Source organism: Tachysurus fulvidraco, chromosome 6, assembly GCF_022655615.1.
Source record: "Tachysurus fulvidraco isolate hzauxx_2018 chromosome 6, HZAU_PFXX_2.0, whole genome shotgun sequence".
Classification (NCBI taxonomy): domain Eukaryota; kingdom Metazoa; phylum Chordata; class Actinopteri; order Siluriformes; family Bagridae; genus Tachysurus; species Tachysurus fulvidraco.
Genome location: NC_062523.1, coordinates 15,750,809 through 15,872,704, shown reverse-complemented (window position 1 = coordinate 15,872,704; position 121,896 = coordinate 15,750,809). Strand labels below are relative to the sequence as shown.

At 38.0% G+C, this 121,896-nt stretch overlaps 4 protein-coding genes across 17 annotated transcripts in view; 2 read left to right on the top strand and 2 right to left on the bottom strand.

The window, feature by feature from the left end:
* Positions 1-4,717: 4,717 nt before the first annotated feature.
* galnt13 (UDP-N-acetyl-alpha-D-galactosamine:polypeptide N-acetylgalactosaminyltransferase 13) lies at positions 4,718-41,925 on the bottom strand. 2 transcript variants are annotated; one of them, XM_027164873.2, is made up of 14 exons: positions 41,595-41,925; positions 41,408-41,493; positions 37,296-37,551; positions 31,483-31,651; positions 29,796-29,962; positions 29,039-29,246; positions 26,105-26,275; positions 24,313-24,430; positions 23,827-24,007; positions 18,734-18,873; positions 14,579-14,677; positions 14,316-14,450; positions 14,075-14,104; positions 12,327-12,578 (listed from the first exon to the last, which is right to left on the bottom strand). In XM_027164873.2, exons 3-14 carry the CDS (start codon positions 37,435-37,437, stop codon positions 12,393-12,395), a joined length of 1,746 nt encoding a protein of 581 aa, XP_027020674.1. In that variant the 5' UTR covers positions 37,438-37,551; positions 41,408-41,493; positions 41,595-41,925; the 3' UTR covers positions 12,327-12,392. The 2 variants fall into 2 exon arrangements, with proteins under 2 accessions (XP_027020672.1, XP_027020674.1); XM_027164871.2 differs by lacking the exons at positions 12,327-12,578; positions 14,075-14,104 and adding an exon at positions 4,718-5,583.
* Positions 41,926-45,180: 3,255 nt separating this feature from the next.
* Positions 45,181-46,459, top strand: rprma (reprimo, TP53 dependent G2 arrest mediator candidate a). The gene has a single exon (XM_027164221.2). It carries the CDS (start codon positions 45,457-45,459, stop codon positions 45,781-45,783), a length of 327 nt encoding a protein of 108 aa, XP_027020022.1. The 5' UTR covers positions 45,181-45,456; the 3' UTR covers positions 45,784-46,459.
* Positions 46,460-72,762: 26,303 nt separating this feature from the next.
* On the top strand, positions 72,763-87,002 carry prpf40a (PRP40 pre-mRNA processing factor 40 homolog A). 6 transcript variants are annotated; one of them, XM_047814585.1, is made up of 27 exons: positions 72,763-73,153; positions 74,466-74,546; positions 74,657-74,800; positions 75,358-75,438; positions 75,968-75,995; positions 76,088-76,110; positions 76,206-76,244; positions 76,443-76,556; positions 76,659-76,779; positions 77,518-77,542; positions 77,635-77,850; positions 78,883-79,009; positions 79,963-80,027; positions 80,150-80,314; positions 81,576-81,684; positions 82,162-82,312; positions 82,980-83,113; positions 83,306-83,420; positions 83,896-83,987; positions 84,475-84,591; positions 84,785-84,922; positions 85,016-85,111; positions 85,275-85,361; positions 85,445-85,538; positions 85,656-85,717; positions 86,151-86,288; positions 86,407-87,002. In XM_047814585.1, exons 1-27 carry the CDS (start codon positions 73,151-73,153, stop codon positions 86,494-86,496), a joined length of 2,655 nt encoding a protein of 884 aa, XP_047670541.1. In that variant the 5' UTR covers positions 72,763-73,150; the 3' UTR covers positions 86,497-87,002. The 6 variants fall into 6 exon arrangements, with proteins under 6 accessions (XP_047670541.1, XP_047670543.1, XP_047670542.1 ...); XM_047814586.1 differs by having other exon boundaries at positions 72,765-73,153; positions 76,446-76,556; XM_027164192.2 differs by having other exon boundaries at positions 72,775-73,153; positions 78,904-79,009.
* A 2,447-nt stretch (positions 87,003-89,449) lies between these two features.
* The window catches only part of fmnl2a (formin-like 2a), a 46,116-nt gene continuing 13,669 nt past the window's right edge, over positions 89,450-121,896 (bottom strand). Inside the window, exons 2-28 of one of the 8 annotated variants that reach the window (XM_027164186.2) lie at positions 115,508-115,591; positions 113,607-113,687; positions 111,204-111,269; positions 110,614-110,690; positions 109,181-109,264; positions 108,526-108,678; positions 105,207-105,315; positions 104,942-105,018; positions 104,350-104,443; positions 103,571-103,645; positions 101,948-102,058; positions 101,639-101,788; positions 100,767-100,868; positions 100,293-100,620; positions 99,633-99,821; positions 97,012-97,136; positions 96,576-96,778; positions 96,078-96,312; positions 95,776-95,844; positions 95,606-95,686; positions 95,396-95,525; positions 95,104-95,267; positions 94,839-94,940; positions 94,634-94,729; positions 93,757-93,880; positions 92,984-93,083; positions 90,854-91,052 (exon numbers count right to left, since the gene is read on the bottom strand). In XM_027164186.2, coding sequence (XP_027019987.2) covers positions 93,007-93,083; positions 93,757-93,880; positions 94,634-94,729; positions 94,839-94,940; positions 95,104-95,267; positions 95,396-95,525; positions 95,606-95,686; positions 95,776-95,844; positions 96,078-96,312; positions 96,576-96,778; positions 97,012-97,136; positions 99,633-99,821; positions 100,293-100,620; positions 100,767-100,868; positions 101,639-101,788; positions 101,948-102,058; positions 103,571-103,645; positions 104,350-104,443; positions 104,942-105,018; positions 105,207-105,315; positions 108,526-108,678; positions 109,181-109,264; positions 110,614-110,690; positions 111,204-111,269; positions 113,607-113,687; positions 115,508-115,591 — 3,186 coding nt within the window. In that variant the 3' untranslated portion in view covers positions 90,854-91,052; positions 92,984-93,006. Of the gene's footprint in view, positions 91,053-91,491; positions 91,592-92,983; positions 93,084-93,756; positions 93,881-94,633; positions 94,730-94,838; positions 94,941-95,103; positions 95,268-95,395; positions 95,526-95,605; positions 95,687-95,775; positions 95,845-96,077; positions 96,313-96,575; positions 96,779-97,011; positions 97,137-99,632; positions 99,822-100,292; positions 100,621-100,766; positions 100,869-101,638; positions 101,789-101,947; positions 102,059-103,570; positions 103,646-104,349; positions 104,444-104,941; positions 105,019-105,206; positions 105,316-108,525; positions 108,679-109,180; positions 109,265-110,613; positions 110,691-111,203; positions 111,270-113,232; positions 113,256-113,606; positions 113,688-115,507; positions 115,592-121,896 lie in introns of those variants that run through there. The other 7 variants (XM_027164185.2, XM_027164187.2, XM_027164184.2 and 4 more) reach the window with 7 other exon arrangements.

The following is a 121,896-nucleotide window of genomic DNA, read 5'->3' as shown; positions in this document are numbered from 1 at the left end:
TATATTATCTTCAAGGCTACAGTACCTGGGATCTGTTCAAACAGAATTAATTGAGACAGGGAAAATCTGCAGTGAGACACTTGAAATCGGCTGTTAGAAACTGAAAATCTGCAGTAAGAAACTGAAAATCTACACCAGGTTACGTATGTATCCCAGTTCAATGAGAAGGAACGAAACACTGTATCAAGACTGATGATGTGGGAATGCTTCTTTGAGGAAGTTTTATGTACACAATGGCAATTTAATGGCTTAGAAAGGACATATGACGAAGGTAATATGCACCACATAAGGGCATCTATGTGACATTACTACAACTTCTATTAGTCTGAAGGATATGCGGGTGGATGAATGGGGTGTGGCAAGCGACGCAGCATCTCATTCCCTACTCAGGGAACTGGGTTACATACGTAACCTGGTGTAGATCTCTTGCTGCCAGATTGTTTGAAAGAGCTGTTAACGTCATACTGATCTCCCTGGCTCCCTTAAAGGGCAAACTGGCAGGTGCTGACCCAGGGTATAGAACTGTGCAAAAAAAAGGAGCGGGCACAGACCCCACTGACCGCCGAAATGCCAGAGGCGACAGCCCAAGAGTAGGGGAAGCTGCCCTGGGAAGGACGCTATTAGGAACCCTAGCCCTCAGGTGTCAGGATTACATTTTAGTTCACCTGGCGAGGATGACAGACATAAGGTCCTCTCTTGCCTGAAGGGTCTGGGCCTACAGTAGGCACACTGAGCAGCCTCCCTAGCCTTTGATGGGGGGCGCGAGCCGCAACACTCGCCCTTTTCTTCGATCTGAGTGAGCTAGGAGGGGCCCAGGTGCATCTGGAAGACTTTCTTAGGGCCTTTTCACACCTGGTCACTTCATGTGTTTTCTCTGATCAAAAAAACACCTGGTCTTTTTACCATCGGATAGCTATCGGATCACAGAAAACGCATGAAGTGACCAGGTGTAAAAACCCACTTAGTGTGCCTACTTACTGTGCTTACTGTAGCGACGGATAAATTTCCTGAACGCTGCCGACTGGTGCTTCACCTCCAGGTGCCTTTCAATGACAGCACTCACTGCATCTCAGAACACAGCCTTGGGTGAAATCGGGGTGTCCAGAAGAAAGGGCCTATTTTTGTCCTTGGTCCTGTGCTAGTAGCCATGGAGAGCCATAGTTTGCAGGTATGGCTGTGCTAGTAGCCATGGAGAGCCACCTTTTGGCTTAATTTAAAATTAATCCAAAGGTGGCTCTCCATGGCTACTAGCACAGCCACTGAATGGCCAATGGAATGATCCTTCTGCTTTGAGTCACAGAGCACAAGATCCATGGCTCGGTGGAGCTCAGATACTGCGTCAGGTTTCAATACCTCGCCACAGTCGAGTTCCTTTAACAGGTCAGCCCGGTAGGCCTGCAAAAGCACCATGGTGTACAGGGCTGCACTGGCTTGGCCTGCTGCTATGTATGCCTTACCCGCAAGGGCTGAGGTTTCTCTACATGGCTTAGAAGGAAGTGCAGACACCCTCCATGCGGGCAATGTAGGTGAGATATAGCTCATGAGAAACTCTTCAACCCTAGGCATGGCCACTTTCCCATGATTTTCGAGCCCTACAATGGGTAAAGAAAAATTAGACGTGGCTGGGGAAAAGAGACGAGATGAATAGGGATTCCCCCAGGACCTCGATACCTCAGCATTGAATTCTGGAAAAATGGCAGCTGCCTGCATGGAGATGGCATGCAGCCTGAAGTCAGAAAGCGTAAAGAAGCAAACCCCTCCTCACCTACATCAAGCTACTTATAGCCTGATGTGGAGAGCAACATACTCTCTTCCAGGTTGGGAGAAATCGCCATGCGAGCTCCCGATTCCGAAACAGAGAGATTGGATTTGGCTATAAAATACAGCCAAGCGGGATCGGAGCTTACGCAGAGGAAACCTCTCGCAATGCGCACAGCCATCTCCCTTCGAGAGCTAGAGTACTATAGCCATTATATGTACTTGCTGGCACGTATTCCCTTCACCATGTGTCCTTTCTAAACCATTAAATCCTCTTGTGTGACCACAGAACTTCAGACACATCTTCCTCAAAAAAGCATTCCCATGCCATCAGCCTTGCTCGAGTTCATCTGCAGTGAGACACTGAAAATCTGCAGCAAGACACACAATCTGCAGTGAGATACTGAATATTTGCAGTGAGACACTTAAAATCTACAGTGAGACACTTAACATCTGCTGTGAGAAACCGAACATCTGCTGTGAGAAACTGAACATCTGCAGTGAGAAACTTAAGTCTTCAGTGAGAAACTAAAAATCAGTGAGACACTGAAATCTGCAGTGAGATACTGAATATTTGCAGTAAGACACTTAAAATCTAGTGAGACAGAATCTACAGTGAGAAATTGGTATCTTCATTAAGAAATTAAAAACCTGCAGTAAGACACAAAAATCTGGTGAGAAAGGGAAAATCTGCAGTGAGACACTGACAATCTGCAGTGAGACAGAAACTCTGCAGTGAGACACTGACAATCTGCAGTGAGACAGAAACTCTGCAGTGAGACACTGACAATCTGCAGTGAGACAGAAACTCTGCAGTGAGACACTGACAATCTGCAGTGAGACAGAAAATCTGCAGTGAGACACTGACAATCTGCAGTGAGACAGAAACTCTGCAGTGAGACACTGACAATCTGCAGTGAGACAGAAACTCTGCAGTGAGACACTGACAATCTGCAGTGAGACAGAAACTCTGCAGTGAGACACTGACAATCTGCAGTGAGACAGAAACTCTGCAGTGAGACACTGACAATCTGCAGTGAGACAGAAACTCTGCAGTGAGACACTGACAATCTGCAGTGAGACAGAAAATCTGCAGTGAGACACTGACAATCTGCAGTGAGACACTCCCAATCTGCAGTGAGACACTGAATATTTGCAGAGATCGGGACATTCTGCAGTGTATACAGTATCTGGGTTTAGACTACATTCAAATATCTTTTATCATATTGACATGCTGAAAAAAGTTGCATTATACCTTAAGCAAACTTAGCAGATAAATTAAACACAAGTTTTTTTTTATTATGGTTCACAGTCTGATATTCATTTAATAAGCATGTAATGGTAAATCCATATAGTTTCAACATTTCTTACTTAAAAAATGAACAAACATTGAATATCACTCAAGACAAATTCAAAGGTACACAGTTGTTAAAGTTGAAAAACAATCTATGCTGTAATTATTTCATGCACTTATAATCTCATAAAAGCCCAATGGCATTTTTTTACGGAAACATCGCACACGTTGGGAGCAACATGACTTCCATTCCATTAGATTTATGTGCAAGAATAATCATCCAATGAAAAAAAGCCTGCACACAATTCATTACAAAATCTTAAATGGATGACACACACTGGATTTGAAATACTGGATTTTCAGAACAATTAGTGAAATTATACTGAATTACAGATTTAATGTAGTAAACTATTTGAAACGTTTTGTCAGCGATGGACAATATCACCTTTGAATGAAGTAGTAAAGAGCCTTGGACAGACAATGGCCAATAAACTTTGTTTTGAGTTTCCTCAAAAGAAGACTATACATCTACAAATGATGACACACATCAACACACGTGGAGGTAAACAGGGCTTTCAAATGTCATCTTAAAAAAATATTTGATTTTATATGTACAACAATGCTCAAAAATAGTGACTATTTACAACAGGACAGCTGCTCCATATCAGTAACATGGTGTTGATGGCAGGCAAGCGGAGACACTAATAGGACAACAAGGTTACAGAATTGAAGTAACATATGCTACATTAAGCAAGTTGCAGCATATACAGTACTGTATGTCATTTTAACCAAACCCAAATAATATTATTTCCATCAGTGTTGTATTTCTTCAAAAATTAAAACTGCATCTGGAGAATAAGAGGATCAGTGAGAGGATATATTTTCATTCAGGATAAATCAAGGTGAAGTTGTGCTTTTATGAAATATATCACTAATTATTCATTTTACAAATCAGTTAGCAGAATTTCACCACTTAAGATGCGTCATTTGAATGCTTCCTTAAGTGCTGAGATTTTTACAGTGAATTTTTCATTAGTCCTTCTATAGCACTATACAACTAGATAACCATTGAAGCTTGCTTCAAAGATACTTGGTCTTACTGATCCACTATCATTATTATTATTATTATTATTATTATTATTATGGTGAATCCTTAGGACAATGTTAAGAAGCTACCAATAATTGACAATCACTCTGCAATCATATATGGAAAACATGTCAGTGGAGTTAAAATAAAATTGTTTTGGTATTAAAGAACGCAGTGGACAGTAGGACATAACAGATTGTAGAGCTTCCATTCACTATCCTGAAGATCAGTCTCTGGAATAGTTCCAGATGGCCGGTGAAACAGATGCTACTGGATTATGGCTTTAACTCCCTCAAATTGTAGGTAAATCTAATGCCTTGTGGATAAAACTGTAAGGTTGGCCCATCGCTGGTGCTGAATTGTTCCCAAAGCAGGAGGTATAATTGCATTTCAGCTGAAAGTTGTTGGGTAACTGCATGGTGACAGGAATCCAGTGAAGAGCAGGGATAGAGACTGAGTTTGGAACATAATACATTGAATTCTGGGTGGTTCTGGGATATTTTTAGCAGCCAAGATCTCTTCAGTCTGGTGGAGATTTTACAATGCTCTTTTGAAACTACATGACTTTTTTTTGGATCTGCAACACCCCCCAACACTCAGTGTTCGACTGGGCAGAATGATCTGCTTGTCATAAGAGTGGTCCCACATATCCCAAGGGTTAAGAGTGAAAATTCAAGCAGAGTGAGAACATATAAAAAGCTGTAAAATCTGCAAACAGCAATACCCAATTAGAGCACCAGAGAAAACACTCAGCAGATGTTGCAGGAAAATCAAAAAAACACCATCATCTTATAATCCACTCTGGTTGAACCCAGAAGTTGCCATCTGTACTGTAGCTGTAATTGTACTGTAATATTATATTTCAGTGCCAGGAGACGAAGAGGACCCTAAAGGTTCAGACGATAAAGCTATGCATGATTACGAATGCGTATTTGATGTAAAGTGCGAAAAAACTTCCCCACAACCACTACAAGTTTCTAAAAAGTCTTCTTTCTTTTCTTCGTGTCAGTATTTTAATAACTAGAGCTTCAAATTGCTTCAGGTCCATTTTGAGAACACTTTGTCTGGCAGCCGTCCAGGTGAAATATCGTATACCGCGTGTGCACAGCTACGACGACAGGACAATACATGCGTGCTAAATGAGCCGAGATATGAACAGTTTAACACATCTGCAATGCTGAAAGTCTGAGAGCTTCAAACAGACATGTAAAGATCCAAAGTGCAGGTTAAAGGCCAGATCACACTTCAGTAATGACCGTGTGTGATCCTGTGACTTTAGCTTGGCTCTTTCATATCATCCACTTCACATACTTAAGGTCATGTTTCTGAGGAGCCACTGCTGCGAGCGGCTACCATTGCAGTCTCTCAATGTGGGAACCATTTTATCCTCCTCCGAAGGCATGTCCAAACACTGATTACTGTTCACATGTAGCAAGGTCAGGCGCTAGAGGAGGAGAAAAAACATAAAACGTTGAAACATCAGCCGCATTACAAATATTAATTGGTATATAACTCATGTTGTTGAATCAAACCCCAGCCATATTATATGTATATTAACTGGCAATAAATTACTGGAGTAATAACTGATTTTGCAGTAAACCTGTTTCAATGTGTATGATGTGGGCGATGGAATGAAATAAAATGACTGTTGCCATCATTTTTTGAGAAAAATGAAATATCTCTGCAACTATAATAAAAAAAAAATTCTAAAAAGAGAAGCACGGGTAGCTGGAAAGACTTTTTAAACATTTTTAAGGCTGACACTTGTGGTTTTGGTTCTGGTTTTCAATTTGCTATGCGGTTTTGGTTTATTTTACACTGCACATAAGGAAAAATAAAAAACATTAAGATTTGGGAATGAGGGAGATTTAGGGCTGAAAACACTTACATAAATACTTTTATTTCACTGGTTAGAAATATGCTACACAAATCATTTGTGTAGAATTCACAAAAATCACCCAAGCACAGACTTGGCTCTCTGGACACTTCAGATTAGATCATTTTAAGAATGATTCATTTAAAAATGCCTGTGTAATTGATCACATCCAGTATTTATTGCTCTTTTTGTCCACTCAACCAAGTATCCCAAACATAATGCATCACATCAGATCTGTTCTTTAGCTCATTTTGTAGCTCAGTGGTAGGTTTAGCTGCTCATACTGTATGTAAATGTTGTACACAACCGTGAATAAAAGGAAAGTGTGTTAAGGTTCATTTCCGGCTGAAGGGTCGATTCAGGGTCCAAACACTTCCCGACTGCAATCAAACTGCACCAGAGTTCACTTAGAATCCACCTTGCTCAAGAGATCTCAGACTGGTTGTTTTGGTCTGTGCTCTAGTGTGATTGCTGTGTTCTTTAAACACACTGAATACTGAACACACCCTGAGTTTACTAAGTGTTCGGAAGTACAGTAAGAAAGAAAATGTGCATCATACATCTACTTCAAATCATCTTAAAGCGCACCAAAAAAAAAAAAAAAAAAAAATCACCTGCAAAACAAGTGCAGCTTTTACTCATACTCAAATTGTATATGTTTGGGAAAATAAATCATACAGTATCGTCGTGAATGTCAGTTACAATCCACAATTATCAAAACTATTTTAAGAAGTTCTATTTAAACATTTCATTCACAGTATACCATTCACACCATTTATAACTCATGGCAGATTCACACCAAAGAAAAAACAAGCCGTGCTGTGAAAATGCATGTTTCCAAAAAAACCCATCACCTAGCCTGGCTTACCTTAGTGCCATTAATAATAGTCCTCGTATGGAGATGCGGACGTGTTGGACGTGTTTATAGACTCTATTTACACTGTTCAAGTAGTAGCACGAGAAACTAATGAGTGTGACTGGCCTCTGGTTTCAGGTTCAGCACTAATCAGCACTCTGGGCTTCATAATTAAACACTGCGCTATTGAACAGCTGCTAGCAGAGAGCTGAACAAAGCAGGTATGTGAAATGCACATTATGACAATACTGTTTAAATTGAGCTTGTTTACATTGCTGTAATGATAAGGTCCACGAAATGTACAGTCGAAGCCTCAAACAAATTGACGGATACAGAGAAAAATAGAATGGAAAATAACACGAGAGATGTTGCTTGTGGTGTTGCTTGTAGTGTCTAAATCTAAAATAAACACAACTGAACTTAGATGCACTTTGCAAAACAGCTAGAAATGATCTAACAATATTACACTGAATTCTGTGCAATTTCCTTTTGGGGTAAATGATATGTGAATGAGATGAGCTTAGGTGTCTCTTTAAACAGGACACATGGATGGATTTCAACATAAAAATAGGTCATGGAGAAATCTGTGCTCATTAAACAATGATATTACATGTAGTCAACTCTTCACCCTTGCAGAAAATGTGCAAAAGCAATGAGTCTATAAAACAAATAATGCATAAAAATGATGTTTTATGCTTCATTATGGGGACACCCTGTAGATTTATTTTAACACATGTTAACATGTTTCCTACAAAATCAGCATCCAGCAATGAATAAATATTTGTGGAAGCCTCCTATGGAGAAAACAGCAGCACTGAGCCTCCTCCTGTAAAGTCTAACAAGGATTTAGAAACGTAGAGGAAACATACCAATCCCCCTCTAAAATATTCTTTATATTTAGGTTTATTTATGCGTGATGAATAATAAAAGGATTCTACATTTATGTCATGTTTTTCAAAGACAACAATAAATGTTCTAGGAGTGTAGATAATATGTCAAATGTATTTTGCATGAATAAAATGTAAGTATTTTCTGCCAAGTATTTTAAGTGAAAGGTTTGAATGGTTCATTCTGACTGTTATTTTATACAATCGTCTGGGCCACTGGAGGGTGCCAATAATTCTGAGTTCGCTCTTTGTCAGATCTAATAAAATGCTCTATATGTTTCAGTAAAATCTTCTTTTCCCAGCGAGAGAAACAGAAGGACAATGCAGTGTAGTAAGTGAGTGAAAATGTATAACCACTCACAAGGCACAAATCAGGTAATTATATGTGAGTGGTGTGTAAGAATGTGCCCCTGCTGAGGAATACCCATCATGCACATGTCTCAGTGTGACAGCAGCAGCCGAGTACAGGGAGCACACTGATGTTCTGCTACTCTAATGACTGTTTTTGGTCACACAGCTCCTACACACATCACATAGAGACACACTTTCACACTTTCACACAGACACCTATAACACCTGAGAGAATTCTCAAGTTAAAGACAAAATTCAGTTTTGAATCTTCAGTTCTTTAGCATAAAAGAAAATTTGATAAGACTGTCTATGAAGCCCATTTCCATTAAATATTATAATTCTTTACATACTTCTTTATAGGTAAAGAATTTAAGTTGGCAATAAGTCCTTTTTTTTTTTTTTTTTTAATAAAATTGTATTCCATTGTGTAATTTAATAACAATAATGCCTCATAAAGCTTTAGTAAGTATGGAATAACACACTACATGCTGTACTGTTACAGGAATATACCTCACGGTGGCACAATGTAAAGTGAACACCAGACTAAAATTGTTATAAGGGTATGTTCTAAAATGACTTATTCTTCTAAAAGCACAGTGATTTGTCAAAGATTATAATTTGTCACCGAACAAGACAATGCACTTTTTAACTACTGCTTTTTTTTTAAAGCACATTCACAAGCTGGTTCCTCTTATCACTTACAGTATAGCATTGATAAACAGTCCTTCCTGGCCAGTCTTTATTAAGCTAAATACACATACTAAAAAAAAGGGAGAAAAAAAAAATACAGCTGTGTGTGTGTGTGGTGTGTGTGTTTGTGTGTGTGTGTGTGTGCGTGCATGTACGAAAACGCGGACTCAGGAGACAGGTGACTTTTTATGGAGCTTTTTGCTTTCTTTTATTTTTCTGGGCTGCCTCTTTCTCTTAATAAATAACTGTCAAAAAAATCAAACCCTATGCCGCTCACAGATTGTTACCTTCACGTACACCTTCTAAGTTCAAGTCTAAGGCAAGCATGTGGTGTGTTGTGTGAGCTTAGTCAGCTTTGTCTCTTCCTTCCCTCTCTCTCTCTCTCTCTCTCTCTCTCTCTCTCTCTCTCTCTCTCTCTCTGATTCACAGCTTTGCCGAAAGGGACTAGATAAATCTATAATCGCACACAGGTACTGTAGGAACTGTCACACACTGTCGGTTTAATGTGCCTCCTTTTGTCCACGCCCAGATTCCTCTGTACTAAAGACTTTGCTATGGTAGGAACCTTACTATTACATACAACTGACACTTCAGCTCCCCCCCCCATACAGTAAATGCTACATAAACATCATGGAAAGCATCACTGAAACAAAACAGAATCTTCACCACAACAACAATTATACATTTTTTTCTTTGTTAAACTCTTTGTTAATTATTAGCTTTTATGCTTTTATAAAATTATGTGAAGCATCCACAATACAAGTCCCTGTTGAAATACAAGAATGAGCTGTTACTATAGAAAATATATCATAACAAATTAGAGCTAGTGAATTAATGTAAACCTATCAGTTATGTTACAACTGGAACTAATATACAACTAATAAAGACCTCATCACTGTGTGCTGTGTCAATTTAATTAAATGTTCAATTATTCCTCATTATAGTTATAAGATCCTATTAACTGTATATTTGTAATGTAATGTTGAATTATACACAGACACACTACATTGCAAAAGCTGGGAAAGATAACAAATATATAACATATAAAAATATATAAAATGTTTATATAATTGTATCCAAGTATGTAACCTAGTGAGCCAGCATTAATGTATTCAATGTTAGAGATTTAAGCACTTATGTACGTCGCTCTGGATAAGGGCGTCTGCCTAATGCTGTAAATGTAAATGTATCAATAATACTTTTACTTTTAACTGCCATAAAATAACTTCTTAAATATTATTAGATGTTTATGAGGCATTATAAAAAAAGTCTATAAATATACTACATATAAATATCAATTAAAATGAGCATCAGTGTTGCTAAAACTTTATACTGGAACATATATTTATAATTGTGTATCCCTCAATCACGTTTTAGTCACAGCCATATATACAGTATTTTGCTCATATTTTTGTACAGATGTATTTTTTTATTTTGACGGATGAACAAGAATATGAGATCCAACTGTGAAAAAAACAAAGCAAAACACACAGACACAGAGACACACACACAACGATAACCCATAAAGATTAACGACCTGAAAAGCAACAGAGCACTTCCAGCATAATAAGCATCAGAGAGACCATTACAATTCAGGATTCTGATAATAAATATATATTTTTTAAAAAAACACCCTATTTGTGCTGAGCACAGCTGTGGCATGGCTGTGTGTGAGTGCTCTGATGTGGCCATGCTCTCTGAGAGGCCAGGGCCATGAAAGAGGCCTTTCACAATAAGCGATCACTTCAAAAGAACTCGCCAACAAAGACAAACCTATTTCAGAGCTCTGCGCATAGATAATCAGGTTGTATTATGGAATAATGTTGCCTCGTCTGCTCTCCCTAGGTGAGGGCTTGCATATGTAGCAGCCACTAGCAAATTTTCATCTAAATATTAAAGATTTATGTAAGGAACATAAATGCCAAATAAGATTTAATTTGATGCAGTGGTGCTGAAAAGGTCCTGGTGATGGTGGTTTGTGTATAGCAGTGCTTTTGGTGTCCGTTATTGCTTTGTGTGAGTTGCTGGCCTCTAATATACCACTAAAATGCTTGGCAGTAATAAATCCTAAACTCTCTGGAATCTGTCTTGAATACGAGCACTAAAGAGTCTTTATTCATATGGAACTGACAAGATGTGCCTTTGGTTCAAAACTTCACACACACACACACAAACAAATACTCAATAAAACTAGCAAACACATCCACATTTTAATCTACAAGAACAAAACCAACATCAAGCTAATCTATTTTAAAGCAACTAAGTGTGTAAACAGGCCCAGTCCTCAAATACAGCCCTACTTCAACATACATTATACATCAGATTGTAGAGTCGTAGGAAATATAATCAATAAGGCAGTGATTTCAACTAATGGAGCATGCAATTAACTACAGGCAAAACGTTACATGCTGATTTACTGTAATTTAACTTCAATTTGACTGAATATTGACTTTTTTTTATAATAGTTACCAATTATTCCCATTAAGATTCAACCCATTTTCTGAGGGAAGCAGAGCACCTAAACCTGCTAATCATAATATGGGTCAAGTTGTGGATACTGTAATAATATAAATGTACAGCAAATATGAATGAAAATGAATAATAAATTAATAACTATTTTCATTTATTTGATACCACAGAACTGCTGAGATCTCGATACTAGTGGATACTAGTCATTTTTCTGGTCATTTTAACAGCAGTTCTGACTGTGAGGTTTTAATCAGTGTGCTCTTATATGTACATTCTTATATGGTGTCACTTCTATAGTAACAAATGAAGTCAGAGGAAACTGTATGGTAGAAGATCCATATTAAAATGTGTGTTATCACTGGCAGATTTTCTGTGAGGAGACGTTTAGTGATGTTGGAGTCCAGAGCACCACGACTTTGTAAAAGTCAGAGGTAAAGTTGTTCTTTTAAAGTGTTCCTTCCAAGGAAAGTGATCAGTACAGACAGTTTTGAGGTTTCTTGGTTGCCTGTTTTTGTTACATGTCAAAGAGATGCTCTACAACATCATATGAAACTTGTGTAACCGATTGTTTTTAATAAATGATGTATTACTAAAGTTAGCATTGTGCTGTTCAGGGTAATAATAGGATCCATCCATTCAGAGAATATTTTCCTATACACGTCCTGCTGTGTATTATACCTCATTTAATATTTTTTATTTTTCTCTGGAGAGAATCTGTAATAGAGCATTGGATAGAAGCACATTTGCTAAGCTATAAGCTATGTCCAAGAAACACTCTTGTGTTATTATTAAGGTTGTTCATTTTATAGGTTTGCATTGGGAGGTGTTAACAGTTGCTCCTTAATACCCAGCAGTTCATAAGGTATACAAATTGCTGGTTATTAATACATAGCACGTACGAGTAGCTAGTTCATATTAACTAATATATTAATAAGCTGGTGAAAATAGTAGACAAATTGTAATATATGTAAATGTATATATAAGCTAGGATGAATCATGCTTGGGGTTAAGGTTAAACATAGCACTCACTGATGACTGCTTCCAATCCCTGACTAAAGGCTGAGTACAAAGGACTGGGCCACTAAACCTTCCAGCACTAACCTGCTGTGACCTGGGCTTGCCTTTTACAGAAAGTAATCAGTGGCACTGTAGTAGACCTTCCTAACCACCTCCAGTGTCGTGTAGTTCCTGAGGACCCAAGACTGAAGCGGACTACCGTCACAGTACTCCACCGTTGGGCCGTACTTCCCATCCTCCAGCCGACTGATGGTGAGGCATGACTGTGTGATAATGTGCAGGAACGTGCCCTTCTGATGGCCACCATTACACACCACAGAGAGCAGCAAGAATGAGCACGAATGGTATACAGTGCAACACGGACACACCAGGATCTAGTCTAGAACACAACACTGCTTTAACACTATTCCAGAACACAATGCAAGTACATGTGGCATGATTAAAAGAAGTCAGTTTTTTCCGCTCTGAAATGTCCTGAAAATATGATGCCATTGATGTTAATAGGTGACATCATATAGTGAGAGATGATAAGTGATGTGAAGGATGTATAGATATGCTCTAAGAGAACACACTGCAGGTCTTGCACTGTAACAAATTCTCTACTGTTTTCTCCAAATTAAAAGCAATATTGGCAGAATTGGCGAGATTAAAAATTAATATTATACATGAATAACTAAACAGCCATTTTTAAGCTTGCAATCTACTCCCTCTATAATCAACTGGTGTATGTGAAAACCTGGATTACTGACAGTGAAATGTTAATCAAAAAAAACTATTAAACTTTCATGGTCTAGAATTTTGGTGTCAGCAACAGCTTTTAAAAATAGTTTAAAGATGGGCTGCATTGACAGACTGTGACATTTCTCAAAACCAAACCAGTGAATATTTAATGCCGCATAAATTACTCATCAAAATGATATTTCAGCAGTCTAGGCCAATATATAAATAAACTGGTCTACAGGGGCTTTCAGTAAACTTGGTGAGAAGGACTAAATAATGGCCAACGCCGTAGCCCAGTTCTCTAAAGACAATGCTGTCTGTGGCTAAAATAAGGCTCTAATGGTGATGTCCTGTTTCATATACTGTACCATGCCTAAACACTTCTACAAGTAGATCATTCAATCAGTATGATTTTACTCAGATGTTGTCAGTACAGATACCATCACAACCATCACAATATATTTTCATACCCTTGGTGTTTCTATTTAAAATAGAGTCATTTACTGTTAATTAATTAGAGGACAACCAGGACGTCAAGCATTGGCCAAGAAATTTACAAAAAGAATAGTTGCTGAAGAATTGCTGTACTGATCAACAGGTCATTCAATAATTAAAGCACAGGGACAAATGTACTGTCAGTGCTAAAATTGTGTCTCTTACAATAAGTTTCATAGACTGCATAAAAAAATACATTATGTACTTTGATATTATGTTTAACATCTTTAATAAACCTGAGAGGAAATTGTGTCACCACTGTATAAGGTAAGCTTACACAAACAGGTAATGCCTTAGAACTCCAAACATATCTCCAGAATTCAGTTCAATTCTGTTAGCATGGAGATATCCTGTGAGATCTATACACATATTTTCTTAAAGTTATGATTTCTGATTTTATCATTGTTGCTAGCCATCAATTATTGCTTTATCTGTATTAAGAATTACAATCCGAATCACAAAAGACTTCTTAAACGCATGCCACATTCTAATGTGCTCAATACTAATAATTCACCCTGGAATTACGATACAATATTGAAACTGACACAACATCCAGCAAAACAGCTTATCTTACCTGAAAATCATATTCCCACTTGCCAACATACTAAGCAATAAGAATAAGGATGCTTTGAGTAACTTGTAGTTCCTGGTAGGTAGTCAAAGGGCTTGAGATACAGAGTAAAATGGAAGGATTGTAGCACCATCTGGTGGTAAAAACTATCCTTAAATGCAATTGTTTGAAATCAAAGTCTACATGGTATATCACTGAGAAAGTGCATATATAAATGTTGGAAATCAAACTCTTTAACACATACCTCAGCATCATACTCAAACATCTGGTTGCCTTTCATGTGGTGGCACTTCAGCATGATGACTGGGCCATTCAGACGAGATACATCGAGACACAGGTCATCAGTCCGGATTTCTTTATCTGCTGTGTAGGAAAACACCTACACACATGCACACACACACACACACACAAGTATGTTATTACACTTAACACATTCTCTGGTGTAGAATGAAGCAGGCTGTGGAAAATAGTTCTGAGTGTATGTCTATTGGGATAGTGTGTCCTCACCTGGTTGCCACCCATGCCATGACAGTTAAAAAAACCAACTTTCTCATTCTCTTTCCTTCCCATGTTGTCCACACACTGGTTGGTCTCCACGTTTCTAATCTGTGGATGAAGCAAGGCCAAGAGTATTATAGATAAAAGACAATATAGTACTCCAGTTACAAATATTAAAAAGCTGTACATATTTCTGCTTTCAAAATCAACTTAATAACTTGTAATTATAACGTTACCTCTGACAACTTAGTTGAAAACAGAGTTTAATCTGTGATGTTTTACGCTATATTCTTTTGTAAGCGGTGTTAAACTCATCACATGTACACTATATGGCCAAATGTTTGTGTCTTCCCCAAACTGTTGCCACAAAGTTAATAGAATATAGTTGTATACAATGTCTTTGTCTTTGCTGTGATTTTAAGATTTTCATTAACTGAAACTAAAGTCCTCAAAGACAATGCATATATTTATAAAGCAAGCTCCATAAAGATGTGGTTTGCCAGTGTACTGCACATATCCCTGACCTTAACCCCACTGAATTGCACCAGGCAATATTCAATATCCTAAACTCACAAATGACTGGAAAGGCTTTACAAAAGTCTCAAGTGTTTTGGAAACAGCATAAAGGGGAAAAAATCTTGTTTGGGATGTGCAAAATCTGGTTGGGCTGGTCAGGTGCTCACAAACTTTTGGCCACATAGTGTACATTACGAACAAACACATTGAGAACAAATTTAGCATATTAGCTAATATTTGAAGGAAAAAAGGTCAGATAGTTCCAGATCATGGAATTATAAGCTATCTTAGATGCAACATTTAGCAGAACATAAAGGATATCATTGGATAGGAAATACTACAAATCAAAAATAAAAAACTCATTTAAAATAAGCAATTTTCTGAAATCGAAAGACAAACCAATCTGAGGGAACAAGACAGTACATTTTACAAATTAATTTGGAGACAAGTGAATGATGGTGAATTCCATACATGGTCTTCTGTGTATGCTGTATATGTGTGTGTGCAGAATACCAGCAAATGCAATGTAAACAATGTTCAAACTGAAGCATGTGAGAACTGACAGGTACCTAATAGTAACCCTTATATTATTAAAAACTGAGGTCTCATTTCTGAGGGCTGAAATTGTTCCTGATGCTGCTTTCGGTTCTGTCGAGGAGCTCATAAAGAATGATCTGAAAAGGAATAAATCATTCTATGTCGTGCTGTCACTCCGTCTCCAACAAGCCTGCAGAAATCATTTCCTGCTCTTCTAATTAATAACACATGGCCTTGATTTGCCCATTTGCCTGGCAACATAATTAAACAACACTGAAACAAGTTATTATAGCTCATTCATAATATACACTTTATCTGAGGCGCTATGAGGCTGGCTGGCTAAGTCACACAAATCACTGCTGATCTTGGATTGTGGATTGTTTAAAACTTTTATGTTTCTGATAAACAAGTCTGAAACCTATTTAGATATATGCTATCATTTTTAAGCATAAAGGCCACCTTAACACATTAAGTAGTCAGGAGTGTCATTTACAATTAAGTAACATAAAATCAATGTGTCTGCATGTAAAGTGGAATAAAGCTTGTAGAACTGAAGAGCTGTCAGGAAGCTGTCAGCAGCAGAGGTGTAAAGGGCAAGCTTTACTGCAGAGCTGTAAATGATCAAGCCTCAGCATTACATCTATATCAAACAAGTACACACAAACAATGTCTCCAAACAGCATCTCACGCTGGCTCAGAAGCCCATTATAAATCATCAGCTAAAGCTGGCAGCCGTCCCTAACTCTCCGGAGACTATTAGCTTAATAGAGCTGAACCTGAGCTTAAAACTAACACGTGTGCTCTTTAATAGCTTTACTCTGAGATGAGGTATACTAAAATATGTCAAATACGTCTCCCTAGCCAAAGGCATTACACGTTAATGCCAAGATAAATACTCATAACTCATTTTGTGTGAGATGCTGACTGGTGCAAGTTCTGCTGTGTTCGTGGCTGTATGTAACTGGGGATTTTAATCAGGTTTCTTTCTCCACTATAGCTCTTGGGTCAAGTTAAACTATTCCCAATTTTGTTGCTTCGCTAGACACGCCTTCATTTATTCGCTCATGTCTCCAGTAGTCGCCAGCTCTCCGGTTGCTTTGTCATTGCCAGTCACCTTCGTGAAATCATGAAATCGTGACGTGACATACGGCTACGTACGGAGACCCATACTCAGAATTTGTTCTCTGCATTTAACCCATCCAAAGTGCACACACACACCGTGAACACACACCCGGAGCAGTGGGCAGCCATTTATGCTGCGGCCCCCGGGGAGCAGTTGGGGGGGTTCGGTGCCTTGCTCAAGGGCACCTCAGTCGTGGCCGACCCGAGACTCGAACCCACAAACTTTGGGTTACGAGTCAGACTATCTAAACATTAGGCCACGACTGCCCCCTTATGCGTGATTGTACTGTAGCATTAGCCAGAGATGGTCTGAGTAGAGAATATATCATTGCTATATATGTTAGCTAAATATCACGTCCCAGCACAATGCAACTTGTCAATCATTTCTTTCTCGATTTCAAGTAGATAGCAGTCTGCTCTTCTAGAACTAACAAAGAAAGTCACTGAGTGGACAGACTTTACAAGAAGGATCGTTTAAATAATCTAAAATTCCCTGATGGTGTCCTTAAGCTCAGAGTTGGCATTTTCAGCCCAGTGGTGTGGTGCTCTGTGCTCTTCGGTCCACTGGGTAGTGAGAATCAAATGGCAAATACTGATCCGTGTTATGTTGCTTCCAAGAGACTGGAATTTAGAAATTCTCCTTCAGCTTTCTGCATACTAAGCGGGGTGAGACTGGGTTTCTTTTGTCTCGAATGTCTTCTAATGCAAGTCTGATGTAGTAGTTCATTAAGTTGATATGTTCAACTTTCTGAAAGCTTAGACCCAGAGCCATTAGCCTCTCATCACTCCATGGCCCATCAGCTGGCATTCACACACCCCTCTCAGACACTCAGTGCCCCATCAGTGGCATCTGTCACTCTGCACCCTCTCCCTGGTTCATACAGTCTTGTACAATGTTACTCTTGTCCATTTATCATCAGTGTCAACTTGTCAACAGTACAATAAACGGCACCATAATCACACAAGGGCAGATGAATAGAATACAAGTGCTGTCGAATGCTCAAATCAAAGCATGTTGATTACATTTCTGAAGCAGCACCACTGTTCAATCCAAATGATTTCTAGATTTTCTAGATTCTAGTTTATGTTAATTTGAACAATCTAATACATTATCATTTCTATAGTAAGTCCACTCCCAGGGATTGCTGCATAAACTATAACCAACAATAAGCAGAACAATAACATTTAACAAAGAAAAATGATAGAATATATTTAACAAAGAAAAGGTTGCTGATATTATTAAGCTTTCTGCAAGATGTTTAGAGAGTCTTCATACTTTTTATTACAAGCAACATGACTGACATGACAAATAGAGACGTCTCACTGTCCCGAATGACGAAATTTGGAGCTCTAAATCAATTTATTTCCACCATTTACAGAGTACATCGGTGCATTGTCGAGCAGAACTTTCACTGATGACTACAAGAATTTGAGAAGAACTTTACCAAAAATTACAAAAAAGTGTTCTGGCTTATAAAACAATGCACTGTAAATAATAATAAAAAAAACATTACTTCACTCACTGCAGTTTGCACCATGTCGATGCAATCATTTACATAGCAACATGGTGGAGATGATTCTTTTCAGCACTGTTTGGCATGAAACCAGGTGACATGCAGTTTTGCACCCCTGTAATCTGGACGATGAAAAACCACCTGCCTTACAGACCACAATTTGTGTGACAGATGACATTTCTATCAGTCTACGGTAGTGAGGTGCCATTTTCTACACTGCATTTCTGGGGTGATGCAATAAAAAGGAGACAAATGATCAGTTGAGCTGTCTGGCAGCTGAAAGCATTGGCATTCACAATATGTGCCTTGCCTTTGCAAACAATGGGGTGAGGTTAGTGTACGTCTACAGATGAAAGTCAGTCTTCATAATATTAAATACAAATAAAATAAAAAATACTGATAAATAATAAAAATTAATAAAAAGCCTTATTATGGAATAATGGAATGAAGAAACAAGGAACAGAAAGCAGTATACCTCTCCAAGAGAGTAGTATCTGCGGGGTATCTGTGAGTCAGGGTAGATGTTCTCCAGATACCAGGAGAAAGGTTTACACTGCAGAGCTTCTCTCAGAGCCTTCCGAGCAGATACGTCTCCATAATCCACTCGGACCACACCTGTACGTACACAAAAAAACATTAAATACAAGATAGACATGTTTGTGTGATAGTGTGTGTGTGTGTGTGTGTGTGTGTGTGTGTGTGTGTGTGTGTGTGTGTGTGTGTGTGTGTGTGTGTGTGTGTGTGTGTGTGTGCACGCATGTGTGTGTTTCTTTGACTGTAAAGAAACAGCAATGATATTCTCGTTCTCAATTGCATGCATCAGATTTTAGATCTGGAAACATTTTAATCAGCAAATCAATCGCTAACAATTAGGACATTTTTGGTAATCAATATTATATAATGTTCCCTCACATTTTACACAATAAATGTTATGATATTAGTATTAAAATGAGTGTATTAATCTAAACCTGTGATATGAATTACAGTACAAACAAATGTCTGAGCTACTGTTATATAAAACTTATCAACATTTTCTGATGTGGTATCAATATTATTGAGTGCCATCTGGCCAATTAGATTGAGAATTCAACAGCACTATGGTGAAATAGAAGCTAATACTGTGTGGATACCTTGAGAGCTTTTCTCTCAGTACATACTGTATCTTTAGACAATAAGACTGATAACCAACAATTAGAATAAAATGCACTAGTTTCCCTTAACCACTAGGGGGCGATTCTGTACCACATTTCTTGTAAGGTTTGACACAAACCTCTCTTGTTGCTTTCAAGCCCACATTTAGGTCTTTGCACACTACCCTTCCAAATAAATTATTTGCACATGCATACGTCTATATTCTAAATATTTCAGTGACATGCTAGCCTTGTTATGACCTGGAGTACTGTCTACACCTGCTTACACATGACTGAAAACCATGAAATCAAAGCACAAGCATTGCTACTAAGCAACAAGTTATTCAACCAGACACAAATAATGGCATTTGCACCCACAGCACTATTTTATCATTGGAACACTGTGACCTTACTTTAACTGGCACATAAGCTGCACCTAGCACCTAAGAGCACAATATTACTAACCTTACGAACTGAAGAATTTAGAAGGCACTGTAATAATACTGCCCTAATTGAGCAATGAGTGACCATGCTGTAAGTTAATAAGGTCAATAGGATATATCATTCCGCTATTATTAGCTAAATTCATCATCATTAGGCGCATTCAAATATCAGCAGCGGTTACAAAACCATTAGCCTTTGCTAACCTAGTTCTAATAGATCACCAGGGATCAGATGTAAAAATGCATATAACTGTGCTTGTTTCTCGTCCTGTCCAATTCCTCCTCTTTCCGCGCATTTGGATTCCACTTTTAGGCTTAAAATCGAAAGCCATTCCGATTTTTGTATTGATTTCTGCTAGCTGGGCTGGTAGGCTGATGAAATTAAACATATCATGTTGGATATATTTCGCATTTTCCTGACCTCGCTACACAGCTGGGGAAACCATGGGCTACCTTTCAAATTCCACAAGAGAAGCAAAAATGCAATATTTTGTTGCAGAAAAAGTCTCACTTTAAAAGTAAAGATTTAATGCAGTAAAGAAACTGTAACCATGTATTAGATGTATTTATAGTTCATTTTATACTTCTAAAAGGTGCAAAGTACAAGCTAGAGTATGATAAATGGATAAAAGTGCATCTACAGTTCACAGGAAGCAATTAGTAACACTGATGCAGCAGCTGCTCAGAGCCACCTGGATCGCAAGCCCTGTGTAAATTGCATGAGCTGCAGCATGGTAGATCTGACCTAGCTGATGAATATCAAAATAATATCAAAATAAGCTATCATTTTGATAGTTTAAGGCACAGTGATTCTACTGAATCATGTTAGTTGTTTACTTTTTCCTTCATGAGTTTCAGACTCATCCTCTGGTTGGATTCTACAGGATTTCCTGGAGACAAAGGTTTGCCTTGGAACCAAGCCATTGTGATACTCTACTTCAATCATGGATGAAGGAAGCTGCCGTGTTAACAACTGTAACTGTGCTTATGAGGATTAGTTAAACAATGGTTTTTCCAAATTACGTTAAGTATTTTAAGTTCACAGGATACACTCATTAACTGTCTTAAATTAATTCTCCATGGTTGCATGCTGGCCTGTTTTTGTACTTTGTAGGGACATCGACTTTATCTTTTCACTCCCCTAAATGTGAAACTGAACAAAACAAGCTGTAACTGGTTGCTTTACATGTCAGTCAGATGCTCTCTTGGTCAGTTTTTTTGCCATTAAAATGCCATGGAGTTCAGAGCTTCTGCGGTTAGTCTGAACGTCTGGCTAGGCAAGACTAATTTTTCCTAGACAAGAAAATCTCTGCCTGAAGTTTGATATCATGTAAATACACTCCACTCCTTTCAGCCTTGCTTTGCTTCTTACAGTAACACAAGTATGGAGCTTGCTTCATATGCTGCATATTGTCTAAGTCTTTTCCATTTCTGAAACCTGAGATTTTGTCTGGCCACTTCACATAGATTTTTTAAGATGACAACCTGCCAACATCTCACTAATTCTTTTCTGTTCTTTGCAACAGCTGAAACTCAACACTGGCTTTGTCACAAAGGACTTTCCTGCTGCCCTCAACCTAGAAGCTCATTTATCATATCTGCACGGAGGACTCCTCCGATGGGATACATTTACAGTAATCCCTCCTCCTCTCACTAGCCCACACTCCTTCTCCCCTCTCCATCCTTTCTTAGACCACCAACGATATCACAGTTCCCTCCCAGCATACCCTAAACACCTCCTCGATCTGACTGCAGTAGTGACAGGAGACGTTGCAATCATGAACAAATCACATTACTTAGTCTACAAAACAATGCAGCATGAGCTGATTATTGGACAACTGCGTTTCCCGCATGTCCCGTGGGAACTGGAAGTGCACTGCTCATGAATATGAAAGCAGCAGAGCGATTTTTTGAATGTTGAGTGACACTTTGTTCAAAAGCGGAAATAAATAAAAGATGGCAGATACAACATCTGGGTGACATCCTGCAGTGTCCCTGAAAGGCCCATGTCAGCAGATCTTTCTGTGATTGATGGGTGCGATATTTAAGTGAAAATATTTGGGCTACTGAAACATGCTGAGTAACAAAAAAAGGCTTAGCTGATAAAGTGCTTCAATTTATCAAGGCCAACACAAAGATGTGCTACATCAGCTCACGCAGCCACAGAGCCACAGAGTCACACTAACTGCACTAGATTATAACAGAATGCTGTGTGGGGCAGGGGAATTTCAATAAGATTTATAAATGTCCAACAACATAAATGTCTTAGTTACAAAGAGCCATCAACTCACAGGTTTACTGAATGGTAAAACATTTGAATGCTTCTGCATTAGTGATTATTTGATGTCTATAAATAAGACTTGAATGAGTCATGTTTTTTAGATGAAGATGTCCAGCAGCATCATTAGCTTAGTCCTGGCAGAAACCAGTGTGACTGATACACCCAACTACAGTACAGAGAAGTTTGATTATACAGTAAGTGAAACTCATAGGAAGACTTGCAGCCAAAAAGCACAACTACGCAGCAAAGCAGAAAAACTGGGGTGGTGAACAATGGCAGTAGGTGGTCTGGATTAATAAGACAACATTTATATTGAAAAGGCTGTACTTTAAATATCTTCTATGTTCTAGTACCCAAGTGGTCCCTTAGATGTCCAGTTGAGTCACTGACAACATCTAAGACCTACCACATACTGAAGCACTTACACCAGCACTTACTGTACATTTATATACAAAAGTCAGTGTGCTTAACTTGCTGTATTACCTTCCACCAGACATTTTAAACAGATAGTATCTGTAGTCTGTGACCTTGTGAACTGGTATTGATGTATTCCTTGATGAGACTTCTATAAGCACTTCTATAAGTCGCTCTGGATAAGAGACTCGGCCAAATACCGGAAGATAAATGTAAAAGTTGGGAATTTGGTGAGCATTAATAATTAATGGTATTCCCAATGCAGATAAGTATAAATAGATACACGCGACTTTCAAAGCTGGGATTTGAAAAGAACTGAAATTCACTGTGGGTAATGTGTGGCAAAAATAAAGGCTTCATTTTCTTCTTCCTTTTGTCCCTCGTGCTATACCATCAGGAAGGTGTCAAACCTGATCGTGATTCTGCAACATGACAACCCTAAAAATTACAACCAAAGGCATAAAAACTATTTGCAAAAGATAAAAGAACAAGGAGTCCTAGAACAGACTAGAGCCCTAATCTCAACATCATCAAGTTGGTGTAGGATTACCTGAAGTGACAGAAGCAAATCATACAGTTTACATGTTCAGGAAACTGGTAGTCAGTTCTCCAACATATTGGAACAACATACCTGCAGAGTTCCTTAAAAACTGACCTGTATTTCAAGTTTTTGTTCTGTTCAAACAGCTTGTAATAATACAAACAATTCAAAATCATTCTTACTTTTGAAAGCATCATCACTTTACTGCAATTGTTCCTAAAACGTCTGCACGGTATTATACATAATGTAGTTCTCTGTCCACTCATCTGTAAACATTTAAACCTTCTGTTACTATTGTCAATATTTCTGTACAAGCGTCACCTCAGGAATCAGTGTAGAGAGAGAAATAAAATGAAAATCCAATTAAATAAAAACAATTCTATAAACTCTTTCCTTTTTACATAATGTCTCTAATCCTGTAGCTAGTCTCATGTCCAATAAGACACATTCAGGAAAATAATATATTTAAATGTATATGATAAAATATACAAAAACAAAGAATCTATAGCACTGTTTAATGATTTAAAAACTAAAGGAACTAAAATAAACCCATTTTCTCCAAGCAATTTAAATATAGCCACTTCCTCCAGAGCGCAGCAACAGAGGCAAATTATTCCACCATGTTCTTAGATGACACAAAGCAGTGCCCTAATACATTTAAGCGAAAGGCAAAAGACAGGAAATTTCTCAGGGTCAGCTATAATGAGGAAATGCTAAACAATAGCGAAATATATAACCCAACAAAAAGCAATAGGTTACCTGGTGATATGATGTAAAAAAAGTCTTTGAATTCATCCATCCAGACTTCAGCCAGTCGTCTGTTGTTCTTGTTGATAACTTGGCCGGTACCGCCAGGGAAACTGTAAGGAGTTGCCTTCCGAAAAACGTGGCCTACGTGGGAACATGTGACGATCTCCAGAGAGCCGCCGCACTGCCAGATCTACACAGCATAGTCGCTAATGATTAGTGATTACCAGTACTACAAAACAATAATTAGCGCTGCTATCCTGACTAAATCATACTTCATTAGAAGTGACAAGCTCATAGCTTTATCAGTGCTATAGCAGTGTAATAGAATTTGGTTCACAGAGTCAATTTCATAGTCATGAGCTGTCACTCATGGTGACTATTTACAGTGACAATATACCATCATACATGTAATGGCGGATATACCCTGAAAGGATATACCCTGTCATGACTATTTACAGTGACAATATACCATCATACATGTAATGGCGGATATACCCTGAAAGATATTTCTAAGTTCTCTCCTCCCCATATGTCCATCCCGGGATCATAGGTGCCAATATCATCAAAATAGGTTCGGTCAATGGAAAACAAACCGCCAGCCATGGTGGGAGTTCTAAGACACAAACAGACACAATGAAATCGTTAATCTCTAAACAGACTCAATCAATTTAATATAAACACACAATACTTATGCTAAAAAAGCAGCCTTTTGTAATGGCAGTCTTGTATCCCAAAATATTTGGATAGGAATCTAGCTACTGCATGTCTGATTGATAAATAAACGCTAATTGCAGGCAGATATTCCAGGTTTCCCATTTAAAAACATTTAATAGGGTCTGACTAATTTCTCAGAGGAAAGCCAATGGCTCAGTGCCATGTTTCCATCCACTTCAAGCATGGGAGCACTTTGTCTTGAAATGGAGAAGATTTGCAGTGATTACAGATGGTGGAGAAGTGAAAGCGACTCCCCAAGGTGCCACATGAAATATGAGCTAAAAGCCAAAGCACTGAAAAGCTAATCATAGTGTGCTATTCATATCACTTTTTCCCACCGCTTACTAATGAAAATGTGTCTATTCTCTTTCAGGGTTTTAAATGCTGTTACAATAGTAACATTATTACAGCTCTAACGAGTTATTGCACTAGCTGAGGCAAATTGTTTTTTGTTTGTTAACATGATTCCTTAATTGTTGGAAGTGTCTCAGTGCTTCAGGCTGACATGGACCAAAATATGAGCATTTAAAAAGACCTGTCTCCAGAAAGACAGGTAGGAAAAGAACACACATTTCCTGAGAAGTAAGAGTTTGAAAGGGCGAACTGTCTGTCAGAAAAAAGGTCAAAAATGAATAGCTACATGAGAAAGGCTGGACTCGCCATTAGTGAAAACACTCAACCTTCCTGAAGACTGTGACTCACTGTTCCTTCCAGCCATCCTCCACCCTCAAATCAGGTCAAATCACACAAATGAGTAAATTACCTGAAAGCTAAGAGCACGGGAAGGATGAGAAGTGTTTAAATGCTTTGAAGTATATGGATATTAAAATAAAACTTCCCTTTTGTAGCTATACTTTACTGTTAACTGGCTGAACTATTAAAAATCTAAATCACTTTGTCAGTTAAAGTAATCAAGCTTGAACCAGCTCGAATGTTTTGAGAAACATAATGTCAGATCACTATAACAATGTCAGATCATCATAACAATCTCAGATCACCATAACAATCACCATCAAAATCTTACTGTCAGGGGAATATATGTTTGCAAATCTGGCACATTCGACTCTGAAGGCAAACAGAATTTATTTGTACTTATATGGGTTGTTTTTTTTTTTTTTTTTGTGATGTCTGGGCTAACAGTGAAAATTCTCCAGCCAGCTTCTTCTACTCCTCTTGGCTGAAGAAAATAATGTGGTAAATATCTTGGTAAAGATAATCATGATCCCATTGCTTTGTACAATACGAAGAAATCTATTTTTGGATTGGACATCAGCTCTACCTCGTTCTGTAGAGAAGTCAAAACAGCACTTCATGAGTCATTGTTCTACAACTTCAAATAAAGTAATTTTAGGAGCTACTGCAGCAGCTGCTTTGTATTGAGATTAGCTGATGATCAACATGACATACTGCTGTCAAAGTGATGTCAGCTCTCTGTGTTCTCATGAGTTTGACACGGCTGAACCAAAGATACCACCAGAAACTTTCTACTGAGTAAAGTATATTGCCTACATTAGTGATTCGAGTATTAAGAGAATTTGGAGTGGGCAAAGCTCACGAGTTCGTTACTACTCACCTGACGGGTAAAGTGCGATCTCCTTTGCGTCGGTCCATCTCTCTCTGAGGAACAGGGTACCACCTGAAGTTCAGCTTCCAGTTAAAGCCACCGTATGTCATGTCCGAGCCTGCCATGTATTCAAAGGTCTCATCGCTGATGACATCAATGATGGGGCAGACCACAGCTTTCCTACAATGACATCAACACATTTTACTAAGAGGTCCTGAGTTACTAGACAGGCAGTTACATTTTCATTTCTTGCTTTTTTTTACACGGTTCAGAAAATCAACACAATACTCCATCCACTACTGTCTGCAAGCCCTATACAACACCATGCCCAGAAAATGCCAGCTTCTGTGAAATATACCACAAAAGAACAGATTACCATAACTTCAAATCCTGCATCTCACCTGACATTTTATTCAAAGCAACTTACAATTTCAGAGTAGAACATTCAGACTAATAACCTTCCCATCAGTAGTCCAGAGCCATAAACACTGAGCCTCCTCTTTGCCAACTAACAGACTTATATTTGTGATTAACAAAGTGAAATGTCAAACTGTTTTATTTACCAATTGTTCTTTTACACAAAGAAAATGTAGCCTCTAGAATATTATGTCAGAAATTATACTACCTGAGTTCAGAGTAAAGTGCATCAGCACTAGTCAGGTATATAATGAGGTATTCACACTTAATGTAATTCTAATGCTGTGTGCTCGGCATTAAAGTCTTTCCTTGGTGTGTAAAAATGCAATAAAAGAGGGAGTTGAGGCAGCTGTAGAGCACTTAAAGACACCGAATCACACTTTATAATGGAGAAATGGATTAGACTGGAGAAAATTACATGTCTGATACAGTTAAAAGGTAAAAGCCACAGAGATGAAACTCCCTCCAATACTAAAGTACTGTTTGGAATTGAAAATTGCTATCAAGGCTTGAAATAAAATATAAACGTTCCTGTAATGTACTGATCTAAACTAGAGAGTCATTATCTTCTACTATGAGGATGAGGGATTAGGATGAAAAATTAGGATGAGCACAACCTGATGTCTTTGCTTGTTTAAATCTCTATTAATAATGTGTTTAAGTTAAGTTAATTAGAGAATAAACACAAAAGCACTTAACTTTACGGCTTCTCCATTTACAGTTAATTACATTCAGTTTACAGCACTTAAACATTGTCGAGCTATTTGGGATTTCTAAAAGAATCACCCATGTGAATCAAAACATGAATCAATCTTTATCCGAGTCATAATAACAGAGAAACACATCTTTAAAAAAAATCATACTGTTCAGGATTTCACAGTCCAGCTTAGAGAAACCATGTGAACCTTCATACTCAGTTTAAGTACATAAAAACATTTATATTTCCAGCATGTGGCAGACACCAAAGACAGAGCAGCTTACATTATATTCATTTGTATATAACTGAGCAGTTGAGGTTTGAGGGCATTGGGATTTAACCTCACAACCTTCCCATGTCCAATGCCTTAACCACTGAGAAAGTCACAGGCTTCTGCAGGTCATATCACAGCATTTTTATTGGGCTAACTTCTGAATGGCCAATGCAAAACACACATATTCATTGTTTTAAATTATTCTAATATAATTTAATCCATAGTCCAATTTCGAATGGTAGACGATGGATCGATACCCTGTTTTAAATCCGTTGATTCCTTAGTTGATCACAAGGTGTCCAAGCCCTGAAACAGCAAACCAGCTTTATGCCATAATGCCACCACATTCATGCGTCACAGCTCAGAGGAGGTTTCGCTGTTGCTGTACAGTGACTTTTCTCCTCAATATACAGCTTTGTACATTTCTCACAGAAGTTGCATTTCCTTCCTACCCAACGTAAAAGCACTGAAAATGTAAGACATGGTACAGTCCTCCATCTGTAGTGTGCAACATTCTTGATTATGGCTTTTTCTTATAATGAACACATGAACAGAGATTTTAACAAGTTCTAGAGATTTCTGCAGATCTTTTGCTGTTACGCTTTTCCACCTCCTTCAGCACTGCACATTGTGCTCTTCCGTGTGCGATCTTTACAGGACACCCACTTACAGAGTGCAGCAACAGTACTGAACTTCCTCTATTCCTTCAAGCTTCTCTACAATCCCTTTTCTCATGTCCTTGAAAATGTGTTTTGCTGAAAGCATCTTACACATGAAGAGATTTCCCTGACTTTTTATAGTAAAGTGACATCTCTAACCCACACCTATTCTCTAGGATCATTAATTATGACATCAATTCATTTGGAGATGATTCAAGAGGATGAAAACTTTTTATTTTAATAATATTCACACTTTTGCTGCTAAATTTATTAGATGATAATTGTTTTGTGTAGCACTCACTAGCACTAGCATATAGCTATAGATTATCTTTTAATCTAAGCATACTAATTTGCAGTCAGAACCACGCACACTGTAAAAGGGTTGGCGATATTTTATGTATCTGTCTTGTAGGGTACTGTATTGTCTGTCTGTACTGTCTCTTTTCTTTTCTGTCTGTAATGTCTCTTTTCTTTTCTGGATCTGTTTGCCCAAGGTAGCACACATACACTTTATTAAATAAGTTAATTTTTAAGTTTTATTTATAGCCCTTAATTCTGTGCTTTATATAGTTATATTATGTTATGTAGCTCTGTGTTTATGTATCACCAGGGTTCTGGAGGGCCATTGTTTTATTTCACCATGTACTGCATCAACAATATATGCTTGAAATGCCAATAAAATCTTCTTGGAACTTCTTAGAATCTAAGGAGAGATGAGAACTAAAGTGGATGGTACAATTTATTAGATGTAATTTATTACAAACTTACATTAAAACAAAACTTCCTATTGTAAGACGTTAATTGATGAGATGACTAAATTGTCTAAAATGAGCTGTAAGAAAGCTCCTAAAAATTCAACTTGATTTATGTGCAGCTTAGTTTTTAGATACACTCACCTGTCTTCTTTAATGCGGGCGAGCAGTGGTTCCAACCAGCCAATAGTGCATTCACAGTGAGCATCCAGGAAGGTGATAACCTGACCTCTGGTAGCAGCCGCTCCTCTCAGCCTCGCCCTGATCAGCCCTGAACGTTGCTCCATCCTCAAGATCCGCACCGGTACCTCCAGTGTCTTCACATAGTCCTCGAGCGTCTTCTTCAGGAAATCTTTCAATTCAATCAACAAAGTGACAAAATGAACTTTTATGTTATATCACTTTTACTGTGTTGGATTGCTTGTTTATTCTGAAGCTTCAAGTTGGCATGGAAATATACCATATCATAAAGTATGTCCATCATCAGGAGTGTGACTATAGCTATGTCCCAAATGGTGTACTATACACTGTGCGCGATGTAATCTACTGTCTAGATGATGAGATGATGCAACCCTTTTAAAATGTATGTAACATTTTAAAAGGGTTGCATCATCTCACATGGACGTGTTGTTGACATTTTTTTCCTCATCCTGGTAGCCCAACACCTCTTCCACTATGTAAGCTGTGATCATTGAGTGCATAAAGTGTCCAACATTCTACACCACATTTTTTTGTACGGATGGATCCAGATACTTGAAGTGCACTTAATATTTTAATATGTGCGAACAAACAACTCACACTACTGATACTACATAATGTGTAGAATAGTGCAGAAGTATGCGTTTTTGGATGCAATTTATAATTTGCACACACATATTAAGTTGCTCAGCATTCAGATTACCTCTTTCACTGGCATCATCCACCAGTAGGATCTCCACCAGCAGGTGCTTCGGCGAGCGGTTAATGACGCTATGTACGGTACGCAAGAGAGTGCTCCAGGCCTCGTTGTGGAAAACGATCACAATGCTGGTGTTGGGCAGGTCGTCTGGGTGCACCTTTGTTTTACACCTTAATGAGAGAAGAAAAGTGAATGTGTTGTTTCCTTTAAGCGATGACATGCTATTGGCTGAATTCTTCACCATTATTTAATCTCTACAACTTATTATTATTTGTCTTCTTTCCAGCTAGATGAGCAAATCCAGATGAGTCATACAGAGACCCTTAACTGCATGACAATTCTGCAGGTAAAATTTGTTCCAGATCATTTATAATAGCCTAACCTCAGCTGACACATTCATGTTATATTAATAAGTCAAGGAGCAAAAGTCAGCACAATGTGTATAGAATAGAACAGCTTATTCGAAATCACAGTGTGCATTAATTTGTGGTACAAAATGCATAAATTCAAACTTTCACCCAATAAAAACTTTGTTTAAAGTGCTTATGGCAAGGACAGAGTCTCCTTAGCCCAACAAGACTCCTAATTCTCTAGCAGATACAGAGACTAGTGAGAGTTTTTCACTCTAAGACCTTTAAAAAATCATGAGGCTATATACAGTAAGACCTGGAGATGGCTCGATCATGGAGAGAAAAACAGACTGAAGATGACTGAGCTCAGATGAAGAGAGGGGGATGTGAGGAATAATGTCAGCAGGGTTCCTCCTCTCTCTCTGTAATGTCAAAGGCATGACACAGTAAGACGGTACAAGTGTTATACGGATGCACAGTTTGTATCCGCAGGCACCCAGATGAACCTCTGTATTGTGTACAAGCTGTACAATTCCTTGTTCCTTATCATCACCCCTAAAGACATAATTCTAGACCTCTTTGTTTTTCAGCGAGGTCTGGCAGATGCTTTAAATAAGAAAAATGTGATGAAATGTTGACCATATTTTTGGAAAGCTGAGATAAGAGTGTCTAGAGAGAAACAGGATGTTAACAAATGGATGTAACAAAGATCATCAATGAAGCTCGCCTCTTAGTGTGACAAAAACAGCAACCCGAGATGAATGCAGACATGTTTCACTCTAACAGCTCTGTGGGAATTTATATGCCACAAATGGGATTTGGGTTTCAACAAACAAAGGCCTCTCCCATCTATTTGTAGCTGGCAGGAAAAAAGAAAAATATCACAGTTTGCTAGTAACTACACTCTTTCTGCACAAACTATCCTTCATGTTCCTCATATTTTGTCTTTATTTTACCCTGTACAGCCTCTTACATTACTGTACAGCAGATTGCAATTTATTTCCTGATTCAAAATCGTTTTAAATACTTTTTTGACTCTAGGTTTTATCTTGATTTCTTTTATACATAAACAGTTGTAAAAGCATTTCAATGCATGGTGTTGTCTTTAGATGTAAAGGGGAGCTATATTTGAAACATGTAATAACAAGAGTGCAAAATATTTCTTTCCTTATATTATTCCATCCTAATACACATGTAGCTAGTAAACAGCAGTGGGTTAATGAGAAAAGCATTTACTCTGTGGTTGCTATCGGTATGATTAAAAGTGGTTCAGGCAACATGTACATGCACACAAAGATTTACACTCAAACACCATTAACCCAATTATCCCAAATGCTCACCCATCCAATCGAACATCGGGCAGGCTTCTGTTGAGTGCTATCATGTCACTGGCCATCAGGTTGAACTGGTTGATTTTAAATAGTTCCTTCATCTTCTCCTGGTCCTCTTTCGGGACGATCACAGCCTTCCCCATCTCTCCTGGACCCTCACGAGTTCGTGACATCACGGCTGCACAACAACAAAGGTAAAGGTTACACTAAGCACTCGGTTCAATGCACTTAGTGGAATGGAAGCTACATTAGGCCGTGTGCACTGTGATTACCGCTGAACTTTTAGTAATGGAGTGTAGGCACAAAGCTGAGTTCGAAATGTCTCTGCAGAAGAGTGTTGCAGTGAGCAGCTTTCCTGACTCACTGATCCATGTTATAGAATTTGTCAGCTACGTTTGCAAGGCCGTCCTTGGACTGTGACTTGCCACTTTACTACACAGCAAATCTTTTGAGCAGCACTGCACTATAATAATCACAAATATATCAGTGTACAGAGTTAGAGTGTGTGCACTGGCAGCAGTATGTATAATATTAGTTTAGAAAGGGCAATGACATTATTCACTGAGCCATGCTCATTACTGTATCACAATACATAGCATGGGGCATAATCAAAGAGCAAATTCATATTCTTTGCTTACAAATGTTTTCAATTTCCTATCTGCTTGCTGGATGTTGCTGGATGTCAATAGCTAAACGATATCTAATTTGTCGTTTGTTAGTTACATCATGATCAGCATTATGTTCCCACAATAGACCACAGTGTGTTGAATTCTGTCATTTGATTGGTCAGTACCGACCTGTAGAATTTGTAAATCACAGGTCTATTTTGTTTCACTAGTACTCATTCACATCTATAACAATCTAATTCATATGAATATTCACACCTAATAAATACATGTTAGAATATTAAAAAGGAAAGTCTTCAGAACATGAAAACAGAAGACTTAAAAAATAATAGATCTCAGTAACGAACATTATATGAAACAATAAAATGATAACTATAAAATTTGCCATGCTTTTTTTTTTAAATTAATTCTTGCTCAGGTGTAAGTGCAATAAAATGCTGTTACTGGAAGAAAAAAAAGCAACTTCAGTAAAGGGTTTTTTTTTCCTAAGTCTATGAATGGCTTTTTGCTAGAGGCTTATCATACCATCTTGTAAATAACTGGAAGCCCATCTGCACCAGGGCAGTTAAGAAGATTCCACTACGTTGCATCGATGAGACCTCAAATGCTTCCCTGGCTTTCAATGTTAAATGTCTGGGATTAACCTGAGTGACTGTAGGTCAGATTACTCTAAAAATTGCACAGCAAACCCAGGCTAGGTTCGCCTAGTATATTATCTAATCTTTACTACACCTAACATAGAGGAGTTTTGTTTTTTCTTTTATGAGGAAACAATAAAAAGTAAATACATTAAAAAACATCTTTAGGTTGTACTTCACTGCTGGGGGTCTTTATTATTCATTTCAGGATAACAGTGTGTTAGAGCATTACACTGAATTACACTGATGCATTTGCAGACATGACTATATGAATCCTAATAGAAGTGGGCTGAAAGATTTGTCAGGACGTATGGATACGCATGCCAGATTCAAACTGATTAAAAAGCAGCACTGCAAGTAGGACAGAAAAAAGTTCCCACAGTTTTCCTCATATTTGGACAAGTAATGCATTCAAACTGAACAGTTCATTACTTTTTAGCCTTTAAGAGAGAATTTATTTTGTAGTGAGCTATCTGTCTAATCCTTGTTAACAGACATTAACTTGAAGCATCATTTGCATCACCTTCAGTATTTTATTGTTCAGAACAAGCAAGCTAGCGAGAGAACACACTTATAACCTCCTGTCATCTGTCTCTTAATATATTTAATAGAACACCAATCCCTGTCACATGACACATTTTATAATCTATTGATCTTATCTAATGTTCCTATTACAATAACTAAACTAAATTACACCTCAACAATATGACCTGTATTTAAGATAATGTATGTGATCATGTATACCAAAAGTCTAAAAAAATCTAAACAGTAGTAAAGCAGTAGTAAATTTAGAGCTAAAGTCAAGTGTCATATCAAATGGGTCTATTGTCAGTCCTTTATATAGCTTCTATACATTGGGACAAAATGCCGTTTCCATAGTTTCCAAGGACCATTGTGCATTTACATAAGCAAAATGCTTCCACATGATTGAATAAAGTGGCATAACGCAAGAGCTCACACCCGTGCTGAGAATCAAACCCACAACTTTGGTGTTTAGCAACAAACATGTTAGCCGCTGCACTATTCTCCATTTTCACCTATTTCACGAGCCTAATTCATCAGTGCCAACATCTGTGTGAGTGTGTGTACAAACTTAACGTTCCTCATTTAACTTTGCATTGTTTTTTATGTCTGTTAAAAAACCTAACACGTCAACTATAAAAATACAATTATGTTGAGTAATCATTGTAGCTTTGTTATTCCTGCTTCTCTGGCTATGTGTTTAGCTAGTAAATCTTAGTCATATGTCATCAGCGAACTAGACATTGCATCCATTACAGAGGAAACTACAGTAACCAAATTTGTCTAAATATAGGGCTGTCTGATAATATGCAGCTTAGCTATCTAATCATATAACCAAGCAAAATTCACTCACAAAGCTTAAACAAAGAGGGAAACTTGTGACTTAATCACATCACTAAATCATCCATATAATCTTGTAGTGCACAAATACAGCTAGCTAGCAGATACAAATACAGCTAGCTAGCAGATACAAATACAGCTAGCTAGCAGATACAAATACAGCTAGCTAGCAGATACAAATACAGCTAGCTAGCAGATACAAATACAGCTAGCTAACAGATACAAATACAGCTAGCTAACAGATACAAATACAGCTAGCTAACAGATACAAATACAGCTAGCAGACCCATAGCATTTTAGGCATGCACTGACATGTATTATACAATTGTTCCATGTGACTCGTTGCACATGTCTGCTTTACCTATGGCAAGTCAGCCAGTAATTCAGAAACTCTAGTACACAGGGTTCAAAGCTGTCTGGGGTTCAAAGCTGTCTGCAAGAAAGGCTGCATTGCTGCATTTATTTAAAAAAAAAATGCAATTAAGAAATGTATTGTTAAAATAGCCTGCTAATGATTAGCCTCCATCCTGCAGGGCATCATTCAGGCACCTTGCTTCATTAATTCTTTCCCATTAAAAACGGATCATTTCCTCTGCCTTAAAAATGTTTGCTGTGTTTATGTCATCACACATATTTCCATGTCATTTTATTCTGATCACATTAAAGACTTCTTATTCTTTAAATCAGTTAACACATTGGATATAAAATACAAAAAATTGAAACAAAAATTCCACAACTCAATTTAAAACCTCACATTAGGAGGTCTCATAAGTCTCCTGTTTCTAAATGACCTAAATAGCACAAAACCTTCCACCTGGCACAATTCAGTAACAAACCTGTATGGCTAACAGACTGGCGCTGCTCTAAGCCCTGCTCTTCTTAGCACAAGGCTGCTTAGTCCTCATTTGCCTATTTAACTCCCAAAATGCTTTCTGATAATGCTGTCATACATAAACATCCTTTTCTTTTGTTCATCTGACGAGCTTTCAGTGCTATCCCAAAAACAGTCAAGTTCTAAGCACAAAGAAACATGTTTCTGTACCTAGTCAAGCAAAAAAAATGCTCTTTTCCTCGACAGCTGCGCTACTCCCTCATTTTAACCAGAAAAGCTGCTTATCTCACAGTCGTAAACCTATTTATTAGGGACAGAATCCAAGTAAAGACAAGGAAGCAATGATGTTGGGAATTATACAGTGAGGAACTGGCAGTGGGGAGGCTCATTCATCACAGCGAAATCCATTAGCAAAGCTATCAAGTCACATTCCCAGAGAACTGTTTGGAGATGTTTTACAGCCAGGAGTGGATGAAAACTTGTTTAAAACTTGAACAAAGGCAGACCTCACAATCTGTAAATGTCTTTTGGACACTGACTAAGCACACACTGTCTCGCAGCTTACTGTGTAGGCTCCAAGCAAACTGTCGAACAAGCCTAACCCATTACATGACTGAACAGTATGTGGATAAAATAAGACCATGTAGTGACCTCACTAGAGAAATAACAGACGCTGGATGTGTTCTAGACAAGCTTGTTCAGTCTGGAGGTGGGACACTGTGTTTAATGTCATCTTCCCCTCACCTCGGGTTGATGATAGGTTTTGCGGGTCTTCAGACATCGCGGCTGGTTGTTTTCTAACCTGAATAGTCAATGAGCATTTTTACTCTCACAGGGCTGTTCAGTCTAGGGCTGGTGTAGGTGTGTGTTTTCATTCCAATCAAGCAGGAGCTACAACTGTTTCTACCTGTTTCATCAGTTGAGCTTGACTTTCAGTAAAACCAGGTTTCGGCTTGCTTGGAATAAAATCGTCTCTTTAAGACAATACTTTTTTTTAAATGTTTTCACTTTTTTTGCTGTCATTGGAAGAAACATATAGCAGACGATTACGGAGCTTGTGCAGTTTTCCTTTCTGCTAAATTGGGTGGTTAAAATCGGATGCCATGTGTCTCACTGCCTGGAAAGGTTTTCACATGGTGAAATCTTGACATTTTCTACTATATATAGAGTTCTGCAAAACAGACATTTTTCTGAACTGAAACATATTTTACATTTCCCCCATCGCCAGCTATAGCAGTGTAATGTCTGCTTACCCTGAAATGTAAAAGGAGACAAAACTGCATTTATAAAGAATTCAGTCTGAAGGAGCTTCATTGACATTTTGACAGATGGACTAAAGATTTAGAATTATTTAGTCTTCTATATATATATAAAAAAAACAATTTAATCAGTCTGACATCCACGTGTGAGGAAATCAAGCTTAGCTAGCAAACGTTAGCTTTTAAACTGGCTCCTTATTCAACATGAGCTTTGCAGAAAGACTCAGCAGGATTAAAAGCAAATATAAACACTGATACATCACACGGTGAAACAAATTTTTGGGTTCTTAAGTTGTGGTGTCAGAGTATGTTGAAAAAACTGCATAGTATTGTTGCCAAAGCCTTTTTTATTGTATTTCTTTTTTCTTTTTTTTGTCTGTTTTTGCTAAAGTGACGTTGGATGTGTTTTCCAAAGCCAACACACAGGTATATCAAATTCATGAACAGGTTTCAGCCTACACCTAGAAATAATATGTATTTGTTTCCATAATGTTCCAGTATTGAAAAATGATTAGCTGGATCCTATTCACTCTTGATATTTGGATTGTTATTTTGAACCTTTGGCTTTTTCACAGAACTACTAATATTAAAAAAAGAACTACTAACACTGCTACCTCAAAAAATACAAAACAAAAAACTTACAACAGTGGAGTTACAGATGTATATAAAGAAAACCTTCCACTTTATAGGTATTGCTACAACCTGATATTAATAGCAATAAAAATAAAGAGCAATTTGGCCTGTTTCTATTTACACAATGTATATGCTAGTGTATAGATGGCCCAGAAATGCTTGAAGTGTAAATAAAAGAAAAGAAAAAGTATAAGCTATTTTCAGCACTAATGTTTGTTTAGGCTGAGTCACGTCACAGGGTTAATCACCTGTCAGTGTCATATTTGATAAATCCATTTCAAAGCAGAGATTTACAAGCTCTATATATTTCCATGCATACATGCAAAACAAAAATTCTGCCATTAAACTTGGGTAAATTTGGGTTGTTGGGCTAGATCACCATTTTCATGCTGCTTTTCATGCTGTTCCATTCAGTGAGTTCATCTTTTCGTGAAACAAGTTCATAACACATGAGCCATAATGTTGGACTCACCTCTGAGAGCAGGCAGGAGAGAGCGTTCCTTCCTGTTGTCACATTTGTTACACTCGCTGAAGTACAGCAGCAGGAAGACATCTACCAGCACCCAGACCAGCGAGGTGGTAAGCACCACCTTACAGTAAACAAAGCGCCGCATGAGCCTTACAGATGTCAGGAGGCCAGTATGAGTTCAGATGCTGAGAGAGATGAGAGGCCAGGTCGTACAAGCACAGCGGCGATGCAGCAGAACACAAAGGACGCCGTCATCCCACTAGGAGGAAAAAAGCACTTACACAGCAATTACAGACATACTGGAGGCAGAGAAGCACACACATTTAAGCAAGTTCATGTATTTAAATGCATTAGACAATCTGGCTCAGAGACACAGCATAAAAAAAGACCAGCAATAAGTGGTTTAACAAGATTTTGATGGTCATAGCAATGTTGGTTAGTAGCAATTTCAGTCTTATTAAGGAATATTAGGCGTTGAATGATTTTATATGATTATCTAGTATAATGACCATTGACCGTTAATTAACCTCTTAAAAACACACAAGCCAAAAAAACCCTAAAAAGATCAAATCCTGTATTTGTCTATCATCATAAGATGTTTTTGATATTTTTTTTGGACTTCTCCATAAAATGTTTCTCTACATTGTCAGCACTAATTGCATTATAAGCTGAAATAGAGTAGACTTGTGGAAAGGTGACATGCTAAACAAAGAAAAAAAATCCCTTTAACTAGACCAGTGTGGGAGTGAACAGTGCTGCTTAGCCGACATAGATAATCATTCTCTTGCTGAATTTCTGCAGAAATGCAGACATGTAATGTTTTTCTTGTAATGTGTTTTTTTTAAAGCTGTCGTGTGAGAAACATCCATAAACATAAGAGAATTGGCAGGCGAGGAAGCAATGTAACATGTTTACACCTGCACTGGATGAGACAGCCAGTGCCTAAAGGGAGAAACAGAGGTATGATTTGGGATAAATCTGGAAGCTCTGGATAAGAGTGTCTGCCAAATGCTTTAAATGATATAGTGGTCCAGAAAAACTGGGATGGAGCTGCAACGTTCTGGTTAATTGCATCTAAAAAGAGAAGAAATGATAATCAGTTTAAATAAATAAATGGGGAGATGGTGGCTTGGTGGTCAGCATGTTTGCCTCACATCTTTTTGGGTTCGATTTCTGCCTCCACCATGTGTGTGTGTAGTCTGCATCTTCTCGCCATGCCTTGTGGGTTTCTTCTGGGTACTCTGGTTTCCTCCCCAGTCCAAAGACATGCATTATATGCTGAGTAGCATGTCTAAATTGTCTGTGAATGGGTATATGAGTGTGTGCAGAATCGTGTGCATGATTGAACTGGCATCCTGTCCAGGGTGTACCCTGGCTTAGATAGACTCCAGATTCTTTGCAACCCAGTAGGATAAGAGGTGTAGAGAATACATGGATGGATGGCTGGATTGGTCAATAAATAGACAGTAAAGCATTTAAAAGTTTCCTGCAACCTTTCAAAAACATGCTCATAAGAAAAGTGCCTTGTAATGGACTGGTGTCCAATCCACAGTGTATCTAGACTTAACATCTGGTATTCCCATAGTAGACTCTGGATCTAGGTTTTGGTGACCAGCATAACATGCCCACTGAAGACATTACATTTCCAGCATTTGGCAGACGCCCTTATCCGCGACTTATATTATCTCTTTTTATATACAACTGAGCAAGTGAGGGTTAAGGGCCTTTCACAGTCGCCCAACAGAGGCAGTTTGGTGGACCTGTGATCAAAATCACAACCTTCCGATTGGTAGCCCAACACCTTAACCACTAGGCTACCACATGCCCAAAAGATTCAACAACATACAAATAAGCTGCCCTACTTTATAAGCAGTGGTAATATTCTTATCTGCCTGGACAAGTGGAAGCATCTTGAAAAAAGTGCTAAATTAATAAAAAGAGAAAAAAATTCAGAAATATGTGCATGATTGAGCCTGTTAGAATGGACACTTTTTCCACACGCCTCCCAGACACCCCTGGAGGGAATTCAAATAATCTCATTTCCATCCATCCACCAGTTCTCATGTGTTACCTCACTATTCTCTCTCTCTCTCTCTCTAAAGAAATGAGATAGTTTGATTCAAGCATTGAATGCTAATTGCAACAGACTCTCTTTCCTAAACATGCACAACACTGAACGTATCAGCTCAGCTCAAGCTGATTCTCTTGTTCTCTCACACTCAAGAATAAGACCTCAAATTGGACCATGACTGTTTTTCTGGCCATCTGCTTGGTTGACTCTGTGTTATGGGTACATTTCCACCAGTCATGCCACAGGCCAGGGCTGAACTCCTGAGTCTCTGCTGGAAAGGCACAGTTATTAGAGCAGCCATCTGCATGGATGGGCCTTCACTGTCCACTGAGCAAAGCATACAAGCAAAACAAGTCTGACCTGCATTACAATTACAGATCACTCTAAATATCAAGGCTTTCAGGGTGTTAATAAACGGCTCAAACACATTCAGCTTTATTATGTAATGAAATATGTCAAGGATTGTGAATGTCTGCTCACAGATACATAGAGATGAGAAATTTGACTTAAAATTAAAAAATAGAAAAAGCTTTGTCAGAATAAAGATTAAAGTCAGTCTGTTTTTATGAGTCTCAGTAAGAGTATCCCTAAGAACATATAGTACTGTAGGTATGAAAATTCAGCCTTGGGCTTGATAGTTTTTGCTACTTAGACAATTATTTCAGAGTACTCTGTTCAGTAAAGCTTAAGGGGCTTTGTCCTTGATCTTCTCTTCACTCAACACAAGATTTGAAGAACGTGCAGCAAATGCCAATCGTAAAAGCATTAACAGCACCTACTGTATGATCTGCAGCATCTTCCTGACAATTGAACAGAAAAGCTTGTACATATCTAAGTACAAACCAAACAAACCATAATCATGAATATGTTATATATCAATATAAAAAATAATGTATATAAAATAATCACACCGCTTGTTCTTCATACAAAAAAGACCTTGACACAAAGACCTTAAAACCTTAATAGGAAGTAATAAAAACGACACTCTAATCTGTTGGGTTTTTTTTCTAGTCAGGTGATAATGCCTCTTAGTCTTGGCTTTATGTATTAACTCAATTCTTTACTCACAGAAATGTTGATGCACACAGCACAGAGGGCTTATCCTCATGATCTTCAATGCCAATCATTTACTGAACTGCTGGTGTATTGTTACCTTGTTTTTGAGACCCTGTAGGCATCATCAGTAGTTTCCTGTAACCCAAAGCCTAAAAACACCACTGAGTGCATCTTAATTAAACACTCTGCTGAACAGAGATGCTTAGCATTATTTACTGCTATACGGTCAACAAGACCTTTTTTAATTTACAAGCAATGCAATGTCACAATGAACTGAACTGTAAGTAATATACTCCAACACAACCGTAATTAGAGTTCCTATACCAGGAATATCGCAGCCTACAGGTATACGCAAACATTGCTTTTATATGTTTGAACTTTCATTACTAAAAAGCCAGAGTTTAATTATTACCTGCTGCATAACAACTTGTCCTGTTAATGAAAAGCATAATAATTAGCTGACGAGTTGAAAAGGACATGTTGAAAGCATAGACTGTTGTGGATTTCCAGGACAAGCATCTGACAACTCACACCATGCACTATGGACATTTTTATAGCATTTTTAGCCAGTTAAATGAATTATAAATACATTGTACTTTGACCTCCAGCCCCTCTGAGAATACCTTGTCATATCATGATCAGTTAAATCATTTGATCAAATTTATCAGGTCCAGGTATACTTGTAACAACAAACATAGTCGAAAAGCCGTGGCATTGTATCTTTAATATATATATATAATTACAATAATTTGTTTTATATGCATACTTGTACTGCTATGTCTTATCTGTAGTGTTTACGTTAATGTATGTATTCTTCCATTAACATAAACAATTTAGGCTATCTTCTAGATTGTTTAAATACTTAAAAAAATATTGTACTATTAGTTGCTGTTGTTGTTGTTGTTTTTTATACACATGAGGTTAAATACCGGGATAAACAGATTTCTAGAAACAAACACATTGCTCAGGTTAGATGACAGACACTTACTGAATAGGTTCAGTCTTTATGAATGACAGTCAGCCAGCAACGTGTTGCATTTGCCCTCTGTTTACGACTGGATAGCTGGAGATCTCCTGAAAATCCCAACAGAAACATTGTCAGGTTCAGAGATACACCGTGATATAACACTGACATGGTTATACACAGAACAAATAACATCAGGTCTAGTATATACCTCTGGATATGATACAGCTTGCTAATGCAGTGCTAGCTTGATCATCCCTCGACCTGGATGCTTGGTGCTAGCTGCCTTCATGCCCTGTGCACTGCTCTCCTCCCTCTGACGCTTCAGCTGTATCATTCCTTACATTTCCATCATGATGACAACACGTGTAACAGCCGCAGAGACACCGTCGCCCACAGACTCTGTATGTGCGGCTGAATCGTGATATATATATCCATGCACTGGATTTGTGAGTTAGAAAACAGGTTTCTAACCCAATAGGTCTGGTTTGAGTGAAACGCTTACAAACTGGCACAGTTTCTCTCATTGGAGAAAAGGCGTGCCCGTCATGAGGCTAACGCGCATGCGCAACAGCGATGGGCACTATTTATAATCTGCTCTATTCAGCACGTGTAGAGATAGTGCATATTGAGGGTGTACAAACTTTGTCGCTGTAAGACAAATAAGAATAGGCAAATAAGCTGGATGCCTGAGCTACATGTAGCCTAACAGCCACATTACCTCATATGATCATTGTTAAGAAACCCAGAGGTTGTTAGTGAATTTGTGCCACGTTGATTGTCATTATTATTATTATTATTAGTAGTAGTAGTAGTAGTAGTAGTAGTAGTAGTAGTATTGTTATTATTGTTATTGTTATTATTGTTGTTGTTGTTGTTGTTGTTGTTGTTATCATCATTAATATTGTTGTTTTTGTTATTATTGTTGTAGGTTTGGGTTCTGTGAGTGAAATAATGGAATAAAAAATTAAAACGGCTTTAATAAATACATATGATTTAAACAGTGATGTCCGTCGTTTGTTTTGTTTTTTATTTTTTTATTTTGCCCCATATCTATTTTAAATCAGCCTTATAATATTAAATAAAGCTTCTAAAAAGTAGCGAGAAAATATTGTGATGTGAGTCGTTTAAGATTTTAGGTCATAGTGACATCCAGTGGCCATGCAGAGGTGTGTTTCTAAATTTCGAAAATGTGAAAAAGACATCTCTAGTGTCAATTTATTTCAGTCGGTCAACAGACCTTACAGTTATGTAGTGACACGTGACTGTTCCGTTCAGCACGAACCGCTGTTGCAGCACAGAGCACGAGCCTCACGTGTGATGACAGATGAAGTCTCAGATAAATAACTTAATTTCTAAATGAGTGTGATCTGGCTCTCTGATTTGAATGTAAACAAAAACCTACCTGGTGTCTTACAATATGCATTGGTGTTGTTTTGCAGTCTCAGAATACAACATGAACATGTCTGAATGTAGAAAAAGCTACTTGGTTGTCTTGTGGTGCAAAAATACAACATTTGGGCCCCTATATTGTTGTTTTGTCATCACTCATATTGCAAGCCATATCTCATCGGCCACTCATTTGGGATGATTTTCATGAACTGGCCCCAAAACAAACTGAATAGCTCTGCTGTAGTCTATGGTATGAAAAACATCTCATTATAAGTGAAGGCTAAACAGTTTTTAAGCTGTATTTCTAGTTCTTTTGATTGCCAATAATTGTTCCTGAAGACCACTGAATATGTATTTATCTGTGATAAAAATGACAAAATCAAGGTTCTAAAAACACTATTGTAAATTGGCTTGAAATAACAATAAGGCTGTCATTTAAGAACTGTGAAATTTTCTGGGGGAAAAGGCTTACAGTAGAATAACGTTACTTTAAAGCAAGAAATATTTATGGGGAAAATTAATCAGAAAGGAGTAAGTAAGTAAAGTAAATAAGTAAATAAAGTAAGTGAGTAAATTTTTTAAAAATACTGTAGAGTTAATGTTCCACATAGTAATGACATGAAATTTTTGTAGTGTTGGACAAAATAGTAACCATGATATCCTGTCACTTTACAGCTATGGCAGCTAGCAGGTCTGCAGGCTATCTCTACAATAGCTTCTATCGTCTTTGTGTCCAGGACCCTGGAGTCATGAAGCAGCGACACGACCTGCTTTTCTGCCACATCACCCTGTACTTATTCATTTTAGAGCAATTAACATTTATGATTCACCTTTCTGCTTCAGTGAATAATTTCACTTGGATGCCCCAGAGACTCGCACTTCCCAAGAACTGCTGTTGTGATTCTAAGATGTTTCACTACTTTTAGCAAAACTCTTATACGTGTTCATGTGTTAATGTCTGTAGCTTGTATGTTTCATTAAGTATCAAGTTGTTTTCTTTCTCTGTAGGACTAACGGGTGTAAAACAGAAGATATATTCCTTTAGAAGTGTTGCTATTTATACTGTTTGTTGGCATTTTTCCTTGCCATTATCCCTGAAACTTGATTTATCCATCTGTCTCTCCATCCATCCACACAACATTTTACAAAAGAAATGTCAGATATAAGATATCAATATATTTGATATTGTCATTTGAACTGCAGTATATTTTTCAGCTTATATAACTTCAAGTAACATTTTCAGGATTTTGACAGTATTTTTGGATCATTATCCTGTTGGGAGATGGACATCCTCCTTATTCTTAAATCTCTTGAAAGTTTGATCAGGGATTTTTTTCTAGGATTGTCCCATATTTGATTCCAACAACTTTTACCCCAACCCTAACCAATTTAACAGCCCCTACTGATAAGAAGTATCACTTCATCATGGTGCTCCCATCACTATGCTTCACTGTGGTGAAGGTTTTCTCAGGGTGATGAGCCATGTTGGGTTTCAACATGCCAAAATGTCTGACTTTAGTTTTATCAGACCAATGTACATTTTCTTTCCAGGGTCTTATGCTTCACTCCAAATGGAATTTCATATGGATTTTTTTTTAAAACATTGGCTTTCTGTCCAAATTTTTGCATTTTTTGAATTATCGTTGTCCTTCTGAGCTCTAGGATAAATTTAGGCTATATAGCTTTTGGCTTTTTGTTTGCTTCTTTTTCTAACTCCTTCCTTGTTTAACCCTTAGTATTTAGTGGACAGCTTATCCGGTCATAATTTGTGCATTTTAATCTGTAAATAATGTTGCTAACCATATTGACATTTCATTTTATTTCATTTTATAGCTTATTTTGTGCAGATTCATGGCATGTAACCCTAATTAATTTCATTTTATTTCCAGGTTGCAAATGTGGAACTTAAATTGACTTAGCAGGTCACTATGCATTTTTATTTCAGTAGAAAATTACTAAAGTTTTATTGCAGCGTCCTGTCAAACACTGACATTTAAAAAAACATGTTGTTGGGTCCACTTAGGTTTCCGGAAGCATGCTTTTTAACATTGCAATTTTACAGTAATGTCGTTTTGCTTTGATTAGTTATTGGATTCAACTTTATGTGGCCCTGTCGAGTGTGATGAGATGGAAAACTGGGAACCACTTGCAAGTTGCCTGTCGTGATTTCGCTCTAGGTGGCGCCATTTGGCACGAGTCCCAGCTTTGACAGGTTCGTGTGTGTGTGTGTGTGTGTGTGTGTGTGTGTGTGTGTGTGTGTGTGTGTGTGTGTGTGTGTGACTGTGTGAGTGTGTGTGTGTGTGTGTGTGTGTGTGTGTGTGTGTGAGTGACTGTGTGTGTGTGTGTGTGTGTGTGTGTGTGTGTGTGTGTGTGTGTGTGTGTGTGTGTGTGTGTGTGTGTGTAAGTGAGTGTGTGTGTGCGCGCCTCTCATCTCCACCATAAATGGTTTTCCCCAGCAGGTACAATATCCCATTGCCTGTGTGCACCGGGCGCGCGCTGCCTCATTACTTCCGTCTTTGACACGCTATCACGAGATGCTGCGTGCAAAGTGGCAACGTCTATGGAGCTCCTCACGCAGTTCACTTCTTACGACTTCTGATCCGGTTTCACACTTAAAGACTTTAAGTAAGACTCTTTAAACCTACTTTTTTTAGTGTGTACCTTTGTGCCGAGGAACAGAAATGAAAATGAACAGCACAACGTTTAACCAAACGGACGGTGGGATTTTTTCCAACCGGACAGAGGAGATTTTGTCGTGTTGTAACTTCTCGTCTGTGGTGACGGACGACAGCTTCGTGGCAGCGGCGGCACCCGACGATGAGCGCAGCCTCTTCATCATGAGAGCCGTGCAGATCGCCGTGATGTGCGTGTTGTCTCTCACCGTGGTGTTCGGCATCTTTTTTCTCGGCTGCAACCTTCTCATCAAGTCCGAGGGGATGATTAACTTTTTGGTGACGGATCGGCGACCGAGCAAAGAAGTGGAAGCGGTTATAGTGAGCGTTTATTAGCGCTCTCTATGGTTACACAAGTGAAAACTTCAGATATGGACACATCTAATTCTTTTTCCAGTACACGCACGTGAAATTGTGTCCAAAACGCATTTATCGTGTTAACTGGTACTGCAGTATAACACAGTTTATTATGCGCTTTCACATGCGTTCGTTTCTTGTGATGGCGGAGAAAAAAATAAAAAAAACAGGGTTTCCAAGTTCCTTCTCAGCCAAAGTCTATGTCACCTGAACATACGACATGTTCTATGTGCACACAAGAAGGACAGACTTACGAACTATACCAGCTGAACCATCATATTTATGTTTGTCACATTTATTTACCAAAAGTGTTTTTACGCACGAATCTGTGTTACTGTAGGAAGCATGTCGTCTGCAGCTATCCGTGCGCAATTCTCACTTTATTTTGTATGAACAAAATGATCTATATTACATTTTTGTAAAAATGCACCGATGTGCGTTTGTTTAAATTGCTAGACTACAGAAAATGTATCTCGTTTAATGGAATAAAAATGAAATCATGTACAGAAAAAGTTTCCACTTGATTTGTGCTATACGTACAGATGCGTCACAGAGTTTATCTGTAGTAATGACCTGGGTTACAAGCTATAGCTTCTAAAACATACAATATAATGCATTCCTCGCTCATTAATTCATTCTAAATGCAGATAGAACCTAATAATACTATTTTTCTCTGTTTGTGTGTGTGTGTGTGTGTGTGTGTGTGTGTGTGTGTGTGTGTGTGTGTGTGTGTGTGTGTGTGTGTGTGTGTGTGTGTGTGTGTGTGTGTGTGTGTGTGTGTGTGTGTGTGTGTTGTGTGTGTTAGAAAATACATTGGAACATTATAGCATTATATACATACATACATACATACATACATACATACATACATACATACATACATACATGTGTATGTATATAACACATACCTACGGGGACAGTTAGTGTTTAAATGGGATATCAGTGGGGAATAGTCTATCTCCATCATTAGAGCACCTGTGTGGTTTTATCATTCGTTACTGTTGCCTCACAGGATTTTCTGCCATTTAATTGAGTTTGTCTTAAGCTTTTGCTTTTGACATTGTATCTGATAAATTACATGCATGCAGTTGTAACTGTGAATAATTTTTCAACAAGTGAATCATCGGCTCTGCTTGTCTGTATTATTCTCTCTTTAAATAACCTAATTCACATTTTTAAATGAAGGTGAAAAACATTGTTCGTTTATACTATGTCACAACAAGCATATATCATTACACTGGATTAAATAATTAATGGAACATTCTTGAGGTGATCATTTGACTGATGGCTCGTGTAGCTTACAAGGGCAAGTTACTGATGAAACTAAGCAGCTTGAACAGTTCCCTTGCATAAGTAAATCTTTTGTTTTTTAGATTTGCCTGATTAAATTACTATGAATAAGTCATCAGTTTGAGTTCAGGAGTAAACTAACTCCAATTCAGTTCAATTTGTCAGAGGTTTATCAAGTGCTCACTTCCTGTGGCCTAATAGCAGTGTTTTTTTTTCCTTTGTGGTGGTAATGATAATATATTACAGCTTCTAAAAAACAAGCGAATGCTTGTAAATCTTTTCTTAATGTGTTTACCACATAGACAGAATGTCAGTGATTAAGTGCATGTGCCAGCACCAAGCTAGGCCTATTTATAAGCATGTGAGAGAGCTGTGAGCTTGCTAACTTCACAGTGAATAATAATGGAAAAAGGCACACTTATATAGATCTAACCAGATCACAACTACGTAATGTTATATAAAGTAAAAGGAGCTAGTTATGTAGATGTTTTTTACCCTATTTCCAGGTATTACAAAAGCAGATTCTCCCTATTATATGATTTGGACCTGTGTGTAAATGAGCTTAATGGAGAACATCAATAAATGTGTTTTATAATGAAGAAAAACTGATCAGTGCCAACAGAAATTTGTTTGTGTTTATTATATGCTTCAGACTCTAAAAACTCATTATTGTGTGGCATTTTATTATATATTAGCATTTTAAGTTCCGCAGAGATTATTTAGTTTGTTGTTGTTGTATAGCCTTTTGTTAATTTCCAGTACAACCATATGTTGAATATCAGGCTCAGTAATGTTTTTAATAGAGATTAAATTGAGATTGTGGACACACCACATTAGGGAGGTCTAGAGGGTTATTGGCAATCCATTGACAATGGACAGAAACAGCCCATACAGCTCTAAATGAGTTTCTAGACACATCAACACTAAAATGTCCTTAAAAAATACCCTGCTAACAGGCTGTTCATTCCCATTATTAATGCATTACCTTTTTTTTTTTTAGTTCTAATGCATTTACTGAAGGGTCATTTTCTGACCTTTACCTCTGAAAGAAAAAGAGTCTGAGTGAGAACACTGTCAGTTGCTATCAGAATCTCCTGAGTTGTAAATGCACATGTACTCTACAGTTACTAAATGCATTTTCATACAGATTTGTTTACAAGGACCAATATAGCAGATTGAGTTTATGTCAGTTGCAAGGAGAAAATGCAATGCCTGGCTTTTCCAAGAACTGTCCAGTCATGTAATTACATACCTTTCCTTTTCACTGTTGTTCTTGAATAATTCATAATAGTTACTGAATAATATGTTTAAATTTTAGACCTTAGAAATAAGCCAAGGCTTCAAACAGTACATGTAGAAAGAAGACTCGACGGATTATGAAAAACATAAAACATTCCTGAACAGAAATTGACATCTTATGCTTTTAAGACCTTTATGAATAAGAAATGGAGATGCATTAAAGTTCTGAATTGCATAAAAGAAAGCAATATCAGTTTAAACACTTCTTCACTACTTTTGTGTATAAAAGAATATCAATCAACGTTCTTTTCATCACATGAAACAAGTGTTTGGCACACCCCAATATTAGTGTATGATACAGGGCTGTTGCTGTACAGTATGTGACTTGTTTATTCAGGACATCAGCAGCAGCTCCTCCCATGGGTGTTGATTAGAGCTGAAAAGCTCTTTGGGCTCATGCCCATCTCACACCCGATTGGTTGAACACATTTGCTGGTCAATAAGTGCAATTTTGAATGACAGCCCCAGACTGTATCATGTTACAGTCGATCATTGGCATAGGTCTCACTTTTGTGTGAAAAACAGGAGATTTGCCAGAAATACTAACTAATTTTCCTTAAATGTAAACATACATGTAGTAACCAGCATCAGTCATCAAGCAAACTGTCTAAATGTTGAAAATGTGCAGTATTTTCCTGCTTTCTGTAACTTTATTGGGGTAATATTTCAGTCTAGATAGCTTCTTCACCATACTGTCGATAAGGTTTTGGGAGCTGAAACAAGATTTCATAAAATGAAAAACAATAAATACACATTAGGTGTGCCCTGATATCATCATAGAAACCTAAGAGGGAGTAAAATAAATACAATTATGAGAGTTGATGAATGGGAGCCACGCTTTGCAAGTTTCTTTCAACTGAACAAAAAAAAAGTAGAGTGGTTCCCTAATTGCATTAATTCATTGTCCGTAACTGCTTATCTAATTTGGAGCTATAACAGTGCTGGGCACAAGGCAGGATTACAGCCTGGACATAAGTAATTACCAGATTTAATCTTGTAAAGTCCATCTTTTCTTGTTCTTTGCTGCCAATAGATCAGTTAAAATGTATTAACCTTAGAGAGCTGTGTCAGAGCTACAGCCTGCTGACACTCTTCTGATTAATTGTGCAAAAAATGCCAGACGCTGCAATATCGATCATGAAATTAATTGCAGTCTGGCTGTGAGAACATGAAGAGTTCCACATAGAGCATAGTTACACGGCACATAGTTACTCCCATGTCTATTATTTAAGATATATTACGTGACATTCCGGCTTCCTAATAAGTGGTGATTAAAAACATTTAATAGCTTCTGGCACTAATGCAGTCCTCTCAGTGTGATGAATCTGATTTTCTCTGCTTGAGAAGATACAGGATTACAGCTGAGCAAACACCATGAAGAGTCCTGGCATCTTGGAGGTAATGATATCTGAAGTCACTGTGCAATATTAAGCACTATATAATTATAACCCTGTTATTCTCTGATTGCAATTAATCTAATTAATGTTTTCTATTACAAATGTGGAAAATGTTTTTTTAAAAATTAAAAACAACAACACATTATACATTCTATTATTCAATATATTTGATTATAATAATGACAATATGTTATCTAATATCAGCTCAATTATGGAAGACATGTTTATGGAAGAGTGTGCATCAGACGCAGCAGTGTTTAATATAAACATGAATTATTTAGACACTGCTTTATTTAGACATGGGTGTGCATACCATTTTTCTTTATCCTGTTTATGCTTTAGCTCATTTATATTTCAGTGGGTCTGTGTAGTGCAGCACCTCTGTGCTATGGCCCAGATCAGATATAATAGTCCGGCTGAATGTGGCACATGTGGGACTTTGGGAACAGACACCGCTGATGGCTCTGGAGATTAAAGGTATTCCTGTGGGAAACTATTCTGTGAAACACACAGAAAAAGTGTGTGTTCTTTGTAAGTGACCTGTCATATTGTCATGGCAACGCGACAGATATGATCCTGGTAAAAATGAGCCTGGCCAATAAGTGTGTCTGAGAAATGTGCAGCACCAGTCTACATGAGGTGACCGATGAGAAAAGCAGACACAAATAGTCTAAATATCAAAATATCTTTAGGATCACATTCTAAAAATACTAAATATATTTCATCAAAACACTTCTGGGCACAAAAGAGTTTACAAAGCTGATAAGACTTCATTTAATCTGTATCCTGGGATCTGATTAACACATTTCAAGTTGAGAGGCAGAAAAAAAAACATCTCTAGGCTACTATAGTGTGCGCATCTGAGGTTAACAAGGTTCAACCTGCTAGCTATTAACACTTTTTCACCTCATGGCATTTATAGGCCAGTACATCGTGGGGTTTCGGGTGGAAACATAAAGCAACAGATTGCTCTCGTTTTGTTATCTCTTGCTTCAGGAAAAGCTAAAACTTGGCTACTCTGTGCAAGAGCATCAGCCATGCATTTTTATTTATTTATTTATTTTCCCAAAACAACAGTTTGAACAGTCTGTTTGCCTGAGGCAGTTTCTTTGCCCTCCATACACACAAACACTCTCTCTCTCTCTCTCTCTCTCTCTCTCTCTCTCTCTCTCTCTCTCTCTCTCTCTCTCTCTCCTTCTCTCTCTCTAGCTCTCTCTCTCTATTTGATAGGGTGATACAGGTTCTATAACATTGCTTTGTCCGTCTATAAGATATATGGACTCATTTAGTCGTAATGGCTTTAGATGGCTGTGTTTGTATTTATTCGAAGCATTCGAAAAGACTTTCCGAACTTCTGACTGTTGTGCAGCAGCTCATGTGTTATGAAACACATTTGTCAGTGGTAGATTGACAGTGATGACAGGGTGGACAGGGTCTCTCCTCATATTGAAAGGCATCATGCCTCTGCATTCAGATAATGATTCAGACCTGCTTCCTATTGCCTGCTGAATCACTCCCAGATCAACTCATAAAACCTGTTATTACTTTCTCATCTGACATGATGATGACATATCAAGCAAAACCTTCAAACTGTCATCAGTGGCATGACAATAATTACTCCAGAACTTAAAAATACAGAAACACTGTAAGAGGATCCATACTGAAACTCTCATGATAGCATGCATTGAGAAATCCTTATCATTTAGCCGCATAATATTTTGCCATTTCTAACTACTATAAATGGGGTAATGCAAGCCTTTCTAAATTTATAGATTTCACAGGATAAATGATTAAGCCTGACTGCATTGGCTTCATCTAGCACTCTGCATGCTTCTTTGTTTTGTCCAAATAAACATATGTTACTAAAATCCCTACTGTTTCTAAGTTCTTTCGCATTGTGATTAAAACAGTAAACAAGTTTTCCTGCTCTACACAACCGAAAACATTATTTTAATCATTCTTTATTCTCATTGGAAAGACCTCTCAAACATTGTACAACATAAGTCCAGAATAAAGCTTCTGTTTCTAAATGAGACGTATTAATTATGACCAACACTCAGAAGCTCTAATATGATTCGCTGTGCTGATTGCAGAGTCTCTGAGATGCTTCTTGCTGCACCTTTGGGAATCTTTGTTTAATGGTGCACTGCTTTTCTTTGTCACAGCACACTAAGCTTTCTCTGAGAGCCTTCTGTGGGTCATGACTTATTGAGTCACCCTGAAATGTGTGTTTAGAGAGACTGACAGAGACAAAGAGAAATGTGATTAATAAACAAATCGCATTGTCGCATTGTAATTCAAAAGGAAAATATTTAACTACAACCCTCACTGTACACCTTATTAAAAACACATGCAACCAAGAAAATTCATTCTAATTTACAATGGGAACAGTTCACCAAAACAGGAGAGTTGTCTGGTTTTGTTCTATTATCCAGCTGTCCTTTTCATTTATCTGTTGTTTATTACTGCCGCAGATTCCTATTCTCAGTAGTGGAACCTGATCCACATCAAGGTTTGATGTGTTATATGTGTTATCTTTTATATTCACCATGGTTGGAAAGAGTGCTTATTTGAGTTATCATTGCCTTCCTATAAGCTTAGTAAAGTCTGCATATTGATCTCTGACCTCATCCATCAGTGTTTCACACACAGAACTGCTGTTCACTGGATAGACTTTGTCTTATGAAACTCCCACACAAAGTTGTTTTTCCCCATTCTGCTGTATGATGTGAGCATTATCTAAAGTTCTACAGGTTTTTGTGCATTGTTCTGCTACCAGATGATTGTAAAGTAATATACATAAGCCAATAAATGTGACTGTAAAAGTCTTAAGTTTAGTTTTGTAGCTCTGAGCATATCAGCAGACTAACAAGGCTCTACTGTATGTACTGTACAAGGCCCATAACCATCAATTGCTCAGTTGTATAAATGAGAAAAATGTAAGTTACTCTGGATGACAGTGTCTATTTTAACTCCACAGGAGTTTGAAAAGAGTTAAAAAATTTATTTAACTTTTTTGCTAGAGTATATTCCATGGTCATGCATGTACACTCAAAAGGCCAGAATATGCTGTGTAAATAAATAATTATCACATATATAAGATCTACATGGATCACACATAGCAAAAAAAAAAAAAACTGTATATGCAGAACTGTCAATCATTGCAAAAGCAATTAAAAAATACAACACTGTCTGCAGGAACCTTCATCATAAAGTTTTTGTTTGTTTGTTTTTTTGCTTTTGGGGACAACTGACATCTTATCGGCTGCTCATAAAAACAAGAGTGTAAAAAAGGCCAGATGTAGAGATTTTGCTGTTTTTGTAACTATTACTGGACCTGTGATGTAGGAGTGGTGCCAACATTAACATGTGCTTACACAGTAAAGTGGGATGAAAAATACTTTTCTAAAAAAAACATGACAATCAGCTGGTAAATTTTGTGTCGATTCTGGAACCACAAATCTAAATGATTGCATTCACACAGCACTGAACAAATCAGATGCAGCACATTTAGGAAAAAAATATATTGAGGATATGTTGATCCTTCGTATTGTCTCATTCACATAGATATTCATTTCTTTTCAAGAGAAAATGGTGGATATCATTTCATCATGCTAGAAAATAACTTGACGAAGAGCGGCCAAGAGTACAAGTGCTCTTACAAGTATTTAGAAACTATTGTAGATTAAGTACAATTTCAATGTTATCAAAATCAGTTTTCTGAAAGTAAACATGAAACCAAAAATCTACTTCTGTTATGAAGACATAAAATATCTATGTCCCCCAGTCAACTACTGAAGACTAAGGGTAAATATTTTATCTGTTCAAAAAATTTGCAATTTATACATTTAACATTTGCAATTACACCTCCATCCATCCATCCATCCATCCATCTATCCATCCACCCTTCCATCCATCCATCCACCCTTCCATACATCCATACATCCTTCTATCCATTTATCCATTCATCCACACTGATGGTTTTATTGGCTTATTTGAACTGAAATGTAAATGATATGCTAATAAAATGGTAATCATATGTACATGGGAACCATTCAACATTTGTAACAAGTACTATGAGGTTCTAAATAAAAATTCATACATCCATTTTCTGTACCTCTGATCCTATGCAGGACCGCGCGGAACCTGATGTCCATCCCAGGGGATTCAGGGCATAAGTCTGGTGACAGGCTGGACAGGGTGGCAACCAATCACAGGACACGATCACACATTCACACACCCATTCACACAATACAGACAATATAGAGATGCCAGTCAGGCTATAATATATCTTTGGACTGAGGGAGGAAACTGGAATACCCTGGTTAAACAGGTGAAGCACAGAGAGAACAATCAGACTCCACACACAGCAGAGACACAAATCAAAACTCAAGACAAATAATTCAAAGAGAAACACAACGCAACAACACGTTTTTTTTTTTTTTTGTATTTTGAAGATCAAAATTAATATGTAGGGTATGAAATGTTCTTTCTCTTGTTTCATTTACTTGATTAAGAGAAATAGTTAACTTGAGTAGAGTAGAAATCCTAAGTAGAGTAGTGAAGTGTCATTTAAAATGTTTTCCACCACCAGTAAGCAGTCTGCCAAAATCGTGCCTTACTTTCAATTTGCAACTGCCACACTTTCCATGTGTGGTTTAAAAACATTCTGAACATCTCTAAATTTGGGTCAATTACCATGAGCTCCAGATTTGATTTAGGGACAGACAGAATGTCATGGTGTTTATGCACTGTGGTTGAGGTTACCTGATCTAGTTTAAGCACATTCATTATCAGTAATAAGTGTTCACATGTCAGACACATTGAATTTTTTTATTAGCTGTCATCAAACATTGTGCTTAGAACTGTGGAACCTGTCTTGGATGATTAAGCGAATAATATATACAGTACATATAACAGATTTTCACTTTTTTCTTTTTTAATGAAACAATAAGCAGGGAATGTATATCCACTCATCCATTTTATTCCATTTTATTCAGCTCCATGAATATGCTTATGACTATGTATGTGTGTGTGTGTGTGTGTGTGAGTGTGTGTGTGTGTGTGTGTGTGTGTGTGTGTGTGTGTGTGTGTGTGTGTGTGTGTGTGTGTGTGTGTGTGTGTGTGTGTGTGTGTGTGTGTGTGTGTGTGTGTGTGTGTGTGTGTGTGTGTGTGCTGCACCTGGCAGAAGGCTGAAGGCTTTGATCTTTATCTTCTCATTTGGACCTTTGTAATGGTTGCTATGTCTCTCTCTCTCTCTTCTCTCATCTTTCTTTTTCTTTCTCCAGTGAAAGAGCACTGGGATTTTGATGATGAGAATTTTCGAAGCTAAGGCAAATATCTGACATAGAGTAAAAAGGAAGCTGAAGTGAGAGAGGCTGAGGAATTGTTTGTGTGACAGAGCAGAGTTGGTTAAAGCTGTTGTCAGATGAGATAGCACAGCAACACAGAGGAGACTGTCAGTCATAGGGAGAGCTACAGTGATTTATCATTGTCATCTCTTTGTTTCTCTCTCTCTCTCTCTCTCTCTCTCTCTCTCTCTCTCTCTCTCTCTCTCTCTCTCTCTCTCTCTCTCACACACACTCCACTCATTGAGACCCACTGAATCTGCCCCTCTGACTCTAGAAGAACAAAACCTTTTTGTTTAGTTTGGTTGTATACTGACAAGCAGGCAGTTGGCAGCAGAATGAAACTCAAAGCTCACAATAGAAATGAGAGATAACAAAACACTAATATCCAGCCCACTGAACTAAATGAAGTAATGTCAGTAAATCATCAGTGTAAGAAGAATTTGACTTTCATCTAAGCTGGCTTGGGATGATGCCTGTAAGCTGTCCTGCCTGTCACAGGCTGGGCAGCAGAGCCCTTCCTGCAGCATCTGTTCATAGCCATCATCCAGCCTGCATCTGCACAGGGGTCGTTCTGCACACCTCATTTTAATAGCTCAAGATCTGTTGCAGGAAATAAAGGTGCATCGTACCTACTTCTAATTGCACCCCAGAGAAGACTGGTATATTAAGAACTGTGCTATTGACAGTGTGAAAAAAATTGTCTGTTTTGTGCTGTTTAATTGGCTGTTCAGTAAATGGCTTTCTTGTATCAACAAACAGAACCCAGAGGTCATGCCATTTACCTATAGTTAGCCTATTCAATCTATCTGTCATTTTCATAAACCTCTGAATTCTGCTTGCTGGCGGTCTAAAACCAATAACTTTCCTTATTAAATTTCTTCTCAATAACCATAAGCAGGGAGTTTGAATGTCAGTATTATTTCCTCCAGACTGCTCACTGTCAGCTGGACAGCATGAGATAAACATTTCAACTGACTCTTTCCCTGATCGTAATGGTTATTTTTATATAAAAGAAAAGAGCAACGTAATAGATTGCTGCAGGAATGAATCCCAAAATATCGAAATTATTTAGCAGTTTTGCTCTTCCGGTTCCATCGTCCTGAACTCAATGGGTGTTTGGATAAATGCCTGGCATAAGGACCGTGCTTTAAACAATTTTAAGATATTTCCTGCTTTATTCTGTGGCATAAAATACACCAGTAATACCCCACTTGTGATTTTTAAGCTTTTACATGTATTGAAAAAGATAATTGCTAACAAGTAGCCAATTGGGACTACAAAGGTTGCCGGGGACATTAAACATGATCAAAACTCGTCTACTACAGTCTTGTTGCGTTATAAACTCAAAGTTTTCCATTAAGATTCATCCACTAAAAGAGCAGAGTGGATCCTTATCAGGAATAATTTTTTTAAATGAAGATTAAAATAGTTGTCAAAAGCTTTTGCTGATGTTGAAGGCATGGGACCTGTGGTGTAGTTTGTTTTCTAAAAATTTTTTTAATTCATAAGTTTGTATTGTGTAACTTGGCTTCAATATTCATAAACATTGTGTAGTTTCCAGTCATCTGTGGAATAATCTTGAAAAATCATGCAAGAATCATAAACATTTGTAGGTCACAGTGCATATTATCTACAATAATATAAAAATGAATGATGATCACTTCTAGGTAACATTAAAGTTTACTGAAATTGATCACAGCATTTAATATTATCAATATATGAATATAAACTTACACTAGCATAGTTTTGACACAAATGTACATCATAGCATTTTTAACAGATTTGTTTTTGCTAATAGTGAACAAAATAAGTGAAATGCACTTGCGCTAGTCAATAATGATCTTACTCATCAGCAAAACAAAGCCTATAATGACTAATAAAATAATGCCTTTATTTATGTGTTTTTGGTGGTTCATTAGCAATTACTATATAATGTGAGGCTAAAAGTTTGTGCTCACCCCTGCAGAAATTAAACATGCTGTAAATGAATGCAGGCAAATTTAAGTTTTTTTGTGACAGACAAAAGAACTATTGGTTAATGCAAAGGCTAAAAAACTAAAACAGTAAATAATGTTAGTCAAGAAACTTCAATATGTTACAACATTATAAATCCGAATCTGTTAATAACTTGCATATGAACAAATCGTCCCTGCAGTGCCATAATTACATTTTCTACCAAGACAAGCATCCTTATTGGGTTATGTAATTACAAGCAGCTGATGTATGAATGTTATGAGACATTAATACATCCATATACAAGATGAGGCGTGGTCATACTGGGGTGATATTAATCTAATAAACCATCATGCTTTCATATCCCTGTTTCCTACACACAAGCATCCGCAGAACTCAGACTCTCTCTCTTTCTCTCTCTATCTATCTATCTCTCTGAGGGAATAGTGGTTTTAGGACTGGAGGAGAAGTCCGCCTCACATCTTCTGATTGCATGACTTTAATGAGCACAGTGTGAAGAGCAGGTCTTTGTGTGCTGATGATCTCATAGATCAACTCAGCTTCCAGGGAAAATAATTATGTCTGACATTTAGGGACATGCTCAGAGGGTCTAAAGTTGCAGAAATAGCAAATGATGTTCGCTTTTTGGTCTTGAAAGCATTTTTGCTGTTACAGTTCTCACTTTAGTTCGAGAGGGAAATTAAGCAGAAGCACACTGCAGATAGTCCGTAGGCCAGTGTTTCAGAGCCGGTAATGGTCAACGGGATATTAAAGAGCTTAGACAATGTTGTATTTATGTTCGCTTTGAGAAGCTCTGAAGCACTTCAGTTTTTATTTCGGTTTAATAAACAAATCAAATAAATGTTCATAGTGCCATGACCTCCAGTTTTCCAGTAGATATCATCTTTCTGGTGATGCAACTGAACCTATTTTGAGAGCGTGCACATTTGCAGTTGTCTTCCTGTTAAATGGCTGCTCTTAGTGCCAAACTAGCAGGTTGTTGATAACAGGAAGCTATTTGAACATGTGATGGTCTGTGTGTATACCCTATGACTACCAAGGTCAATGTGAGATTGTCCTTGACCAAGTCTAGACACCCACAGCAGGCTCCAAACCACAGCCAGGATCCCTCTCAGGCTCACTCTCTAGGCCATGCTCATACACCACACCCCAGATTACACAGATCATACATACTTTTTTATTGATGTGTTGCACATAGTTATTCCTTGAAAAACACTGTGTAAAACTCAGTGTATCCTGTTGCTGAAGTACTCTGTGCTAATGTGTGCCTACAAACTGCAACATGACATTATTTTCCTCCCTAAAGCCATACTGTGCAGCACAATTATCCACTAACTGAAGTTGTTTTGCCCCACACGGGATTGTTAATGAGACAAAGAGTTCCACAGGCCTGAACAGGGCTTATTCCTTTTTCTCACTTGTGTAAACCCTAAAGCTTTCCTGAATTACTCCTCAGCAGGGTTCCAAACAAACCACTGACTCAGAATCTGAGCTAGGGGAACAGGGCAGGGACGATGGAGCGAATAGACATGATTGCCTCCACCAGAAACTACCTTTAACAGCATGTATTGAGAAGAAAGTCAATAAAGAGAAAGTAGAGAGGAGAAAACAAAGTGACTGTGGTAGAAAAAAACACAAATAGAAGTTAGGAAGAGGAGAATCAGTGGAGTAGATGGTCCAGCACTTGTAAAAGATGTGGCTTAGTTACACACCGTTATACAACAGCAACAAACAAACAAGAGCATCAAAGTTCAGACCACTGTATCAGATGCATCTGTGCTTGTCAGAAAATGTGTAAAAGGTTATTGTTTGAATTTTTATATGAACATATGTGAATGAATGTATTTACGATGTTATAATTACCTGAAGCTACAATATGGCTTATCTCAAGGGTTATTTTATTGTACAATTCTAGCCCTATTTAACATACATTATAGTATTTACACTATGAACACATCAACTAATAATTTTTGTAATCTGCAAATATTTACATTATTTAGCATTTACTGGCAATTATTAGTAACTATGGTGAAAATAATGGATTAGCCACAAAGTTTATTCCACCTAAACATCTTTTTTCGAACAAAACACTAATTAGTACTACTGCCGTGTTTACATTAAGACACTATATGATACTGTATGTATTGTGATAGTAAATATTTTCCTTAGTTTGTTTTGCAAACAACTGCACACCATAAGCCAGGAATATTTAATTAGTCTGTTTTGGGGCCAGTTCATAAAAATCATCCCAAATGAGTGGCCGATGAGATATGGCTTGCAATATGAGTGATGGCAAAACAACAATATAGGGGCCCAAATGTTGTATTTTTGCACCACAAGACAACCAAGTAGCTTTTTCTACATTCAGACATGTTCATGTTGTATTCTGAGACTGCAAAACAACACCAATGCATATTGTAAGACACCAGGTAGGTTTTTGTTTACATTCAAATCAGAGAGCCAGATCACACTCATTTAGAAATTAAGTTATTTATCTGAGACTTAAGTGCACATAACAAAAAAAGTTTGCAATATGGAAAATAACATTGTATTTTTTGTGAAAATAAATAATTTCAGTATTTAAACTAAGACCAGCCATCTCAATAAATGGCAATTTATTCCTTCTAATTAGAGGAATGACATTTTTAGATTTGTGAAATCGGGTGTATGTGTTGTCAGCGCAATACCAGTGGTGCAGGTGCTGGGCTGTGAGGGATGTGTGATTACTCATTTTAATGCCATTCATGTATGAGAATGACGAACAAATGTCCTCATCCGTCATCATCCTGTCAGTCATTGCGTCTCACACGTGAGACTACTCGCGCCATAACTGTAGAGTCTGTTGACCGACTGAAATAAATTTACACTAGAGATGTCTTTTTACATTAGGCTACTTATACTGTAGGGCTAGAACAAATAACCTTGGGTAACTGAATAGCCTGGCAATAAGCCATACTTCACATTAAAGAAGATAACGGTACTAGAAACAAAAACAAATATTTTGAAACCGAAAGTAATAAACTGGACATAATGTCCATCACTTCTGTGTGGTTAAATAGTGTAAAATCCTGTAACTGGAAAAAAACAACGTAGCATAGGAATATGCTTCTGCCTATGTTTCTGTTGTTTAAGGTTTTAAATCATGTTATATATTTAGATAAATAAATGAGCATTTAAACATCCCTTGATGATATTGATGAATTACTTGTCACATTTTCAGACCTCAGATCTACTTAGTAGTATTATAAAAATAGTAGCTGTTAATAAACTTTTTTACAGGGCTTTTTTGTGATGGAATGGGCTAAAGTGGAGTTGTGCAGTTTTGCACTGTTTTATGATGGATGTGTGTGGCATGCAGGACACAGCAGGGCTGCTGAAGCTGTCACCTTCTGTTACAGTGACTGTTCCTCCACCAAAATGTGACAGCTGCTTCTAAAAAGACAGAGATACAGCAGGAGGGCATGGACTCTCCTCTCATCCGTGCACAGCCCGACATGAGACCGACACTGGACTGAAATCAGGAGGCTGGATATTAAATATTCATTTGAACTCTGGCTCATCCCTGGCACAAACCACTCAGAGAAAGCAGCTGTCACCAAAACACTGAAGAAAGAGACAAGAGAGAAGAGAGAAAGAAATGAATGAATATCAAATCAAATACCAATGAAGCCCATACGTCAAACAGACGTTTTCAAAGCTGTTGATATCACTTGCAGTGCAATCTGATGATTATCACAATTCCAAATCAATTTGCAACTATAGTCTGATATCATCTGTAGTGTTCGACAATTTGGATGTTTGACAGAACAAATGAGATGTAGGATAAATGTGGATCTTATAAGTGTGTGATATAGTGAGTGCCAATGAGTGATGTTGCCAGCCTGTCTGTATGGAAATCAGTGTGTTAGATGGCGCAGCAGATGCTGTGGCATAGTGAGCAGCGAGTTCAATAAGTTGTTATAATAAGAAGCAGCTGCTGCTCAAGCTACAAGAAAAAAGGTAAATGTGACCAAATTTAATGAAATTATGGCATATATTACTCTAGGGTATGGTGATTCCATGTATTCCAAGATATTTTTTAGCTTTATTTGAACAGGAAAAGCATCCTGGATGAGCATTCTGGCTAAGATAGGCAGCAGCACAGTTTGTGTGAGTTTAACAGCCATACAATTAAATGCAATTAAATTGTATTTGTAAAGCTCTTTTAACAATGGACATTGTCTCAAAGCAGCTTTACAAACACTTTTGTACATATAGTACAAAAATATAAAAATTATACTGAGATTAATATTATACAAAAGTTCAAAATTAAAATTAGACATATTTATTTGTAACATATTTGTGTTTAGTTGACAAACCTGAGGTGAGTGTGGCAAGGAAAAACTCCTTTAAGTGGAAAAGTAAGAAACCTCGAGAGGAACCAGACTCAAAAGGGAACCAACCTTACATGAATGACAGTAGAGGGTGTGATTATAAATTGTTATAAACATACATACATACATACATACATACATACATACATACATACATACATACATATATACATACACAGAAACATCATATCAGTACATTAAATTTTAAATATATATAAAATATATAAATGTAACAAAACATCTAATACTATACACACCCAGAACTGGCGATCTATTAGAAAACAACAACAAAAACAGGGTTATTAATGGCTTAAATCATAATTCAAAGAGTTTTTGGCTTTCCAAACCCTTTCTAATCAAACATGTTTTACACTTATAAACCCATAGAGGAGACAACCTGCAACTAGAATTTATTTCCTGTAACTATTTTTATGCTTTTTCACCTGAGAGTCTAAGTTCTAGTCACAGGAAAGCATTGTTTTCCACTGAGAAATCTTCCAAATAGCAGCCGAAACAAATCAGAGATAACAGAGCACTCCACTAGAAAGGCTGACCAAATATAAACATTTAGAGTAAGAGAGTTTATCTTTAGCTCTCTCAGTATAAAGTGAATATAACTGTTTGGTGACATTTGCATATTGTGTCGAAGGAATTACAATAACACACATTATTATAATTATCACGTTTTATGCACAAATATCCTCAGAATCTGCACTTTTCCCTGATCTCCAACTGTCTATACTAAGTGTCTTCAAAGAAAGAGACAAAACATCCAGATGCTCCTTAAGTGTACATGGCATGATATTTCCCTTGAGAGACTTTGAGATGATTAGTTATTATGAGGATCAACAAGACAACCCCCTCTCAAGAAGCCACTCATTATATTGCCTTCCAAATATTGCCACCCTACAGTTTGCTCCGAATGCTATTATGCCGTGATCACGTTTCATTATTTATTACTGTTTCTCACTGTGTAAAAAAACTCACGCAGAAAGCATGACATAATTGAATAACTAGTTATACACCAATAATGATGAATTGAATTGTTTTAAAATTTATAAAAGCTTCCAAATATGTAAGAACAAAGAAGCACAGAGGTGTGTTAAATTTGTAGGACTGCGAATTGCAATTGTGATAAAGTATGAGTTCTGACATGTTCTAGTCTTTTTTAATCTCCAAGATTCATGAGACACTAACTAAAGTAACACTACACAATACATATTTTCAGTTTTCTCCAGTTAAACATTTGTTGTTATAGCATATCTGGACCTAAATTCATTCTGACAGACTGTCAGCACCAATTAGAACACGTGCTATATGAAAAAGCAAGTACAGACATGGTCGCTGAGACAGAGGGAGACTTTCTGGCTTATTCTTTCTCACAAAAACTGAAGGGGGAAAAAAAATCTGTTCCCAAATAATTCACACAATCTTCTCTCAATTTCTGTACCTTCCTTCTCTTATTTCCAGTCTTCACCCGTAATCTATCACCTGTGAAGTGTATTCTTGAAATCTTAAAGGACCTGTACTTTTTATTTCTCAGGTTAGAAACTATGGATAACAAAAGCAGCCTGGATAAATTGTCTCTTTTGTTTTTCATGAAATGACAAGTGCAGTTATTTCAACGTTGGAGGGTTTGTTTGTGTTTGGAAATATGAAATGAAATATGCATTCATATCTCACTGTGGATTTTATGGATTTTTTACCTTTCATTCAAATGACATTGATCTAAATCCCGGTGTCTCCGTGCTCACTGTGCATGAAAAGGGTGGTTGAAGTGGAAAAGAAATAGTTATAACGAGTGAATATTACCATCTCAGAATTCAAATAGTCACAAGCAAAATTGCTTCATTAAATTACTACATCCATATATAAAAAATAGTATGCACTGAACCTGAAAAGCCTTGGATTTTGCAGTATTAGTATTGTACAGATGACTAGAAAGGATGTGCATTATTTCATTTAAATATTTTTTTACTTTGATCTTGAGATAGCAAAGGTTCTCTTGCATAATGCATTTCAGGATATGGGAAAAAGGTGTGAGCCTTCCATTATCACAAATTCATGAGAAAATACTTCTTAGTATTACTTCTGTATTATTATGGGGTTTTCACCCTTTTCTTAAGTGTGGAGTTGGGACTTATTACATGTAACCACTAGTTTCTCAATCCTGACTGAAAGTTTACCCTTTTTAATGTTTTTTTTATTATACAACATTTATTTCCCATTCAATAATGTGATATGTTCGTGGACATCTGACCATCGCACTCATGTGTGATTCTTTCCCAAACTTTTGCTACTAAGTTAGAAGCATACAATTGCACAATATGTTTTAAACTGTTGCATTATAATTTTCCCGTAATTGGAAGTAAGGAGCCAAAACCTGAAGCATGACAAAGCGAGCTCCATGAAGACAAAGTTTGCCAAGGCTGAAGAAGAAGAACTTGAGTGGCCCAAGAATTGAACCTCTGGGATGAACTGGATGCTGATTTTAGTGCCTTATCTGATTAATGCTCTTGTGGCTAACTGGAAAAAATCCCCAAGGCCACACGTTGAAACCTAGTGGTAAGCCTTGCCAAAATAGTGGAGGAAATTATAACAGCAAAGGGGGAATAAATCTGAACTGAGTTGAACTGAGTAAACCATAAACATTTGGCCATGTAGTTTGTATTTTCCAGTATTCCTTGTTTTCAATTGAATAGATTGAAATTCTGGCTCTATTCTAGCAAATATAGTTGGCAGAGCAGGCCTTAAACTAATAAAATAAATACTTTTTAAAACACTTTTTACTTTATTAAATGACACATATACTGTACACAGCTGTTACATTATACAAATCTGAAGTGAAAGCAGAGTGAAATTGTAATACAGAATTATTACCAACATTATAGCGTGCTATGACTTACATTTCCTTTTTTAAATCATTTACAGACCTTAGTTTCACTTCACATTTCTTTGAATTTCGTTACCCTATTGTATAAAATAAAGGATGCTAGCTCTACCCTCTTACACTAACAAGTTTTACCACAATAGAAAAGGTGTGCAGAAGGACACATTGGGAAGAAAAGGCACTCAGTCTATTGTAGGTAGATTTTGATGCCTAATAAAATGTCACAAAACTGAATAACATAGAGAATATTAATGTATTTTGTTACAACAAAAAATGTTACATCTTTAAAACAGGAAAATGTGTTTATACATTTACAAATGTCCTTGTGCAATACTACATTACACAGAAGCTCAAAAGCCTAATTACAGGATTTCATATTTTTTCAATTATTTGTTTCATCAGTATTATAGCTGCTCCACTTTTCCATCGAACTGGCCTTGGTGCTGTGGCAGAGAACGTGGAAAAACAGCACCATGGGGGCTAAGTGTTAATGAACGTCAGGTCTGCCATGGTGCTGAATAGACACCTGATATCTGTTAAGCTATAGTGAAACCTCCAACTGCACATGTGACGTGGGAGAGTAGTGTATTGAACCACACACACACACACACACACACACACACACACACACACACACACACACACACACACACAAGAGCACAGGGATCAGATCCAGTCTTAATTGACAACCAGGCCAGCTCTGCCAGAGGTAATCTGTTTCAGGGAGATATCTGTGAGGAAGGAGCATGTGTAGGAAGCTTCTGCATGCTATCAAATTAATAATCTTGGATCTGAAGTCACAATACTTGCCAAAAAAGTTTTCTAAGGTATAGAAATAACAAGCTAGTGGAAAACTGTCTTGCAGCATTTTTTAAGGATAAAGCAGAGAACTTTATCTCACATTCTCACACTGTTTTCTTAAGCTGTTAGAGTCATTTGACTTTTAGTTTGTGTGTAAGGATTTAAACTGTACTTAAACTACATTTATACAAAACAATGTGTCAGTCATGTTGCAAATAGAGAAAACTAAAAACTAATGGTGTGACAGGTTTGAAATCTTTATTCATTCATTCTTCTTCCATAACTGCTTTATCCTGGTCAGGCTTGCAGTAGAGCCAGACCGTCTGCTTGGTGTTAGGCACACACACACACGCACACACACACACACACACACACACACACACACACACACACACACACACACACACACACACACACACACACACACACACACACACACACACACACACACACACATACACGCACACACACACACATACACACACACTCACTCCTAGATGTAATTTATTAGAGTCGATCCACCCATTGACATGTTAAACACCCATTTAATTGCACTTCCAACTAAAGTGGTGTTGCATTATTGTTTTATTTATTAACTATATTTTTCTGTTCTATTGCTTATAAAGATCAAGAGAATAGTGAATTACAGTGAAGTGAACATTGAGATATAAAGCTAGATGTAATCTACTAAGCTTTTTGCACTCATTGTTAAGTGTAATTCTATATATTATATATTGTATACAAACCTAAATGAGTCATTGAAGCAACACACTTCTCTTCATCATACATATACAATCATTTGATGCAGGATTGTGCAAAAACAAGGGGGAGAATAGAAAGTGTGTCTAAATAGGCTACATATCTTGTTCAATGTTATATTTTTTAATCCATTCAGATTGTAAGAGTGTCTATAGGTTTGTGTGTATTGTGTATTTGTCCATTAGAGTTAATGGCTCTGATGACTAAGTGAATGGTTTTATGGTTCCTCAGTACATCTTCACATGCGGAGACAGAAAGCATTTAAAGCCTGCTGCTGTTCTGATGGATTTTCCAACCTCACAAGTGGAATGTTCTCTGTTTTCAGTTAATATATTATATCAACATAGTAATTCCAAACATGTTAATGTTAATGATAACTGAAGTCAATACAATACAGTTAAATTGCACAGTGTTCTAGGAAGTATCTACCTCATTCTGTACACTGCTCTCCATTTATTAAATCCAAGTAGTAATAAAACAGAGCACTAGTCATATTAATGCCATCTATACCGTCTACTTGCTCTGGTGCAAGAGTCTTTATTTAATACAAACATCATATAACTGATTTATTTCATAGGCAAGTCCCAGGTGCATTTTAGATAAAGAGCTAAATGTCTAAACATTAATTCAGACACACATTGGGAAGATTGAGTTGTACAGATAGAGTGTGAAAGAGGAAAAATTGTGGAAGCTAAAATTAGGTTAAGTTAGGTTAAAGAGTCCATAAAGCTGAGTGTCATACAGATCAGAGGTGAGATGAATTATGAAAGGGAAGTAGGTACATAATTGTGGGGGTGTGTGTTTGTGTGTGTGTATGTGTGTGTGTGTGTGTGTGTGTGTGTGTGTGTGTGTGTGTGTGTGTGTGTGTGTGTGTGTGTGTGTGTGTGTGTGTGTGTGTGTGTGTGTGTGTGTGTGATTATTACTCACTCTCCCATTAGGGGTTTTAGCATACGCTTTGCTCTATGCTGGAGGTGTGTGCTAGGGAGCAGGTGTGAATATTCCAGTGCAGCATCAGTCCCATAACACCCTGCAGGCTGGAGGTGTGGGAGTGTTACAGCCCCATGCCATCATGCCTCTATCCCCTGAGTCCAACTACCAAAAGTCATCCATCTTCTCCATGACTACAGTGCAGAAATCTCAGGAGAACCCTGCACAGACAGATTCTATTACATTTTTAATCCTCAAATCTTTTCTTACAGCTTGAAACGTAGACAGTAAAGTTAATTGAGAGTGAGCTCCATGTAATACAAATATTCATGAAAAGTGCTTTGAAATAATTCATGAGGACAGGCTCTTCATATTACAGATACTTGAGGCTGACAAGCATATAGTCTGGATATCGACAGTCAAGCTCTCTCTCTCTCTCTCTCTCTCTCTCTCTCTCTCTCTCTCTCTCTCTCTCTCTCTCTCTCTCTCTCTCTCTCTGTCCTTCTCCCATATACAGTATCTCTCACGAGCAGAAGAGTTATGGTAATAAATAATTAGATGACGTTCAACTTAAAGCAGAATACATTGATCTCATTGCATCATTAGGGGTTGTAGAGAGTGTCTATAGGTTTGTGTGTATTGTGTATTTGTCCATTAGTGTTAATGGCTCTGATGACTAAGTGAATGGCTTTATGGTTCCTCAGTACATCTTCCCATGGGGAGACAGGAAGCATTTAAAGTCTGCTGCTGCTCTGATGGATTTTCCAACCTCACATGGAATGTTCTCTGCTTTCAGCACATTTCATAATATTAACATTACTAATTATAACTGATAACTGAAAGTGTGATTCTAATATTAGTTTCAGACATGTCGAATCGTGACTAATTACAGCGCTCTGTTGTTAGTCTATTCAGTTTTCACTAAAAGTGTCAGGGCAGCAGCAAATGTCAATTTGTCTAGAAGGATATTGATTGTGGTTCTATAAAAGCAACATCAGGGTTCGGTGCAAAGCATACACCGTGGTTAAATTTGAGTATACTGTATAGCGTGGTAAAGCAGGATAAATACATTCATATTTCTGTTTAATGTTCTGTAGAAGTACAGTATTATATCCTATAATGTGGAAAACAATATCAGCTTTAATAAGCCTTCTCATAAAATGACTATGATATCTGTTTAATAAATTAACAGTTACAGGTTTCACACTGTACCAGCCAACATCACAAATTCAATTATGGCTCAGTGAAAGTAGATTTTATCTTTCACCTTCATCTATGAGTACGGCAGAAAATCACAATTGCAAGCCATTTAACTGCCTCATTGAAGTTACAATTGATCTAGAATCTAACTCATTTCCTTTCCTTCATACAAAGTAATTTAGAAAATAGCATCCTACATGTCACATTGGCATAGAGAGACCATTTATTCTTATGTCCATCCCACAGTCATGTGTCCCAGTTACAGAAAAAGTCAGATCAGAAAGCATGTACATAAGAGGAGGACACAGAGTGAAATGCCCAGAGCACAGGAGTGCATGACTGAGTATACACATTTTCACTTTTAGTAGTAAAAGCATTGAAATGATTGAACATTTAACACATTTTTTATCTGATTTAAATTTATCTTAAAATAAAATCAATACCCACAGCAGAAGATTTCAGGAACAGCATCTGGATATAAACATATGAAGCTGGCACCAGACTGCGATCCCATTAGAGAGAGAGAGAGAGAGAGAGAGAGAGAGAGAGAGAGAGAGAGAGAGAGAGAGAGAGAGAGAGAGAGAGAGCGAGCTTGACTGTGTTCCCTGATTGATATTCATATAATCAGGTGCCTTGAGGAAGTGAGACCCAGGGAGGCTATCACTCCTCTCTCTCCAGCAATCAGGAGCTTTGTGGCAAAAATCAAAGCCCACTGAAAGACATATTTAGACACATTCAACTACCTTTGCACGATTGTGATAGAGGGAATATACTGTAGGAACATGCTGTCTTTGATGTCTGAAAGTAATTTCGTTATGATAATACAGTATGTTTGCTCATAGCTGCATTGTATACAGATATTTAACACAGCAGTTATAGAATAAATAGAATGAATCTACAGTCATAGTGCTAATAGTTTACTGTATATACACCAGTAGGATAAATATGAAATGTATTGAGTGCTTTAAAGTAAAAAATTTCCTTATTATTTATTGTTAGTAATAGTGATCACAAAACAGCCTATCAATATTCTATAATACATATAATACATTATTATATGCTGAGAGTATGAGACAGAGACAGGGTTGAATCAGTAGCAATAGGAACACAGTAAGGATCAATGAGCTGTGTTTGGATCTGGTCAATATTGTGCCACAGGACCAATACCCATTTAGAGTAACACACCCATTATAGAGCTACATCATTCACAGTGCCTGGGAATAGTTTTTTTTCTCTCTTTTCTCACTCCACACTATCATATGCATATGCACTTTGAAATCAACTAGAGTATAATTGTAAAAAAAATTTAAGAGACTATATTTCCTCACTTTTTTGTAACAATGAAGCACTATGGAGTGGAAAATGATACCTGAATGCACCCATTATTCGGCTCATTTACCTGCTTTTGTATGTCTGAGTAAAATGCTCAACAGATAATCCACTTCACTGGTTTTCTCTCTCAGACACTATCAGTGACAAATGCTGCTGTTTACAAGAAAGGATGAAAAAAGGAGAGTGTGTGAGAAGAAGAAGAAGAAGAGCACCCTTAGAGTGCTATTTATAAGGTAGCTCACAAGTTTTCAATGTGAAAAAGAGCGAGGGAGAGAAAGAGAGAGAGGGAAAGAATGGGGGAACAGGACTCATTCTGCATTTACAATCATGTGTAGTAGACACACTCTCCAAAAAGCTAAATACCTTAATGGTTTGTTCTAGATAATCTCTTCATAACAGGAAATCTAATGTAGGTCTTTAAATGACAATATTATGAGCTATGAATCTTCTAAATAGTTCATCAAACAAAAACACAAGCTCTAAAAATGTTATTTACTTTTATTCCCGGTATTACAATTAGCCTAATTTAGAGAGATGTTTGATTTATACAGCAGTGTTTCATGTAGAAAATTAGTCCATGTAAACTTGAAGTCCTTCACAATATATGTTATGTTACACTCTCAGAAAAAAGGACCAAACTTTACATTTCCTTGTCACGGGGATGACTGGGATTGTCCGTACCTTTATTATGCACCTTTTACCTTTATATAATGTATATACTGTACCTTTAAATGCTTTATTCTGAAAGCTATTTACAGTCAATTTATGCATTTTTAATTGTTTTTAAATGTACATTATATCAACATTTCCAGGTAAAAAATAGACATTCTAGGAACAATAGATAATGAGTAAAAACCCCAGCAACAAGGCAAGGTACAGACTAGTGCTTTCTTTTTTCTGTTTATACAGAGTTGACAGTTGTTTCCTGTAGTCATATGGTTAGCACAGGCTGTACAACAAGATTTCTTTTTTTTTTTGGTGTGTGATTTTTTTTACATTAACACTTCCTGCAATCTGTTTTTATGCAGCTGGAAATGTCAGTTTTATAGTTGATTTTATAGTTTGTTGATTTTATAGTTTAGATTCTGGTCATGCTTAGGGTTACAGTTCATCTAGAGCTTGTCCTGGGACCACTGGAAATAAAAGGAACTGGAACTGCCAATAAGAAAAGGATACAGAAGTTACATAACACACTTAATGCCATGGCACTGAGAATTATTACTTCAAAGCTCATTGGTTATGAATAACCAAATATGTGGCTTTTGTTCATAGTTTTATTACACTGGCATACAGGTAAGATCAATATAAATGTTTTTAAACATTATGTGTCAGTGATTATTATTTATTCTTCATTATTCTTTCCTATTTCTTGAAGAACTTGGTCTGAAATTTAAATTAAATAAATGTGGATCCCATGTGGATTAAACGCAACATTTCAACATTACTCCATCTGTAGCTGTAGTTAGTATATTTATCTTGACCTGATGTGTGAATATGGATAATGTCATATACTGTACTGCTAACTATACCTGAAAATGAGAAATGAGTATCCTAATAGCACTTCTACTTTCGAGTGCGCTGTGTTCTTTTCTGCTTGGTAATTTTGTGCCCATGTTTATGTGCCCATGTACCAGTGTCTCATATTATCCTTTGTTGAAAATGTTCAAAGCAGCTGGCAAAGCAATAGACCTCATAAGACCACAGTGTGCCTGTAAGTCTCAGGCCATTTTTGAAAGGCTTTGAAGCTAACACTGGGCCTAGCATAAAAACTCAGGGATGGCAGGCAATTACATGAAAATTGTCTCTTCTTCAGATGATTCTTTTGTCATATCATTCTCCTTCGTCTCCTTACCAAATGTGAAAGAGCACCTTATTTTCTACAGTACCATCACACCTTGTAATGGCTTGTAATTTAAAACTGAGAAAGTTAGAATAATAATCTGTAGTTGTTCAAGAGAACAAAAGAGAGTATAAAACAATATAATGTTAAAGATTATAATGGTTTATGTATTTTTTCTTTCAGTTCTCAACTTTTCCAGCACCTACGACATCAGTCATGAGCTCAAAGCCTCAGAGGCTTGCTGTGAAACAGAAATGGGTGGTTCAGTCAGGGTGTAATGATTTAACAACAAAAATACATGTCACTTCTCGTGCAGCAAAAGAAGTGCATTTTAGAGGTAAACAGGAACATGTGGCCAATTAAAAGAGCATGACGGATGGCAGTGGCAACATGGCGACTGACAGCTTTTCTTGGCTACCTGTGGACAATTTATAAATAGATCCCTTGTCAAAACACTGTTTTCACCATCTAACTGTCAGGTGTGTGCTGCTTCATGGATGGCTGTTCTGTTTGATTTTGTTCTGCATATTGCAACAATAATACTGGAATGTTTAATCATTTTATTGTCAGTTATTATTATGGCTGAATTATTAGGGTTTTATATTTATAGAATTTATGAATCTGTCCGTAGTTGCTGTAGCAGAAGCCAGATATACTCTCATATTATATATATCATTTGTTGAGATCTAAAAATCCAATAAGATTCTGTAATTTACATTTTACATGTACAAATACAGTTTTTACTAGTAAAAATATAATTACAACTAATGAAATCTAAATTACAGATCCTACAATTCCAATTCTAAACAGTCTGCCTTATATTATCAATAATCAGATAATAACATTATATTGATAGTCAAAAAGAAAAAAGCCTTGTCATTTTAAACGGATTTAGGCTAAACATGCCTGTCATACACTGCATAGATGATCACACCTACTGTGAAATATAGTAGATCTTAGTAGATAGTAGATCTTTGTAGTTTCTTCACGATCATCCCAAAAACAGTTATAAATATAAAACCCACTGATCTCAGGTCAGTTGAAAGCTTGTTGCCTAAGATGGAGTAAGGAATGTCTACAAGCACATGGATAACAATAAACCACCAAGAAATAAATTACAGTGGAAATTACAGGAATAATCCAGTCTAAGAAAAAATAGTGCAACAAAGTCTGACAAAAACTTTTATATGACAAGGTGTGAAGGTTGATACTAATTGCAGAACTAACTTACATTTTCCTAACTTTATTTGAATGAAATAACACCTAATATGTTCGAACTGAAACAGATTTATTTGTACATTACATTAAGTTCTAAAAACTATTACATCATTATATATATGTAATACTTTTTAGAACTTAATGTATATATAGAATAGGAAGAATAAGAATAAGAAGAACACTAACGATAACAATAGGTGTCTACGCCCCTTCGGGGCTTGAACCCTAATAATAATATAATACAAAAAGCTTCTGCGCATGCGCAATACTCTAACACCCCAATGAATTTACGCGTCTTTAATGGTGAAGCATTTTAGATCATATAGAGGAAAAATCTAAATATTCTACTATAAGACAAATTTACTTTATCACAATAATATGGTTATATGTTGATCATTTTAATTTTTCGAAAAGCTCAAAATAATAAAATAAACAAAAGAGTTCACTATCGAGACCAACGTGTCATTTTCAACACTGCAGAAAGAAACTATACAGTGTGCCGTGTACGTTTTTTGCCTTCACTTCGTTAGTATTATGATCGGTTTTCTTGTCTGGTTCATTTTCCCTCTCTTCTGTTGTCACTGCTCGAGCGACGCCGTTTCCTTCCCGAACTTTGAACCTTAACATATTATCCAATCAGATTGCAGCTTGTTGGGTCGTGCAGGAGAAGTTCGGCTGCTAAATGCTAAGTCAACATGGTGAGTTATATGTTACCGACCTTTCAAAAGAACGCAGAATCATTGTAGCTTTTATCCAAAAAACGGTATAGGAATATATTTTAGCAGCCGATTTAATACCCCAGTGGTTAAAATAATGGATATATATATTGATTAGCGTGCGCGTGCTTGTTTAGAAGAGTTAGCACGGTTGCTAAGAGCCGCGGCGTGTCGAATGAATGAGTGCTGAAGGCGCGCTTACTTTTGTCACCCCGAGCGAGTGTTTCTGAACATAAACAGCTTGTTAACAAGTTCAAATATCTGCGTTTTATATCTCGTGTATTTTCATAACACAAGCACACCGCAATTGTTTAGTTTTATAGGCACCAGTTAGCGCACAGTATTAGCAACACGACCCGGACTGTTACAGTACTGTTAGTAACACACCGTGTGAGAGAGAGAATGCAGTAAAAACTTCGATATAAAAAAACTCTAAACCAAATGTGGATATCTGAGTTAAATATAACTGACCTTTTCGATCGTTTTACTAATGTAAATATAGAGCTAATAGCCCTATTTAGCTGAGTAATGAGCTCCCACTGCTAACGACAGCTAGCTAGTTAGCTAGCTAGTTAGCTAACTTAGCTAACTTGGGGGAAGTTTAGCTTTTTATTAGAAAAGAAATGATCCACTTCTCTTCGAACAAACTCGTTCAGAAAGGTTATAGCACTAAAAAGGTTATGACCGTGTAAATTATCGTCTTTGATAAGCCAAGTTATTCCAGGTGAATATTGTAAGAAAAACATATCGGTTGATTGCTTATGTTATCAGAGTTTATTGTGTATTGGAGCCAAGAGCATTAGTTTAATTAAATATACACACATTGGCTTACTTAAAAACTTTGTGTTTGCTAATATTTATTTCAATTTGAAGGTTCTCTAATGAAAAACTCTTACAAAACATTGTTGGAAAAATCTTTACTTTTAGTTTATAAAATACTATGCATTGGTGCAAAGTGATATTTTATGCCATATTTACCACAAATTTAATATGTTGCCATAGTGATAGAAATGTGAATATGGGGGATCATGACTGCAGATTAGCTCAAAACAGCTCAGGTTTAACATGATACCTTCTTCAGCATATACATATAACATAACGTGGTTGTAAATAGTGGGAACTAAATTCTGTTATCAGTTTCAGATGATGTGCTGAGTGTGAGACAAACGCCTTTGACTTTGTCCTTTCTGCCTTTTGTCTTGCCTTAAACAAGAATAGCACATTTGCCACTGTAGAGCACCTTTTGCACAGGTGAACTGTAGTAATTAATAGTTTGAACTTTTGTTCATGACAGTCCTCTACTGATGGGAATAATGCTCCAAGCCAAGCGCCACCTTTTCCTGGAGTCCCTCCATCAGCAATACCCCCTCCTTTTGTAAGCTGGCATTGATTTTAGCTGCTATTGCCTATTGTCTGTCTGTCTGTGTGTGTGGTGTGTTTTTTTTTTTTGATACATCATGTTTGTGTGCATTTGTCTTTTTGAAGATGGGGCCACCTGGAATACCACCTCACTTCCCACCTATGGGAATGCCACCAATGGGTCAGAGGCCCCCAAACATGGCTCCCATGCCTGGAGGCATAATTCCACCACCCATGATGCCTCCGTTGGGTGCTCCTCCAATGGGACAGGTGAAGACAATAGTTTAGTAATAACATTTGTCATTACTAATTCATTAAAAAAAAAGTCTGCCAATACAGTTCTAAACCTCATTCTCCTATATTACTACTATTTCCATTTTCATTTGTTTCTACTCTGTTACATCAGTGTACTTTTAGTGCTTTTAATGATTCATCTAATCTAATAATGGTTGTTATTTTATATTAGTGTATATGAGTAACACTGCATTATTAGTACATTTACATCACTTACAGGTGGAGACATACAGTAAGCTTCATCCAAGCTTATGTCTCCACCTGCATGTGATGTTTCAACTAGGAAATGTTGCATGTTTGTTTGGTTGTAAGTGTTCTTACCTCTGGCATCTCCTGTGCTTTGTATCAAATGCTCATTTCCTTCTTCACAAGGTCCAAGCGGTAGCTTCACTTTAAAAAAAATGTTTAAAAAAAAAACACACACTTATGTGTGCTCCCTTGCGTCTCGCACTGTGTATTAATATCACACCAGCTTGAGCCACACTAGAGAGAAATTAGCAGCTTAGATGAATTTTTCATGAATCTTTTATTAGATGCCAGGCATGATGCCACCGATGATGCCGCCAATGATGCCACCACGCATGCCTGCAGCGACGTTGCAGCCGACAGGACCGGTAAAGTAGCCCCATAGTGCTTTCCCCACCCGTTTCTCAGGTTAAATATAGATCCTCACAACCATCAGTGGTGTTGAGATTAGCAAAATGAACATAGGGTGTGAAAGGAAAATGTACTCATTAAGATTTGCTAGTCTTTTTTTAAACATAGCTGTGCTTTATGTGACCTGAGGTGTGATATCTTTCACTTTTCCCAGTGTCAGACCTGTACTCTCCATGGGCAGCTGGCATTTACTGCAACAACATCAATATGTTAAACCAATAATATTTGCAATTGAAGACATAATAGCTCATAATTTTTGAGGATGGTTTACATATTTATAACTACGTACATTGCTGTGATATTTGTCACATATTACTAAGTTGTACAGCATTAAAATCAGTCATCCAATTTCAGAGACTAAAAACGTCTTATAATTCATAGTAAGACAAATGTGCAATATGTACAGTGCATATTTGTACTCTAAAATACCTTATAAAATACATCAGTGCTCAAAATACAAAAAATGTAATCTTTTATTTCTTACAGCCTGGTGTTAGTCCTGTGGATACAGCTGGTAAGTCTGCTTGGAAAAATAAAAGCTGAATATTTTCTCATTATAATTGCCGGATTCATTATAATTATTCTTTTTCCCTTTTGCCCTTTCAGCTACTGCTGCACCTGGAACTACTGTAAGGAAAAAAAAATCAGTAGTGCAGAATTATCTTGTGGTTGGCAGATAAACATTTTTTCCTTTACATTTCTCTTTGGTTTTCTGTTTTTACAGACCACAAACGACTCCCCCCAAGATGACCAGTCTAAAAAGGTCCGTACACAGAGTATTTGTGTATTTGAGTAATACACTCTCTCTAGTATCCTAGATAAAAACTCACTCTTCTTCAATTCTTAAAAAATAAAATAGAATCTAAAAGTTAATTAAGCAAAAATATTTCTGAAACCCTTGAATTTCAAGCTGACAGCTGTTATAGTCACTAGTGACCCTTGTATTGTGTATGGACTCCAGCAGAAATCAGTGTGGACAGAGCATAAGTCTGTTGATGGTAAAACCTATTACTACAACACAGAGACCAAGCAGTCAACCTGGGAGAAACCGGATGATCTTAAGTCACCTGCAGAGGTAAAGACAGTTTTTTACTCATTTTTTTCTGTTCATCTATTGAGAGAAAATCTTGTGATCTTGCCGTTAGACATGGTATGTATTGTTGGTATTATGTTGCAGCAAATGCTCTCTAAGTGCCCATGGAAAGAGTACAAGTCTGACACTGGGAAGCCTTATTACTACAACTCTCAGACTAAAGAGTCACGCTGGACAAAGCCTAAAGAACTCGAAGACCTTGAAGGTATGTGTTTCACATCCATTGTTTGTGTTTGTACACAGTAAAGTTAGTAAAGGAGAGTCCATGCAGACTCCTCACTGCTTTGTTCTTGCACTAAATCAAAATTTGCCATTCAAATATGATGCCCAAAATTATACATAATGATTAAATTATAAATAAGGATTTATTTTTAAGAAATGGTGGATTATGACCTTGCAGCGCATGGATGAACTGTTAATGTCTTTTTTGTTATCAAATGAATTTTACATTGCACTCAACAACTAATTGTGGTTTTAAAATTTTGCACAGTAACAGTTATGTTTTGGTTGGGAATTGACTGAAATGATAAGCAGAAACTGGAGCCACCGGGACTAAGCCAAGCTTCAAATCGTTCAGCAGCAGAAGCACCAAACTGAGCAAAAATACAAAATAGCTATCTATGGAAAAGTGTAAAGCTGCCATTAAACTAGATAACACTAGGTATCTGACCATATAAAACAATACAGACTAGTTCAGTACAGATTTGTTTAAAAGAAGGATCAAACATCACTTATTTTCATAAGTGTTCTTGGATTTATCAAATATCAGTGCGCTGATGATTTAATATGAAAGTGAATAAAGCTAAATTAAATCTGATTCTGATACTGAAATGGCCTAAAGTAAGGATTCTCTGAACTTGTGTGTTAGTAGCAGAGCATAATGCCTCTGTGTGTGTATAGAGTGTACAGTCTGTAAAGTGTCTCTGTCTGTCTCATCTTTCAGCAATGATAAAGGCTGAGGAGAATGGGTAAGACTTACTATGATTTGAATTCACACTTAAAACCATGTTTAAAATATCCTTCAAGGTAAAGATTAATTTTGTGTGTGTATATGTGTTAGGACGGTGGATGTGGTAGCTCCTGGCACTACTCCCACTCTCACAGCTCACACAGATGCAGTGCTCACTGTGCCTGCTGTTCCAGAGGCTGTCTCTACCATAGCAACAAGCGTTGCTGAAGAACAGCCATCTCAAATGCCTGTGCAAGGGGGTGAGGGAGGCAGTGAAGTAACTGTGACATCACCCAAGGACACCCCCACGACCGAGACACAGGCCAGGTATATATACACACTCATAAGTAGGCAGTACATTGTGCACCCAGAGAATGGAGGGGCAGGTGTGGGGAAGTTATAAAAAGACACATTGGGCCAATTAACCACATGAAACTTTGAATAGGACCCAGCTGTAATCCACAATTTGGCTAATAGCTTACGGCTGGACAGCTTTTACACTGTGGTACTGTAAACTGATAGCAATCTTTCCAGTGTGGCCCTGGCATGAACTATCACTCTACTCCTATGACATGCAAATAAAATTCAAACCCTGCCATGTGTGAAAAGTTTCTCAGCCTTCATTGTGGCTGAGTAGCTGATACCGATTGGGTCCCCAGACGGTGTGGGAAGGTGTTTTAAGTGTTAAATGTGGAGTTTCACTTAGGTTTGATATCACTGATGGCTTATGGCCCTTAGTTGCTTAGTGTTTTTGTCCTATTGAATAAAACAGTGGAGATGATACTGTTAAATTGTTAAACATTGCCATATATTTGGAAAATATGACTGATGGATCAAAATAATTCTTATTTAATGATAGTTGTTTTACTTCTTTTCAAAACAGTGATAACTGAAATCACCTAAACTACCATGATCGAAAGTTTACTTGAATGTGTGGCCAGACAATTTGCATTCTATTGCACAAAAGGCTGCGCATTGGCCTCTCTTAGATGTTCCAACATGACAATGATCCAAAGCACAAGGCAAGGTTGACACTCCAATAGCTACAGCAGAAAAAGGTGAAGGTTCTGGAGCTCATCACAGTCTCTTGACCTCAATGTCATTGAGACAATTTGGGGAGATCACAAACGTGCAACCAAAACATTCACAGGAACTGGAGGAATTTTGCCAAGAAAAATGGGCGGCTATACCACCTGAGAGAATTGAGGACCTCAAGCACAATTATTACTAAATAATAATTAGGGGGCATAATAAGGGCCTTTTTAGCCTTTTCATTCTGTCCTCACATCATGCAAATACTCCCAATGTTTTCTTGTCCAAAATTTTGAGCACAACTGTATATAACAATAATCATTATAGTCTTAAATATCTTCCCTACAGTAATGACACATCTAAAGAAGAAAGACCAGAGCTTGTGAAGAAGGTGTACAAGTGGAACACCAAAGAGGAAGCGAAGCAGGCTTTCAAAGAACTGCTCAAGGAGAAGGTAGAGCTCGTGCTGTTTGTGTTAGAGACACACACACACACACCACCCCGATTTTCATTGATGCAGTAAGATGCAACACTATTATATTCCTGAAATGCCTGTTGCTCCACTCTGAGACACACACAAACTCATATTCGCATCATTCGTCCTTGCACTGCTAAAGATATTGCACTCATTTGAGTGATGGGCACTTGGATGTGTTTCTATATTTAGTGTTTTAATTTGATGCGCAAAGCTGTGTTCATAGGCCCCTGTCTGTTTTTCCTAAGGGCTCACTAATTACTCTGACTGTATGATTAGGGGCTTGAGACTCGGGGGCGACCACACAATGGGACGCTCCAGTGAGCAGCACTTATAATAGAGGTATATAAATGGAGGACCGAATTTGTCTAGCTTCGTCTTTGAACTTGTCACTTCCTCCTCGCCATTCTCTTTGTCTCTGTCCCCAGTGCTCTGTCTCTGTCCTGTCTCATCTCATGAGGCATGGGGAGGGAATCGAAAAGGTGACTTATTTAAGGCGCTGGCATTTCTAGAAAATTATGTTAGTGTCATAGAAGTCTGTTGCACATTTTAAGAGAGCACATCACATGACCTCCTTATAGCCACAGAGGAGCTTCTGACATTTCCATTATTACACACCCACACACTCATGTGTGATTTAGAAGTGAATATTTTTATAATTTTACACCTAAATCTCACCTAAACTCTACATACCACATCTGTAGGATTAGAAAACGGAATATTACTTTAACTGTTTGTTTGGTTTTCTTCTATACATCTAATGTTCAAACTGTCAAAAGAATTTTTTCCAAACCTATAGTAACTAAAGTATGATAGATTGGATTTGGCAGATCAGATATGAGCTCAGTGGCACTGATGAGGATGCTGATACTGTCCAGAGTACTGTGTAGCTCTGTTGTATTTATTATGAGCTTCTGTGTGTTTGTGTCCAGGGTGTTGCATCTAATGCGTCCTGGGAGCAAGCCATGAAGATGATCATTAATGACCCTCGTTACAGGTACCGCTACTGCAGACCATGCATTTAATAACAGAATTTAACCCAAAAACAGATATTTCTTGCCTTGATGATAACTGCCTTTATTGAATTTTACATTAAGTGCTGTTTGTGTGTGTGGGCAGTGCCCTGCCTAAGCTGAGTGAGAAGAAGCAGGCCTTTAATGCCTACAAGGTTCAGACGGAGAAGGAGGAGAAAGAGGAGGCCAGGATCAAATACAAAGAATCCAAAGAGACATTCCAGCGCTTCCTGGAGAACCACGATAAAATGACCTCCACCACCAGATACAAGTAAGGATTGTGGATTCAGGGACACTCTGGTCTTTATGATCTGAAATGTTATAAAAAGGAGATGTGTAGAATTCAGACAGCCAGAAGCCCATTTCATGTAGAACGTTATTACTGATTACAAAGAAACACTTGCAGTCCCTCATGCCAAGCTGTTCAAACTGATGACTAGATTTTATGTAATTATGAAATTTTGTTGTCCGATGTTACACGCTAGTAAGTATATTATTAGTTTAGGCCATCCTTAGAAATATTTTAGTTTGCAGTAACAGTATAAAAAAAAAAAAGGGTCAGTAGGTACATCTATATATATATATATATATATATATATATATATATATATATATATATATATATATATATATATATATATATATATATATATATATTCATTCAAGTTTCAATGTAAAAAAAAAAATAAAGTACAATTTTGGCATACACGGGTATGACTTTAAACAAATTAGCATATCGTGACAACACTGACTGGGTCTTCAACCCGTGCCTTCGGGCGCATCATCGCAAACCTTATTTTGATGCTGGACACAGATTTTCCAGAACTTCGTGCCAAGTTAAAGTGGTGTCGAGCTGTTTTAATGCATTTTTTAGATATATTATGGTGCCTGAACCTGTTAATATTATTTTATTGCTTTTGTATTAGTTGTTTGAAGAATAATAATAAAAAAGGTCGGTCTTAATGCAAATTTACAACCGACAAGTCGGTCAGACTTAAAGGGTTTGAATAAAATTGAGTCGGTCCTAAATTGACAGTCAGTCGGGTTACGGCAAACAAGAATATTTTTAAGTATGGCCTTACTTTAGGATTTTTTTTAATCAAAATGTACATCTACAGTGGTATTTATCTGATAGAATGGATGACTCCATTTTTTGCATGACAACTTGTTGAGAACAGCATTTGTGTTTACGGGGCGATTAACTAAGCAGGCCTACATCTATCACACACATGAGGAAATCCTGTTTTGCTACCCACTAAGTTCATTTAAAGATGGGATGCTGTGCATCTGACAAACCTTTTTTTTAATCCTGCGATATATAACTTGCTTTGGAAGTGTTGTCATTATATTCATAAGCTTCCCTGTGAAAATATTGAGCGGAAATCAGAATCTGAGAGAGACTTGATTGGGACTATAAGTATGTTAACCAATTAATGAGTTCAGTTTATGGTACACTGCTTCCTCCTTTTGGCAAAGAAAAGCAGTGCAGCAATGTTGCTCTGGTTATAAGTGTGTGTGTGTGTGTGTGCCAGGAAAGCAGAGCAGATGTTTGGTGAACAGGAAGTGTGGAGCTGTGTTCCAGAGAGAGACAGGCTGGAGATTTATGATGATGTTCTCTTCTACTTGGCCAAGAAAGAGAAGGTGTGCTATTAATACTTGATTTCTTGATTGTTCCTGGGTGATTACAGGGGCAGTTATTTCATTTTAACTTCTGCTTGATTTTGTTAGTATCTAATCCAGTAAAAAAGACATTTAAAATCAGACTTATAAAATAAAAAGATCTGATTATAACGTCATGCCATTTCACATCATGCCTTATGCTGACACTTTTAGTTGGGATTGTCTTTTTATCTGAGCTGGGAAATTTGAACCGGTTCCAAAGGACTGAATTAACATAAGTCTCATTTTCCTAAGCTCTTGTGTACAATCCTTTAACCGTTTATGCTTAGCTAATATTTTATAAAACATGATTTAGACTTGTTGTGCATGGCAGTAATTAAACAACAATGAAGGAAAGCCTTGTCCTAAATTCTGATCATTGAGAGAGAGGCACTTAGTACCAAAGCCTGAAAGCGTGTGTGTAGCTAGCTGGACAATTACATGCTCTCTGTGCTGCAGGAACAAGCCAAGCAACTGAGGAAGAGGAACTGGGAGGCACTGAAAAATATCTTGGATAACATGGCTAATGTCACATACCGCACCACCTGGTCAGAGGCTCAGCAGTACCTGCTAGATAACCCCACGTTTGCTGAGGACGAAGAGCTGCAGAGTATGAACACACACACACACACTCTCTCTCTCACACACTGGAGTAGAAAGCGTTTAGTTTAAGGGGCCCTTCAATCCACTTGTGGATATTCAGTATATTCAAGCTGGCATTATATTGAGTGGAACAGGAGTGCTTATGTAGAAATGTAGGTCAAGTTCGAATGGACTATGAAGCATTATATTTAACCATATTAAAACGGAGCTAAATATAAATAACACTGCTGAATTTAGTACTGTGACAAATGAGCTCTTCGATGTAGATATCAGGTTTTATTGTTTCAGCGAGCAGCAGCTTGTATAAATTGAAATATCGGCACAATGTGTTTTCTGCACTTAGGCCATTGTATTAAATTGTTACTTGTTACACACTTGCATTCAATTTATGTCAAATTTAAAAAGTGGTTTCTGCACGGTCATTATGTTCGACCGACAGCTTCAGGCGTGTCTGCATTGTGATGAGTGGAGCCTTTGGAGAGATTAATGCATAGTGATGGTTACTTCAGAATGAACGGCAGCTCTAATGTTATTGCACCACATGAATTTTCGGGTTCACGTCTGGTATAAAAATGAAGGCTGAAGACTCACTGTCTGTCTCCAAACTGAGCTAATGAACTATAAACCCTCCTGGGAAGTGTGCAGTGGTGTAAAGCTGTTTGTGTCTGTGGCAGACATGGATAAGGAGGATGCTCTGATCTGCTTCGAGGAACACATTCGTGCTCTGGAGAAGGAAGAAGAGGAGGAGAAACAGAAATCTCTGCTGAGAGAGAGACGCAGACAGCGCAAAAACAGGGAGTCTTTCCAGGTGACTGACCCACACCTTACACTGGTCTCAAACAGTCATTTCTCCACTAACCTTAAAGATAATGCATGTTTTCTTACAAAGGAATGTATCATGTTACAAAGAATACAAATCACCTAACAAATTCCCTTTTCTCACTTAAAGCAGTATGACTGTCCTTACTATCTTGTATACTGTTCTATGTATGTGGTGTAGAAATTTCTGGATGAGTTACATGACCACGGCCAGCTGCACTCCATGTCGGCATGGATGGAGATGTATCCAACCATCAGTTCAGACATCCGCTTCACTAGCATGTTAGGACAACCGGGTGAGTCATGGACACACATGCAGGATGCACACACGATCATGCCCTGCTTCACTCTGACACACACCAGTTTAGAAAACACATCCACACACACTTGAGGTATCAGGAATGGTTTCTGGTGAATCCTTAATAATTTACATTTACCTGAAAAACAAGATGCCCTTTTTCCTTCTTTTTGATTTCCAATAAATATACAAACAGAAGTGTGTGTAAGAGAAGAAATCCTTTAGTGAGAAATCAAATGATTCATAAACCACAAAATGAATTGGATCCTTGCTCTTTTTTTTCCTTGTCTCTCACTGTGGTGTCTAAACCTCAGGGTTAATCTGGTTTATTACATGTATTTTAACCAGATAATCGAAGTTTTTACTACCATCAGGACTTTATCAAAGCACACTGAGCATTCATGCTGTTGTAAAAATGTCTCCTGATCTTCTGACTATGGTTGATTGAAGATGTCCTCATGTCCATTTCTCAGGCTCTACACCTCTGGACTTGTTCAAGTTCTACGTGGAGGATCTCAAGGCTCGTTATCACGATGAGAAGAGAATCATAAAAGACATCTTAAAGGTGGGGCTTTATTAGAACTGTATTTATAGCACTTTTTCCCCACAGTTTAAAGGACTGTATATTATAGTGTGTATGTTGATGGCAAAAACAAGCTACAGTAATTTACGACTTGGTGTGACTTTTCTGATTGTCTAGTTTTAAAAGGTCAGTGGGTGAAATTAGAGCTCTTGTAGTTACAAGGTGAAGTACAACATGACTCCTTGGAAATACTTCACATCCATATATAGTTACTAAGCTTGACATATCAGGGCCGCATATCTTTTATTTTAAAGCACTCATTTATCTGTCAAGTGAAGTGTTCTAGTTGTGTGAACAAACCACATCTCCCCTTCATTTGTACTTCTATTATTTCTTCTTTTTTTTTCCCCCAAGTGTGAACTTATGGGGGGTTTTTCCTCAGAAGAGGTAGAACTTTGGTCCGTGACAGATAGCTTGGTTATAATGAGATGACTCATACCTGGATTATGTATAAACATTGTGTCTGCAGGATAAGGGTTTCCTGGTGGAGATCAGCACCAGCTTTGAAGACTTTGGTTCAGTTATCAGCTCTGACAAGAGGGCCACCACTCTGGATGCAGGCAACATCAAACTAGCCTTCAACAGTGTAAGCAAGCCTTTTGTCTTGCACACAGATTATACAGGTTATGTTAAAGCAGCAGCACAACTTTCAGCTTAAAAATGTACGTCGGTGTGTGGAATATAACCACCGATAATTGGCACAAAATGAGCAATTCTGACGTCACCTGGAGTACGCAGGCCAAATTGAGGTTAATGTGTCATCCGTTTTCTGTGTGAAGCTTCTGGAGAAGGCAGAGGCACGAGAGCGAGAGAGAGAAAAGGAAGAGGCCAGAAAGATGAAGAGGAAAGAGGCAGCCTTCAAGAGCATGCTGAAGCAGGCCACACCCTCATTGGAGCCTGATGCTACATGGGAAGGGGTATGAGCTGGAAAACATTGCAGAGACTTCACTACTCTTTAGATCTTTTGTATTTTACTTTGCTGCTTATATAATAAGCTTTGCCCTGTTTAGGTTAGAGAGAGGTTCCTAAAGGAGCCTGCGTTCGAGGACGTCACTCTGGAGTCAGAAAGAAAGAGGATATTCAAAGATTTTATGCATGTACTAGAGGTAATTAATGTTTTTTTTTTTTAGCTTCTCCTGCAAGTAATCAAAATGACTTTGGTTATCAATTCATCAGGGTTTAGAGAATGCAAATGAATCCATGTTGATTAGCTCCAGAACTACTGCTGTTTTCTGTATTAAATATTTGAGAGTTGTCTCTATTTTGCAGCACGAGTGTCAGCACCATCACTCCAAAACCAAGAAACACTCGAAGAAATCCAAAAAGCATCACAGGAAACGATCTCGTTCTCGCTCAGTAAGCACACGACTAACTTTTCACTTCGAAGCAGAAAACAGACACAAATTCAACACGCATCAACCCACCTGTATTTTTTGCAGGGTTCTGAATCTGAGGACGATGAGTATCACTCAAAAAAGAAGAAACGCTCCACATCGAAATCTCCCTCAGAGCACTCTTCCTCAGGGGAATCCGGTCAGTGTCCCCCTTAATAAACTACTGCTTAGTATTAATCAATAACAACACTGCAACTCTGTAGTGACAGGACACTTGTATCAACTCGTGTATTGATTTGTTTTTGTTTTTAAACAGAGAGAAGCTATAAAAAATCCAAGAAACACAAGAAGAAGGGAAAGAAGAGAAGACACAAGTCTGTAAGTTCTGCAGAGACTAGTGCTGTAAAATCTGTACATCTGTTTCTCTCAGATTCTCCTCCTTATTACCGTCTCCTTATTTCTTATTACTTCACAATATTAAGTTCTTGTTTCTTTCTTTTTATTTAATAAGTATTAATAGTATGTCATATTCAAATAGAAGTTGGTTATTGTGTCATTTCAGGATGTCTGTTCTACGGGTTACATTACACCTGAAAATAGTTACAAGAATCTGCGTCTATGTCTGTCTGTCTGTCTATCTATCTTTCTATCTAATATACATACATACATACATACATACATACATACATACATACATACATACATAAAGATACACTGTCATTTCTTTGAGTTATCTTTTTGTGTCAAGTTAGTTACTCATAAGTTCTGCGTTTTTGATCAGTTTGTACGGACCAACCTGTTCTGCTTTCAGGCTTCCCCAGAGTCTGATGGAGAAAAGGACAGAAAGGGACGCGATAAAGACAAGGATAAAGAGAACGATAAGTCTAGAGGGAAGAATCGTAGTGAATCCAAACAGAAATCTCCCAAGAGGAAAGCGCCTAAAGAAGAGGTGAGGCTTCATTTCAGCAACTTTCACAGGCTCTCAGTTGAATAGGTTTCCACAGTTTGGGCTTCCACAATTCTCAGTCTCAATAGTCTAGTGTAGCTGACCGATTGTTCTCTTTTAGGGAGGATGGGACACGTCAGGCAGTGAACTGAGTGAAGGAGAGCTGGAGAAGAGGAGACGAACTCTTTTGGAGCAGTTAGATGCACCTTAGGCGCCCCGTGTCTGTCTGTCTGTCTGTCCACTTCACACAGTAAAAGCTGCATTCCTCATAATGTTTATATGATAACACACAGTACAGTGATGCTGTGCATGGGTAACACTTCACTCACTTTCGAGGACGTGCTCACCGATGACCGGAAATCATCTTCATCTTTTTTCTGTAGTTTCTCAGGAGAACGCTGTCAGGGTGCAAACCTGAGTCAGTGTAAAAAAATGGTCATTTCTGGTGACTGCAGATCATATGTTCCAATTTTCCTTATGCTGTTCTGTTCGCTTTATCCCCGATGTCACAATTGTTTTAGGTAGTTGTACATTTATTTTGTAATTGCTAATAGTTTGTCTTAAAATTATTGTTTACAGGTGAAATAAAAAACTTGGGACTTTTCAAAAAATCGATCAAAATGAACATGTTTTACCAGACAGTTGTGATTGTGAAAAGAACTATTTTCAAAGGTATTTTAAACATGCAATACTCACACAATAAACTGTATTATATCACTGTGGTGTTCTCAAAACTGCTAGCTCAGAAGGAGTTGATTAATCTTCTATAAGAGCAGCTCTTTTCAAATCAACGGTTGATATTAATGCACTCCCTCTAATGTCATTTCTAAAGTTTCCATGTAATAGAGAATTCAATGGATTCAAATTCTTACAAAAATACATAGTGCAAAAATTTTATTTTAAAATTTAAATTTTAATCCAACTTCCGCGAATTTCCTCACAGGAATGTGCCTGTATTCACTCCCAACATCTGGGCATGCTCCTGATGAGCTGTTAGAGGGTGTTTTGGAGGATCTCCTCCCAGAACTAGATCAGGGCATCAGTGAACACCAGGACAGTGGACTGTGGGGCTACGTGGCTGCTTCAGATGCTCCGATACATAGCATCTCTGTGGTTCCCAAATAGATTCAGGTCTGGGAAATGTAATGGCCATTTAATTAGTGCCTTCATCATCTAGAAATGTTCTTCATGAAGGCCAGGCACCATGGGGAACCCAGGGCCCACTGCACTAGCAAAAGGTCTAAGGATTTCATCCTGGTATGTAACAGCAGTAAGGCTACCATTGGCTAGCACATGGGGATCTGTGACACTCCTAGGATATTGCAGTACCTCACAGCATCTCCAAACTCTTTCATGTCTGTCTTGTGCTCATTGTGAACCTCCTATCTAAAGAAAATGGAGCATCAATGTCTGATCTGGCTATTGAGCTGCACAGTGCTGGGCTGCACAGTGCAAACTCTCACTAGAGTATGTCAGAACCTCATGCCACCCTCATGGGGTCTGTTTCTAACAATTTGTTCTGCTAGAGGGGTCATTTTGTAGGGCTCTGGCAGTGCTCCTCCTCACACAAAGGAGCAGATACCGGTCCTGCTGCTAGGTTGTTGCCCTCCTTCTGATCTGTCCAGCTCTCCTTGTGTAACTCGTCTCACGGTATGTCCTCCATAGTGAAACACCAAATCTCTTTGTGAAAGGAGGAGAATCTCTTTGGATGAACAAAACTAGAGACAACACAGTTAAGGATAAGGAGAGACCATTTGCACTAAAGCAGGTAAAACTGATTGAAAATCAATTATGCTTTCTAACTGGACAGATTGAGATTCCTGAGGTTCAATTGACTTGATGTTATACTGTGATTATTCTGTGTACTTTTTTGTAAAACATGCTAGATTTAGTTTTTCTACATCTGAAAAATGTAAACAAAATAGTAGGTCAGGGTTTAGAGTATCCTATTTTCATATATGTATCTATTTAGAATGCATAATGTGTCTAGTCCAAATGCTATATTCATATTCATTTTGAACATTAGTCTGCTTTTGATAGAACTTGTTTGATAGACCTTATTGTCTGTAAAATTGGTCAATCTACACATTGCATGGAATCCTTGAAGAGACCTTAAAATCAGCCACCAGCACAGTAGCTACAAACTGCTGAAGTTCTGCTGCATGTGTTTCGGGAAGCGATTATTTCAGTAAGTGAATCAGTTTGGTCCCTGATCCTCCAGTATAAGCACTGTCTGCATTTCTGTGACCCTCATTGTGGTCCCATCTTGCAGTCCTGGATAAAGGATCGTCGTCGTTGATCAGCTCAATAATCTCATCCTCTCGTTCTAATCACAGTCAACCCCCGTAATGATATTAACACAACCAGTAATGTTTCCTGTGAACGCTCAGAATCACAAACAGCTGCAGCAGTCCACAGAGGAACCTCAGAACCCTCTCATTGCTCTAAAATCACAGTACTTTAAAGGACGTGTCATTTTAGTACCGGATGTAGATAAGCAGTGTTTATTTTCAATATGATGGGAGAGTAGTGGTTCTAGAGTTCAGATAATACACTGTCCTGCTGCACTTGACCATGCGATGTAGAAATCATGCTCTCTCTGACAGAAAGAGAAAACAGACTCCACTCAGAAGCCAGAGACTTCCTATCCTGTCAGCTCTCATTATACAGTAGAATGTTCAGGAAGTGAGGCTGCTGGCTGGACTGTTTCACTCATTCAGCGTATTATCTGTAGCTACTGAAGAATACATATAGACTGATTTTGTAGCTTCTGATTGAGTGCTAGCATGAGCAGTGTATCTCTCCTGTTAGCAGTTTCCATCAGATACATGCCACTGTTATACTGCATGTTTTATATAGCTGTTTAGTGCCAGTCACAACAGTAAAGCCACTTTTATCCCTTTAATATCTTTTTGACAATGTACACACTATCGTTGTAATTCCACCCATCTGGCAAAAAGTCTTTTTGCATTAAACAAGCACATTCAGTAGAAGACAGAACCCTGGCTCTTTCTGACACACTCTCCATCATTTGTTTCAAATCAGTGAGCTGTAACGCAGTAAAGTTATAGTAATGTAAATATTTTATTCGATCATCGGCGCTGAAAAACTGCGGCTCTAACACAACGTGTTATTAAAAACAAATTCAGCTATTACAACACAGCAAAAGATACATTTTTTATTAGAGGACAAGAAGTCATGCCAGTTTGATCCAGGTTTATAGAAGGAACAGAACGCGTTAAGGACGAAGGCTGGCAGTGTACAGAGAGACATGTCAGTATTACTTAGTGATGGGTTACATGGCGTCAGATTGTGCCAGTTATTCATTCTATTGCCTTAATACTGCCAGGCAAGCGTAAAATCTGAGATGTCTGTAATATACTTAAAGATACATCAAATTCATGTTTCTGTAATTAAATATACAAAATAAAAAACAAACCTATAAGTTAAAGTAAAATTCAAATGGAGTAAGAGGATGAAGAAATCAATATGTACAATATTAACCTTATGATAATGAAGGTTATGTAAAGTTTTTTTTTTAAAATGCAACCATTTTTGTTGCAAAATATCTGTACAATTAAAAGCATTTCTCGTTTGTTTTTTTTTTGTTGGTTTTTTTTTCTTATTGGACCTGGAAAATGGTAGTGGTCTGAAAAATGGTAGTGGTCTGCATAAGCCACATGGAACAGACTGGCTTCAGTGGTTGAATAATCTACTGTGTAATGTGTTACTGAAGACACAGCATACTTTGTAAAGAATGTTCATAAAAGGTGAATCGGGTATCTGAGGCGGTGCTCTTTTGTATTTCTTTGGCTTGTACTGTATTTGTACTAAAACAGTCCTGATTATTGGATCCAGTCAGTCTGCTACAGAGTTTGAATCTTCCCACTGAAGGTCAGTCACTCAGTCAGTAAAAGCTGGGGGTCACCTGGGCACAACATTATCTGTCACTTCACTATGATACGGTTTGAAGACGGACCATTTCATGGCATGACGCTAAAATAGTTGACTGATTTCATGTAATAGTAAGCTGAGTGAATTTTGGTCTGCTAACACTGCTAAGTGACGATGTTTACGTTATATACATTTCACATTAACTCGGAACCATCTACATTACACAACCTTTCACCTTTCTGTTAACACTTCTCTCTAATCCCTCTATCAGTTTTTGACGAATCCTGCCATGTTGTCATTCACAATGCTACATAGCCTTTCCAATCTTTTTGAGTTACACTAAGCTCAACATGCCTGGAATCTTTAAGAACACACCTAGCCCTTGTACACATTTAGTGATTTTGAACAACATTGTGCAGTAAAAGCAACATGGTATTTCCCACTGGAATGTACGAGTTCACTACGGATTTCCATCTGAGTGAACTTCCATCTCGATCAATATGATGTTCAGATCCACTTTTGTTAAATGAGCAAAAATTCCTATTGCTTGAAATAAAACAATATATAATAAAAAAAAGTATAAAGACAATATCACACAAATGTAAAATTCAGGCACTTGGTCGAAAGAAGCTTGAGCTTTTGGCCCTTGAGATGAATGTCCTCTCTTTCAATCCTTCATCATTCCTTTCCACACACAGAGAGGCTGACAACCTCTCCTTCAGTCCCATCTTAATCTCAACCAATCACATCCACTCTGCCTTCGTTACATCACCAGCTCTGCATTGTTGATTGGCCGTAAGCTCTGATCATCAAAACGTCTCCGCACACTCCTCCTCACTGCGTCAGCGCGCCTGTAAGGCTGGTTTCTTAGATCTGATGGAGGAAAAGTCTTGTCAGTCATCATGGGAGAACATTTTTAAAGAGGCTGGGTGTGCTGGAAATCAGACAATGCAGCTTGAGCTAAACAGAATATTACTCCAGATAAATTTGGAACTGGATGTCTGTCTTCTCACTAAAATAACTTTCTCATTAATAGAACAAAATGCTTAGCACACACTTAGACGTTTATTCCATTCGAGATAGAGACTCTATTCATTTATAACTTTATAGAACAAACGGAAAGGCTAGCAGGGCTGTTTACTGGAGCAACTATCTGCAGACTTTGCCAGTCCCGACAATTAATCTTGATTAGCCCTGACATGTTTTCATAATGATGTAGAAGGAGAGATAAGAGAGAAAGATAAACATTATAATTAGAACAGAGAGGGTGAGGTTAGGTAAAATAAAGGGATAAATAGAAAGGGATGCTTGCCAGGTTTGAGTACCATCCATCACCACTGGGGTGCTACTGGACGAGTTCCTTACCCTCGAGTGCACATTTGGAAATTTAGTTATATTATTCTTCTTTAAGGCTAAGAGGAGAGGAGACAAAAACTGAGGTTAAAATAAAGTAGAGGCGACCGGACAGAGAGGTCTCCAAGCACATCAAGCCAAGCTGCCCAGGGGTAAGAGATCAGAGGGTAAAGCTGCAAGACAGGCTTTAGCTGTGTGAAGAAGCACTCTATGGCTATATGATGAGCACAAGCTGTCATGGAGCATGAATTAGAATTACTTTCGTTGTCAACACTCAAGCTGCTTTGCATGTTGACCTCCAGCATCCCACCATTAAGCAAATACCAAAATATGCACGAAAAAACCCTCTGATAAAGAAAAAGAAACAGTAATGCATAGTAGGATTATTTAAGGTGCATATCTGCATTTAAAATAAATAAAATGACCATGCAAGCGACCAAATAGACATTCAAATAAAAGCAAATTGTCAAGCAGTTTAAAAATCTGAGTGAGAAAAAGAAAAACAAAAAAAAGCCAACATTCAAAAAGTATGTGCATGATTCATGCAACAGTTGATTAATATGACACTAAAGTAGCTAGCTGGAACAGGGAATTACACGAGCACTTCCCGTTAATCCAAGCTCAGATAGATCGTGCAGTACCATGGGAAGGGAACAGAAAAGCCACATGCAATGAGATGGAGCGAGTCGATATCATGCAAGCCACACAAAAACAACAACATCATACACACATCACGATGGACTGATGAAACACTCAAGCAAGTCAGACGGCCACGAAACGAGCCAAAATACCTGGAGATGCACATAAAACGTTTCTCTCTCTTTTTTTAAGAGAATATTTAAATAAATAAATACTATTTAATTATTCGCCCATAATGCCTTGATTTTATTTCCGTTTTAAACAGCACAGTGAATGAGATGTGTAATAACCGCCAGCAGAGGGCGCTCTAAGCACAGCGCTTGAACACACCCATACTACAACTAACCTTATTTTCGGAATGTAATCAGTGTAGATTATTTCCTGAAAATGAGCTTTCAATCAGCTAAACCATAAAAACAATGTTTACTTCTCAGGTATTGTTGACTCATCATGGCATTTGCCTTGCTCTGATTGGTGATGATGGTTATGCTACACTTATAAATATGGATTTGTGGTGATACACTCCATGCAGCGGAAGTTGTGATGAGATCACTCTCGCCCCCAAACCACCCGCCTTCATGCAGGGTTTTGGAATGAAGGAAAATGGTAGACATGGTGATTATGGACACACCCAGAAGATGGAACACACACATATGTTTGGAGCACATCCAAAGGAGTGAGTGAGTGAGCGAACCAAAATGGAGGACAAACAACCTGTGCTCCCACCAGAGTGTAAAACATGAGGAGTGAGGTGAGAAAGGGACACACAGAGGATTAAAATGAGAAAGAGAAAGCATGCTATTTCTAGCAACCTTTAAGAGAGACAATGTAAACTTTAACAATGGAGTTCCTCATTGAAGAAGCGCGAGCCCCGTTTGGCCGTGCGCGCCGTAAAGGGGACAGTCTTCAGCACTGCGTTCAGACAAAACAGCCACACACACACACACACGCACACACACACACACACACAACATGAACAGTTAACCAGCCAGCAGAGCAGCTAGAATGTTAGCACAGCTACTGCATCTTCAGCAGCACAGCACAATCAATACAGTCTAATGGGTTAATAACATGTTCTACTGTTAGCTGATCCTTAAATAAAGTAAGATGTAAGAGATGTATTAGAGCAGCATGAGAGCAGCCAACATTCCACATCTATTCATCAACACACTCAAGCTTGTCAGCTCAAGTCCTACTTTGCTATTGAGGAATGTTTCTCAGTGAAAGAGATCAATGAGGGGCCACGTAAAGTGACCTAACGGCAGATCAGACTATTTACACGGATCACACATTTTACTTCTCCTGTATTGGATTAGTTATCAAGATTATCAAGGTGGATAAGCTAAGAGCTTTAGCTAGGTTATTGACTGTTAGTGCTTTAAGGTTGCCATGGCTGTTCGGACACTGTTATAAAGCAATGCTTCATGCACACTGATCTACAGCACTGCAGCCAATCCCAGCTCAGGCCAGAAGATAAGGATTTTGTGTGTGTGTGTGTGTGTGTGTGTGTGTGTGCGCGCAAATGTGTGAGGAGCACTGATGTACATCCTGTGAATGTGTGTGTAAAGAAAGCTGTGTGTGTTACCAGTGATAATGTCCTCAATGGTTCCATCTTTTCCCTCGTAAACATGACGACTGTCCTTCACTTGCTTCTTCCTCAACTCAGCTATCAGCTCCTGCTGCTGTCGTTTATTCTTATGAGAGGGAGACTGAACAAACACGCACACAAAAAACTGTTTCAAATACTTGGGTAGAACTCTCTCTCTCTCTCTCTCTCTCTCTCTCTCTCTCGCACACACACACATTCCTCTCTCTCTCACACACACACTTTCTCTCACTTGCTCTCTCTATTGTCCAATTCTATAAATAAATGTATTTTATTGTTCCTTAATAATAAAAGTTGAATACAATTTAACAGAGAAAATGTTTTCATACATTATAAATATTCACTGATGGTTTGGCACAAATATACCCATCCATTCTTGTTAACTTTGCCTGCTCTAAACACAACATTTCACAATACATATTTTACATTTATTATTATTATTTTTTATATATTTTCCATTGACAGTGGCTTCATACATGTTTATTTTAGCAGTAGCTTGCTGTTTCCTGGCACAGAATAATGTTTTGCTTTTGATATATAACTGCCCAGTGACTTTACAGAGTCAGTCTCTGTTTCCACTTGTCCCCATTTCTAAACATGATCTATATGAGTGTTCAAATGTTTCACTGATTTATCTGCAGAACTGCACTTCCAGTTTTGGACTATATAAAAATGGAAACACACACACACACACACACACACGCACGCACACACACACACACACACACACACACACACACACACACACACACACACACACACACACACACACACACACACACACACACACACACACACACACACACACACACACACACACACACACACACACACACACACACACAGCACGTTTTACCTTTTGATCTTCCTGCTCCATGGCCTCCTGCTCGAGCAGCTTTTCCATCAACATCTGCTCCTGTCTCTTCCTCTGCTCATTTTCCTCCTCTGCTTGCTGAGATAAAGAAAACAGCATGCAGTAAATCATGTGCATGACTTCTGTGTTACATACTGTGTTAGACTGCAGTTGTGTCATTTCGAAGGTGTCTGACTGGCAGGTTTACCCTGTATGCCTTCACAAAGCGCACAAACACCGGGAAGAACACTGATGGAGGCAGGGTTTTGGAGCTCTCCCCAAAAAACTTTACCGCCTCATCAAAAGCGTCCTGAAAGGAAACAACAGTGTCAAAGCCCCGAATACACAACACGACATATGACACAATACATACCTACTCTGGCTGAGGCTGACTGGCTATAATTACATAACAAAACAACAACAACAACAACTTCAAACCCTGTGATTGAAGGCATGAATGCTACAGTAAGTACCTGTGCAATCTTAGCATCATCCTGTAACTTCTTGAGCTTGCTCTCATTTAGATGTATAAAGTCTTTGAGCAGCGTGTTGTGGCCATGCATGCTATACTCTCTCCTAGTTAGATCCATTCCTCTCTGGAGTTCCTTCACATCCAGTAGCACATTCTCTAAAGAAACTACACAGAGAAAAAAGCCAAACTCAGCCAAAAATGCAGAACTTTCACTGTATGCTCTCACAAATAAGAACGACGCAATATTAGACGTGTGGCATTACATCGGTTTACTTTTTTCCTATAAACTGTACCTGCTGCTGCCTTTTCCACATAATGGAGCTCGTTATAGAACAGCGCCACCTGCTGGTACTTCTCCTTCACTACATTTGCAATGTAGTGCAATAGTGTTGTCTTCCTGTCTGTCGATTTGGTGTCTATTAACTAAAAACCCAAAAGCAGGTTAGTTTAATACTGAGAAAGAAAGGACTTCAGCAGCTTAACAGAAAGTAAGTGAGTCGTACCAAGTCTAAACTTTGGAGTTTGAAGCCATACACGGCCCCTCTTTTACTGCTGTTCATGTAGTTCCCAAGAGCCAATATAATCTGAAGCGAAGAAGAATGAGAGGGTTTCAGTAAGCGTGTACAAAGAGAAAGGAAAAGATAACACACTATATAAAAAAAAACACACTAACCTCCAGGATTTTCTTCAGTTTCTGTGAGGACTTGATGGACACAGATGCTGCAATAATGGCATGCAGTTGCTGTTGAGTCAGAAAAAAAAAGGTTTTATAAGCGTGCACAACCAAAAGACACAGACAAAATAAAAAGGCATGGGAAACCCTCACTTACAGAATTATAGATTATTAGGAAATAAGCTGTAAACTATAAATTACAATAAAAAAAAGATGGAAGATACTGAGTGAGTAAAAAATACAGTAAATACAGACATAAGATATAACAGCAGGGATTTATATAAAGGTAACATGTAACTTACTGGAGTGAGCATTTGCACGCTCTCGTTAAAGTTCCCCACAAATGCCATGATAGTCATCTTCTGCATGAGGCGCTCGATCTTGCTGAACTGCATCATGAAGCGGTCCTCATCCGTGATGTTTTCCAGTGGCTTTCTCTCTTTCTCGTACTGCCGTAACATTTTCACCTCGGACTCTGTGGGGATAAAACGCAGCAGACACTCCACAAAGTCCACCGGTAACATCCGCAGGTCAAACCTGAGAGAGGCGAGGAGAAAAAGATGAAACACTTTACATGCTTTACCAGGTGCCTGCTTCAAATCAAAATGTGGCTGCAGCTAAATGACCTTCACATTGTTTTCGGCAGAAGAAAGAGAGGACTATGGGGATTCTTGTTACACAGAAGACAGCAGTATGAGCATGCAAGATCTACAGTACATCTGAACTGTGTAGTGAGAGGTAAAGTAAACAAAATTGAAAACAAATGACTGATTTGGACGATGAAAGGTAATATAACGTACATCTGAATTGCTTTGCAGATTTCCTCCGGAGTCTTGCCCACTTTTCGGAGTGTGATGGCCAGGTTTTTAGCCCTGTTAGAGTCCAGTAGTGAGATTTTATTAGGGACCTTCTGGATGGTCTTCTGCTTGGTAGATGTGACATCAATTGCAGGGCCCTGTGCTCTTGTCTTAAATATCTCCTCAAACTCATCTACATTCAGATCCTAAAGGAAATAACAGAAACAGGACATTACAGTTGCTTTAGATTTTCATCCTGTCAGTGTGCACAGTTTGGTGTAAATCTGTTCTAAATACAGTAAATACTAAAAATCAGGTACAACGTATAAACAGAATATAATATACTTGCATATAAATCCTACAGGTTATCACTTGGGTGAGCAAAAGCATACTGTATTCAGTGCTGTGGCATAATTTAGGGTAGTGTGAGAGTTTTTACCTCCAGTATCTTCTCATCATCAATCTCATTGAAGACTGTGCCATTGATTTGGTTGGGCTTCAGTGCCACCCAGTTAAACACTGGCATTCGGAATTTCGTTTTGATCGGCTTCTTAATCTTCACAGCTGCAAAGCATCACAAAAAGCATACGTGTTTTATACGCTGTATGTTCACCAGTTAAAGTTCAGACAATGTCGTTAGAGTGAGTGATATAGAAGTGGTGACAAACACAAAGTGGAGCAGAGTCACTGTGGGAAACAACAGAAAAGCATAAAACCTTCATACTGACACTGAAGTTCCATGGCAACAGTGAGAAATGTGAGCAGTATGGAGAAACAGACTGACTCCATTCAGTCATGGTCAGGTGACTGTGTGAATAAGAGTGACTCACTTTCTTGTTACCAACCCTTGGTACACATACTATTATTGGACTGAGTAGCCTTATTGTGAAGAGAACTCAGCATGCTGCAGCTGTGCACTATAGTACAGACCGTAGGACATGATGTAACAGACTGTCCACCTTATACAGTGCGTATACAGATGGGTGACAAAGGACAAATGAAGAATGACTTAGGAAGGTGATGGGCTACCATGAGCCACCAGACACGGAAATCTCAGGGACTGTGCTGAAGAGATGAACACCATTCTTCTAAAAGATGTTCCATTGACTGGGATTTTGATAACTGTCGAGAGCATTGTCTAACACACCAGCCAGTCTAAAATCTGCTTCAGATATCCAGTTAAGTTAATATCTACTGGCTGTGATAGTCATGGCATATGATTTACTTAATTTTCATCCTCATCATACCATTCAGTGAGCCCTGTGGATGAAGTTATTAGGTAGTATCATCCTGAAAAAACCCTCCTGTCAGGATAGAAACTCTTGGTTATTCGGTTCTTCTCTCAGAAGGACTTGACTGGTCATGACCCTTCACTGTGGCATGTGGTAGCCTAGTTGTTAAGGTGTTAGGCTACCAATTGGATGATTGTGAGTTCGATCCCAGGTCCAACAAGCTTCCACTGTTGGGCCCCTGAGCAAGGCCCTTAACCCTCAATTGCTCAGCTGTATAAAAATGAGATAATGTAAGTCGCTCTGGTTACGGGCGTCTGCTAAATGCTGTAAATGTTAAAACAGACCCAACCCATATATCGTCCACAACTACTGGATCTCCTCACTGTATGGACAAGTGTGTATATACATATTTAAGGCTCATTAGGGGGAGAAGTGCCAAAATAATGGTATGGATAGATTGAGTAAAATAACAAATCCAGCCACACTTCCTGTACCTTATCTGCAGGCTCACTTGTAGTGACATGCTGCTGTATTTTAACATGCAGCACACAACACATGCTTTACAAAAGAACACACACAATGGCATTTTTAGCCTCTGAAGATAATGAGTCTAGCTGGGGCTATACGATTCAAAATCTAACAACGTAATAAATTGACTGAAAGAGTACTAGAGAATTGGAATTGTGGTTAGGTACAACTGTGGATCCCACAATTTCTGAATAGTGTCATGGATTTCAACTGTAATGAACAAGTATAAGTATAAAGGTCTTACGTCTCATGGAACATGTGGTTTCATACTTTGGCATCTGTATGCTGTCATTTGCTGAACTGTGCAAAGTGAAGTCTAGAAAATGTTCCTTATTTGGATTGAACAGTGATCAGAGTGAAGGAAAAGTCTTGCACAGAGCGTTTACTTTTATGCCTGGGTTCAAGCAGAACAATAGAAGTAAGCTGCCTTGGTGCACCAGAAACTGATGGGAATTCTGTTGATCATTATGCATCTTAGGACTAAAAATGCCATCTCATCAAATTCTACATGTGAACAAGAAATAGTAAAAGCACAAACACAAAACAGAAAACCTACAGAACAGCTTGATGGGTCCATCTATGTTGGCACAAAGATAGAAGAGAAACAAAATGCAAGAGATCAGTAAGAACGACACAAAAATATCCTAGAAGGTCTGATCAACTTTCTGATCAGCAATTATCATAAAAGGTTAGTTGTCTGAGATCTGTAGAAGTTTCAAGGTAATGGCACTAATATCGTCTCATTTGTGGCATGACTTTTTCAACTTGCCACCAGCATTTAAGAAATTAACCATGAACATCTCAGTGATATAAAGTTCTCACAGCCTTAGTGTTTATAGTAAGAAGGCTTGTTCTCGCTGTCTATGGTGTTCATTTACATCAGAGGGACAAATTCAATCAGACAGGGATCATTTTAAGTAGATCTTAAGTAGATCAAGATGAACACATTTAGTGATGATTTGCTTTCAGAAATATCTTTCACTGTTTTTTTATCGTTACATAATAGTCTGACAATTCACACTTAATCACTGATACTTATTATATCTTTATTTGGTCTAGTTTGGAAAATCTGGCACTTTTCCCTCCTGCAGGAAACACTGTCATTTGGATTATGTATTTATTTGACTATGAGTAAGTCATTTCTATTTGACCAAACAGCCTTGATAGGAAGTTAAACAGCGCTAACGAGCAGTGATTAAACACCCACAGACTTGATGATCATTATCATGCACAACTAAGAAGAGCAATAAGGTCCAACTAGATAAAGGAGGGTCATATGACATAACTGAGTGCTTCTTACCTGCGAGACCTGAATTGAAGATTACAGTGGGGGATCCACAGCCTGGTAGAGGGGGTGCCATGGGCGGTGGAGGTGGGGGCATGGGGGAAGATTCCTCTACAGTGTAGCCAGCGCCTGGAAGAGGGGGAGGTGGTGGTGGTGGTGGAGGAGGAGGGGGTGGCTCAGGGACAGCTGATGGACCGTTGAGTACTAAAGTATTAAACGACAGACGTGAATGTTAACAAAGATATAAGAAAGAATACAAATGGACCAACAACAAAAAACACCAAAGAATGACAGAAGAAAAAAACAAAACGAGACAATATTTAAAAGAGCCACACAGAGAGAGACATGCTACGACAGCCTGCCAGAAGATATTTCACCCACAGAGACTCAGAGACTCAATTAGCAAGACCAAATATAAAGCCATTTACTGTTTCTAATCCACTTGCTGTGTCATACAAAAGAGAACTGCTAGAGCTGGAGGCTGCCATTCATGTGTTATCGTTTTCAATTATAAGCTTATAAAATGCTGTAGAGGCAAATGCAAACACTAAATATTTTAAATGAGGTTTACTACAGTTCAAACAACAGAGCACTTATCAGGATAACTGAGTTTTGATGCATTAGCAGAGAGTCTATCTATGTGACTAAGCACAGAAGTACATCTAAGTCACTCACGTATCGCTGGCATCGGTGGGGGTGGAGGGGGAGGTGGTGGCATTGGCATGCCCGGTTCTATGCCGTTACTTGGTCCCACAAGCCCCACCAAGGCACCCTTGGGTACCCCTGTCACACCCTCTGTGCCTGCCAGCAGACCATTCATGGATGTAGCAGAAGTCAGGATGGCGATATCCCCGTCTCCTTTCTTCTGGATTTTGATGGTTCCTTGCTTTTCCAGTTCATGAATCTTCTTCTCCAGAGTGCATTGCCTCTGAATGGCCTCATCCTTCTCCTTCACCATCCTCCTAAGTGTGTGCACCTGTGAGCTAACATCCTTGTAGCCATCCTATGCCCAAATGCAAAAAAAAACAGCATTCATACTGATTTTAGTCTGTTCATCCTGCAAATGGTTTGGTTATATTTCTATTTACTATTTTTATATAGAAAAATAAGGTTTTCTTCTGACATGGATAAAGAGGCAGGAAATCTCACCCGTATAGAGTCCAGTTCCTTGTTTTTATGCATTAGCTGCTTCTCCAGTTCTACAATCTTTGCCATGGCTTCATTTTCTGTGTCCTGTAACTTCTCGGTCATCTACATTGCGAGTTTAAGGACATGTTCACAAACAGAAACTCATACTTTTGTGAAAATTAAGAGAGCCTTAGATCAAGATAGTTTAATAACAATCGTAAAATAAGAGCTGATAATAATTTGCATTCAAAGTAATATGACTAATATTCTTGTGGTAAATTGGTGCATCAACAGAGATACACATCAAACAGCACATATTAATAAGATTATAGGGAACTGCTAATCCAGTCATGGTTATGGCCTTAAATCTAAAGGTTACAATTCCAGAAAAACACATTTCAGCATTAGCAGAGTCAATTCTATTGAAACATTTTAAATAGGAAGGGCAAATAACTAAACAAAAGTGTTCAACAGTATTCGATGCATACGCTGAAATGACTTTAAAGATTTGGCATGCTAATTATCAAGTATCTGGGGCACTATTCATGTCATTTCCTTTGTGATCTAATTTGTTTAATAAAGTCCATTTGATGGCTGGAGGAATAAAACTAAGGTTTGTACCCAGAACCATACAAGGAATTTAAAAGTCAGGCCAAGAGCCCCTAAGACCTGAATGTTATTTTTCCTATCCTAACCTTCAACTTATTAGCTAACAATGGAAGTCGGTTACAGAACACATGAGCATCTAGACGTGAGGGCAGTGTTGTTAAACTCTTTCCAAACGGAGATGTTTTAAGGGAGAGGCAGATGAGTCAAACACATTTATAAGTAAGAAACTTTGCTTATTTTTGTCTTCATGGTCTTTGTGACAGGTGTCTAAACATGGCACTCACGTGAGACATGCTCTCCTCCAGTTCCTCCACTCGTTCCAGTGCTGCATTCTTCGTCTCAGCATCCTCCAAAAGAGCTCCAACATCAAACACGTTATCCAGATAGGCCTGGATTTGTACCTGCAATTTATCACTCTCAGTGTGCTTCAGCTTCTACTCAGAGCCCAGAGAGAAGAAAAAAGAGAAAGAGTATCCATGGGATGAGTGTATCTATAAAACATCTGAGTAATGCTTAAAAAAAATAGTTGTTTTTTTCCAACAAAACAGCTAAATATTCCTGGCCTTTATGCCACTATACTAATGTATACTCACATCCAGGTACTCATCCAAACATAGTTTAGTGAAGTCATACTGTAGGTGCACTCTGAAATTCATATCTTCTACTGAGTGGACCACGATGTTTATGAACTGCATACATGCCACCTGGAAGGTAGTGAAAAGCTGAAAGTTATTAGAGAGAATAGTAAAAAAACCCACTAAATTATTAGTTGACATTATTATTATGTCCAGGATAATAAAGCACTATCTAAGTTGTGATTGCAAAAATCTGGGGTTGGATCTTCTACTTTGTTTTACTACACCTTTCAATTACAGTGAAATACTACATTACAGCACTAGTTAGCTAGAACTAGTGTGCATGATGATGCCCGACCACTGAAATTATTTTCCCTTTATTAAGTATATGTAGGGTAAAATGTGCCCACTAGATTACAGTTATTTAGTAAGCCCATCACCCTACAAAGGAGATACAATCGTAGCAGCATGATTAAACTTAAGAAACCAAAATGTATCACATCACAAAAAATTAAATGCTTTCTGGATTTGAAAAATGTCTTCACCTTCCACTTAAGAGAGAATTAAGACATGGGACACCAGGTGTGCATTTGGAAACATATACTACATGGACAAAATATGGACAACTGACCATTGCAATGATATGTGGCCTGACACCACTGTCTAGAAGGTATGCTTTAACATTACACTTTCCCTTTAGTGGAACTAATGGGCCTATCCAAACCTGTTCCAGCATGACATTGCCCCTGTACACAAAGCGATGCCCATGAAGACATGTTTTGTTTTTAAGGTCGGAGTGGAACACCACAGAGCCCTGACCTCAACCACACTGAACATCTTTGGGATGAACTGGTGCCCCCGGCCTCCTCATCTGACATCTGTATCTGACCTCACTAATGCTCTTCTGGCTGAATGGGCAAATCCTCATAGATAAAATCAAAGAGAAAGCCTTCTCAGGAGAAAGGAGGCCATTATGCCGAACAAAAGGAGGACCAACTCCATATCATTGCCCATGGTTTTGGAATGGGATTTTAAAAAATTACACAGGTGTGTGATTGTCAGGGGTCCAAATGCTATTAACCATATAGTGTATACAGAACATACTGGGGTAATTTGACAGGAGAGGAGACAGCAAAAAAGCAATCAGATTTCACTGACTAGCTGCTTCATACAGTTGCTGCAGTTTCTCCTCAAATAAGAACTAGACGAATATTAATAATAATCAAATGGCGAATACAGAACTACATCTGTTGTGTTGCCATCAAAACCTGAGACTAAATGAACACTGCAGAAACACAGATTATTAAAAACTTGACTTGAAGCAAGGTGCAAATGGAATGTTTCTTGTTTTTAGAGGGCATTTCTCACACATGAATGACTACATGATAGCGAGCTGACACAGACTTGTGAATTTAACATACAAGAACTTAATACACAAAAGCCTGCTCCTCTGAGTCTAAGTTATGAATGAGTTGACCTGTAATTTAGGATTTTTTTTAAGTGGCACAATGCAGCAGAAACTAGATGTGTATTGACTGTGTAGTAATAATCTACTTTTACAAAGTAAATGTACAATTTGAATGGTAGTTAAGGATAAATAAAAGCCACCGGCAGTTGCCTGATTTGGCTTTGGAATAGTACCATGAAGTCAATGTTATTGTCCTCATTCTTGAAATGCTCCATCAGCTTCTCAAAGCGTTGATTTTCTGAACAAACCTTTTAAAACAAAGCACAAATTACCATTTTCTTTAGTTACACAAGAATTTGTATGTGACATGCTTGCAAAAAGACAAAAACCTGCATCATCTATAACAAACAGGAAGACAACACAAATGTAAAAATGACCCAGGGAACCGGGTTGAGATTACGGTGTTACACAGATACAGAGGAACAGAAGAAAGAAAACACTATGAAAGCTAACTGCAATAAATGATTTATATGTGATTGAGCATTTCGTCAAACACAAATGGTCTAGGTGAAAATAAATCAAATGAATCACTGCAGTAGATACCTTAATCTACAGTCCTATACAGAATCCATATTCCTGAGCAAAGCTGAACCTGCTTCAAATTTTGATGTGATTTGCATGTATCCATATGAGCTGTTATTACTCCTTCCCTATTGCTCTACAGCACTGGCAATTTAACAGGTTAACATTCTTTGCTTCTAATAATCAAATGCGATCAATGACACCACTAAAGACGTTGACAAATACAGCCGTTAAATCGTCTAATACCTAGTGTATAAATTTGCTGTTGCAAGGACGGGTGTGACACTAAAATAAACAGCGAAAGGGTTTCCACCACTTTTTTTGGAATGAAGAGAAAGAAAAGTTCTAAATAAAATATCGCAAAGAATGACAGGACTTTTTATAGTAATGTGAAAAATAATGATGATTTGGGAAAAGTGCAGCTCTGTACCTCTTTAAAGTTATCAAAAGCAGCGAGAATGATCTCATGCCCCCCTCGGACCAGACACACTGCAGCCAGTAGCTCCAGTACTAGCGCTTTTGTCCTAGAAAACATGAAAACACACACACACACACACACACACACACACACACACACACACACACACACACACACACACACACACACACACACACACACACACACACACACACACAGGATAAGATATCAGTGCTGTATATCACTGTTTCATGTTGATGACTGAAATTATATCCCATTAAACAACACAAAAGGGGTTTCAGATTGGCATGACTACTATTGTGGTAGCAATGTGAAGTGCACTGAGACAAAACAAGTCAGGGAGCTATGCACATGCAAAACTGGGCACACCCACATACACAGATTAGGAGACTGTCCTGTTGCAGCTGCCAGTATTTATGACTCTGTCAGAGGACTAGCAACCTGCCTGAATGAGAGCATGGCACATGCTGAGAAAACTCCATTACAAAGCAGGTGTTTTCAATCTCCCTCTCTAAAACACTTTCTCCTTTTCTCCCTCCAGCACAGACACACACACAACCACACACCATTTACAATGCTTTACCTGGGGTTCTTGTTGTTCAGACTTAGTGCAATTTCATTCACAGCATGAGGGTGGGACATAACCATGTTGAAGCCATACTAACAACAAAAACAAAGAAAGAAATAAAAGCGAGTGATGCATTAATGAGCACAGAAGGATGCCTTAAACTGAATTAAACATCCAAACTAAAAAATTGAAAAATGACCTGTCAAAGTGTAAACAAGGGAAAACAAAGCATTTGTCAGCATATAATATGTATTACTGTGTACAGTATGGTGTAGTTCACCTGATAGTTCATGATGGCTCGTAGGCACATGATGCAGACGTGAACGTCGTCTTTCTTACACAGCAGTCTAGAATTCTTCAACGTTCTTCTGCTGGGCAATGTATTACATCTGAGAAGAGAGTGAAGGGTGGAGAAAAAAGTTCCATAAAACACTGAAAGAATGAAGCGCTTCACCACTAACAAATCAGAAGCAATTTGAAAAAACACTTTTCAGGACAAAACTGTTGAAGTGTCAAGAAGAAACGGGCTCAGAGAAAACCAGAGTGATATTGCAATTTAACACTAAAGCACTGAATGGTATCTGACTGACAAATGTTGCTACGGCGACAGCAGTGGAATTTAAAGTAAAATATAATGTTTATTATGCTCTGGAGACGGCCATAACTTAAATTACAGCGAGGACATTAAATGCAGTAGTCAACAAACAGTGGTGCCTCCGCTGTGTAGAGGGTATTGTCTTAACTCGAGCAGCTTCACACACATATCACTTGCGCTGTGCACAATGGCTGCATCATTGACATGCAAGGCAGACGTCTGTGGCGCTTTATCAAAGCAGAATAAGCCCAAGCCTTTTATGTGCAATACAGAGGCACACAAACAATTGTTAAACCAAAAAAAAAGAAAAAACACATGCACACACATACGTTTTTGTTAAACGTACAAACTGAACCTTCACACACATCCATTCAGACTTAATTCATAATTAACTGCATATTAACTGCTGCTACAAAAGTTTGAATATGTTTACATTGCTCTGGTTGTACAATATAGTTTATAATATACAGTATGCACACTGGTCAGCGCTAATTCCTGTATTTTGTGTATATGTCTTGTAGGGTTTTGTATTTGCACTGTGTTTACACTGTCTTTTGTACTGCACTGTTGCACAAGGTTGCACACGTTGCACTTTATGTGGCTAGGACTTAAGTCCTTATCGCTGTGTTGTTTTATGTAGCTTTACGTCCTTTTATGTAGCACCACGGTCCAAAAGAAACATTGCTCCATTTCATGGTGTATTTTGTCAGCTATATATGGTTGAAATGACAATAAAAGCTTCTTGACTTGACTTGACTGTTCAGTAAATACTTTTGTCTTACTATTCTTACATAAATATTTGTACAGATAATTCAAGTTAAATACATATAAAACAACAGCAGTAAGTGAAAGAAAATCGTATGTCTGTTATAGATTCCTAAAATGAATCAATACATAATAAAAATAATAATAATAATAATAATAATAATAATAAAAGCAGTTTTTCCATGGGGACCAGAAAATTTCGCAACAAGTTGAAAACTGTCAGATATTCCGATCCATGACATATAAAGGGATATATATAAAAACACACGCAAGTTATTTCTGTCTTGTCACAAGGCACATGCTTGCAGAGAAATGTTTCCAAAGCGCCTTCCTCAAAGCACTGAGACAGTAAAAGTGAGACACAGTCTGGCACATGCACATGAGCCTGAGTGTTCTTCAATGTAGTGCTGATCCTACTCAAGGTCAGGGGGCCTGGAGTCTATAGAAATAAGGAAGGATCTGGAGGAAACCCCTGAAGCTCGGGGAGAACATGCAAACTCCACACACACAGGGTGGAGAAGGGAATCAAACCCCTAATCCCAGAGGCAAACTAATCACTAAGCTACAATGTTCTCGTTCCTCAGGATCTATCGTGTAAATCCAAAACATGAACATGCCATTGTCTTCATCAAAAGTGTTTCCCTAAATGATTATTACTTTCATTATATCTGTATCCAGGGTGATGTTATTTTAAATCATTACTAATCATTTGTAGAATAACAAATTACATGTGGACACTTGGTTCTGAATACACAAGTGCAATTTGGAAACAACCCCACATCCTGCCAGACATGGGAGGGTTTTCTATTACCAAAAATCCCAATTTGCATTATCATACTCTTGGCCACTTACTATTTATAACTTGCATTAGCCAAGTTAAAGTTAGCTAAAAAAAAAAATAAATCAGCCTCTAACAAGCTGCAACCTTCACTGTTTTTTTGTTTTGTTTGTTTGTTTGTTTGTTTTTAAAGAAAGAGTTTTTGTGAAAGGGCTTTGCCCAAGGGCCCAGCAGCGGCAGCTTGGAGGACCTGGGATTCAAACTCATGACCTACCGAGTAGTCCAACACCTTAACCACCAGGCTACCACATCCCTCTCCTACATGACAAAACTGGAATGTTACATAGAAGCCAAGAAGAAATCAGAACATCCTTCAAAAATCTGGTAAGACAGAACTCATTCTCATTATGATGGTCAAGACTGTAGTAAGTTGTGTTTGCTCCTCTTTTCAAAACAGCAGCTACACTCCCACAAGTACGTGTGCGTCTAGAGAGAACAGTGTGGCGTCTAATTGTAATTCGTTAATGGAAGTCTGATGATGTTCTCTGATTTTGTAAAGCTATTATTCATAGTTTGAGTTTGAGTTTATACCTCATGCCATGTCGACTTGTTTTGACAAGTTTGCGCTATGACAGCAAGAAATTCATCTTACGCACTACAGCTCAGGCAGATCAAAGTCAGTAGCATAGCTTATGCCTGGTTTTACTTCTTAGAGTCAAAACAAACTTCACTAAGGTTTAGGGGATCTGTGGAGGAATGGCAGAGACCTCTCAGCTGCCTGTCAAGTGAAGAGGCAGAAAACAGCGAGGTACACAAACGATACACAAGATACACAACACAAACATTTTGTTGCACTTATCTTACTAAATCACCGAAGCTGATTATTTTCCAACAGAAGCACGTCCATAAGCTTTTTATTCCTCTGTGACCGCAATTTGGCTACAATGAATTCTTTTTTTAAACTTCTGATAACTAAAACATTTGGTTTGAATCATTTATGGTTAAACTTCATGTTGTGAAACTTCCATGAAACAAGTTTGTTCCTGTTATAGCAGCTATAAACAGCGGTTCCTTCATCAGCTTCTTTTTTTTCACTCTCCACTTGTTATATTAAACAGACACCACAATCTGCCCTGCTCTGAAGATATACTTCATATAACAAATTGGACTTTTTTTTAAAATTTGCTTATTATTAGGCATAGAATAACAAAAGTAGAGTAAAATGTTTGTGTGTTATTAAATCCCAAAAAAATAATAAAGTATTTGATTGAGCACTTTAATATAAACTTTGCAGCAGTTGGAAATTACAGCAGTATTTAGTGTCTTATGACGAAGTCCATGCACACTCGCTAAAGTGTGATACACGTGAGCGCGAGAGACTGCGGCCAGTGTGATTTGATTGCTGTTACACATGTAGGAAAATTAGCGCCTATGGAAATTCATTCATTTTGTTGAACAAACCTTAACGTAGAGTGTCTCCCAGCTCTGCTGATGCTTCCTGGAATCGGAGACGGTAGATTGCTCCCTGTGTGGAGATCTTCGATAGAGCGACTCCAGGATTTCGACTTGTCCATCGCGTTGTCTGTGCCGTTCTCAAAACTGTCACCATCAAATCTGTACACATTGTCGTACAGTGTTCCAAATGCATGTACATATGTGGGTTTTTTATGTTTATACACCCCTCCAGTACACACTTAGTTCAAATCCCAAATGGTGTCCTATATTACTATAAAACTGCACTAAAATGAAATATCCAGTTCAGGACATGCACTTTGATTTCCTTTATTTTTATCTTCATGAAAAAGGGATGGATAATAATTAATACATGAACAGAAAGTATGAACACACATTCCAATAAAGCAGATTTGGTCACTCCCTGGGATGGAACGTAATACAATCTCTACAGTACAACCTTGTGACTATGTCTGTCTGTATGAATGGACTGAATGAACAGTGTAAATTACACAAGCTAATTCCCGGGCCAGTCAGAGAGAGTGAGAGTGATGAGTCAGTGTACCACAGCATATGTGGCAATGTGAATGTGACTACATCTATGGTTAGGGAGAAAAGATCCATTGTGCTCATTGTGGGTTGTGTATAAGCATGGGTGACTTACGTGACAGCATACTGTGCAAAAGAGAGATACTCCACCAACACGTCCAGACCCTTATTCTCCTCGTTTAGAAACTCACGCACCCAGCTACACAAAAACACAGGCAGACGGACGTAAGGGGAAAAACCAACGAGGGCTTTGAAAATGTATTTTCAGAAATGTCAAAAAGCCATGAAAATCATAAAAATCTGCAAATGATAAAGTATGTCTCAAACAGGAGCATGTGAAGAGACAGGAAAGATTTGAAGATAGCTTTTTTCCTTTAACAGAATATAAAGTGTTTCCTCTCATTATTCTCTGGCAAGAATGATGAATATTTTGCACTTCAAAAGCAATGGCAATGATACATGTACTCCCTCAACACACACACACACACACACACACACACACACAACACACACACACAAACAGAAGCTTAGTGATCAAAAAGCCACTTTAACTGGTTCTCTTCACTATGTGTGTGCTTAGCTTTCACTCAGAAAGATTCTTTTCACACTGCCACACTGCGTGTCTATATGTGTTATATGTTATATTCTTTGGTAACTTAGTTGTGCCTAAACACTTCTCGAGAGTAATTTCTACATAGTTTAACGCTTAAATTAGATTTGTTTTTTAACTAATCCTTGTCAGGAGTCTTAAATCCCTTCCCCGAGAGCTGAAGCATATAGGTTGCATTTTCAAAACAGCCTTATTGAGGTGCTTTGTTTGTCGTGTCTGTCCTCATGTGACTAACAAATGTTAATGCTCTATTATCTTATACAGATAAGACAGATTAGTCATATAATCCATTTTAGCAGCATACGGTTGGCGACTAATGCCACTTGTAGTAACAGTAAGCAATGCACTGTGCTGGAGCTTTGTGTGTTTATATGGAGTGGGCCGTGTATTTGGTTCATTTTGTATGGTATAGCTGCCTCTCTTGTATGTGAAATCTTGTACATTTCACTGTATGGACAGTTGAAACAGCAGGAACAGCAGGACATCCTGCTTTTCCGCAGCTGTGACCTCACAAATATCTGTCAGCTTTTCCATTTCCATCTGCTGCAGATCCCAGCATGGTTGTAAACCTGTTGTAACAGTCACCTCCTTATCAGTGATCTCTCTGCCACAAGAACAGCAACCTGAGGACTGGTGACTGTAAATGAGCTTTTCATTATGTCTGCATATACTGTACACAAGTTTGTGTTTTCCTGAGTTATGTCTGTAGCAGCCTTTACTCCAGGCAAAACTAACCGAATGTGTGTTGCATATAAATGTATATAAAGGTAATGACTTGTATGTTTATTCAGAACACAAGTTATTTATGCTTATTAATAACTATTTATTTTCTACTTAAATATAAAGACAGACACACACACACACACACACACACACACACACACACACACACACACACACACACACACACACACACACACAGAGTCTTTATCGCTCACCCGATGTGATTAGTCCTTAATGAAATTTCTAGTTCTCTCAGCACCTGAGTTGATTCTTGAACTCTCCGCCGGAATTTCTGGATAAAAGGAATAAACATGAGAATGTATGAATATGAAGAAGGGTATACAAGGATGCAAACTTCCTCTGTGTTGCTGAATCAGTAGAATGTCACCAACAGTTAACTTCCTGAACACTGAGCTTACTCTGTCTAATGTAAAGAACAAGAAACATGCAGTGATATAAAAAATATACTGTAAATCATTACGCACATGTTACGTAATAAAAACAAGCTCTGATACTCATTAGATACACTGATACTCATCTGGTTACAAAAAAACAATGCTGATTAGTGAACACTTGGTTGAACACACAGTCATGAAGTTTGCTGTTTCGGTTCAGAGGTGACTCCTATGCCTTGAGTAATCATATCATCTCATTAAAGTGGGAGCTCATTTCACGTGTAAGCCTCTCTGTGCTGAAGCTAAACTGTGGACCCATTCTTGTCCTGCATGCTGTTTCCAAGGATACAGCCCCTGTGTGCGAGCCCCATGACCCAATCTCGTGTCAGGTGAAATGCATGTGAACAAACCGCCCAACGCAGCAGAGCAGACAGGGGAGGGGAAGACTGGTGTTCATCTACAGACAAAAAGCTGAGCTGAAGCCAGGGACACACACACAAACACACACACACACACACCCACACACACAAACATGCACACACACACACCCACACAAACAAAAGCCATTTGGAAGATGTGCAATAATTGTGTAGGGACTAGAAACTAACAGGCTGGACATAAATAATCAATCCCTGATTCATCAGAGGTCTATTACTGATGTCAGAAATGCTACAGCAGGTGGGAGAGCCTCCTTTAACCACAAGAGAGTAGCGATTTTAATAAAATAAACAGAACGAGACAAAGGGGTTGTGAATAGAAAAGACAGCTATAGGTAGAGAGTGATAGTAAACTAGCAAACCAAAAGAACAGAGGCTGAGGCAAAAAATAATAAAGCATGTGCTTCATGACGGCTCCCTGTGTGCTCTGACACATGTGGAGATGAACGCTGGGTTGTTTCAAGGGCCGTTACGTGTGTGTGTGTGAGCATGTGTGTCCACATAATGCTTTGGCATGTTACGCAGGTACACAGAGACATGGCTGTGTTTGCTTTTGAAGGTATTTTACCAAAAGGAGGACTTTGTATTTATTAGCTAAGGGTTTATCCTCAATCTGCTACATATTAGCAGGCTTTGTTAAAACACCCAAATCTAAATTCTGTGTTATAAGACAAGCTTGGCGTTCATATGTCTGTTTGCTTGTAGCTTATGTTGGCATATTAGGCATATTTATTCATTTACTGAGTCAATGAAACTGACTAAAAGTCTTTTGCTTCAGGATCATCATCCTCATCCTCATCCATCTCATAGTGAAGACCATACATAATTAGAATTATAATACAGTATAACACAATACGTAATATAATACTATTACATGATATACATTTTTATATTTAAAAAGCATCTACCCCTTTAAGCATTACAGACTCCTCACTCTTCACTAAGCATTCCCAGCTGTGTGAGGAAGAGAGAGAGAGAGAGCGAGAGAGAAAGCGAGCGAGAGAGAGAGAGAGAGAGAGAGAGAGAGAGAGAGAGAGAGAGAGACAGAGAGAGAGAGAGAGAGAGAGAGAGAGAGAGAGAGAGAGAGGGAGGAAGGGGGTGGGGTGTTCTCCCAGAGGGGTCATCCTTGAAACTAGAAACAAATCTATGGCTCAGACATTCTTCAGGACCTTATGCAATGGCCGTCTTCCTGCTGCTAGCTGATTGGCCAAGAAGTGCATGTGGAATGTGTTCTATGTAAAAATGAGAGAAGTCCGCTGCAGCTCTCCAAACTCACCACCGCACAAAGTAGCGATTGTTGTGTTAAAAAAAAAAAAAAAAAAAAAAAAAAAAAAATTGGGGCAAGCCAGGATGTAAAACCATAACTCTCTAACTCTCTCTCTCTCTCTCTCTGAACCGCCTTCTTTTCACTGTCTGCCCCTCACCGCCTTTTATCTCTACCAATTCTGTCCCTAACAGTGTTACTGGGCCCCAATGTCTCTCACAACTATTTTCTCTCCTAACTCTCCTGTTTTCCTATTTGCTTACAGCTCTTGTGCCCTTCTCCTCTTTTGCTCTCCTTTTAACTGTACTTTCTGTTTCTTCTGTTCTCGGAAGGGCAGGCAGATAAGAGTGCGCAATACCATGCAGGGGAGTTGTGTATGATGGCTGGGTGTTTTCTCACACCCTCACATGCACTATTGCCTGATTTTGATTTCCCTTCCACACTCAAAGATAAAAAAAATCTTTTTTTTACTGAATGGAATTTTCACCTTACCATGTCAGGCACAGTCGGCAGAGCATATCGCAGTAGATGTAGTGCGTTAGATAAATGACTGGACTAACTCCTGTAGTCATAACTGTGTTAAATGTGAACAGCTCTGCTGACTGACCCTTTTTTGATATATTCTACTCAGCGTCATTTCATGTAGGAAACAAACTCTTCATTTAACTCTAATCTCATCAATTCACTCTGGTTCATACTGCTTTGTATGCCTTGTTCTATCTTCTAGGTCCTAAGTACCTCCATCTTCATTCATTCATCATTCTCTTGTCTCTCCTGTTATCAGTCATCTGTGCTCCTGTCACCTTGTACTGGCAAATCCAGGAAACTCCTTAAAGGAGAAAACTTTCCACCCAGTATACACTCTGTCCATCAGAAATAAACAGTTATCCTGAACTACAATAATAATAATAATAATAATAATAATAATAATAATAATAATAATAAAACACTCACTTTACCGAATGTTTACCTTGTAACTGAAAAAAATCCTGGAGCTACTCTGGGGTCTGGGTTTTTTAATAAATTTTTTTTAAATGACAGCAGTGAAATGTTGTAGCAGCAATGTTGAGCGCGTGAGACGTGTTGCAGCAATGCAGCAAATCACAACTGACCTTCCTGGTGACTGCTGGGTCCAGATAACTCTTCAATTTCTGGATGTATGTGTGAGGAGGGTTTTTCACTTGAAATCTTTCCTAATAGAAAAAAAGTCATGGTTACATGTAAAAAAAAAAAATGTAGAAACTATCAGCATGTGATCCTCATTATGACAAAATTGTGCTGTAAGTTTAGCACATACAGTGTAATACAATTAAACATCATTGTTTGACTGATTGTGAACAAAGTGGTATGGAAGAGCAGAGCGCTAGTGACAAATCCCTGAGCTACACAACTCATCACCTGATGTGACTTGTAGAACCAGTAGCATGTATAATAATGTTATAATAATGTTTTATCACATACAACATACTGCAATTATACATCATACAAAACTTTTCTTTGTTCAGGTTCGGTGTGGCGTTTATGTTGATAGAGGAGGTCACACTGAATCCAAGTAGGACTGTTCCATTGGTCTGGTTTCATACTCACTTGATTCTCCTGAGCCCCAATGTATTTGTGTTCATCTTACATCATCTCATCACAAATGTATACAGAGAACACAAAACGCAACCTGATTTTTTTTTTAAATCATTATACTGACACCTCAACTCTTCTGTCCCATAAAGGTCCGCTGATACTCATATTACACGCATATCAAGGAATCAAATGATGACGACATCATCTACAACATATGAACTGTTTACTTTGATTCCTGAACAAGTGCGGACCTGAATATCAGTCCCATTTACAGGAATCACAGCACGGCTCCAGTGCCACTGAACTCACACCACCTCCTAATAGTAGTATCAGGTTCAGCTTGGGTTCAAATACCACGCTGTGTTTCTGAGTCAACATAACAGCTTTCACATAACTAATTTTTCCTGCAAACTGTGCTCTAGGTTCCAAAGAATCTGCCAGTGTGAAACCCCTGATAATATCATTGAATAAGCCTAAAAGCATGATCTAGCTGCTATGTTTGGTTGTAGTAAGAGTTCTTTAGTTGCTGTGTTTCTGCATTAGTGTTATTACTAATGCTATTCCTAATGAATGACTGGAATTAAACAAATAATACATAATGTAATTCCCACATCAATAGCACATACATTGAATAGTAGCGTTTGGGTGGTCGTGAGACGGTATACTGAATTTGTATGGTTTGTTTTTGGGTTGTTTTATGTTTTCATTTGTATTGACAGAAACAACCAAGAATAGGTTCTTCAATTGCAAACATTACGGAAACCAGAGATGATTTGTCTGCTAATAGTTTTAAAAGTATGTACGTCGTACTCTTCTGAGAACTGGAACCTTGGTAAGGACACTTCACAGATAACACTGGTGTTCCATGCACAATAACAGGAAAAAGGACAATCCCCAGGAAACCTCAAACCAAGGTCCTAACACACCAAAGCCTAACACATAGCACTGGTGTTAATGTTAATTTACACTATATTTTCTTTTCCATTTATTTTTGCAGACATGTTTTTCCAAAACCAATCACAAAAGAGGTGGTGCACAATCCAGACATCTAGTCATCTGACTGACTGAGAGGGCTTTCACACTGGCAGTTTATTCTCACCAAGGTCCCAAACCTGTGACTATTTGTAAGAGGTGGTCTGAGTTCGGTTGCACTGTCACTCACAAAAGCATTAAATCAGACTTGTGGAAATGTTCTTAATTCAATAACATGTCCATGCCAAGCATTAGAGAGTTAACAGAGTGAGGCTACAAAACATCAGCACTCAATCATGCAAATGTTAATAAAATGCCTGAAATAACTTGAAGCAACCTGGTGATTTGAGAGAGAAAAAAACAGTATGAAAAAGTATGTGGCTTTGACTGGAGGCCTCCAGCTAAGGTTAAACAGAGGCTTAGAGGAGCATTAGAGTCGAGAGAGGATTGGAATCGAACGGCTCACCTGATCGCAGATGAGCTCCCACTTCTTCTCGTTGTCATACTGACGCAGTAACCGGGCTTTGTCTGGAGGCAAATTCATAGAATTCTAGGAAAACACAACAAAAACAATGAGAAAAATGTGTGCAGAATTTCAGAATATCAAGAGGCATTGTAATACGTATGAACTAAATTAAGTCATCACAGAAATTCATTGCTTTATTAAGACATTGCAGAGTGACACGGGGTAAAGGAAACATGTGGGGTGAAATATTTGAGCTGTCTGAAATGATAATTATGTAATAACTGCATTCATAGCAAGTGATAATGATACAGTGCAGAGATTTGGCCCTATTGTAATCCTTGAACCAATACTGTACACTTTATTACAGTATTTTCCGCACTACAAGGCGCACCTAAGAGCCTTAAATTTTCTCAAAAATCGGCCGTGCGCCTAATAATCCGGTGCGCATTATGTGTGCACCGAGTTCCAAAAATCTGTAAAAATGTTGTTGTGTGACATTGGTAAACGCTCCGCTTGATTGACTGTCGGACCATTTCCCACTGACACAGGGAGGTAATACATACACTACGTACGCTGGCAGCGATAAACCAATCAGAGGACATTACGTAATACGTACAGTACGTACGCTTACCTCCGCCACACCTCCGGTAGGTATAACTACCGGTATGTTGCAAAACAACATTTGTTTCTTCGTAACCATTATGCGCTCCACACTCCAGTCCAGTAGGTGGCGGTAAATGCACCTTAAGTTGGTTTGCCATCCGGCAATAAAAATCAGATGCTTACGAGGCACAATTCAAACTACAGGCTATCAGTTACACGGTTGTAAATGGGAATAGAGCAGCTGAAAGGATTCAACATCAATGTATCTATGGTTTGGAAGTGGAGGAAGCAAGAAAATGTACTGCGCCCAGTTAAGAAAACACACTAGATAAGAACTTTGATGGATTTGTGGGAGATTGATTAAAAAATAATGTGTGTGTATTGTTAAACAGTAGTATAAAGTTCAACTAAACTCACTGTTTTGCTTCTGTTACCTTTTTTGTAGACCGTATGTTTTAGCATGGGTTAAGTACAGAAATAGACCCTGTAATTGAGACTGCACCTTATAATCCGGTGCTCCTTATGGTGCGAAAAATACTGTACTTAAGATGTTATAAAATATATTAAATGAATATCAAATGTATAATAATAATGTTAACAATAATAATGAATTACAACAAAATAACATATCAATGACCTCACTGTTTATTAATAAAACATATTCATCACTTTTTTTTTTGTTTTGTTCCAAGTGCACATCATTTTCCTAGGGGCAAAAAAATAAATAAATAAATAAATATATACATAAAAAATACAAAAGATTTTAAGACATTTGCCTTGCTATGACCCTGACTGGATCAAGTCCAAAATCGAATTATCTTTGTCACAAGATCATTTCATCAAAACCTTACAAACATTCAAGCACTTGTTTCTGAGATACTGAGCTAACAAGAATGTTAAACAGACAGACAGAGGGACAGATGGACGACCCGAAAACATTAGACAGAGTTAACATCGTCTGGTATTGGACTGGTACTGTAAACTGTATATATCTTCTCTATGTCAGTTTCAACCCAGAGCTTAAAACTCTAGACGGTGCAAGTCCACATTTGTTGCACGCTTGCTAGTGTACAAGTATTAAATCCCTCTCATCTCTGCCCTCATCACTTCAGAATAAATGTAATTATTACATTTTAAATTCCACACACATTTGCCCACAGGTGTGTGTGTGTGTGTGTGTGTGTGCGTGTGTGCGTGTGTGTGTGTGTGTATGCGTGCAACGCTTAGCTCAGCACTATACAATAACTCAGATTCTTATGTATACAGCTCACTTCCTCCTGCACTTCCACTGGACTGCAGTAATGTTACAGCGTGGTTTGTTCTGCATGACTGCTGTTATTACATTATAACACCCTGAAAAATTCAACCTTTCTTTCCTTTTTGTTTTATTATTTTGGGGTCCCACAAACAGAAATTTTGAAAAATGTGCAATATTACCTATGTGCAATATGTCTTTCAGTGTAACTAGTCCTTATATATTATATTATGTCTCTATTCTTTTTATATATTTGCATTTTCTTACTCTTTGCTGCTGAAACAGAAATTTCCCTATTGTGTGACGAATAAAGGTATATATTATCTTTTTTGAAGGATTTTACAGTTTTTTTATTACAACTTTTTTCCATGATCATTTGTATGAGATTAAAATTTGCTATCTACTATTTATTTTACTTACATTTTCAAGATTTACTATTGCTGTGTTCATCCTGGTAGTGATTATTGTTTTTCACAGTTTAAACTCTCACAATCGAGCATCAACACATGTTAGTTCCAAACCTGAAAAAATTAACTCAAGCTCTCCTTCCTTTTCCGCTCTTACACAATCTCCTTTTCCCTTCTGGCCTACTTTTAAACATCTGCACCATGGAACTCCCCAGAAATAATGCAGTCAACATCAACATTTGTCTCCAAATCTCCTCCTGCGCCTTTCCTTCGTTTTTATCCTCTACTCTTTTTCAGACTTCCCCTTTCTCATGCTGCTTCACTCCCCACCTCTGTTATACTAGCTCTCTTTTTACTCTTTCTCTCTGTGCCCCACCCTTCAGAGCATGAGTGTAAGAATGAAATGAATAATAATGATTGAACTCTCCTGCCCTGACACACAAGTCGCCCAATCTGACATATACACCAAAACCATAAAACAAGAGCAGTAATCGGTTCTGCTTTAAAGTGCGTCTAATCGCTCATGCCCTGCCCACTGCCCAAAGCACTTTGTAATATTGTCTCTTTATTTGGGAAAAAAAAACACCATTTCTCATGTGTTTTCAGCTGTAAACCTCTACTGTTTTCCACTGCAGGGCTGGGCATGGGAGAACTAGAGAAGCGATCAGGATGTTGTCTTTTCCAGCCTCTTCACAGGGGCTCGGTTGGAGAGAAAAACGCCACATGGCATTTAAACAGCAGCAGATGAGCCGAACTCCACCAACAATCTGCCTGGAGCTTCAAGGATACGTGGATGTGGCTGCGTTTTGTTCTAGCATTAAGTCATGAAATAAAAATGGAAATGTTAATAAAAATCGAAGTGCTTATTAAATGAATTAACCCTTTCAGCTTCGCTGAGTCTTCAATTGGAAGACGCAAAGCATCAAGCATCAGGTAGGTGATTTGTCAGAATTTGGTAAATCCACAGTGAAGTTATTTGGTGGTGATAATCAGTGTCAGATGAGGTAACACGATTGCCAATCAATCGTGCCAATCAATCAATGGCAACCACATGGTCTGAAAGACATCCCAATCGTGACACAGGGATTCTGCTGAGACTGGAGGTGTGTGAATCCAGCAGATGCAGACAGAATCGCAAACACACACCAGACCTGTGAGCGGTAGGTCAATATGTAACATGAGATTAAATCATGCCTTGTTAGAAAACCAATGAGAAAAGCATTCGGACAAATAAGTAACCACAAACAGGCCGGAGACATGAACTATCACATTAATCCACATAAATCTACTTAAAAGACCTCCTCAAGTTAAGCCTTAATAACGGAATAATCAGTGCAGGAGACTTGTTATGTTTGGAAATCGGGATGGAGATCAATATCCATAATGTAGTTTGCAGAAGAAGGGAAGGATAACTGTCCAATGCTTAAGCATAAATCTAATCCCGGGTACAGTATTTAACCGAAATAGTGAAATGTATTTCAATTACCACAAATTATAAGGAAAGTAGAGAAGCAGAACCTCTGACCTTGCCTTGAACTCAGGACACAGATGGAGGAAAAAGTAGTGAGAGAGAGAAAAAGAGGGAAAAACAAGCAAGGGAAAATGAAAAGGACCGAATGAGAGGGCTTCTAAGTCCTTATATAACACAAACCTTTGCTTACTTTATAAACCAGAGTGAATAATCAACCTGAATGTAAATTATACAAACTGAAATATGGGACGTTTTAACACAACGCGCATTTTGGGGCCGGCTTTTCTTTCACAATAACACGTCAATCTGTCAACTGTGCATTACCTGTGTTTTAACTGGCTCGTAGTGGTCAGCGCTGACCTGCCTGAGCTCTCACCGCCTACAAATTATATCATTCCTGTTCAATATAGCACTAAATCCAAGCCAGAGAAAACTACACGGTGGACATACGTGGTAATTTTAAAAAAAAAAAAGGTCACTCTGAAGTAGTTCACACAAGCCGCTTTTATTCTGAGTAAATTCTATGTCGAATAGGGGTCTTTGGCGTTACAGCATCCATGTTGCGTCATGTTCACAGATAATCATCTAGAAGCAAGCTGAAACACACTGTGTAAAATTTTGAATGTTTCAGTACCAACTGTCCTACTGAAACATTAACATACAGCATGATAACTCTGTACAAGTTCCAACAAACACGCATACTTCTCACTAATTTTTTCCTAAGCAAGCTCTGCTACATGTTCAAATAAAGCTGGTTTAATCTAGTTATGTTTGCCTGCCAAAATAAAAAGCAAAGTACAGCACAAACGCTAAAACTCTAACCCTTTAGTGCTGATATCACTATTGGTGACCAGCAAATGAGTGTGAATACTACAGCTACTGTGTGTAGGCATGGATGTGTGCTCGGGCTGAAACAACTGTTCTGTCTGCAATTGTAACAAAATATGTAAACAGAAAGAAAAGAAAGAAAAGACAAAAAAAAAAAAAGAAATCTTGTTAGAAGCTTCATCATGTCACAAAGCCTATCGTTTATACCTACATGTAAATTCTCATAAAAAATAAATAAATAAATAAATAAATAAATAAATAAATAAATAAAATAAAAAGTGGAAGGCCTCGGCATTCTTCATAGATTTCAGCGTGGCTATTTGAGTGTTATGTTAAAAAAAAACACGCTGAAATTTTTTAATATTACGCAACTTTTATGTAACACAGAGTTAAAGTAATATTTTGACTTCATGCTCATCACGGACCAAACAGCTATAATAATGACATTATATTAGGTGAGATAACACATTTACTAGTTGGCTGAAGTAACTGGCTGCAGTAAACGCTCAAGTGTGCTGCCGGGTTTCATGTTGTGGTGTCGCCTGGGAACAGAGTAGTTTAAAACCTGGTAGCTAATGTAATATAGTGATGTTTGGTGAGCTAGTTTGCTGGCTAAGTGGATTAATACAGACTAAGGGAAATGAAATATGATCTTTATCCACTTCTAGCATAGTTTCTAATGTGACACATTGTGTTTGCAAGCAATGTTCAGCACTACGTGGTGATGTTTTGTCCTCACGTTACAGATAAAAGATAATATATCTGAGTCTGGTTAGTGTCTATTTTCTTGCGGCATGTTTAACTGGGCAGTGACTGGGGAGAACTTTCTATTTCCTTTCTTTTGCTTGATATTGGCTATGTTTCCACAAACCCTGTTCATCCATGCACACTGATTCTCATTATGCAAACTGGTGTAGAAACACAACCAGTATCATGTTTCAGCAGGTGTGTGGAGGACCAAATGGTGGGAGGGATTCAGAAGCATTCGCTAGCAGTGAGGTTTCTGCTAATCAGCTAGGAACCAAATAAATCCATAGGACACAAAAAATGCTTGTTCCTGATCTACAGATTTGTCCACCCTGATACAATTATGCTGGTTATATCTTAAATTCTTAAAGTCATTTCACTACTGTTAACTAGCTTTGATAACAGAAAAGAATTCATTTCTTAATGAATATAGTTATCGCACCAATGCACATAAAGGTGCACATAAAAAACAATAAAAGGTTTATATACAGACTCTGCCTCCGAGGCAGAGCTGCCTCCAGAACTACCCTGACTGGTGCTTTTGCTGGAGTATATTCACTGGCTAAGAGAGGTACAGACACTTTGACCTAGCACATCATCTTACATAACTTTGTTAATGTTTCAGTAAGTTGCTATACAGAATTAACATTAACATGTAATTCTACAGTGACTTAAAAGTGACTTTCTGCAACGTGAATTAAAAAATGTAAAAATTCGGTTCCAAAAAATAGTCGCTGCAGATTTCTCTCAATTTCTAGCTCCTTTTGCTTCTTTGCTGTAATCTTTCCTATTTCCCTTCCCTCTCTCTTAGTGAAACTCTTAGTTGTACTTTCTCACATTACTGTATTTCCTTAGTGTTTCCTGAGGCGGGTGGAAAGCGAGACGAGCAGCCAGACACCGTCTGTCCCACGGCTGAAGAAAAGCCTCCTCTCCGCTGGCCAGACAGTGAAATGAGAAAATCACCAGGCAAACATAACAGATGACAAGGGTCCGGTTAATTAAATACTAGAACATGCAGTCTGCTAACATTCTTGGCCCGTGTCCCATCTCTAAATTGTGCCTATCACCATGCACACAG

Coding starts and splice junctions, on each gene's coding strand:
- galnt13 (XM_027164873.2), bottom strand. CDS start 37,437: ATGCGGCGCTTTGTTTACTGTAAGGTGGTGCTTACCACCTCGCTGGTC. Junction 24,431..26,104: donor GATCGCACTTTACCCGTCAG/GTGAGTAGTAAC, acceptor TTTGTGTCTTAG/AACTCCCACCATGGCTGGCG. Junction 14,105..14,315: donor TGTTTGAGTATGATGCTGAG/GTATGTGTTAAA, acceptor CTTATTGCTTAG/TATGTTGGCAAGTGGGAATA.
- rprma (XM_027164221.2), top strand. CDS start 45,457: ATGAAAATGAACAGCACAACGTTTAACCAAACGGACGGTGGGATTTTT.
- prpf40a (XM_047814585.1), top strand. Junction 76,111..76,205: donor CTGCTGCACCTGGAACTACT/GTAAGGAAAAAA, acceptor CTGTTTTTACAG/ACCACAAACGACTCCCCCCA. Junction 76,780..77,517: donor AGAACTCGAAGACCTTGAAG/GTATGTGTTTCA, acceptor CTCATCTTTCAG/CAATGATAAAGGCTGAGGAG.